The 144,179-nt window shown below is 43.4% G+C and overlaps 1 protein-coding gene across 1 annotated transcript; it reads right to left on the bottom strand.

Moving 5' to 3' along the window:
• Window positions 1-41,655: 41,655 nt before the first annotated feature.
• On the bottom strand, window positions 41,656-143,966 carry LOC136625926 (transmembrane protein 150A-like). The gene is made up of 7 exons (XM_066600533.1): window positions 143,633-143,966; window positions 109,810-109,857; window positions 89,683-89,757; window positions 78,344-78,411; window positions 70,350-70,477; window positions 58,401-58,578; window positions 41,656-43,851 (listed from the first exon to the last, which is right to left on the bottom strand). Exons 1-7 carry the CDS (start codon window positions 143,710-143,712, stop codon window positions 43,607-43,609), a joined length of 822 nt encoding a protein of 273 aa, XP_066456630.1. The 5' UTR covers window positions 143,713-143,966; the 3' UTR covers window positions 41,656-43,606.
• Window positions 143,967-144,179: the final 213 nt, after the last annotated feature.

Raw genomic sequence — 144,179 nt, 5'->3', positions numbered from 1 at the left:
AGTAATAGTAACTGTCCCGTTCTGAAGAAAAAGTGGTATTTACTGCATCTGGTGGTGTAGCATAACTCAGGACTAAGGGAAGGACTTTGTATCCTTGCTCTGTCAAAGTCCTGAATGCGTCCTGAGTAAAGGGCGATTTCATGGAAAATTCAGGACTATGTCATTACCATTAATTCTCCTGGGTGATCTAGGGAGCTACAAAGTAGCTGGGGAGTTCGACTCCTGGCAGGTTGCTGGAATTGCAGATCTTCAGAGCAGCGCCGGGCACCCTCCATGGATAGGATGGTGTGGGATCTATCACGGAATGTGAATGTTAAACGGAATGGGAACCAGCACCTATATTGTATTCTCTTCTGCTGTAGAATTTCTAAATAGGGTTTGAGGGCTCTTCTTTTTGCCAGCGTTGAGGGGGCTAGATATGGGAAGAGTTGTTATTCGTGTCCTTGGAAAGTTAGTTTTGAGGTAGTACGAGCTGCTTGTAGTTGTTCTTTGGTGCGATGAAAATGCATTTTTAGAACTATGTCCCCCAGGGAACCTCCCGGTTTGCGAGCCCTTAGTGCCTTGTGGACTCTGTCCATTTCCAACCTCTCTATAGGGATGTTGGGGCAAAGTTCTTGGAATAGGGCCGTTGTGGTGGACTGGAGATCCTGGATAGATTCCAGAAGGCTGCGAATTTGCAGGTTGTCCCAATGAGCTCTATTTTCGTCGCCTTCCAGTTCGTCATGAAGGATCAAAATTTCTTCATGCAGCTGTTCCACCTCCTTTTCTCGTGACTCGAGGACCGTTGTTGCATTGTCCATTAGATCTTCCAATGCTTCTGTTCGGTGGCCGAGATCACGAATCTCTTTAGTAAGCTTAGACGTAATGTTATCTGAGATTTGTGAGAGCTCTTTTTTTTAGTATAATTTGTATTTGGGGTGGAAGAGAATCAGAGACAGAGGTTGTGAAAACTTCTGGGTTGGTAGGGCCCATAAGGGTGGGATCCTGGGCAGTTAAGGAACCTTTCAGTGATGAATGAGAGGACTTGTCGGAAGCTGCCAGGGACAGTGTCAGTTTTGAAGATCGTTTGGTCATTGTCTGGGATTGCACTTCCCTTGTTTTGTTCGAGTAGGATGCATGGTTTAATGAAACATCAAAGGAAACAAGTAGGCAGGAAAGGTGGGGGAGAAATAGGAATCTCCTCAAGTTGATGTCCTCTACCAGGTACCAAGCGCATGTTTAGCTACATTGGGGCCATGTGGTCACCCAAGCAGCCAAATGAGGTTTGTAGCGGTTTTCGTGGGTAGCAGGACCTAGGCGTGCGTGGCGGATACAACTTATGGCTAGTGTCTTATAGAGAAAGTTCAGTTAAAGTGAGTCCAGGTGGTATATTATAGATTTATCCACTTAATGACAGTGGGCTCTGACTTGCACTTTTCAGTAAATTGATAATATATTGCGGTAGAACAAAAAAGGCTGGTGGAGTAGCATATAATTGGCTTATTATCAATAGCAGTGTTTCAGACAGAGCAAATTGTTAAGTGAGATGTTAGGTCCAGTAGGACACTTAATTGAGCTAAGAGGAGTAGTTAAAGCTTTATAGCTGAGTGGTAACAATGATATGTAAAATTACAAACTCAGCCACTAGATGGCAGCAAAGTCTAGCAGAATCAAGGGACTGAGTATGGCTCCAGGGACGCAGTCTTGTTGTGTAAGTAACAAAATGGTGGTTCTGGGTTAGGTAATCCCCAAGGAGGTGATTAGGCCTACCAATTGAGGAGTACAAATTTTATAACCAACTTTGACATTCTCAACATAGGCCTAAATATTTCAGAAGGTTTCATGGTAACATAGTATTTAAGGCCAAAAAAGACATGTCCATCCCGTTCAGCCTATTACATTACCCCCAATAAGGTAGAAGCCATTTTTCCTAATTTAGGGGGAAAAATTCCTTCCTGACTCCAATCTGGCAATCGGAATAATCCCCAGATCACCGGCCCTTCTGAAGTAATCAGTGACTATAACATGTAATATTGTATCGCTCAAAAAAAGCTGTCCAGGCTCCTCTTGTACTTTTATTTAATTCGTCATCACCACGTCCTCAGGCAGAGAGTTCCACAGTCTCACCACTCTTACAGTGAAGAACCCCCTTCTAGGTCGGTGTAGAAACCTTCTTTCCTCTAGACATAGAGGGCGCCCCCTTGTTATAGTCACAGTCCTGGGTATAAATAGATGATGCGAGAGATCTCTGTATTGTCCCTTGATATATTTATGCATAGTTATTAGGTCGCCCCTCAGCTATCTTTTTTCTAAACAAAATAACGCCAATTTTGACAACCCCTCTGGGTATTGTAGTCCGCGCTTTCCGTTTATTACTTTAGTTGCCCACCTTTGAACTCGCTCAAGCTCTGATATGTCCTTCCTGAGTACAGGTGCCCCAAACTGTCCCCAATATTCCATGTGTGGTCTGACCAGTGACTTGTAAATAGGACTAACAATGTTCTCGTCATGTATCCCTAGAGCTCTTTTGATGCACCCCATGGTCCTATTTGCCTTGGCAGCAGCTGCCTGAAACTGGTTGCTCCAGTCAAGCTTACAGTTAACTAAAATCTCCAAGTCCCTTTCCATGTCCGTGTTCCCAGTGGTTTCCCATTTAGTGTGTTGAGCTCCATTTACATTTATAGATGATTGCTCAAAAGTTGCTCAAATGATAGTTTGAGTGACAGTTTTGAGCGATCATCTTTGCATACTTTATAGTAGCTAATTAGCTACTATAGAACATGCAAGCGGAGCGGAACACCGCCGCGGCTGCTAATAGGATACAGCTGTTTTTCATATGCAAACTGACTGCCAGTGTCCCCGCTGTGAATTCACAGCAGGACACAGGCACAGAAAATGTTATCGGTGCAGCCAGCTGATAACAATGAGCATGCTAGAATTCAGCGATAGGTAACTCGTGCACGAAAACTGCACAATGTCCCTGCATTTAGACAGAACGAGAATCGCTCAAAAGACGGCATTGAGCGATTCTCGTTGTGTCTAAAAGGGCCTTAATGGTGACATGCATTTTCCCTGCCCATGTGCATAATTTTACATTTATCATTATTAAACCTCATTTGCCACTTTTCTGCCTAATTCCCCAACTTATCCAGATCCTCTTGCAACCGCCTCACGTCCTCTCATGTTAATTTCTTTATATAGTTTTGCATCATCTGCAAATATTGGTTTTTCACTGCACAATCCTTCTACCAGGTCATTAATATAAAAATATTAAAAATAGGGCCCAATACTGCCCCCTGTGGTCCCCCACTATTAACTAGTACCCAATGAGAGTATGTACCATTAATAAACACCCTCTGCTTTCTATTACTGGCCAGTTACTTACCTACTTACTCACATTCTCTCCCAGACCAAGCATTCTCATTTTATAAACCAACCTTTTGTGCGGCACAGTATGAAATGCTTTGGAAAAGTCCAGCTACACAAGAGCCAATGACTCTCCCCGGTCCAGTCTAGAATTTTCCTTGAGGTCCTCCAGGATAGAATCTCTTAGAAACCCTTCAAACATTTTACCCACAACAGAAGTCAGACTTACCGGCCTGTAGTTTCCAGGTTCATTATTTAATCCTTTTTGAATATCAGCACCACAATGGCTATGCACCGATCCAGTGGTACAGAGTCCATCACAACAGAGTCCTTAAATATAAGAAACAAGGGTCTGTGTATCACATTATCTAATGCTTAAAAAAGAACCCGCGGGGTGTATGCCACTGACACCCAGTGATTTGTCCATTTTCATCTTTTTAAGATGTCTCTGTACTTTTTCCTGGGTTAACTTGTCCCACATAAGACAAGCCCTCGTGCATCAATGTCGCTGGAAAATTTTTTTGTTTTATTTTATTTATAATTTATTTTAAAGTTATTTTTTTTAAAGTAAAAAAACACAAAGCGATAGCTGTGATTAGTTCTTCAAGCGCTGCTCAGCCAATCAATGCAGGCTTGAAGAATCAGTCACAGCCATCGCTTTATGGAGACGGGATTTATGAATCCAGTAACCAGGAAGTGATCTTCTATGGGCGCCTGAGGACTGCAGGAAGCCTGCCGGAACTCTAGAGAGTAGTGAGAAGCAACTGAACCGAGCCTACTAGGTAAGTAAAATAAGACATTCCACAAAAATAAGACCTCTTTTGGGGCAAAAGTTCATATATGACAGTGTCTTATTTTCGGGAGAACACAGCAGTTGTTTTTAGAAGCAACCTTAAAACCATTTAAGGCTGTTGTATGTATGATGCGAGAGAATCCCCGATGAAAGACCACAAAAAGCATGCATTGCAAAAGTATTTGCAGCAATAAAATGAATTTCTTATATAGTGTATTTTTCATTATTTGCATTGCAGCACATGTATATTTTAATGTAACTCCTTGAATGCTACAATTGCAAGTTTGTATTTCCAACAGCAAGCACTTATAAGACATAATGCAGTCACAACCAATAGAACAATTTTCCACAGTCATAAGCCAACATTTTAGTCCTAGAGGCATAACAATAAATATCTACAGGCTCTGTGGGATGGAGACTGGCACCAACAGCTGATTGGTATGTATTTAATTGATCATGAGAGGGAGGGGTTATCATGGGTTGATTGTATTGGTTAGCAGACAAATGCATTTTAATATTTAAAGTGGGGGAAAGGAAGTAGATGCATGCTTGATAAAGACCAACCAGTGGTCGAAACGTCACTGCCTGTACTTTCCATTTTATGGGATTGAAATAAAGGACTATTCTTTTATCATCTCCTGGTCTGCTGCGGATCCTCTTTGCAACTTGGCTGTGTGTTTGGAAGGTTGGTCCACCTGTCTGATCGGCGGTGCAGTATTTTCCTCCCCATGATTGGGTATTGAAAACGGTGCTGCAGGAACTACTATTGATTACAACCTAGACAGGGTGCTGGATAGGTTTTATTTCAGGAGATCACACCCGTTTTAGAGGCTACTGGGAACTTATAAGCCTCTTTGCAGACCAAGAAGGGCACAAGTCACTTTAAGAGGCACAATACATACATAAATAGGTTCAACAGGATTTTAAAAAAAACATGGCTACTATTTCCCTGAAACACTACACTTGTCCATATTTTATGTGTGGAATTGCAGTCTAGTTCCATTGAAGTGAATGGGGCTGAGCCTTAACACTAACAGAAAAAGCGGATACCCCAGATTTAAGCCACGCAACACAGAAACCGCTAGCAAAACAGCTGCCCCAGGGAAACAAAATGGCCTATGGTCATGATCCACCAAAGAAATATAAAAATAAAAAAAACTCTTTATTTCAAATCCCCTAAAACACCAATAATTGTTTAAAATATACAGGAAAGACACTGCTCAAAGTTACTAGATATCACAGCCACAAAAGGCATATTTATGCTAAATGGAAGTCACAGAGTGTCACTATATGCTGCCAAACAAGCTTGTGTACTAAACAGAGATCTAGATGTATCCCTAACACCACAAGAGCACTCAACACTAGGGGAACAAGCTGCAGATAGGATCCCCAAGTATAGGAGTCTGCTTCCTACCCAAAACTAAAAAGACACAATAGCTCCCCAATATGTTTCTCCTTCACAGGCTTCTTCAGGGGAGCTCCAAAAATGTAGCCCTAAATAACTCCTGAAGAAGCTTGTGAAGGCAAAACACATCAGGGGGCTATTGTGTCTTGCTTGGAGTATTAGATGGTTGCTTCTCGCAGCACAAGCCCTATTCCCTACTCTGAAAAGCCAAAGTCCTCTTACTCAGACCCTGATGTCAAGGGTTTCGATTCACTTCACACTAGGCCCTGCTCTCAAGAGCAGCTTTCACACCATCTCCTTATAGAGATCAGTTTGGTTTGGAACCTTTAACCACTGAACCCATTACTTTGTACCTCAGGCCTCCAGATAACCAGGCTTTAACTATAGTTCCTTTCTAGTCTAGGGACACAGAACTGGCACATATCACAGCCCCGATTAGACCCAGCCTCTTCTACATTACATCTCATCCCAGCACTGCTCCCCCAACTCATTGGTGGCCATTTCCAGAGAAAACTCATCCAGAGCTAATCCCACGCAAGCTGACATCAGACTCCCTAGCCCTAGTTCTACTGGCGGTTATGACGTTAGCTCACTGTCTGCCCCTGTGACAACAAGGCTTCACTTATTGTGCACAGCACTGCAGCTCCAGTAGGCACCACACATGGACCATCCACTAACTGCACCTCCCAGTTGCTACCTGTCACAGTGTGGTGGTGCAATGCATCAACATCACCACACACATCGCCATGTCTGGACCATCTGTTCCTGGGCCAACTCACCATCTGCATTTCTCCCTGTAACAGAAAGCAAAAAAAAATCCCTTCTTTTCCATAAAGTGAGAGCACCAGTTTTGGGCGCTACAGATGAGCAGGTTTGAGTGAGGCTTCTTGCATAGTGAAAGGTTCCAGCAGAGGAGAGAGAAGTCTCTCCACCACAGCCTCTGTTAAATCCTTTCTAAATTGGTCTCTCGCAAGAGCTGATATGTTTGTGTAGTTGTAACTACTATTCATCTGTTTCCCTTTGGGGAGTAAGTAATATCAAGTTTAAGCTTACCGTTGTACTTGTGATATTCTTTCTGGGCCAATTGCATCCAAAAGAGAATTGTTTTGACCCCTCCACCAGGCCACCTTGCACCCTTGGCACATCTACAAAATTATTTTTGTAATGCAAGTTTGGGAAAGTGGGGTAGTCCATACAACCTGTAAAAAGTAGAAGCAACATATATACAATTACACATATGTATATGTACCAGGCAAAAACAAACATTTAAAAGGGAACCTGTCACATCCCCACAGTACCATAAACTTAGTTATGGTTCTGTTAGGGAACATGACAGGGAACCGAGTGAAGTATTTTTTTTATACTCACCCATGATCCAGCAGTGTCCCCGCCTGAAGTGAGCGCACGGCCCAAAAATCTGACTCGTCTTAGAGTTCAGTGTGTGCGCTCGCCTACACAAGTCTATGTTCAAGTCTTATTTTATGGTGCTGTGGGGATGTGACAGGTTAGCTTTAACCCTTTCCAATCCACTGTCTGACCTGTGAAGACATTATGATTTAAGGCTGTACAGCTCCAATCTTGGAAGACGTCCGTCGGGGTTCTCTTACTGTATATTGCCAGCCTCTCTGCTGTCGAAGTCTATCCAATGTGTCACCTCATGCAGTACTGGCTTTATCCAGCAGATAGCGCCATTGTATAATGGCAGAAAAAGAGTAAGCCCCCTAGGAAAACCAGGATACAAATTGGATCGGGAAGGGTTAAACAGTCTCTCAGAAAAGTCAATTCAAGGGATGGGCGGTCAATAGTAAATGACAACTGCAGTCCTTTCACTTATACTACTGAGATGCACTTACCAGCAACTCCCTCTGACTTATAAGAACTTGCTTCATCTGTATTAGTTATCTACGAATTTTAGGTGGGTATTACTTTTAATACTTTAAGGGTCACTATTTCTGTGTGGAGAGGCACTAAGGCAGCATTACTGTGTGGAGGCACTCTTTATTACTGTTAAGGGGCACCTAATAGTGTAACTTAATGAACCACAAAATTGACCAGATTAATAATAACATATTGCATAGAATGTAACTTTCATTTCTATTAGTATGCAGTTTCCAGTATGTAGGACATTGTGAATATATATATATATATATATATATATATATATATATATATATATATATATATATATATATATAATGAATATATGGGCATTTAAATTAGAATTATGAAACCTTGTAACATTGCTAGCTCACATTTGCTAATGTCCTTCAAGACTCCGGCAATTGCCATACTGCTATACTTGCAACCTCTACTCATATCTGGTATTGCAATTCTTACAATATTGTATACTATACCATTAAAAGTCATAAGGGCATGGTTAAAATACATTGGGGGCATGGTTTAGCCAATTGTGGTATAGGTCACAGGCTTTTTGCTCTCCTGAACACCCCAGCAGGCAAATAAAATAATGAGTATCATCTCTCGCTCATCTCGGCAGATGGGACGTCAGAAGAGACCCTATGCCCCAGCGGCTGCAGTGGATGAGGATCCCATTAGCATAGTGTAATAGTTCAGTGCTCAGACCCTTCAGCGCAGCCTCCAGCTTCTGCTGCGCTTCAGGAACCGAACGCCGCAGCCGATATAGCCTCTCCTTCAGGGCGTCTTGCAGGCTGGGAGAGAGGCACCCACACCACTCTGATCTCCTATCGGGGGGCTACGAGAGCCGGCAGTGAATCTGGCCTCTCCATCTACCTTTCCTCCAGAATGGCGTGAGGCCTTGGAGACAAACTCAGACGATGGTCCTCGGTCTGTCTCTAGTGTGCAGTGGGAGCTGGCAGCTGAGTTGGATGGGTTCTCTGCTTTGCTTCTCCTCCGAGGCAGCACAAGGTCCCGAAACAACCTTATCAGGCACCCTCTGTTCTCTTCCAGGAGTACCGCTGGCAGCTTCAGCCTCCCTGAACTCTCTTATAGAGTGGCGTGAAGACCAGGGGACTCCATCACCAGGCACCACATGGCCTACAGCAATGGTGGCGGTAAGCAAGAATCAACCATACTTCACTCACCCACAGCTTAGCCCTCTCTCATCACTCTACAATGATACCCATCTCCTCCCTCCTCCTCAGCTAGCCACTTTCCACCTTCTCCCCAAGTAAGAGGAAATCATATACATGATTCAACTTCAAGGGATATGGAGGATTGGGATTGGAAAGCGCATTTAAAGGGCCACACTTACTAAAGCAGCGTTACAGCAGAACTCTTACAGTTCCCAGTGGAAAAACCAGTGGATGCACAGGTCACAAAGCCGTGATCTGTAGGATTCACTTCTATAAGGAAAAAGAAGCCATATTAAGATTAAGAAAAAAGGCCCTATCAAATTAAAAGTAGCAACACTTGTCGTCCTTCCTGATCTGGCTAGTTATGTAGGGCCCTCCAGCCATTGCTCACCGCTCTACATTTGAATTACTCATGATCTACCTACCGGAGTGGCCAAGGCCATCAGCTCCCTGCTCCCCTGCCAACTAGAGAGATATGGGAACCAGAAATTCCACTATAAAGCAGAACACTAAAAAAATTAAATCTTTGTCCACTTAATAGCCTCCAAACCACTCCCAGAAGAGGGCTCACATATATATTTTTTTTTGGCTAGTTTGTCCTGAACAAAAACGCGATTTTCATAGCCGTAGTTAAAAGTTGTTTACATATTCTGAGATAGGCCGCCTGCAGACGAGTGGGTCAGATCCGGCGGCGAGAATTCTCGCCGCGGGACCTGACCCCGGCACCTGCAGAGACGAGCGCGTACTCACCCGCGCCCGGCGGCCCCGGCTCTTTCATGTGCCGGCTGCCGGGCAGCCGGCGCATGCGCAGACCGGAGCCGGCGGCTGGGTGAGTGACGTTTCTGTGTGAGGCTCTGCGAGCCCCGCACAAAAATAGGACATGCCGCGGTTTGTTTGTCGCGCGAGATTTCGCGTGGCCAAACCGCGGCCGTCTGCATAGGAGTGCGTATTGTAATGCACTCCTATGCAGGCTTTCAGTGGCGTAAATTTCGCGGGAAATCCCGCCGCGGGATTTCCGCCCGTGTGCAGGAGGCCATAATGAAATTGATCCTTTGAACATCTATTTATACTTTTTTTTGTTTCAGATTGTTTGCTGCCTTCGAGTTTTGGTTGGGGTAGATCTCCCCTGGGCTTGAGAATTATAGATTATCTTCTTCTATTATGGGATGGTGGGCCCAGTGGTGATCCACCTCAATGGAACTTTATCATTTTTTTACCCCCTTTTTTATTTTCCTCTCCATCTGAGGTCATACTGTACTTGGATGAGACTACGGGGTCCTAAATTTACTCTTTTACACATCCTTAGGCCACCTGTCCACAGGGGTTGTGTTTTGCCACAGTGGATTTCTGCTGCGGGAGAAGACCAAAGTCACCGCAATTTTTAATACGCGAGCGGAAAATAGTGGCGGATTTCCGCTCACGTACATTGGGCTGCGCTTTCCATAGCTATCCTATGGAAGACGTTTCATGCGTTACCCGTGGGCAGATTATCGCCACAGATAACGCAATGAAATTTCGTCTGTGGACAGGAGGCCTTAGACGTCAGGGTTAGTAGAGAGCTGTTGGCTTCTTCTCCTCCACTTAGGAGCTACAAGCATCGTAGCGACATGAGTCACTTGTCAATGTTGAAATGAAGCTGCACTTTTGTAGCTCACGGTTCTGTTAAGTTAATTTTGGTTGTCACTTATTTTCCCATTCTTGCCTTTTCCTTTTTTTCCCCTCACACTCCTTTCCACTCCCTCTTTCTTGTTTCTAAATCTTTTATGTCCGTTTGGAGACGGCCCACTTGCTTTTTAACCCATCCTTCAGCTAGGATAAAAGGGAGTCTATAAAATTTGATTATGTACAAAATGTTAGAGAGACTCCATCAAAAGAAAATCAAGATCGTTATGTTCCAAGAAACTCAAGTTGTGGCTTCTGGTATTCACCGTTGTAATAATATTACACCTCTTGGAATGACAATCCTCACCCATACTGTAAAGCTTTTAGAGTATCAATAGCATTCCACAAATCCTTCAACCCTACAATTATAGACTTACAGGTTGATACAGAGGGGAGATTTAATTATTCTAAAAACTACGATTTCAGGTTATATTTATACAATTGCTAGCCTTTATTTCCCCAATCAGGGGCAGATCTCTTTCAGGTCGAGAGTTCTCCAGAGACTCAAAAAATTTGCTGATGGCTCTAGTGTTATACTAGATGGAAACTTTAATCTCATATTTGACCCCTACATGGGCACATCCACAGGCAGATCGTTGGTTTCTTATTTGACGGATCATAGACTGAGGAAAGCCCTCATAAGTCTAAAGCTGATAGATCTCTAGCAGACCTTACGCCCTAATACCAAGGACTATAGTCTCCACTCCCTAGCGCACAATTCTTATAGTAGATTAGAATATGCTTTTATTTCCCACAACCATTTAGATGCTACCCCAGGGTGCTCTCTAGATAATTTCCTATGGTCTAATCATACTCCGCTGTATGAGTCTTTTGAATGTCGAGGCCAAAGATTCAGAATCTTGAATTGACATCTTAATGACAATTTATTGAAAGATGCTGCATGTATGGCTGAAATCAAAGCAGCTATTAATAACTCTGTAACAGATCATCAGTCAGATTCTACATCCGCTCCCATCTAATGGGAGGCATTAAAATGCGTTTGAAGAGGGATATTCATCTCCCACGGAACGAGATTAAAAAAAAGAGACAGGTCTCACAAACTTTGCCAATTACTACTAGCACTTGGGAATCGGAAAGCAGCTAACAAACATATTCCTCCGATGTCCTGGCAGCATAGATGTCTTCTATCTGCTCTGAAATGTTATTACTCCTAGACCAGTGATATTAGCTCCTGTGTAAGAATAGTACTAAGCAGCCACCTCCCTCAATATAAAGAGAGTATGTGAGCAGCTGTTCATCAGTACCTTGCACCTGTGCGATGGCTCCACCATATAGCAGTTTGGCTGCCTGCATGTTCAGGATGTGACATCTATACCTACCCTCTTGTATCAATATATCAGTAACTATATGGCCGCTTTCTGTGATTTTTTTTTTAACAGTCTAAAGCTCACAATTTCTCCTCCTGCTGAAGTCAACCTGGCTTTAAGGGCTCATGTCCACGGGCAAAATAAGAATTAAAATCCGCAGCGGATTTTAACTCTTCTCCCACGCGCGGATCCGCACCCCATAGGGATGCATTGACCACCCGCGGGTAGATAAATACCCGCGGATCGTCAATAAAAGTGATTTTTAAAAAAATGGCGCATGAAAAAATCTGGACCATGCTCCATTTTCATGCGGGTCTCCCGCGGGGACGGCTCCCGCGGGCTTCTATTGAAGCCTATGGAAGCCGTCCGGATCCGCAGGAGAACTAAAATAGGAATTTAAAAGCATTTACTCACCCGCAGCGGGCCGGGAAGGTCTTCTCTTCCTTACGGCCGCATCTCCCTTGCTTCGGCTCGGCGGATGTGCCCGGCGCATGCGCGCGGCACGTCGACGACGTGCCGCCGGCGTGACGAATTCATCCGCCGGCCGAAGAAAGAAGATCCGGCCGCGACGCAGAGAAGAAATGGAGCGGATGGGAGGTGAGTTTATTCTCATTTATTCTTATTTTAAGTGCTCATGTCCGCGGGGCAGGAGGGACCCGCTGCAGATTCTACATGTAGAATCCGTAGCGCAGGGGTCCCCAACTCCAGTCCTCAGGGACCACCAACAGGTCATGTTTTCAGGATATCCTATAGTAAAAACACCTGTGGCAATGTCTGAGGCACTGACAATAATTACATCACCTATGTAACACTGAGGAAATCCTGAAAGCATGGCCTGTTGGTGGTCCCTGAGGACTGGAGTTGGGGAACCCTGCCGTAGCGGGCCCGATTTTCCCCGTGGACATGAGGCCTAAATGCTTTACAGCCTTTTCTAAAAGAGGAAAGGAGAGGTTTAGGTCATTTGATCTTCAGTGCTAGACTAGGGAAAAGCGAAAGTGAGTAATCCTCTAAATTATTGGATCAGACAGAATTATAGTGTCTACTCTGTGTGATCCTTGTGATTTGATGTCAAAAAGCAGTTAATATATACACTCTTTAAAAAAAAAAAACAATTAAGTACCTAGAAGGAGTTGCAGTTTTGCTGCAAAACTCGGCATGCTGTTACATCTCTCGTCTTGTCACCTGAGGCCCTAAGAGTGGTTCTAACCTTGGCCTATAAAAAGGCTCTCAGGGGTCACTTGTGTGTATTGGGCCTCTTTTTCCGCTTGTGTAGAGCTTGTTGATCGCTAGACGTGTCTCTACCACTCAAAGAGTTTTTGCCCAGTTAAGCGAGTCTGAGGGGGAAAGGGTTTGTTAGAATTGGGATTGCCACCAGGGGTTGCGGGGGCCTGAGCTGGCGTCTCTGTCCGGCGTTCCCCCCACTCTGGTGGTTGGTCGCGGTGGCCGGCATTGCACCACACATCGTTTGTGGGCATGCCCATTTACTGGTCAGCCGCGCGGCACTCTACTCAGTGCACGCCACTGGGGGGTTTTGACTAGTCTCTGGTTGCTGATTACACCATTACCTTCAGGTTCCCACCTGTCTGTCTCCCAGTCCCTCCTTCCCGGGATCCCTGACACTAGTGCAGCGTAGGGACTGTCGCCCAGTTGTCCCCCTGGGGCTTAGCCCAGGGGGGACAAGTAGGTAGAGACACAGGAGAGGGTTGGCATAGGGAGTCCCTGTCCATCTGCCCTGGCCAACCCTAACAGAAACACTGGCCCTACTGTTGCTGGGAACCTAGTTCGACCTTCCTGTTTAAACCCCGATATGGAGGCTGTTGCGGCCCTTGCTAATCAGGTGCAAGCCTTGACTGGGTTGGTGCAAGATCTGTCTGCTCTGCTTCAGCATCAGGAGCAGACCGCTGCTGGTACTCCAGTCACCATCGCTGCAGGTCCGGACTCGGGGGTCAAACGCAGGGTTGCGCTACCTGACGTGTTTTCGAGGGACCGTAAGACGTTCATTTTCCGTGAAGCATGCAAGTTATATTTCGAATTACGCCCCCACTCGTTGGGTTCAGAGTACCAAAGAGTGGGCATAGTAATTTCCCGCTTGAGAGGCGACCCGCAACACTGGGCATTTTCGCTGTCGTCAGACTCACCACCCCGCCAATCAGTCAATGTGTTTTTCGCGGCCCTCTGGCAGATATATGATGAGCCAGCTAGAATGGGATATGCAGTGAGCAAGTTATTAGGTCTTTGGCAGGGTAGTCGTCCTGCGGAAGAGTTCTGCTCCCAATTTCGTCAGTTTTGTGTTGAGTCTAGATGGAATAACTGCGCTCTGAAAGATTTGTTTATGACTGGGTTGTCAGAGACAGTTAAAGATCTGTTGTTGTCGCACCCAGAACCCGATGCCTTAGAACAGGCTATGACTATCGCGGTAAAGGCCAACCGTCATCTTAGGGCCCGACACAAGACTCAGACCAAACCGGACATGACCTGGTCCGAGAACCTGCCCGTGACCTCAGCTACCAATGGAGGCGAGGCAATGGAAGTGGGCTCCTTATCCCCGAAGGAGCGTAATGAATTTGGGCTCAGGAACCAATTATGCCTATATTGCGGGGGTCCAGGTCATTGGGTCGCCAGCTGCCCCAAGAAACAGCCGTCGGAAAACTTCCACTCCTAGGAGGATCGTCTAGGAGCTCAGGTACTTCTGGAATGTTCTAAATTGTTAGTACCGTTCTCTATTACGTATAACACGCATATCTTCAATGGTCTGGCCTTCATTGATTCGGGGGCCGCCGCGAACGTTGTTAATTTTGAGTTTGTTAAGTCTATGTCTGCATGCTTGTTACCAGTTAATCCTCCCATCCGGGTATCGGGTATCGATTCCACCCAGTTATCAGTGGGGTTAATCAGTAAGAGGACCCCATAACTAGTTTTTTTCTGGGGGAGGCACTACATTCAGAGGTGTGCTCATTACTGCTGATGGAGAGCCTTTCCGTGGATTTGGTCCTTGAATTACCCTGGCTCCGGCAGCACAACCCCCAGTTTGATTGGTCCACTGAACTAGTACAGTGGGGGCAAGATTGTGGTGAGCATTTAGTCTCCGTCCAGGTGCACTCCACAGAGTGTAAGGTAAAGGGGTTACCTCGGTATATTGAGGATTTTTCTGATGTCTTCTCCAAACAACTTTGAGACATTACCCCCGCACCGGAAATGGGATTGTAAGATCGATCTTATTCCCAGGAACAAGATCCTTAAGGGGGGGAATATATAACGTAACGGTCCCTGAACGCGAGGCTATGAAGGAGTATATCACTGACAGCCTCGCCAAGAGACATATACGTCCTTCTGAATCGCCTGCAGGAGCAGGGTTATTTTTCATAGAAAAGAAGGACGGTGGGCTCTGGCCCTGTGTGGATTATAGAGCCTTGAACAGGATAACCCTCAAAAACCAGTACTCTTTGCCTCTGATCCCTGATCTCCTCAACCAGGTTGTAGGGGCCTGTTGGTTCTCCAAATTAGACCTCCGGGGGGCCTATAATCTCATCGGTATCAGAGAGGGGGATGAATGGAAGACAGCGTTTAATACTCTGTTGCGGCATTTTGAATGCCAAGTCATGCCATTCGGGTTATGTAACACGCCAGACATTTTTCAAGGTTTTATGAATACCATTTTCATGACATTCTGGGTGCATTTATGGTTGTTTATTTGGATGACATTCTGGTATTCTCTCCTAATTGGGAGAGCCATGTCAGAGATTTAAGGACCATGCTGTCCCGTCATCGAGCCTATCAATTGTATGCCAAGTTGGAGAAATGCCTTTTTGGTGTACAGGAAATTGCCTTTCTGGGATATGTCATTTCTCCATCGGCCATCCGGATGGACTTGGACAAGGTCAAGGCCATCACCGATTGGATGCAACCCACCATCTTAAAGACATTACAACGCTTTTTGGGGTTCGCAAACTTCTATAGGAAATTCATTAAGAATTTTTCGGTGGTGGCCAAACCCTTGACTGACTTGACCAAGAAGGGGGCTAGAGTGGATTTCTGGTTGCGGGAGGCAGTGGAGGCCTTTGCACTTCTCAAGAGGGCTTTTTCCACAGCACCGATGTTGGCTCAGCCAGAGCTAGATCGCCCATTCATCGCCTCCAAGCATGGTGTGGGGGCAGTCCTCTCGCAGGAATCACCCGGCCGATCTGATCTCCAGCCCTGTGCATTCTTTTCCAGCAGTCGGTTCCCCAAGGCCTTCGGGAAGGGAGGCTACTTGTACCCTGTGCCTTGCGGCTACTTATATTGGAGGAGGTTCATTCGTCGGTGTTAGCTGGACATCCAGGGTTCCGAGGCACTCTGGAGCTCTATGGCCGTTTGTATTGGTGGCCACATGTCTCGGGACGTCCAGGAGTTTGTCAAGTCCTGCCCAATCTGCGCTCGAGGGAAGAGTGTACAGAGACTACCAGAACGTCCGTTTTGACCTCTTCCCGTTCCGGAGAGGCCATGGACCCATCTGTCAATGGATTTTATTACCGACTTCCACAAATTCCAGGGTTACTCGGTCATCTTGGTGGTGGTTGACAGATTTTCCAAAACGGCGCATTATATTGCTCTTAAGAAGCTTCTGTCCGCACCCGAGTTAGCCACCATTTTTGTCAGGGAGATTGTGCGCCTGCATGGGGTCCCTCAGGATATTGTTTCCGATTGGGGAGTCCAATTTGTTACCCGGTTTTGGAGGGCATTTTGTAAGAATATTTGTATTGAATTGTCGTTTTCATCTGCCTTCCACTCGGAGTCAAATGGGCAGGTGGAACACATGCACCAGGAACTCAATACCTCAGAATGTATGCGAGTGTCAGAGTCTCTGGGTCAATTATCTAGCGTTAGCTGAATTTGCTATCAATCATATACATTCAGCGTCTGGTGTGTCCACGTTCTTCTGTAATTTTGGATTTAATCCCAAAAACGGTGTCCTTCCTCTCCTCTAACAATCCATCTGCTAACGCTCAGGTCCAGGACCTACGGGAACTGTGGGAGAAGGTGCAGGGCAACTTGGAGCAGTCTAGGGATGTGGTGCTGAGGAGGAGTAGAGGTACTCATACTATCTCTGATCATTTGTCGGTGGGCCAGTTGGAGTACCTGTTGCCTAAGAATCTGAAGCTAAAGGTTCCTTCATTGAAGTTGGCTCCCCGATTTGTGGGCCCTTTCCCTGTCACTAAAGTGATTAGTTCTGTGGCATACGAGCTGGCACTACCGGACACGTAGAGAATCCACAGGGGGTTCCACAAATCGCTCCTCAAGAGGTACGTCTTTCCAGAGGTACTGGTCAGCTGCGCGGCACTCTGGTTAGAGTACGCCGCCAGGCGGAGGCGGTTTTATGATTCCCCCTGGTGGTCATGTGACTTCTCCCCACCTGGGCGGGGAGTCCTACATATAGCCCTGGTCAGCCAGTCTCTCATTGCCAGGGTTTGGTTTTGATCTGTTCTGCCAACACCCGCAATCTCTGACTTTGATTTCTAGTGTTTGACTACTGCTTGCCTCTGACTTCGTCTCTGATTATCCTTCGGTACTGCGCACGTGCTTTCTGGTTCTGACCCTGCCTAGTTTTGATTATTCTCTGGTTGCTGATTACACCCTGTTACCTCCAGGCTCCCACCTGTCTTGTCTTCCAGTTCCTCCATCCCAGGATCCCTGACACTAGTGCAGCGTAGGGACCGTCGCCCAGTTGTCGCCCTGGGGCTTAGCCCAGGGGGGCAAGTAGGTAGGGACACGGGAGAGAGTTGGCATAGGGAATCCCTGTCCATCTGCCCTGGCCAGCCCTAAACAGGATTACTGGAATGCAAGAAGCTGGATGGTCGTATTGAAGCATTACCTGCCCCCATCGGGCCATTTTGGCCTGACTGTTAGGAGGTGTCGGGACCAGTGAATGTGTGAAGGCATGCTCACAAGCTAACTGGGCTCCGGACATCTTTGACAGATCACAAGTAGAGAGGATCGTTTGATCCTCCAACAAGCACGAGGAGCTCCAACTGTTTGGAGCACCCACAGATGGTGGCACCATTGTTACAGGCCCCTGCGTCTGTCGGAACCATTTCTTGTTGCTTCACTGAAGGACTGCTGGTCTCATTGTGCCCATTACATGTACTTTGACACCCACCCATCATCACCATTGTTTTCAGCAGTGTCATAAACAATGAAACTAGACTGCTATGAAGCAGAACACAGTTGTTTGCAGCACCGAATTCAAATTTAGTTTGGGACAGACGTGTTCGTGTCTGAAGACCTAGGGATTAGCGCCTCAATCCTGCCTTTGCTGTGGAGTGGCACACTGCCACCACTACTAGTGTGATGGTCTTGGGGATCATCGCATACGATAGTTGGTCACCTCTAGTCGTGGTACAAGGCACAATGACTGCTCAGCGATATGTTCAGGACATCCTGCAGCCATTTGTGTTCCTCTCATGGCAGCTTCCAAGAGGCATTTTCCTGAAGGAAAATGCTCAAATGTACACAAGGGTGTCACAGTAATGAATCCATAACATTGCCACACTTCTGTGGTCTGCCAGGGAGCCAGATTTATCGCCAATAGTGCATGTATGCAACCATCTGGGACACTAACTTCGATGGCCTACAAAAGTTTTCACAATGTAAAGGCTCAGTAATTTTGAACAGATATGCTGCAGGAAACCATACTGTACTTGAATGCCCCCATGCCTGCCCGTATCACATCTTACACCCAAGCTAGAGGCAGTACAACAGGGTACTAGAGCCTCTATGCCCATCTGTACCACATCTTACATCCAAGCTAGAGGCAGTGCAACAGGGTACTAGAGCCTCCATGCCCATCAGTATCACATCTTGCATCCAAGCTAGAGGCAGAACAAGAGGGTACTAGAGGCCTCCATGCCCACCTGTATCACATCTTGTATCCAAGCTAGAGGCAGTACAACAGGGTACAAGAGCCTCCATGCCCGCCTGTACCACATCTTACATCCATGCTAGAGGCAGGACTACAGAGTACTAGAGCCTCCATGCCCACCTGTACCACATCTTACATCTAAGCTAGAGGCAGTATGACATAGTAACATAGTATGCTAGGCTAAATGAAGACAATGTCTATCTAGTTCAGCCTGTTTCAACCGCCTAGTTGATCCAGAGGAAGGCAAAAACCCCAAGAGGCAGAAGCCAATTAGCCCATTTGGGGGAAAATTCCTTCCCCACTCCATAATGGCAATCAGAATAATGCCTGGATCAACCTTTGATATTTTCTTCATAAATGTAAGACCCGTAACAACCCCCCCGCTGGTCACCTAATATCTATGTCCTGTAATATCCTTCTGCTCAAAAAAGACGTCTAGTCCCCTCTTAAACTCCTCAGTGGGTTTTGCCATCACCACGTTCTCAGGCAGACAGTTCCACAGTCTCACTGCTCTTACAGTAAAGAACCCCCTTCTGTGTTGGTACAACAGGGTACTAGAGCCTCCATGCCCACTCGAATCCTATCTTGCATCCAAGCTACAGGCAGAACAACAGGGTACTAGAGCCTCCTTGCTTGCCCGTATCACATCTTGTATCCAAGCTAGAGGCAGTACAACAGGGTACTAGAGCCTTCATGCCCACCTGTACCACATATTACATCCAAGCTAGAGGCGGTACAACAGGGTACTAGAGCCTCCATGCCCACAGCATCACATCTTGTATCCAAGCTAGAGGCGGTACAACAGGGTACTAGAGCCAACATGGCCGCCCATATCACATCTTGTATCCAAGCTAGAGGCGGTACAACAGGGTACTAGAGCCTCCATGCCCCCCGTATTACATCTTGTATCCAAGCTAGAGGCGGTACAACAGGGTACTAGAGCCTCCCTACAAGGGGTCAGTTCTCCACAGTAAATGGCCCTTTTGCTCCAATATTGTAATCACTTACTTAGATCAACGTTACAATCTCACAGAGAAAGTTTCATTCCATTCCTTCTATGGGAAGGATTGACAATGAGTGTTGATATTTTACATACCTGTTTTTTTTTACACACACATTGTCATATTACACAATTATGATTACAAATTATCACATTTACAGCCAACTCCCTGGTGTCCAAATCTCCTCCCTACAACTAAACAAAGAAAAATTCATGGATGTTATTTCTGCCATAAAAGGTCACAGTGTCATTCCTCAGGTTTGTTTTACTTAGAAATGAATGACCAATTCAGGGCTTATGCATAGAATCACCTACTCGTTCTCATCATAGTGAAATGTTGTTGCAAAGGTTTCATGATGATAGACAAATTATGAGAGTTCACAATCTTGTTTCAAACTACAAAAACATTTTTTTTTTAAAGTTCTTCATTAGTTGCATACATATGTACTCTGTGGTCTTATAGGAGCAAAAGGTCACTATTGTACATGTCAGAATATGCATATACTGTAGTTTACAATAAGCCCCCAAGCCCACTTATCTCAACTTTCCAATTTAAAATGGAAGGGTTTGTCCGGGTCCACACGCCATAGAACAAATCTGCCGATACTTGACGCTTTTCCTCCACCGGCAGCTCCAGTCTTCCTAGTGACATCATCTTTACAGGCTATAGTTAGCCTGAGACATCTACAAACAAGCTGCTGTAGCCAGTCATTGTTCTTCTGTACTGTGGATGGTCCGCACGACAAGCCATCAGACATGCGCAATACAGATTTTCCCATGCCATAGCTAGGCGACGACACATAATCTGTAACCTTTCCGCAATGCCAATTGTGGAAGGGCCGTCGGTCAGACGGCTTCTACTGACTTCAATGGAAGCCGTCCACGTGGAATCCGCTTAAAATGGAACACGCTGAGATTTTTCCTCTGCGAGCGGAAAATCGCAATTGATTTCTGCTCGTGTGCAGGAAGAAGCGCTTTTCAATAGCATGTTATGGGCGGTATTTGCTGTGGAATCTGGAGGTAGATGCCCACTTTGGATTCTGCAATGCAAATATACCCGTGTGCAGCCTCACTGCAGTGAGGGGATACTGATTGTGAGGATAGAGGAGTGGCAAGCCAAAATTAGCTGCAGATCAGCACCAATGGTGCAGATGACAGATTTTGATTTTCTACTACATGTGAACGTACCCATACAAAATCAAATAAATACAGTAATTATGCATTTTTGGGGGCGTGGCCTGGCCATAGCGGAGTAAGGACGCGGCTCTTAAGAGCTCCTGCTCCCAGAGATATTCTCAGCCCACCCATCACTACAGGATGGGCAGCAGCAGAAAGAGCCCCTGGGAGGGCAGTCCGGGGCTCCCACTGGCCACAGGATAGCAGACCTTCTCCTCAGTGGGCAGCATCAAGGCCCTGGCGGAGGAAGGGAGGAAGATGGCGCTGGCGCCGTGCGGGTAGAAGCGCTGCCGGCAAACTCCACAGCAGCAGAGCAGCACGCAGTGGACCGGAGCCCCTCCCAGACACTTACCGCTGCTGCCATGGATATCGGCAGAGGATCAGAGGAGCTCAGCAGGCAAGCAGACTCCACTAGCAGTTCCCCCAGTTCTCCGGTATTCAGCCCCATGAGGCAGGAGGCAGAGATTATGCTGGGGAGGGCAGAGTAGTGTGCAGAAGGCAGTCAGCAGGAGAGACTAGGCGTGACACTGGGGTTTGATGAGAGAACCCCCCTCCTGGAATCAGCCAGAGCCCGGGTCATACCGCCCCTCCTGCAGAGCTCACAGTGGATAGACATAAATCCCTGCAGGAGGCTTACCCGTCAGTTGCAGCTACCTCCCACACTGACGTTACCATGCGAGACAGTGGGGACACAGTAATACAGCAGGGAGAAGTACAATTACCAAGGGGCTTGTGGGACTCCTCCTCTCCATTACCTCAGCACACGAGCCAAGATCGTACGTTGTCGGAATTTCGTTGAGCTGCGAGCCCAGTTGCAGTCTATTCCTCCCAAAGAGGATATGGAAACGTATATACACTACGTCTAGAATCTGCATACAAAACTGAACTTTCCTCCGTCCGGCAGGATGTTCACCACCTGGGCGAGAGGGTCTCGTCGACGGAGGGCGCACTCGCGTCTCTTGCAGATAAAGTGGAGTATCAGGAGTCCGCTGTAGCCAATGTATCCCACCAGCTGCATTTTCTGATGGACTCTCTGGGCAACGTAGAAAAACAGGGGGCGCAGGAATAACATCCATATCAGAGGACTCACTGACGCTATAGAACCTTCCCGGATGGATACAACAGTGTGACAAATCCTCAACGACCTACGAGGGGCTCTCCCGGATACCCCCTTGGAGCTTGACAGATGCCACAGAGCTCTCAGCCCTCACTTTAGAGATCCAGACCGGCCGCGTGATATGGTCTGTAGGGTCCACCATTACCAACTGAAGGAAGCCATTATGAAAGGAGCATGTGAATAGCGGGCAATACTGCACGAAGGGTCGCGACTTCAGATCTTGCCTGATCTCTCCAGTTTCACCCTGGCCAAAAGGAGAGCTCTACGTCGGCTACTGGAGGAACTCTGCCGCCGCGACATGGCCTACAGTTGGGGATTCCCCTTTTGTTTGCAGGTTCGCCACAGAGGGGTGATGAGGGAGATGAGACCCCCTGATGAAGCTCCAGCCTTTTGCGAGGCGCTTGGTCTATCTGAAATGGACATTGTGAATTGGCCCACCTTCCCCATTCTACCCACTATCGCGTTTCCTCAGCAGCCACACAGGGGTGCAAGAAGAAGACGTCGACGTCGAGAAGGTCGGGGCAAAGCGCGGTCCCCGCAGGGCTCCCCACGTGGCTGATCGACACAGGTTAAAGGAACTCTGTCTTTATATTTCTCGGCCAAGTTCTTATGCTGCTAGATTCAAGTTTTCCATGTTTAATAGTGATTGGCATGTGGTGGGGGCAGATTGATGCTGTTGCTGTTCCAGGGTGGGTTGGGGGGCGCTCTCCCTTTTTCTCACTTCCCCCTCTGTTCGTTTTGCAGGTGCAGGCATCCTCCTCTCTGTTGGGGGTGGGGGTGGTGGGGTCAGGTGCACCTTAGTCAGGAAGGTGATCATCGCCCTTATTGGATGGTTGGCACCTCTTAGTCTTGGGATCATCCCAAATTACTGTTGGTTTTTGGTATTCTGTTATGTCCTTGGGATTGTCCCAAATTACAGGGGTTTTTTGTATTACCCGTTTCTCCTTTTATTGTCTGTTTTTTCCAACCCCCCCCTTTTTTTCCCCTCTTCCTTCATTCTCTCCTTTCTGACACCTCCTGGAGCCTCTGCTGTGCTACAGTTGCCACTACCAGGCATGTCTAAATTAAAATTTTTGCACCTTCAATGTGCGGGGCCTCAACGTAGCGCAAAACAGAAGCCAGGTCTTATATCACTTACATAAGCTAAAATCCCATGTCTTATTTCTCCAGGAGACACACTTCCGTGCAGGGCATGTTCCGGCGCTGAGATACAAGCAGTATACAGCATGGTTCCACAGCACGAATCCAACTACTAAGTCTAGGGGAGTTTCGATCGCTATCCACGGTATCTCATGAGGTTCTGGACACGGTGACTGATCCGGAGGGGCGCTTCATTTTCATAAAAGGTCAGAATGTGGGGTAAACTCTTTACTCTTGCAGCGTGGTATCTTCCCAATCAGAGTACTGTTTCAATGGGTAGAACGATACTGGGTAAACTGGTGGACTTCACGGAGGGTGTTGTAGTGTTGGGGGGGGGAGACTTTAATTTTCCCCTAGATCCGGAAAAAGACTGTACTGCTAGGTGGACAACTGTTTCAGCTTCACAGCTCCGATTGTTTCATAAGGCCCGTAGGCAGCTGCAATCAATAGACGTCTGGAGGGTAACTCACCCCTCAGATCGGGACTATTCTTACTTTTCTTCGGCGCATTAAACCCATAGTCGCATTGACCTTATTCTTGCAAGCAGTCATGCGTTGACATTGTGTCCGGTGGCCTTTATTGGGTCGACATTGTGGTCAGACCATGCCCCAGTTCTCCTCACCCTAACAGTCGCAGGGGCTCCAGAGCATCCCTGGTCATGGAGATTGAACGACAATCTTCTGAAGGACACGGTGTGCTGTGCAGACCTGCACAGCACAAAATTTCATCAGTGACCACTCTGCGGACTCCACTTCTAAACCGGTCCAATAGGTGGCGCTTAAATGTGTTTTAAGGGGAGTCCTCATTAAGCATGGGACGCGCCTTAAGCGTGATAAGGCGGCCAAGATTGTTTCAAGCATTCCATGCTTGGGAATGGTTTACGAACGACGGAATGATCATCTTTTACACGGAACGACTGGCCAACGAACGATGAATTTTATTCCTGCATAAAATGAATAATGCCATGTTTTCACTCAACGAGTAACATTTTTACATGATTAAACCATTATTTGAACGAAATCGTTCTGTGCAAAAGGGCTCATATATTCCACCCTTTGACAGGTGCCATTGTAGCAAGATAATAAAAGGAAAAGGCAAATACCAGCACTCAAGGGTGCAGTAGTAAAATGTAAATAAGAAAGCGTTAAGACATCCAGAAATAACTCACATGAGTAAGAACTCCCAACTGCCCCTTTCCAGGTCCGTACTTCAGTTGTAGGACTCTTCTGAATTAGTATACCACTCGCAGTCATTGGGATTGCCAGATACGGCAAAAAGTTTATTGAAACACCAGACCAATCAATATATGTGACATGTTTCAGAGGTGACAAATTCCTCCTTTTTCAAGCACAAGGTATGGATTTTAGAAGAATCTTGCAACTAAAGGGGCAGTTGGGAGTTCCTACTGCCCCTCACTCATGCGAGTCATTTCTGATGGTCCTAACCCCTTTCTTTACATTTACTAAAGCATCCTTGAGTGCTGATGCATTTATTTTTTCCTTTTGAGTTCATTCACTGAGGACCACTCATTTTGCGGGATTGTAATCAGTGCGCTAAAGAGTAACGTTCCCGTGGGACAAGGTGTTTGCCATGGTTAATCAGTATTCTTTAAAGGAGCTATCCAGGGATTTAAATTTCTTCTCGAAATGCACAGTGTCAGACTAGACACTTCCTCTTGCACTGCGACAAGCAGCCACGTAGTATCCTAGCCTCTTGTTGGCGAACCCATATGAAAACGATGGGCTATCAGCTCATTAAAATAATTAGGCAATAATATCAGCCATAATACTAGCAGCAGTTCGGTGGTTGTCACTGACCTTTCAGGTTGAACAGGAACCCCGAATGGTCATGTGGGAGGGTGTATGGTGGAGGCCTAGGGCACGTGCTCTTTGTGACCCTATAATATGACCCTGCTCTACTTGTCTTCTACTTAATTGGCACTAGCATAACTGTAGGGGATTCAAGGGATGCAGCTGCACCCGGGGCTAGGAGCCTCATAAGGCCTTTCTTCTCCATATAGGGAGCCCAGTACTATGAATAAACCATTATAGTTGCATGGGCCATTACAGGTTTTGCATTGGGGCCCAGAAGCTCCAAGTTACGCCTCTGTTAATTGGTATACTCCTTGCAGACTTCAAGGACTTAGAATAAAGGTCATGTCCACCTTCACTATAATTGATCACATGCAATTGCAAAACAATAATGAGGCAAATTTACAAAGATGGTTGCATTCTTAGCATAGATAAAGTTCTGAAGTGGCAACTAATTCTGAAGTATCCGCTTACTGTTTTGTTTCCCAGGTTCCCAAAATTTCCAATATTTGGAGACAACATTGATGAGAACATACTGCATTATCCTCACCCTTTTTCCCCAATAGATGAGGGTCCTAGAGGTGGGGCACACACCTATCAGTTATTCACGGCATATTTTCTAATGTTTTCAATTTGACAGCAGAGTGCTTGAAAATAAACAGATGTGGATCTCTAGCTGCCACTATGGGGCGCTAACTACACACATTTATACAGCTTCTATTGAAGTCAACAGGAGCAATATAAATACATATACAGCCCGTAGTGGCAGCAGCCAGCAACATTTTGAAGATTTACTTCCTTGGTTTGTCAGAAATTCGGGATATCACCCCGATTTCAAAAAACCGTATGGACAAACGAGAAGAAAAGTAATTATTATTAAGAACAGCAGCAAATGTACGAATGTTTACACTCATACATTCTTTTCAATAAGTTTTTCGTTGCTCTTAAATATTGCAAGACACTGTACTGTTATATTCAGACTAAAGGAAGTCTGTCGGGTCATTTTTCCTATATAAAAGGTAATATACTTGCTTCAACACAGGCACCCATCCAGAGAAATAGCCCAAGAAGGGCTTCCCACGCCATATGCTAATTAGTAATTGACAGTTCCCCTCTCCAACCAGTCCAGGCTGTTTAGTCCCTCTTCTGGTCACTCCCTTCCTATTCCACTAAGGAACGCCCCCTTGTTCGCGGCATGACGTCATGCATCCCAAGTATGGGGCATCTGAAGGAATAGATGCATGCGCTGTGACTTCCTCTTGCTCTGGCATGACATCACACATATGCTTGGTCCTCAGTGCGACACAGGTGCCCCAATATGTGGAACGCATTACATCATCAATAGGAGGAGCTGGAGAAGTCATGCAGCGAACAATGGGGTGTTCTTTAGTGGAAAAAGGAGAGAGAGAACAGAAGGAGGTAAGCAACCCGGACTGCTTAGAGAGGTGATCTATCCATTGGACCGTCCTCCAATACTTAGCACAAGGTGCATTAAGTCCTTCTAGGGCCATTTCTCTGATTGGGTGCCTGTTTTGAAGTAAATAAAAGATTCTATTTTATTCTTCATGAAGTCCCACATCAGCCAGTATATTGCCTTTAGGGCACCTACCCACTAGCGATATTTTTTCTTGTGATATGAGAGCAAGTGAAAACGCATGATTATGAAACCAATGATTTTCAATATTTCATATTTATTTGCGATTTCTCACTCAAGCTTCGCAGCGCAGAGAAAAAATCTGCGATATCACTCATTGTTCTCAGTGGGGTCGGTGGAAGCAGAGCCAGCCCCAATGAAAACATAGGGAGTACATTGCGGAATTCTACCACAGCTGTGGCAGCTATGGCAGGTGATTCCTTCATCCCCACGAGGACCGCAGGGATGAAGGAATTACCTGCTATAGTTGTCACAGCTGTGGTAGAAGTCCGCGATGCTATCCCATTGCTTTCAATGGGCCGGCGCTGCTGCGGTGGCTCCATTGAAAGCAGTAGGTTGCAGGTAACCCCCGCAGCAATTATTTTTGGGGAAGGGCTTGAAATATAAGCCCTTCCCTAAAAATCATCCCTATCTAAAAAAAAAAAAAAAAGGTAAAAAAATAAAATTTACACTCACGTAGAAGAGATGTCCAGCTCTTCTTTCTGGCCTCAGCAGTTGTCTTCTGTCCTCTAGAGGCCTGAGGATTGAAAAATCCTCGCCCTCACAAAGCGCTGGTCTAATTGGCTGCGCGCTCAGCCAATCACAGGCAGTGCTCATTATGAATGGCTGAGTGCTGCCTGTGATTGGCTGAGCGCTGTGACCAATCACAGGCAGCACTCAGCTGTCATTCAATGGCTGAGCGCTGCCTGTGATTGGCTGAGTGCTCAGCCAATTAGACCAGCGCTTTCTGGAGGTCGGGATTTTTCAATCCCCGGCCTCCAGGAAGTCAGAAGATGACTGCCATGGCCGGAGAGAAGAGCCAGACGGCTCTTCTAGGCGAGTACTTTTTTTTTTTTTAAGCTAAGGATGATTTTCAGGGAAGGTCTTCTATTTCAAGCTCTTCCCTGAAAATCATCACTACGGAGGTTGCCTGTAGCCCACTGCTTTCAATGGGATTGCAGCAGCGCCGGCCCCTGTGAAAGCAATGGGATAGCATCACGGACTTCTGCCAGAGCTGTGGCAGAAGTCCACGATGTACTCCCTAGGTTTTCAATGGGCCTGGCGCTGCTGCTGCCGGCCCCTATTTAAAACGATGAGCGTTATCAGAGTTTTCTTAGCGCTGTGAGGCTTGCGTTTTCACTTGCTCTTGCATCGCAAGAAAATATATCGCTAGTGGGTAGGTGCCCTTATATGGGAAAAATAACCCAATTGGTATCAGCTTTTTATTAGTTTTAAAGGGAGTCCTAACAGGGTTTTTATTATTAGTTAACGCACTGGTCATATCACTATTACATCAATATCATACTATTACACAAATGACCCAAAAAAGTCCAATTCTCCTCCTTTAAAGTATCAATTCTGACTATATTTCTAACAAGACACTGTTTTTGTTTCGGTTTCAGGAAAAAAACTCACCAATAACCACATTTTCTTCTCTAAATTTCCTGTTAAAATATCAAGCATTGGGAGAATGTTTTTAAGTAATTACTTAGTTTTGTTTTCCCAGACTAACCCCGTTTTCATCATATGAGACCTTACCACACTTCTAATGAAAATGACACAAACTGCAACACTAGGATGAAACACATTGCACATTTCTACAAATAGGGAACAATGACCCGTCACACCATCGAGCAACATAAAGTCAACAAGATGTTAGCGGGAACAGTTCATTCCACCCAGATGTTAACGCAAGTGTTAAACTGGCCAGAAATCAAAAGGATTTATCAGAATCACATGTACAAGCATTACCGTGGATTGTAATAGAAATTCAGGGACTTAATATCCATGGAATGTTATTAAACCAATCTGGATGTTTAATAGCTTTATACAGATTAATACCATGGTAACTTTTAGAACCACCACCTCTGCACCTGCCTACTGGCAGAAACCTTATTTGGAGTAACACCATGTAATTCATTAATTCTGACACCTGAGTGAGACGGGTACATGTTAAACCCCCAGAGGCCCTTTGGAATGTGCCCGATTGCTTAGCAGTCTGTATGCAGAACGAAAGAATGCAGCATCACTTTCTAGGACTTTAACCCATCAGGTGCAGCGAAACACCAGTCATGTCCAACATCAGTTCAACAAAAGATTGCTTTTCCCAAAGCATTAAATGGCAATGTAAATGCTGAAAATAGATATCAATCTAAATAAGGGCCCACTCGCACTGCCAAATTTTCAAGCCATGTGCTGTCCGTGTATTCCACATCCAGTACATGGCCCCATGTGACGTTAATCAGACTGCTGATTTTTCAACATTAACCCAGTTTGGAAATTTGTGAGATGCATATGTAGACATTTCTGTTGCATTTCTGCTACAAGAATTTTGTAGTCCTTTTTACAAACTTTCCAATCATCTCTACAAATATCCCGCAGCAAAACTTGAAGAATGAAAATGGTGAGTGCAGGCACAGCTTGAGAGATTTACGGCTTTATGCTATATGGTAAAAAAAGAGACAAATCGCACACAGTCCAACACCTATGAAGAGAGAAAAAATGTGAAATGCCTCTGAAGATTTACTGTTGCATTAAGGATTATCTTAGGTTATGGTTCGGCTGCAAGTTGCATGTGATAAAAAGTTTGCAAAACCCATTAAAACGCTAAATTACTGACATGTTGCAAATGAGTCAGACGCAAGCGACTTAGACTGGTGCTACATTTGGTGTGGAAAATCCGCAGCAAATCAGCTACATGTAAACCTGCCCTTAACTACGAAGCTCCAGCCGCAGTCCAGGGAAATAAGGGCACCTTCACATGAGCGCATGTGCAAATGCAATGTATATGTGCAACGAGCCAGGTTGATTTGCGCACGTATCAGCACATTTTAATGTCACTTTTGTGCATGCAGGACATGTTCATTTGCATGTGGTAGACAAACGCCCCAATTTAAATGGCCATTTAGCCCAATGAGGCCCAGATATTTTTTTTTCAACAGAATTGCGCATGCATTTGTGCACATTCCATAGACCTTTGCTGCGCAAATACGTAGGAAAATAGAGCATGTCTTTTTTTTTTTTTTTTTTACGCACACAAAAATAGACATCGATGGGTTCTATTCTCTGCGTATTGTGCGCATAAATTTTATGCGCACAAAGAGGGATGAAAATTCGCCCGTGTGAAGGAACCCTTATGGTAGTTGCATGCAACTCTGTGCACTCCTGTGAGTTGCAGCTGGTAATAGTTAAAACTGGAAAGTCATACTACAAGAATTCTGCATGTAGCCCTAGCCTTCCTTACATTGGAAAAGGCTCATTCAATTCAGGAGCAAGAAGTCCAGCAGGTTTGAATTTTTTGCTAGAGAACTGTTAGTTGCATCACATTGTATGTAGTAACATGACCACGTTCTCAGTCATTGCTTGTAATGTGGGACCTTGCAATCTTGGGGTCATGTGACCAAAGTCACCATCTAGCCCTAGCCTAAATGTTATAGTGGCATTAGACTACTTTACCAGGATATTTTTTCCTATTAATGACCAGACATCATTGACTATCTTAACTCCTTAAGTACCAGGGTGTTTCGGGCACTTTTTAAAAAATTTTACCCACGCGATGGTTTTACTGCCCTATTTTTTTTGGGCATATATATATCAACAAAACTATTTTTGGTGATATACATTACATGAATCGGTTCCTCATTTTGTTTTGGACATCTTGATATATAATTTGTATAGTCTCTGATTACAGGGTGCATATGGCGTTGCGTCGCTAGAATACATATATAATTGTATGTATGTATGCATGCATGCATGTAAATTATATATCAACATTGTGAAATTAAAAGGAGGAGGGGGAAGAAAAAAAAAAAATTACTTTTCCACTGTTGCTGGAGCATCCATAGGAGTTACATGGGAAAATATCCCCCTGCAGTGACGGTAGTCACTAACAGAGTTGATCTGGGTCTGCTAGGACACTGCAGATCTGCCTTGGCAGGGGGCACCCAGTGATCAGGTGTTCACTGGGTTGAAAAGCAGAAGTAACAGTTCTGCTTGCTTTCTTTGGTACAAAATGCTCGCTAAGCGCCTTTTAGCCTGCAAAAGGAGAAAGCAGAAGCGGTTAAAAACCATTTCTTGCTTCTCCTCCTGGCCCTCGGCTGTGACTAACAGCTGAGAACCTGACCTGCTTCTGGTACATTGCAGGAACAGGAGCTTTAATCCTGCACTGTATTTTTTACTGTCATCCGGGATTAAAGCCCAGGACCAAACACCATACATTTACTGCGCTTGGTACTTAAGGGATTAAAACACGAGGGTTTGATGGCTACATAACATTTTTGGTTTGGTTACCCTAATAATGTTTGTGTATTTTCATGATCCATAGGCTTTTAGTATGGGAAAAGTTAAGACAAAATATTCACATTTTCCATTTTAATTGTATAAAGTTGCACTAAACCTTTTTTGTAGTGGTTATTGCTGTCGACTTTCTGCCTAGATTTGTGAGGGGAAAATCTGCAGCAACATATATCATCCACACACTGCATAAGTTTACCTGTGGTGCAGGTTTTACATTTGCAGCATGTCAATTTTCTGTAGATTTCCACAATGCAACATATAGAGTAAAATCCATAACAGAATTTTCCTAGTATGCCTGCACAAAAAAAGAAAAAAGGAAAAAAAACAAAAAACTAAAAAACACACACTACAGACCCCCAAAAAATGACAAAATATAAGGTCACAAAAACGCATCATTTTGTAGTGTGTTTTCTATTTCTCCATTGACCTGAAACTAACATCCAGCCACGGTGTTTTTTGCCACAAAATATGCCTGGAATTACGCTGCAAAGAACATGGCGTTTTTCCAGAAAACACTGTGTGAAACTACCTCAAGGCTGGCTTTATGTGGAAATTTGCATGTACAATACGCAGCGAATAGAACCCATTCATTTAAATGAGTTTATTGACGTGTGTATATTTACCTGCGCATTTCGGTCATACAAAAAAAAAAAAGAAGAACACAGCATGCTCCATTTTCCTGCAGATTTGTGCACTAAAATCCTCATAGTAGTCAATGGGAATGTGCAAATGCACGCACAATATGCTTTTTTGGGTGCACGCAAATGCACATGCCTTGCTCATGGAAAAAGTACAGTGAAATACACACAAAAATCAATGTTCCTTTCGCAAAAACGAAGTACTCATGCGCACACATACGCTTGTGTAAAGCCGGCCTTAGGCCTGTTTCACACAGTTTTTCGTAAATGCTAAATTATTCATGGCATTTTTTTTTTGTGTAACCATATGTTATAATAAAGTCTACGGTGAAATGTAAAACGCACAACATGCTTTTTTGTTAGTGTCATTTTGATGCCATTTTTTGGGTCTGCGGCTTTTTTTCAAAGTGCAATAGGCTTTAAGCATGCGTTTTTTTCTGGCATTTTTCCCTATAGGGTTCTCTCTAGGACTTAAAGGGGTTGTCCCGCGAAAGCAAGTGGGGGTATACACTTCTGTATGGCCATATTAATGCACTTTGTAATATACATCGTGCATTAAATATGAGCCATACAGAAGTTATTCACTTACCTGTTCCATTGCTAGCGTCCTCGTCTCCATGGTGCCGTCTAATTTCAGCGTCTAATCGCCCGATTAGACGCGCTTGCGCAGTCCGGTCTTCTCCCTTCTCCTCGTAGCTCCGCCCCGTCACGTGTGCCGATTCCAGCCAATCAGGAGGCTGGAATCAGCAATGGAACGCACAGAGCCCACGGTGCACCATGGGAGAAGACCTGCGGTCCACCGTGGGTGAAGATCCCGGCGGCCATCTTCGCAAGGTAAGTAAGAAGTCACCGGAGCGCGGGGATTCGGGTAAGTACTATCCGTTTGTTTTTTTTTAATCCCTGCATCGGGTTTGTCTCGCGCTGAACGGGGGGGGGGGGGGGGGGCTATTGAAAAAAAAAAAAAAAACGTTTCGGCGCGGGACAACCCCTTTAAAAAAAATAAATAAAGTGTTTTTCCAAAAAACCCTAGAAGGTATAGGTCATGTCAATGCAGGCCGTAGGAATAACGGTCTCCATGGACACAACCCAAGCAAGGACTGGAGGGAAAGGATTGGGACAGGGGTACGTGCATACACGCAGAACACCATAACAAAGTGAACTGACTAGCGAGCAGACATCCAACGACTGACAAACACCAAAACACTTACCAAGAATACCAACATGCATAAGCAGATGGAATAGCTAAAGTATGTACGAGCTAGTGGTTCATATTTTGGCAAGATACTTTAGCTCATGAGCTCACGACAAGGGTCCTCATTGTCTCGCAAGTCCCTACTCTACCAAGACAACTTAAACCCCAGGGAGTCCTGCCTACAACCAGGGCCATCTCCCTAATAGGAACAGCCCCACGCTGGAACATAGGGGCCTGGCTCACAATAAATGGTAAATGGCATACAAGCTGAACAGAACACGGTTCACACCAACAAAGAGCAACACTAAGTAAAACATGCATAACTCCATACACCAGAGGTCTGAGAGGGAATGAGAAGAAATAAATGACCAGCTCCCTCTAGCAAGAGGAGCTGGTATTTATGTGCAACAGACTGGTTGCGATTTGCGGGCTGAAGCAACACACACCCAGCCAGCGCAAGCATCCCACACCTGTGGAAGTGTGCTCCTAGTAACTCATGGAACTAAAAGGTCTCAGGAGCACAATGTTCTATTCATCTGAACTGTACTCGTACATTTCAGAAATTTATACGCATGCTGTAGAAATAACCTCATTCAGATGTATGAAACAGATTAGTTAGACATTTTTGCAAATCAGTCTCATTCGAATATATTGTAAGGATGTCTCCACAGAGAATGATAGATATATTTTATTTTTTGGTGTGCACAAAAATGTATCAGCCATGTGTTTCAATGCATTTGTGAGGTTGCTCTAGCTATGGTGTTAAGATATCCATAGACTTCAATATTTTTTAGCTGTAATTATTCAGATCACTGCATTGCATAACGTACCTGTCAGTATGCGAGCTCTAGCAGACTTGCCTTGAAGAAGTTGTTGCTTCCAAGAAGTTGGGACCTTTTGATATGGACAACATCAAGCCTGTAGTGCCTAGTGGATGGGTCACTGCTAGCAATATTCGAGACACAAGACTCTCCAGCCAGGAGACTGTGTAGCCCTTGTGTAGTGGGACTTAAAAGCATCTGGTTTATTGAAGGTCTTATAAGCTTCTTCAGTTGTAATTTTTAGCCATCTGTCAACTTGTAGAGGCCATATTGTGCTTCAACAGGGCCATGCAGTCATCCAAAGAACTTCTAAAAAGGGACCATCTATCTTTTAGTCCAGACTCATTAAGCTGGGATGGGTCATCAAAAAAGGTAACAGTCTTCTTTACCACTTCACCTACTTGGACATAGATCTTTGGAGTCTCATCCCAGACAGACTTTAGTCTCTTCGTCATTGAAGGGTAAATGATCCTTTAAAGGTCTTGGAAACCACCAGTTTCCTTTATGGATGTTTCAATTCATCTGTATGTTTTTGTATGTTAATGTGAATACCTCTCTTCCCGTTGTCCCAAACATTAAATCCTGGATAGTTCTTAGTTATTCAACATCTTCATTGACAACCTTTAACAAGGTATCCATGTCTTTCATATCAAAATATTTAATGTCCTTATCATTTGAATTATATAAAATACTTTCCCCTTCTTCTGGGCTACTGAGCAGTCACATCCCTTTGTCCAATTCTGAAGTACATGGTGCTAGGTGTTAAAGGGGTTGTCCCGCGCCGAAATGGGTTTTTTTTTTTTCAACCCCCCCCCCCCCCCCCCGTTCGGCGCGAGACAACCCCGATGCAGGGAAGTAAAGAAAGTTTACCGGAGCGCTTACCTTAATCCCCGCGCTCCGGTGACTTCAATACTTACCGCTGAAGATGGCCGCCGGGATCCTCTGTCTTCGTGGACCGCAGCTCTTCTGTGCGGTCCACTGCCGATTCCAGCCTCCTGATTGGCTGGAATCGGCACGTGACGGGGCGGAGCTACACGGAGCCGCTCTCTGGCACGAGCGGCTCCATAGAAGACTGCTGAAGACCCGGACTGCGCAAGCGCGGCTAATTTGGCCATCGGAGGCCAAAAATTAGTCGGCACCATGCATGGAGACGAGGACGCTAGCAACGGAGCAGGTAAGTAAAAAACTTTTTATAACTTCTGTATGGCTCATAATTAATGCACAATGTATATTACAAAGTGCATTATTATGGCCATACAGAAGTGTATAGACCCACTTGCTGCCTCGGGACAACCCCTTTAACTTTAGGAATAGGTCTGGAGCCAACACCTGCAAGGGGCTGAATCTGCTCCACAGGTGCCTAAATTTCTTCCCCAATTAGTCCTCATGTCAGAAGTAGTAAATGTGGATCTGCTGTGCCACACACTGGTTTGGCTTTGGGCCAAATTGAGAAGAGACACCTGAAAAACCCTATCCTTCACCCTTTCACCCCATTAGTCAGGATCTGGCTTCACTGCAAGGTCCCCAGATTATTACACTAGAAGTGGTACCAGATATGTGGCTACTGATGCAACTACAGACCAAGGTGCAGAACCTGAACATGTGAAGAGGGGCATAGTCAAAAGGAGTCTGGAAATAGAGTCAAGACAGCATATACTTAAACGTGAGAGACATGGCACAAAAAGTAGATTCAGCATTGTACAGACAGGCCAGGAGTCAAGGCAGGCAGCAAACAGGGGAATGGTCAATAAAGCAAGCTTAGGCCAGGAGTGGAGAGTGTCGAGTAGTCAGAATTAGTAAGCAGGAAATTAGAACTTACAAGAAGCACCTTTAGCTGGAGAAAAAAACCAAAAGCTTAGGCACCTTCCTTAGGTAGAAATAAAGCAAACAATGGTAGCAGCACTTAAACTGGTATTGACTGGATAAAGACTGCGTGATGCAGTCGAATTGTTGTCAGCTTATGTATACTCAATAAAGAAGTATTTTTAATAGGTGAATACTGTGTCTTTGGTACCCCTGATGCAGCTCGTTTTATGAAGGACTACGTTTCCTTAGGTAGAAAAGGTGATAGATATAACCAAAACTTCTTTCGAATTGGTAGGGTTCAGAAGTAAGGATGCATGTCAGCCCTTTAAAGACTATGGCATCTGCATGCAGCCCTTTGGGCAGCAGAGGTTGACAATGGCTAGTAGATGGTAGCTACTGCAAACAGGAGAGCACATGCCATGACTGTCAGCAGGGACAGGTGAAGCAAGACAGAAGGCATGGATCATTACACTTAATTCCCTTGACTGTAGGCTTCTACTGCCAGACCACCTTGTATAGGATTGGCCTATAAGCGTTTCCCAATTATGCAGCAATTTTTTTTACAAATATTGCATTTTTTTTTAAAACATAAAAGGACGTAGGATGTGGTTTACTTGTCTTCAGGGCCAGGAATAACTAAGGGTTTTGCAGCATCAGATCAGGAAGTGTACTGAACATTCATGATAAAACACATAGGCACATATTCAAAAAACAAGATGTCCTACCTTAACTACAGACCCTGATAAGATGAATCCCTTGGCACCACACCTACCTCAGTAAGCTGAGGATCCATGCTTTCGACTTGTTTTCCCTCCTCCAAACGGGACTTCAAATACTCTGATTCCACTACTTCTGGTCCGCAGCGTCCACTTCCAATTTGTAGTTCAGGCTGAGAGGCACCACCATAAGCCGGCCCTACCCGAAACAGTGCAATCACATTTAGAGTACCTGGCCTATAGACCCCATGGGATCCAGCTCAGGACTCCTAGTACTAGGGATCCCTGCCAGCAGACATTGCATGCTTCACATGCTTGGGGAACAAGGACACAGGGTGGACCTTGGACCTGCCACACACCACCTGGTAGAAAAAAAATCCAAACCTCCAGAGAGTCAGCCACTGACCCCCTTCCTGGGGTAACAGTGCCACCTATTGGAAGGCAGCATTCCTTCAAGTCAATGTTACACTCTATATACAAGCCTTGTAACAATGACCGGGAATTGAAAGCAAAGCCAAACTCTATGCACATACAGCTGTTGCAGGGCGTTTGCCCCTCATCAGTGTATAGCAGGATTCTGGCTTTGCTAGAGAGGCCTGTGATGTGTGTCAGAAACGCCATCTTTTCTCCCTAGGCAGAGGACCTAGATGGTGAGCGAGTGAGGAGACTTAAAAGGCCATTCATGCTCCTCTGGGTAATATGCAAATAAGGGAGCTGGAACAATACCTCTCCAGTGCCACCTATTGGAAGGCAGAAAAATTGTAAAAAAGGTTCTGTATTACATATGCATATTTGAACCGTATTTCATATGCAAATGTTAGAAAATACTAACTAGAGTGGCTTTTTGGTGCAAAAACAAATCAGAAAATGACCACCAGCTGCACAGACTATACAGTTGGCCACCACCTGGTATAGGTTTTATAGGTCTATACATACATGTCACAGCCTTTTGTAATGCCTTGGGAAATGCTCCATATTAACAATCAATATTCAAATGTCTAATGCAGGGGTCCCCAACTCCAGTCCTCAGGGACCACTAAGAGGTTCTGTTTTCAGGATATCCTATAGTAAGAACCCCTATGGCAATGTATGAGGCACTGACAATAATTACATCACCTGTGCAACACTGAGGAAATTCTGAAGACATGACCTGTTGGCGGTCTCTGAGCACTGGATTTGGGAAACCCTGATCTAATGTGAGCAGAGCACAGTCACTGTAGTTTCTATTTAAAAACTTATAGCCAAACTAATGTTTTTTAGTGCGATACAAGCCGATCTCCAGTTCACATGGTAATCGGGCATCTGCTTCTGGATCTGATCGCCTTAAGGCTTTATTGGCTGGAAAAAAAAGAATGTCAAAAGAAAAAACTAAATGAATTGGGGTAAAACCTCAGTAAAAAGAGTGCACAAGAATACAAAATACAACATATTTTCACAATAATGCCCACATGGGAGGAAAGTCTTTTGAAAGACTGCAGAAAAGGGTTTCGAGCACTGCAAATTTCAAAAGCTTCAGGGGTAGTCCCGCTCCAAGTGGTTTTGCTGCAGGAGCCAGACAGCTTCATACATAGTGAAGTGGCCCAGGTAGATACTGCAGGCTAAGTTCCATTTACTTCAATAGGACTCAGCCTAAAGTACCAACCTGGGCCACTATGTAAAGTACGGAGCGGTCTGCTTCCTGCAGCAAAACAGAAAGACGTGGGAGAACTCCTTTAAATAAAAGGTTAAAAAAGAAAACTAAAAAGTCCCAGACTCACGCACATGGTCATATTACAGCTCTAAGCTACCAAGCTGTATGAATCCATGGCATATTGGTCGTTTTTGTTCCAGTGTGTGCCTCTACTTTAATACTGGATGCTTTTTATGTCCACTTATATTGCACGGCTTCTAGGATAGAATATCTAGATATGTCAGTTGGTACCATATGAAAAGGGTGCACTAGATTTGCAATTATGAAACCTACTTTACCCGATTTTGTACTAGACCTTCAAGTTGCAGATAGCAATTCCCTTGAGCAATATTTAGGGGGTGTCTGGCCGCCAGCATTTGCAGGTCTTCCCTCACATGAGACAGTCTGCTGTTTGGTAGTGTGGTTCAATTTGTTGCAAGTGTGCTCCAACTACGAGTGATTACGAAGTGTTCGGCTTTGTCATATCTGCATCAGAGACCTTGTTAGGAGCCTCCATTCTGTAGTTTTTGACAAGTAAAGCAGCATCACTTGTGTGAAAACGATAGATGCTTTGGCAATACATAGCAGACCCCATTATAAGTCAAGGAGAACCACTGGGTGACGTTGGTTTCGGTCTTGTAAAGGACTGGCAGCATGTCAAGATGCAGAAAAAGCGACGTTTTTTTATTCTCCCATCACAAAGAAAGACAGCGACGTTTTGGCTAAAAATCCTTCCTCAAGCTTATACAACATAGTAGGCAATATATAGCATGATTTTAATCAATGATACCCAATCACAATCCGAGACATTATACAAAACACCTATACATAAATCACCTTGTGTTCTGGTAATAGTCCGCTCTTCCTCCATGGACTTAGAGGCCTTATGTCCATTGCGTCAGTGTGACTAATGCGCATGCGTGGGGGGAATGACAGCAGGATGTGTGTCATAACATACACTATATTGTATAAGCTTGAGGAAGGCTTTTTAGCCGAAATGTCGGTCTTTCTTTGTGATGGGAGAATAAAAAAACTTCGATTTTTCTGCATCTTGACATGCTGCCAGTCCTTCTTTACATGGCTGAATTTATTGGAGGCGTTGGTTTGAAGTTTCCCGCTGGCGACTGCATGCAGGTCTGCCCATAAATAGGGTAATACATTGTTTTTTTGCTGCTGATACAATTCTATTGCTGTTGGTTTCGGTCTTGTGACAGATGTGGTATTGCCCCAGGTTTTCTGGTTCATATTTGAAAGCCGTGCAACTCATCAGAAGTTTTGAAACATATTGAAGTTACACAAAGATTATGCATACGTTGAAAATCATTTTATTTAGTGACCACGTCTAATGGGGCAGAATCAAATACTGTGACTTTTTCCCTTAAAACACACCAAAAATGAATGAGTCGGGTGGAGCTCACCAAATGTGACTTAAAGGAGATGTCCCGCGCCGAAACGGGTTTTTTTTTTTTTAAACCCCCCCCCCGTTCGGCGCGAGACAACCCCGATGCAGGGGTTAAAAAAACCACCCGCACAGCGCTTACCTGAATCCCGGCGCTCCGGTGACTTCTCTACTCACCGCTGAAGATGGCCTCTTCCTCCGTGGACCGCAGCTCTTCTGTGCGGTCCACTGCCGATTCCAGCCTCCTGATTGGCTGGAATCGGCACGTGACGGGGCGGAGCTACACGGAGCTACACGGAGCCCCATAGAGAACAGCAGAAGACCCGGACTGCGCAAGCGCGGCTAATTTGGCCATCGGAGGCCAAAAATTAGTCGGCACCATGGAGACCAGGACGCTAGCAACGGAGCAGGTAAGTAAAAAACTTTTTATAACTTCTGTATGGCTCATAATTAATGCACAATGTATATTACAAAGTGCATTATTATGGCCATACAGAAGTGTATAACCCCACTTGCTGCCTCGGGACATCTCCTTTAAGTATTTATCACTTAAGTTATCAGAGACAATGCCAGGTCTGACTTGGCGAGGTTTTTAGACTTGTGGCAGGTTCATCCACAGGGTGTGCACTTTGGATAACACACCCTGAACACCTTATGATCACAATAAACGTGAACACAAATAGTTTCATGTCTCTGTACAAAAAGTCCTCACCAGCATAGTAAAAAACAATGCACAAACATGTTGATACAGCCATCGCGCCTTTGTCAGGGGGTTTTGGACTTTAACATGGCTATTAATTATTTGGAAGGAATGCAACTGTGTGGTTTGGCAGCCGGGAATAAAAAAATAAAATAAAATTGGCTGCACGAAACATACAGGAAATCTTGATTTCAGGTATCATGGAGTACGCACTAGACATTGCACTTGTGTAGAGCTATTGTATGCATTACCACCTCGAACAAAGTACTGAAGATTGTGGCACTGAAGATTTTCAATGTTGTGTTTGGGTTTTGATTAGTCTTCAAATGGGAAACAAAGTATAAAAGTGTGAAATTATCCAATAGATACAATAATAGGAAAACAAGCACAAAACACTCGACAAATGAGAAGTTGGATACAAATATTTCTTTGGTCATTCTTTAAAAGATAATACATTTGGTTGATTCACAAAGATAAAGGATGACTGTTCAAGTGTAACCAGAATTACAGAGCCAAGTTGGTCCTATGAGGTTATAATTAGCAGTTTTCATGTATACTTTATCTTATGCTTTTACCAAACTTTATGGATAAACTATACAATAATATGTGGCCTAATTGTTTATATTATTGAAGAGGATAAGAAATAGGACACAAATCCCCCCCCCCCTCCACTATAGATCATTTCATTTTAAAATTTGTGCTAGGATCCCCCCCCCCCCCCCCCTCGGCATGCTGGATTTCATACATTATGAACACAGATTGGCACAGAAAAAAAAACAAACATGTAAATGAGTCCCACAATGAACAGTCTTTCTTTCCATATGTTTGGATACACCCAAAATAGGCCAACACCCTTTGCAGATTTATTAAACCTCCAAAATAAAAGTTGCATGTTGATTAGATATGACTATTCCATGTAAAACCTGAAAATGTACTCGTTTGCTATTCCCAAAGCCTGACACCTTTCGCCATGCAACATCAGAGGGATACAGAAGTATTACATTTGTTTGCCAGGTTGGAGATTGGAATTTGACAACTTTTGATAACCGACTAGTGAGTAGACTTTGCAGAGAAGAGCAATTCGTTTTGGCTTATATGCAAAGTCTCTATACCATTTAACAGCTATCCAAGGAGACGCTATACAACAGATCTCCATATCTTGGAAGGAAATATTTGTTGTTAAAGGGGCATTTTCACCCCATTTTTTTTTCTTGAGGGTGGGGGGGGGGGGGGGGGGGGGGAAATAAAAAAAATAAAAAATAAAAAAAAAATAAAAAAAATAAAAAAAAAAATCACAAAAAACTAAATGGGTTAACATTAGCAAAAAACGTCCTCCCCTTTCCAGTGCTGATGGTTCTCTGGATCCTTGCAGGATTTTGTTCATACCCTTGCAGTAATTACACGCCATCTCAAGATGTGATCCTGTCAGCTACCAATTAGCCACAGTGGTTACATCATTAAGAGGTCATCACTGCAGCCAGTGATTGGCTGATACAGTTCTGCACTGAGGTGGTATGTCACCACTGAGGCGGAGTAAACAAAGGCCAGAGGGGTGATTAGGAACAGTCAGCATGGAAAAAGGGTTAAAGTACCTCTACATGGGCCAACTGTCGGGCACATAAGCCTTCACATAGAAGAGACAGTCGTTCAGAGAATAAAGGCAGAGGGTGCCAGAGATCTCTTCCAGCTGGCCACCTCCATTAGCTGCAAACATGCGCTTTTCAGAGATGAACAACTGCCGTTTGCATGTGACGATAGTTGCTTTGTTTTTAGGTGAGCAAAAAGAGTGGAAAAGCAAACAGGGACCCCATTATAGTCAAGGGGACCCATTTGGCGCTGTTCTGTTCCATTCGGCCACGAGAATTCCTCATTCCTGCTCCCTGAACAGAGCAGAAAAGCAGAACCCCAGGCGCAGGTGTAAAAACCACTCTGAGCAACTTCTTGTCCAGTGCCCAGTTGGTGGCAGTGTATACACGGGTCAACTATTGCCAAAAATCGCCATTTCCAGCAATTAATCAGACAATAAATTGCCCAATGTAAAATGTACGTTTAGGAAGGAATTGGGAAGGCAAATGCAACAGTTTATTTTAGCACATTTAGCTTTTAAAAAACAAAAACACTTTTCAAATACAGTGAACTTTACATTTTCAGGACTAGAATGAAAGTCAACGTTAAAAAGGTACACTGATAGAGCAATATATCTCAACAAATACTTTATGCATCAATCTTCACAAAAACAAAAAAAGGGAGTTTTGCATAGTAGTGGAATTTACTAAGGCACCTCATGTGGAGAACGCTTGTTTTGCTACACAGTATTACAGAATTTCATATCTTCAACCTGAAATGTTCTGGATTCTTTTTTTTCTACTCCTTTTCTGTTAGGAAGAAGAAGTTCTACTGGCAGAACCCTGCATATGCAAATATAAAGGCAGCAGCAGCACCGTGTAATGTAAACCTGTAATGACTGTTTAGTATTGGTCGCGATATCTGAAGGATTTCATGCATACTGTCTCACTTGTGGCTTCGTTACAATACTGGATGAGCTGTCACATTGACCAATCTTGGTGGCTAATAAACTGGACTAAATTGACAGCATGTGGAAGTTTTGAACGATTCTGTTAAATGCATACACCAGGTCATGACTTTGTGTAATACAGTCCTAATTTGCTTCAGTAAAGCGATAAACTGTATAATGCACTCTGCAGTGATAAGAGGAGACCGGAGGTAACATCTGTAACAGATAATGTCCCCATTTTGGCCATTTACAGATCAGGGTCTATTAAAAAAGGCTTGTAGGTGAAGACGTATCTGGCATCAAATGAGAATCTGAATACCCAGCGAGTCAAAGTAGGGTAAAGAAGTCATGGTCTACCAAGTGATGTGGTATTCAGTCGGGGTGCTGTCCCACATGCAGGGTTTTTATGCAGTTTTTGAAGCTGAAATTGGGTGTGGATTACAAAAAGGAGAGAAAGTATAAAGAACAAAAATACCACTTCTTTTGTATCCACTCCTAATTTTGACCTCAAAAACAGCATAAAATAAAACTAAATGTGGGACTTCACCCTCAGCCAAACAGGGAAAGTCATCAGTAATATGACGAAGCAAGATTAAGCAGTTTTCAAGAAGGGTTTGATTGAAACACAGCCATTTTAGGTTTTCTTTTAGATGTATTCCATTGACCCTTTCATAAGGGCACAATCATCATTTTTGGAAACCGCATTCACCTAGCTAAGTCTATCCTAAAGACATTGGAGTACCCAGGTCTACAGAGGGCAAAGAACAGCATTGAATGCTTTGGTCTTCTTCACCTATCAATGCGTTAATAATGGGTTCAGCAACCAGGATATGAACTGCATTAGAAAGTTTATGCACTCTCTATGTTGAAGCAAATTAGACCTATATCCCCCCCCCCCCCCAGAGAACTCCTTTAAATACATTCTAGATGTCTAAATGGGATAACCGTGTAATGAGATTATGAATGATGGTCTAGTCTAATAAGGCAAACTGGTTTTGTTGGTCCTACAATTCTTGTTCAAAATTATAAGGCCCCCTAGGTAGCATAGTTCCAATAACCCCAAATTACACCTGAAATGCTAACATGTACCATTTTTTTTTTTTAAAGCAACACTATTTTTGTAATTCATCTTCATATACCATAATACAACTCCTTTATACGTGACACAAAATAACTTTGGCCCTGGTCCTTTCGTTGTGGAGTCACTTGACTATAGAAATGAACTATATAAAAATATACAATTTTTTTTTTTTTATGGCAGATTCCTTAATGCCCTGTACATATAATAAAGATGTTATATGCTATCCCTCCCACCCCCAACTTCCAAGTTGTCCATGAGAAAAAGTAAATCAACTTTCTAGTTTCATTATTTTGGTACTTCAATGAGTCTTCAATGGTTATGAACCCCCAGTGCTGAGGACGATGCTCTCGTATTCATGAGGATCATAAGGCAGCTCATGGGTACATCGGACATCCATAAAAATACTGTGGTGTGGTCATATCATAGCCATGTTCTCAGATGTGCTGTGAGCATGAGGTGTTGCTGGAGTGCTGGTTCCGGCCTTATAGCTCTTTGGAGCCCTGCTTGCTTTTAGGAGGACCAGGAAGGTATCAGTAGAGATTGCCCCAAATTCAAAGGCAAAAGTCCCATAGTAAATTAGAACATTTATTATGAAGGTCCACTCACACAGAGCAGCCATATGTTGAAGCACAAAGCCTTCCTGTATGAATAAGACACCACCTGTAAAGTTAGAGTTAAGGAAACTTAAAAGGAAAAGAAAACAGTCTTACAATACATCTCTAATACATGAACTAAACCATGCTGCAAATCAAAGCAACACACAATTATTAAGAATGAATCGGATCAACACGTTTGTCTTAGTCTACTTTGTTAGTATTAAAAATAATGTTAATTCAGACTATTAGGCATAATTTAGAAAAACGTTACAGTAAGAACCCAGACGGAGAATTACATTTAATTTTTTTCAGGGCAACCAGAAAATACAAGAGAAATCATTGTAGTCCAAAATCTGATTAGCCTGTTCCTAGCTCAGTAATCCTTCTGTTATTATCAAGGTTTCCGCTGAGCAGAAAAAAAACATTGTAATCACATGGTACATTATAAGCTAATCTAAAAAGCACAGTAAACCATATAGCTTGTTTCAAGTCAAAATGGAGACAGAATTTGAAGATTCACATACAAATTTAAGGCTAGAAGCAAATGGCCCATCCATAAACCATCCCCTCTACTATAAAAAAAGTGAATAAAACTGAACGCCAGTGTTCAGTCAAAGTCGGATAATGATCTAATGTGAATTGGGACAGCAGATGTCAAAGGAAAGAAGGATCAGCTATGTTGGCAATTAAAGGGTTATAAAGGTATTTACATTTCTTAAAGAGCTCAGTCGGTCACTTCCAACAGAAGCTGAAATGGTATCGCGGACTCCATTGTCCATGATGTTCTAGGATAGAAACGGGCGATTGGCTCATTAAAATAGTAAGCCAAGGCCCTCTATATCCGCAGATGGAGTGATAGAAAGAGGACCTTATTATTTTAATGAGCTGACAGCCCATCGCTCACCTACGACGTCACAGACAATGGGGGCCTCAATACCACGTGAAATCTTGTTGGAGCGTAACTGGAAATGGCGCATCTGACCATGCGTTTCAGTAAGAAATTTAAATAGCTGGATATCCCCTTTAAATGTCCTATCTTTTGTTTTCTCTAGGAGATAAGCCCCTCCAAGCAGCGTGGCATTGTCTAATTCTACTTTCGCTACTGCAAGAATGAGGCATGCTCGGCCAAGCCAGGGGTGCAATGTTTATAGGATGGTTAAAGTACCTTGATCTGCAATTCGGCCCAGATGTGATATTGCTGACGGTCCCAGAGGTGCCCCAAGCCTTTATGCTGCCTAAAGGTAAAGTGTCAAATGGCACCACCACCCAGAATAAAACACACGTTTTACAGGCATTGAAAGCGCCAATACACAAGATACCCAACACATATTTGAACCATTGAGACTTGTCTGAAGTGACAGAGGGACCCAGTTAGTGGCACCTGCAGTAATAATAGTAGCTCCACTAGCAATGTGCCCCCTACTGGACCTCTGGCCAGTAACTGACAAGCACTTCAGTCACACAGCCTGCCAACAGCCACCAGCTGTAATCAGTCTGTGTCTCTCTAAAGCCTCATGTCCACGGGGAAAAAAATCAGGCCCGCTACAGATTCTCCATCCGTAGCGGGTCCCTCCTGCCCCGCGGACATGAGCGCTTAAAATAAGAACTTACCTCTCGCATGCTCCGGATCTTCCCTTCGCCGCAGCTTCATCTTCTCTCCGTCGAGGCCGGATCTTCTTTCTTCGGCCCGGCAGATGTGCATGGCACGTCTGTTGCGTGCCACGCACAAGAGCCGATCCGAGGAAAAAAGATCCGGCCGCGACGCAGAGAAGATGGTCGCGGCGAAGGGAAGATCCGGAGCAGGTGAGTATATTCTGATTTTAGGTCTCCCGTGGATCCGGACGGCTTCCATAGGCTTCAATAGAAGCCTGTGGGAGCCGTCCCCGCGGGAGACCTGCACAAAAATGGAGCATGGTCCAGATTTTTTCATGCTCCATTTTTTTAAAATTCCCTTTTATTGACGATCCACGGGTATTTCTCTACCCGCGGGTGGTCAATGCATCCCTATGGGGTGCGGATCCGCGGGCGGGAGAAGAGTTAAAATCCGTTGCAGATTTTAATTCTTCTTTTGCCCGTGGACATGAGGCCTAACCCCCAAGCATCGGTGTGCAGGAACGCAGTCACTGGGTTAAGAGGTCAGGGGTCATAGCGACTACAGCTGCAGTAGGCACTGGTAGACCAACACTTTAGGCTGGGTAAAGGAGGCGATTTCCAGCTGCAAGCCAGCCAGGCGGAAACCAGACAATTATTTTTTACCAGGCATTAGTGTGGCCAGTTTAAACTAATTACCGGCTAGGTGGCAATTTGCCACCCATCTAAGGTCCTCTAGATTGCCGCCTCAGGTCGCTTCTTGGAGGTGCGCCCTTATGCAGCCCTCTCAGTTTATGACCTGCTGCTGTTTATTATCTCCGTCCGCTGCTGCGGCATCCAGCTTATCCTCTTCTCCCTGTGCAAGTAAACATGCATTCCAGTTCAATTTTACTAGGCACATTTATAATTGAAGGGGGGAGAAATAGCAATACGGTGAGCTTTGTTGAGGGGGGGGGGGGGGGGGGAGGAAAAAAAAAAAAGAGCATGGAAGCAGGCTCGACTATTTGCTACTTGAAAAAAAACGCAACACACACAGCTGTGCTAAGCCGCAAACAATGTCAAATAGCTAAATAAAAATAAGTCAATGGTTCTGCAAACCACTCTTGCAAAATCCACTAAAGTATATGACTGGGGTGAATGCACACGAGAGGAAATTCCGCAGCATTTCCTCCCGTGCACACTGCCATAGGATTGCATTAGTTTATGCAATCCTATGCAGACAGCTGCGATTTGACCGCGTGAAAACAAATTGCGACATGTCCCATTTCTGTGCGAGCCTCAGAGGCTCGCACAGAAACGTCACCGCTGACGCGCCGGCTGGGCGGCAGCCGGCACATAGAGCGGAGGAGGAGACGCTGCAGAAGGTGAGCCGTGGGTCACGAGTTGCATCCCGCTGCAAGAATTCTCACAGGGAGATCCGACCCGGCCGTCTGCCTAAGCCCCAAAACTAGTTTCAAATCTGCATTAGAACCTCCAGTCAAAATACCTTAAGAAAAATTGCATGTAGCACTTTTTCTTCTGTCCAAAACCGGACAGCTGGGTGGAAACTGAACGGACTACCGTATGGTCAATAATGAGATCTAGTCATTCAGTGAATACAGATTGAGCATGCTGGAGATCTTACAGCTGCTCGCCTCCATTAACTGCAAACATGCAGTTGTTCATAGAGGTTTATGCAGGCCAACAGTTGCTTTGTTTTAGACGAGCTAAAAACCAAGTGACTCCCAACAAGTTTGGGTTGTTTCACATCTGTGTTGGAACGTCCAGTTGGAGTTCCTGCTGCAGATCCGGCTCAAAATATTGAAATAAAAAAGTGTTGCATGCAGTGCTTTTTCTTCCGCCAAAAGCTGGGCACCTGAGCAGCAATAGAACGAACCACATTATAGTCAATGAGTCTATTCGGCGCTGTTTGGTTCCGTCTAGAGATGGAGCCGTTTGTCCGTGATGGAATTCCCTTCCTGCTCCCCGAATGGGGATACAGATGTGAGTGACTCAAGTGAGACAGTAAAAACTTCAAGAAGATAGAAGGGGGAAAAAAGGGGAGAAACAAGGAAAGCAAAAAGAAGAGGAGGCGATGTATAAATTAACCAGTATTGGGTGCATACAACGTGGCGTGTGAGACGAATCAAGCATCCCATACTTACTGGAATTTGGCAGGGCAATGCCTGTTTGGTAGATCACTTTTCCACAGGGCATAATTGTATAAATTAAAGGTGTTCTTACATGGAACAATTCTCATAAAAAAAAATAAAATGCTGGGATTGTTCGATTTGAACAATAATTGTTCAGTGTAAACAGCAAACAATTGAACGATAATTCGTTTAGAGTTTATTCTTCGTTTTATGCAAGTATGGATACCATCGTTGGTTTGTTTGCTAATCGTTTGGTTCAAACACTGATCAGTCAGTCATTCTCATTCACTGGTACAGAGAACTGAACCATCCTGAAATAAATGATTTATCTTTGTGTGTAAGTTGACTGCCTGTATGAACAAGTAAACTGCGATATCATTTGCCCGGGCGAACGATTATCACTACATGTAAAATTACCCCAAGTGTGTCCAGCTGGACAGACAAGGCGCTTCTCTGAGGAATATTCGTGGGTGGAGTGTCCATTGTTCTTCATCTAGTAAGCCAAATACTGCAATTTTAGGGTGTAAGTTAAGAGGAAGTAGTAAGATTGGAGACTGAAAAGTAAAAAACAGACTAGATGGACAGGACAGATGGGCACTTCCAAATCATATGCCAAAAATCTGTTTAGTTTGTAAAATCTGTGACAGGCTGACATAGGGATTTTAGGGCAGCTGCACACGGGCGGATTTACGTTGTGGAATCCGGAGCGCACAGCAAATGCTGCCCACAACATGCTATTGAAAACCATTTTTTCCTCTACACGAACGGAAATCACTTGCAATGTTCCGTTCACTGAGAAAAACAAAAACAAAAATAAAACAGCATGTTCTATTTTGGCACAGATTCCACACAGACAGCTTCCATTGAGCTCAATGGAAGCAGTCCGATCTGCGGCCTATCCGCGTCAAGGCAGAGATTTAAAAATAAGAAAACTCTGTACTGCACATGTCCATCAGATGGATCGCCGAGCGGAGCATCCGCAATACAGAGAAGATTAAAGAAAAGAAAGTATTCGGGGATACCAGGTAAGCACTGACCTGCCCCCGTGTGCAGCCAGCCTTACCCATCTTACATAACTGTACGGGGTAAGGTAGGACTGATACACAATATAAAGTTGTATTACTCTATTATTGATGGCAGGAGAAACAACCAGGTGAGATTCTAATCCACCCAACCATTGGAACACAGGACATCCACTTCTCATTAAACAAACAATTGCTGTGCAACTTCACAAATTCAGCAACATTCATTGACTTATTGCTGGAAAATAACAGGATTTCCACACCTGAAGCCAAAGTACACAAGAACATGTTAAATCTTACCAAAAATAAATAAAATGCTATTGAAAGATTAACTGGAAACCATTCCAAGACCGAAGTGGACTTTGTTACTCCTTTTACGCAGTTTTCAATCACAAATTTATAATAACTCATTCAGCTGTAAGTGGACATAATGAACATTCTAATCTTAAAGTACTTATCATATCATATGGTATGGTCTGTTTCTTTATAGTCTGAGGAAATTGATTGGCAACCACTAGAACCATAATAAAAACACTCTACAAGGTTGGTATATAAAACGAGAATGCTTGGTCTGAGCAAAACTGAGTAAATGAGTAAGTAACTGGTCAGTGATGGAAAGCAGAGGGTGGTTATAAATGCTACATACTCTGATTGGGTCACCGTTACCAGTGGGGTACCACTGGGGGCAGTACTGGGCTCTATTCGGTTTAATATATTTATTAATGACCTGGTAGAAGGATTGTGCAGTAAAATATCAATATTTGCAGAAGATACAAAACTATGTAAAGTAATTAAAACACAAGAGAGGACAGAATGCAGTTGTAGGAGGATCTGGATAAGTTGGGGGCAAAAAAGTAGCAAATCAGTTTTAACACTGATAAATCTAAGGTTATGCACATATACTAAACCAAATGTAGCTTCATAAGGGGGTTGCCACCGTCGTGTTATAAGTCATGGCAAGAGCTCTATAAAAGGCCCAAAACAATTGAAAGATTGACAGTTCTAGCGACCATTTTGCATAGTGTTAATGGACACTAATGTCCATTAACACTTTATTAGCTTCATCTGTGTGTAAAAGGGCCTCCGGGAGCTGTTTGCAGAGCACAGCATGTGGTCTGAGCTCTGCACACAGCTCCATTGTTCTTGCATGGGCTGTCAGCAGAATACAATGTAATCTTCGACTCCCGTGGAAAACAGTGTGTGGGGTCCCCGTTATATTCTCTCTGGCTGAACGATGGATTTTAAGCTCACCTTAAAAATCATTGTCCACCCAAAAAGTAAACGATGGCAGCGTTTACACCCAACAATTATCCTAATTTTTCATTGTTTGAACGAATTTTGAGCGATAATCATTGCGTGTTAAATAGGCCTTAACTAAAGATTCGAGGAAACCAAGAAACAGTCATAGTGGGAACTCCGATAAGTACATTGCCTTTAACCCTACTTTTATAAGAATACCATACCAAACATGCACAAGAAAACGCTCATGCGCATCTAAAGGGTAAATGCACATGGGTTGGATTTACTGCAGAAAAAGTCTGCAAGGAAATTTGCATCACATTATCCAGATTGCAGCAGGTTTGTTGCATATTCTGAAGAAAAAGTCAAATGAAATTGAAATCCATCATTGCAACAAAACCCAACACATAATATTTAATTGTAGATTTAGGCCGCCTGCAGGCAACCAGGTCGGATCCAGCTGCGAGAATTCTCGCAGTGGGACCCGATGCGAGCGGCTGCAGAGAGCATCGCGGACTCACCCGCTCCCGCAGCTCCGGCTTTCATGTGCCGACGCATGCCGCGGTTTGTTTGCTGCGTGTGATTTCGCGCAGACAAACCGCGGCCGTCAGCGTAGGATTGTGTCCTGTAACGCAATCCTATGCAGGCATCCAGGGGCGGAAATTCTGCGGGGAATCCCGCCGCGGAATTTCCGCCCGTCTGCAGGCGGCCTTATTGTGGATTCTTCAAGATCAGGCGACATGCTGCAGATTTAAAAAAACACTTTTTAAGGATCATTTTCCATGCAGCAAGTTTCTGTATTGTGCAGGTGAGATTTGTTAAAATTTGATCTATTTTACTGCCACGGCATTCCTCGGTGAATTTTTCAAACACAAAAACTCAGTAAATAAATCCCATGTGCATTTGCCTAATCTCAGATTAGTAAAAGCTATATTAAACATTAAAAAACTAGATGCTGAATTTGTGAGAATACTTGGGTGTTTCTATAACTCCCATAGAGTTTTATAGTGTGTCACCCATTACAATACAAATCCGTCGGCCAGATTCCCTGACTTGCTCAATCTTGTAGAGAGTGGCTCTGTAAGAATATATTAAAGAATGCTATTGTGCCGTTGGTTCAGCAAGGGTAATGCTACACTTTAATGATTTGCTGCTAGTTCTAACAAGTGTAACAATGTGCCCAATGTAACAAGTGTGCATATGAAAACTAAAGGAGAAAGAAGCACGTGTGTCTCCACTATCAATCTTCTAGGTTTCTAAATCAGGTACAAACCTTACCCGATTGAATTAACAAGAAGTAGTACATTTCACAATCATCATTCAAACAATTACTAATGTAACTGGATTTCATTTTTATTGTATTCTTGGCATTTCTACTTGCTTTCTACTTGGTTCTTCTAAGCAGGTTTCTAATAGAACAGACATTTCCAAATCTAATAGTACAATTAAATTTTCATATAAAAATCCATTCAATTTGGCCTGATTATTGCTTTAAAAAAAAATAACTACATGTTATAAATTGAACAGTAGATTCAGAATGCTGTACACGGAAACAAAGACAAAACAGGTTTTTCTGTTAGGTAACAAGTGAGCAATAGCTTGCCCGGAAACTCATACTTTGAGTTAATATTGCAAGCACTGATAGTACAGAATATTTATCACTGTACTATCAATACCCCGTTTCCCTGAAAATAAGCCCTACGCTGATTCTTGGGATTTTCGGGGAGGCTTGAAATATAAGCCCTACCCCAAAAATAAGCCCTAGCTGCATTACATAAAAAAATAAAATAAGAGAATACATTACCTAGCAGGCTCGGTCCAGGTCCCTCCTGCTGCTCTCTGGAGCTCCAACATACTTCTTGCGGTCTTCTGCGCATATATCTATATTATCTCAAGCTCGGCCCTAACAACCAATCAGGTTGAATCAGACAACCCAAACAACCAATCAGGTTGCTGGAATTGTGAATCAGAACCAATGAGGTTGCTTGAATTGCTCCATAGTACTAAGCTTGAGTGCAAGAGGCTAATATGCGTCCTCTGCTGCCCACAGCAGGTCACTTCCTGGTTATGGGATTCATGAATTCTGCCTCCAGGAAGCGATGGCTTTGACTGGTTCTCGAGCACTGCTCAGCCAATCAGTACAGCGCTCGATGAACCAATGCGATGGCTCTGATAGGTTCATTGAGTGCTGCATTGATTGGCTGAGAAGCGGTCGAAGAATGAATCACAGCCATCACATTGTGGAGGCAGGATTAATGAATTGGCAAATCAATGCCGCGGCTTAGCGCGTTGGGACTCTGGAGAGCAGCACGAGGGACCTGGACAGAGCCTGCTAGGTAAGTATAATAACACATTCCCAAAAAGAAGACCTATCGCCTCTTTTGGAGCAAAAATTAATATAAGACAGGGTCTTCCTTTAGGGGAAACATTGCATCTATAGTACTGCTAAAGATGTTTTCCAATCGCATACAAATCTAGTATTTACCATTGTAACATTGTTCAGGTTATCGAAAATACACTGCAAGCGTATGTTAGCGAGCAATGTAGAAAGAAAAATCCAGCTCATCTGAAATTTTGGAAAAAAAATAGTTTAAAAACAAAACTTAAAAAAATAAAATAAAATTAATACTTAGATATTGGAAAGCTGAACACAAACAAACACCCCCCGCCCCCCTTCCCAAAAAAGAACAAACTAAAAAGATACAATTTGTTTCCTGAATCACATCGCGGTGCCATGCAGGAAAACATCGCTAACGTGTATGACACCATTCAAAAGAATGGGGTTCATATTTGTGCATCTTGCAACACACAAATATTGCGCGATTTTCTCGGCAGTGTGAAGGAAGTCTTAGTCGTAGGTTAGTGAACAATACCTAATCATTAAAACTACTTTCACACGGCCGAGAAAAATCAGGCAGGACCCAAAAATGTTGCACAATTATGAACTCCATTATTTTGAATAGGGTCATATACATAAGAAAAATCGCAGCATATCCCAGGTTTGAAAACAATGGGAAACACTTGCCGATCTTCTGGCGTGGAGGATCGCTACTTCCCTGAAGTGATGGTAGACTTTTTGACACAAGCGCCTCATATTCATGGGACAAGATTTTTGTACCATGTGCCTGGCATCAGCGCTCGTATTCTGGACACCTTGATGCCAGGAGTTTGGTGATGTGTCACTGCAGTCTGATTGGCCGCAGAAGTCACTTGCTTCAGCTTGGCCCTCTACCCAGAACCTGGGGCAGCGTGAGACTCTTGGCTCCGCTACAGGGGTCAGAATAGAGGTATGATCTATTTTATTTTATAGTGTCCCAGCTGCTGGAAAAATCTTAGTGATAAAAAAAAAACAAAACACACACACTTTTTCAAGGCTCGAGTCTGCCACGTATTCGGGCTCCGTGTCACATGGCTCTTAATATGATGGCTATCGAATCTTACAGACCCATATAGTAGCCTCTTATTTTACATGAAGACATGTATAAAAAATGCCTAATTAGGAGATTCTCCTCTAGAGCATTACCTCTAAGAAAAACATGAGGCCACGCAGTCTGTGCACGTGGACTAGCAGTGTACGTGAGCTTTGTGCCAATTTAGGCTTAAATTTATCAAATCCAAAGTTTTTCTGTCAGTACGGTGGAAGATGTTCAAGAACGAGTCAGGACGTTCCTCAAGTTAGGCAGCTGTATGGCATTATGCCAACTGTACATTGTTTATACTTTACATGCTTTAAAAAACAATCCAAGTTTTTAAGAAAAATATATATGATATTTTTGGGGTATTTTTGGCGGGATAAGGTTCTGAACGGCTTCACCATCTCGTCTCTGACCACAGTAAACAAGGCTTTGTAGAGGATTTTGTGTCACCTCAAGTCTAAGAAGAGGAAAAAAAAAAAGTCTGTACAAGTCTTCCAAAAACTAGGGAGCCTAAACACAAAAGTCTGTTTATTGTCAAGTTTCCTGGAGAAAAGTAGTCCCGTCCTCTGATAAACTCCAGATAAATACTCTAATAAGATTCTTTGCGCTACTAAATCAAAAAGAGATTAGCACAGGCTGGTACTCCATGGCATGACCCCTGTAAGAAACCACCTGCTGACCACCTGACTCCAAGCGGTGCTGGGCACGCACTAAGCGGTTTAAGGCTAGTTTCACACGGGTTTAAAAAAAAAATTAAAAATCCTGCAGTTTTTGTGGCAGTTTTCCCATGCAGTTTTTCAACTAAAGCAAACTTAAAAGACATGGGGAATATGCTGGAAGGACTTTTTGGAAGCTCACTCACTTTAATGGAGCAGAGCCGTCATACCAGACGGCGTGGTACCGTTTCAGAATAGCGTCAAAATTTTCCCAACCTTGTACAATCCATTTTAAGATTTCTGTTGGAATCTAAAAACAAACTGGTGCGGAATACACGTTTTATGCATATCTCACTTTGGCCGAGAAACTAATGTGAGATTTGTGCACTGCGAGATGCATAAATATGAACGTCATTATTTTGAATGGAGTCATATACATGAGCGATGTGCATGTCCTATCTTTCCGCGTTCCTCAGACCGAGTTGGGACAGAAAAGCTCATTGTATGGCGAGTGATGGGAATCACTTCCCAATCCTCTGACGCAACTGAAAGCCGCACCGGAGGATTGCTGCTTCACTGAAGTGATTGGAGAAGTTTTTGCACTGATGAGAAAATGCACGTTGGTGATGTTCCAGATGAGATTTTCCAGCGGAATCACACAGCATGTCACATATCTCCTTGCGTATTACGAACAAATTTGTGCTCCCCACATTAACTATGGGTGCGCAAATGCGCAGAAAAGTAAAGCCTGCTGCATTTTTGTGCAACAGAAAAGTGTGCGCAAAAGACAGAAACGTGAATGAACCCATTGAAATCATGCACAAATACGCCCGTGTGAAGCCCTAAAAGAGTCTGATGAATCAGAATGATAAACAAACCCGATTAAGTGTTATAGACGTTCAGCAGACTACATGTATACCATGAGAAAAACGCTAGGCTGCCACTATTCGGTTTCCTTTCCCAAAGGATGTAATATAAATAGAACATAAGTACTTAGATCTCACTGGGATGTAGCACCAGAATAGGCCCAGTTCCATGCCCGAATACTGACTTGGATTTAAATAAGTAGTCTGGGAAGAACAAAAGTAAAATGTATCAGTGGTGTATGAAAATAAAAAGGTCATCCCGACCGCGCCGGGTCCCCCGACGCTCCCATTCCGACCGCGCCGGGTCCCCCGACGCTCCCATTCCGACCGCGCCGGGTCCCCCGACGCTCCCATTCCGACCGCGCCGGGTCCCCCGACGCTCCCATTCCGACCGCGCCGGGTCCCCCGACGCTCCCATTCCGACCGCGCCGGGTCCCCCGACACTCCCATTCCGACCGCGCCGGGTCCCCCGACACTCCCATTCCGACCGCGCCGGGAGTATCCCCTGCTCTTCCTGCAACTCCAGCAGCTACACATGACTGCTGCAACCAATCATTAACTGCATGCAACTCATGATCAGCTCATAAGTGGCTGCCATTGCCACACATCCACGTGACAGGATGTGATCACTGCAGGAGTTAGGGCTCCTTGACACTGGCAGGTGAAATATTGCCACAAGAAAATAAAGGCAATATCGCATTTCTATTCATGCGATGTTTAAACGTTAGCGACACTTTCCTGTAAAAAAACATTGCACATTGCAGCATCCTGCTTTTTTCTTCCACAATACATGACAAAATGAGTTGCTAATGTTAAAAACGCATCACATGAACATCACAAGATCAAGCGATGCAATAAAATCAGAAGCTCCATAGGGAAACATGGGCGAGAAAAAGAATAGCAAAATGCAGAAAGATAGCGCATGCAGCAATTTCTAAGGGCTCGTGCCCACGGCCAGGACAAGCAGAATACCGCATCGGAGTCAGTCATGGCACCCCCGCCAAAGACCCCATACTCACCTCCGGATCCGCTGTGCAAGTCCCGCATGACGCTCCGGCAGTGTCATATGACGCGGCCAGCAGGGAAGCGTATTCACGCTATACTTCCGCTGTGCTACAGTGGAAGTATAGCGTGACGGCCAGGTTCCATTGACCACATTGGAAGCCAGCCGCGCGTGTTCCCGTGGCAAATGGGACACGCCGCGGGTTATTTCATGCTGCGGAATTCTGCAGCGTCAAAATTCAGCTATTAGGTTCAATAGAACCTAATAGCTGCGGTGTAACGCAGCGGAAATCCGGCCATGGGTATTAGTCCTAAGTCTCACAACATCGCATGATAGTAAACATTGCAAATAAAGTCATTGAAAAGCATGGGTTTCAAAATGGTGCAATTTCTTGAACTCTCATATCGCAGTAACTGCAGTGAGAATGACGGAGAACACGGAAACTCTGTTCATGAGATCAACTGCCACCAATCAGCAGGTTGTCCCCTACCCTGTATTTACACAGTTGATATTTGCGTGCAAATTCTGTCTGACTGCGATATAAATAAAACTCATGGGAAAAGAGCCCATTGATTTTTTTGGATTAATAGTCAAAGATCGTAAAATCACAGCATGTCCTTTTTTTTTTAAAAAGCCCATTATTTCCTATAGGAGTATAAAAAAAACCACATCACACTTGCATGCCATGCGATTTGCATGCAAGATCAATGCATTTTTACAGCATATTGGAACTAATTGCACTTTTCTTTCATGCACGTGAAAACTGCAAATAATTCTGATGCAAGTCGTGTATCAAGGTCTCACAGATAGTAGGGAAAATGATCAATGGGTAATATTACTACTGTAGTGTAAATTCAGCCTCAAAAGGGGTTATTTGACCCCCACTGATCAGCCGATTGAAAGAGCCATGTTGTAGGTATTACCTCTGCTGCATCTAATATTTACAAACTGTAAACGCTTGGCGAGCTGCCGTTACTCCAATGCCTTACTTTTTGTAGCAGCCATTCTGAGCATTGCAGATTTGTCCCAGATGTATGGCATTCTGAGCCCCTTCAATTAGCTGATCAGCAGGGGTCCCTAAAAGTTGGACCCCAAAATCAGATATTAGTGGCCTAGACTGAGGATAGGACATAAGCATTAAAAACCTGGATAACCCCTTTAAGCTAAATAAAACCGTACAAACTTAAAGTGGTGTTCCATTCTTAGATATTAATTGCAGCATGCTAGACTGTTTTCTTGAATTCTTGCAATCACAAGTTTGCCTTTTTTGCTGGCCTTTTTAGCATAGGGTTCACTCTGGAACATGAAAAAACAGCAGGAAAAAAAATGCATAAAGTAGAAATAAACCCGCCACCCCCCACAAAAAAAAGCCCCCCAAAACTGGCCCTTTTTAAATGTGCTTTTAGGTTTAAAAAGGTGTGTGAAGGAGAACCCTACTAGGGAATATAGACTTTGCCAAAAGAAAAGTTCAATGTAAATAAAAAAAAAAAAGCACACATACAGCAACTAAAGACAGTTCTATTCCATGTTGTTTAACTCAACTTTGGCATTTGAATTCAGCACTAGCTGTCCTGAAATAACACTTAGGAGGATGGCAATCAAGGAGGAATAATGGCCCTGACTCTGCACGGCTCCAACACCGCTCCAGTGACTCAGACTATCACGTAAACTTTTTTTCTTCCTGAATGCTCAGTTCACAATATTATCAGCAAGGTAAGAATGCGGTTCGCAATCCCTACAGGACCATGCCTGCTGGTGCAAACTCAAAAACTCTAATGACAGCTTTCCTTTAAATATCTCTCCCTAGAGAATTTTACTGTATTCCTTTTTTGAGACAAACCGATGTCAGACTGTAACTTTATATTTAAGCCAACAGACTTTGCTCACTAATGACAAACCAAAGACTAAAATGAGAAATTTTGATTTGCCCCATCGCCTATCAAAATATAGTAGATATATACTAGTTAATTTACTAACGGCGTTTCAGGTGAATACCAACCAACTACGTGCTGGAGGTTTTGTAACATTTCAGATATGTTTAATCATTGCCTAAATGATTCCTGGTAACGGTTTGTGTATATGCAGGTTATTACTGGTAGAAGAACCCCACGCTGTGATCCGTCTTGCTGTCCTCTAACTATTCACCAACGTGAGCCACTTTATCCTGTTATTGTATAATCCATTCATACCTCACTTATACTAACAATCACTACTGTGACCTACATTTTATGAATTCTCTATTTTATTTCAAAAGTAAAGTCTTGTAGTCTATAAACCACCAATGAGGCTCATTAGAGGATCTTAAAATCAGTGGTCTGATATGACCTTGGGGGCTTGATCATATGGGCGTATATCAGCCGGGTTTTCATGTCCCGGCTGATATACGCTGCCCCTCTGATGCATTGGTTTTCAATGCATCAGTGCACAGGTGCGTACCTTCGCAGCGTAAAAGCGCCAATGACAGCTGCAGGAGAAGGGAAGAGAGAGTAAGTTTAGCAGCGTGACTGCTAAACTCTGTCCCCCTTTTCTTCGCCCCTTGCTGCTGATTGCAATGGGAGGGGTGGGACAAAACTAACCCCCGCCCCTCCTATTGCAAACGGCAGCAAGGGGCGGGAGCTCAGCACACTTACTCCTACCCGTCCCACCTCCTCCCCTAGCAGAAAGACGGATTATTATTTGAAAAGGATACTGAGTACTAATATGACCAAACCAAAGAGGGTGAGAAAGCAGCGTAGGTGACCAGCCCAGCAGTACCAATGGGCATGTGCCATACGGTATGTCAAAATAGACTGGAAAAAGATGAACATCATACTAGTTGGAAAGGCAACTCCTGCTCCAATGTAGTGCAGAACCTTTGCATGATCCACCTGCAAAAATAGAAAAAGCACAGTATAAGGGAAAAGTTACAATTGGGAATTCACATCTGCTTAGCATGTCATATAGCCAATCCTGTGCATCATTTAAGGCAGAAAATAAATGGGTTCCTAGTAGAGATGAGCGAACGTACTCGGATAGGCACTACTCGTCCGAGTAATGTGCCTTATCCGAGTACCGCTGTGTTCGTGCTGAAAGATTCGGGGCGCTCCGCTGCTGACAGGTGAGTCGCAGCGGGGAGCGGGGCAGAGCGGGCGGGAGAGAAGGAGAGAAAGATCTCCCCTCCGTTCCTCCCCGCTCTCCCCTGCAGCTCCCCGCTCCGCAGCGCGTCCCGAATCTTTCAGCACACAGCGGTACTCGGATAAGGCACATTACTCGGACGAGTAGTGCCTATCCGAGTACGTTCGCTCATCTCTAGTTCCTAGCAGTCTTTAGTGTAGATCTCTTTTAGACGGTTATAGCTTAAGAAAATCTACATTGCGCAAAATGCAGAACACAAGCAAGGATGGTGCATTTAACCCTTTCCAATCCACTGTCTGACATCTGAATACATTCTGATTGAAGGCTGTACAGCTCTGATGTTGGATGCCGTCTAGCAGGGTATTCTTACTGTATATTACTGGCTGCTCTGTTGTCGGGGGCCTCTCCAGCATGTCCCATACCGCAGTACTGGCTCTAGCCAGCAGACGGCGCCATCGTATAATGGCAGAAAGAGAAAGCCCCCTAGGAAACCCTGAATCCAAAATTGGATTGCAAAGGGTTAAGACTTTCAGGGTCTTAAGTCACAACTATAGACAATCCTAACTAAACTTTGACTACCAACAGTGTCTTTCACTGAACACACTGAGTCAACATCCATTAGACTGGCAGGAAAGCTGCATAAAGTGAGTAGAAGAGCTGAAACATCACATTGTTGTATGCATGGGGGAGTCTGGGAGTGCTGCAATTTTTTTCTCGTTTAATATATACACACACATACATACATTGTATACTTCATACAGCAGCACATGGAGTCCCTTGGGTTCTTTGGTATGGAGCTGCATTGTATTTGTTTGTGCTGATGTCAGCATAATGAAGGGGCTGTGGCAATACACATGGTTCATCCATACGGGCTTACTATGCTTGGTACTGCAGTTTGCTCCAGTCAGTCCTACTTCATGGGGATAGCTGCAGTAACAGACTTACGGTTCTATTAATCGAAACAATCATTTAAAAAAATGAGTAAAGCAAAAATTGCTAAGTCATTCTAATGTGAACGATAATCGTTTAGTGTAAACATTGCCAGCAGTCAAACAATGGACGATAATTCTCCTGCTAATCGTGCAAGCAAGAAAATAATCGTTGGCTTGTTTGCTAATCATTCTGTTTAAATACTAGTCATTCAGTTATTCTCATTCACTTAGGCGCCTTCACACAGGCGAAAAAAATCATGCGAGATTTGTGCATTGAGAGACACAAATTTCGCACAAATACGAATCCCCTTCTTTTGAATGAGTTCATTTACATTTGCGATGTTTTCCTATATGGCAATGCGTTGCAATCTCAGCATGTCCTTTTTTGTCCATGGTTTTCAATGGGGCCGGCGGTAGCAGCGTCAGGCCCATTAAAAACAACGATGGTACATAGTGTCAACGATAAATAGTTAATGTTCAAAAGCTCCAGCCAACCTGAGCTACAAACCAGAATTGTTCGCTTCTCATTAGTCGTTCAGTTTCTGCAGGCATAAAAATCATAGTTGGCTCATTCACTTGTCCCAATTAAAACACTTCCATCTCTGCCCATTCTTAGCTGAACAGTCCAATGGGCGGAGCCATCAGTGATTGATAGCCTTCCCTACATACAGATAGCTGTCAATCACTGATAGCTCAATGGGCAGAGCTATCAGTGATAGCCTTCCCTACATACAGATGGCTGTCTATCACCGGTAGCTCCGCCCATTGGACTTTTCAGCTCAGAGATATAAGTGAATATAATACAGGTTCCACTAAATCTTTCCCCGTAAAACTATATATCAATCTTCTCAGCTCCTCCTGCTCTACAACATTACGCCTGCAGTTAGCTTGTTCCAGCTGACATACTCCCTTTAATTTTGCAGTGGGGGTGCTGAAGGTCAAATCCTCATTGATCAGTGTTGAAATCCTAGAGAATATCTTTAGACTTTCTGCGAGCGACAGATTTTGAATATTCTCACAGCTCACTGTTAACATAAGAGCTATTTTGTAATCCATAAAGTATTAAATTAAAAGGGGGAAATGCAAGTAAACAAGCATCTGTTATTCCTAAGAATGTTGGCAAACTTCCTAGAAGAAGCTACACAAAAGTGAACCCAACTCCCTTCAAGGAAAAAAGGTTTACAGTAAAAGGGTTCATTACAAAGAAAAAAAAAACTATTGTAACTTATTTAGAAGTTGCAATGATGGGTTTCAGAGGGAAGGAAATAAATACGATTTAAAATTACAATAGTAAAAAAAATTCTATACTACATTTTGTGTGTTCTTTTCAGGTGTTTAACTTCCATTCAAACATTACATTTCACGTTTGCCATCTCTATTTGAAAACGCAGCGTGCGCTGTAAGTAGGGTTAGTCAGCGTTTTTGTGGCATTTTTAAAACTGAAATTACATTACAGACCACACTTTTTCTTGACAGTTTGTTCTCCGTTCATGAGGTTTAACCATTTGTACTGTTTGCTACAAAAGGGAAGTCTTTTTGATTTACATAGTAAGGCCAAACTATTTGTACTTTTATAGCACTGTATTCGCTTTTCCTTTGTTCTCCTCTGTACATCAGGATCACCGGCATCATTACTAGCATTAAAGGGGTTGTCTCGCGGCAGCAAGTGGGGTTATACACTTCTGTATGGCCATATTAATGCACTTTGTAATATACATCGTGCATTAAATATGAGCCATACAGAAGTTATTCACTTACCTGCTCCGTTGCTGGCGTCCCCGTTGCCATGGTTCCGTCTAACTTCGGTGTCTTCTTGCTTTTTTAGACGCGCTTGCGCAGATGCATCTTCTCCCTTCGGCTGGTCTTGGAAGCATCGGCGTTTGGCTCCGCCCCCTTGTACGCATCATCGCGTAGCTCCGCCCCCATCACGTGCCGATTCCAGCCAATCGGGAGGCTGGAACCGGCACACGTCATGGGGCGGAGCTACGCGATGATGCGTACAAGGGGGCGGAGCCAAAACGCCGATGCTTCCAAGACCAGCCGAAGGGAGAAGATGCATCTGCGCAAGCGCGTCTAAAAAAGCAAGAAGACACCGAAGTTAGACGGAACCATGGCAACGGGGACGCCAGCAACGGAGCAGGTAAGTGAATAACTTCTGTATGGCTCATATTTAATGCACGATGTATATTACAAAGTGCATTAATATGGCCATACAGAAGTGTATAGACCCACTTGCTTTCGCGAGACAACCCCTTTAAGATACAGCGTATACAAAAGGTTATAGAAAGTTTCCTGACAGTAACTCCACAGTGTAGTCCATCAGTACTACCTCTGTCTATATATGCTTTTAGGGTATATGGAGAGCCCTTCTCTGGTAGATCAGGGCTCTCCATGTGTTGTGGCCACCAAAGAGCTGCAGACGGCCATTTAACCTGCTTTAAAAAAAAAAAAAAAGCCGTTTGCCAGGGGGTTTGGGAAGAGACACTAATATTAAAAAAGGGTTGTCTGTGACGCAATTACTCCTTTAAGTTGCACCTCAGTTATATCAAGATAGCATTGACCTGAATTGAGCATGCTCATCTTATAGGTTCCATAATGGCTGCATGGGCGGTCTCTTTAGTAAGTACACATTTGAATGTAATCCAAGTATAAAAATAAATCAATGCTACATCACAGCATGCACAGAAAGTTGCCAGTACTGTGGAGTTTACAATGAATGGCAGTCTCAAATTCAGCATAACTGTACAATGTATAAGACGCATCATAAACCTAAAGGGAAGGTGTCATCAGAAAATGACCTATTTTATAGTTCACATTTTTTGGTGATAATTTTTATTTTCGATCACAATCTAGTTAAAAGAAAAATCCTAAAATTCATCTCACCAACATCACAGGCAGGAATACACCGAGAGGTAACAGCTATATGTAGATAACACAGGGTCCATCATTTACAATAAGATGGTCACAGAATTAAAAAGGAAAAAAAAATTCTACAATCAGAACGTAAAAACAGATTAGAAAACTTCAAGATGTGTCACTATATGGTTTTAGGGTGTAGTCACAATAGTAACTTGCATGGCACGGCATACGAACATCCCATGATGTGCAGGAGACCACATATCTGCATGTTCTATTCTCGTGCAAGACTTGCGCGAAAACAGAACATGCAGTGATTCTTACATCTCGCAACATCGCTGTGAGAAAAAAAAAAAAATATGCCCATGTAAATAACGAGTTGTGTGAGTCTCGAAACAGGCAAAAAACTCGCATGATTTTTTTTTCCCCGGAGGAATGCACAATGAATTTAAAAATAAATAAATTAAAAAAAATAAAAATTGTAAAAAGACACTTAAAAAAATTATATATAAAAATACTATAAATAATACGCAGACATACATTACATGTACACACACAGTCAAAAGACAAATCCTTCCACTAGAAGAAGTTTTCGTTCTGCTGCAAAACTCTGTTACATCTCAGGCAGACATGGCAATGATGAGAATTATGGCGCAATTAGATGAACGGTCTTGCCACCTGAGGCCATAAAAGTGGTTTACCCTTGACCTATAAAAGGCTCTCAGAGGCTCCTTGAAAAGAGATTTCACCCCTTTACATGTACTGCCTTTGACACCCACCATCCCCTCAGTCTGCAGTAGTGTCATGAATGGAACTAGACAGCTATGGAGTGGAACTGGATTGTCTTAGGCAAAGAATCCAGGTTTAGATTGGGCGCTGATGACGGCTGTGTTCATATCTGGAGACCTAGGGGATAGGGGTGAGCACCTCAATCCTGCCTTTGCTGTGGAGCTCCCACTGCTAGTGTGATGGTCTAGGGGACCAAAACAAATGACAGTCACTCCCCCCTAGTAGTGGTACGAGGGACAATAACAGCTCAGCGATATGCTCTGGACATCCTGCAGCCACATGTATTCCCCTCATGGCGGCTTCCCAGAGGCATTTTCCAGCAGGATAATGCTCGGCCGCACACACAAATGGGTCAGAGGAATGTCTCCACAACATTGTCACACTTCTGTGGCCGCCCAGTCACCAGATATATTGCCAATAAAAAGGGACCATTTGAGACGTCCATTTCAACAGCCTGAGTTTGCACAATCTAGAGGTTCAGTTACAGCAAATGTGGACCGATATGCCACAGAACACCATACAGAACCTGTATGCCTCTATCCCCGCCTGTATCACATCTTGTATCCAAGCTAGAGGTGGTACAACAGGGTACTAGAGCCTCCTTTCAAGGGTTCAGTTTTCCACAATACATGATCTTTTTGCTCTGATATTGTAATCACTTACTTATATGAACGTTGCAATCACACAAAGTTTCATTCCATTCCGACAACTCCTTCTAGGGGGCGAATTGTTTTGGAATATATAACGTATTGCATACATACACATTCCCTTTAAGTAGCCATCTACACCTAAGGACCTGATTAACCATAACTAAGTGTTAAGTGAGGAAGGAGCAACAAATCGTTTTCCAGTGTTCTAGAAGGCTGTGACTGTCTTAATTTTCCATCTGCAGCAGTTAGAAAACTGCTAAGTCAGCAGCACCCGGCTCACCACTGAAATCGGAGACAGCTGGTTCTCTCCATTCCTTTGTTTACTTGGCTGGGCCCATTTGACAAATTCACATTTATTAGCATAGGCAAGTACAGATCTATCTGGATAAACAGTTTCTGCTGACAGTTCTTCCACATCAGGCAGAACAGACATTTTATTTCTTCAGTCAAATACTTTCTCTGTGAAGTCAATGGGGTCAGCATTCTGGGCTTCAGCAGTCTTGCAAGAATGATGACACGTTGCACATAATTAGCCTTTATGCGTTATTATCACACTGGATTTACATTTATAGCCATCATCTTATATTTTACAGTAAATATGATTGTGGGTCTCGGTTAAACTACTTATAGGCCATTACAAATGCTCAACATTTACAGCACATTATTTACCATGATATTTATTTGCTTAGAGATTTAATATGTGACATACGTGAACCCTAGGGTAACACTACTCACTGTACACACCATGTAATGGAAGAGAAATATGGGAATTAAAAGGGGTTACCCAGGCAGCACCCGCTGGGATACAAAAGGGGCGGTGCAGAAGCCTCTGCTCCAACACTTGTAATTGCAAAAACTGCTCTCATTGAAATCAACGGGAGCTGTGCTTTTAATTGCAGGCTGGGATCCCATGGATGTCAGTGAGAGCTTCTCCTGCATTTACAAGAGCCAGACACTACACAGGGGGTCGGAACAGTGCTTCCACTCAGACCCTGTGCATCCCAGCAGGCGCTGCCTTGATAACCCCTTTAACAACTACTTTTACTAGTTTCAGCACATAGTACGATTTCAGCCTGTGGTCTCTTTGCTGAAACCTTTGGGTCAGCTCTGTATGGAGAAATGTGGACCAATGGCCCACACAAAAAAAGAAAACTCATGGCATGCATGACCTATCCTGTCCATTTCATGGATGAGAAATACGACGTGCCAATGTATGTTCATGTGCGGTGTCCGTGTAGATCGAACAATACACAGTCTGGTATCCCTGTACAGTCTGATGAGATGCGCCAGAATCTCTTGGGCACAACTTGCAGTTAGGGTTACTGTGCACCCAACCCAAGTTTGTATAGCATTGCATTTGTTACAGCAGTTAATATTCTCTGAGCTGCTCTTTCTAACATAAATCAGACAGTGGAAACTAAATACTTAATGTGCATTTAGACACAAAGATGATGGCTCAAAAGATGGCTTTTGGGTGATCATTTTGCATAATCTACTAATTGGTACTAATAGGCATTATAGGCTGAGCTGCGGGGAGCTGAATTTATTCAGAGGATCACCTGCTGTTTTCTGAATAAATTCTTTGTTCTGCCACATGGATTACAGTTGAGACAATGCAATCAGCTGTAATCAGCTCTCCCCAGGCAGAGCACAGGGGGCAGTCTGTCTTATCAGCTGTTCTGCTGAAGGACAGATTTCAAGCTGAACTGAAATCCATCGTTCGGCAGAAAACTGAAAGATGGGCACACTTACACGCAACGATTATCGCTCAAAAGATGGCTTTTGAGTGATAATCGTTGTGTCTAAATGGGCCTTTATGGAAACCGCTCTCAGTATCCTAGCCCTCACTCCAAGCCAATCATTCTTGTGCAGCTGCAATAATCATGTCACTGAGTCTTTTGAATCAACTCAAGATTACTATACAAGAGAAAAAGGACAAAAAGATCTTGCACCAATAAGCTAGACTAAACTGGCCGATAAAGGGAGAAAGTGTGTCGGCTAGGGCAAAGTAGCACATGCCATACACTCGCCTTCACTCTTCCAACCACAAAGTCAAACCTAATTGGTCTGCCAAAAATAAGACCTCAGTCTACTCTCAGCCATCGCATGTCATTTGTAAATGATGAATAGCTGATTTTTGGCTATTTCAGCGACTTAGAAGCTCCTTTTACACAAAGCAAAAAATAGCTTGCATGAGCTAACACTGACATAGTATTCAGGCAGATAAATAGTTTGCAGTTTTACTTGGAATTGCGTTCTGTGTAAAAGGCCCCTTATATATTCAAGCAACTTAAGGATGGAACACAGGCGATAGCCCACATGCATTATAAAGGAATGTATCTAGGCGGACATATGCCATGGCTTTTGCACACTGGAAGCACGAACAGGCACTCCTCTGACTTTTTTTATTTTATACACACACATCCAGATCTAGAGCAGCAAACTGAATACATTTAAAAATAAGCGCAATACATTTATTTTCTACTGTCTAAATTTTAATTAGGTAATTTCTTTTTTATTTATTTGGTTCTAGAGAATCCTGTATAATCCAGACAACTCCGCTCCCTTGAGGGTGTGTGTGGCTCATCCTTTTACAAGCCGTCTCCGCACGCAGCCCTACATACATACTTCCCCTTCCCTCCTGTGGTTAAATATCCACATGTCTCTGCTGCTCGCTCCCACTGTGTATAATGAGGACCAAACACACAACACGTGCAGTAGTCGGAGGCTTTGATGTCTGACAGTACAACTTCTTCAGTATTCAAAGCACTCAGTAAGTGATATATGGCGATATGGATATTGGCAGCAAATCACTTTTTACTTTTTACTTTTTACTCAGTGGGTTCCCTGTACCTCCAATATAGCATTATAACCACTTCCACATGTAATGGGCTGCACAGAATTCTAGTCCTACAATATGCACTTGTTAGTTTTTTGTTTTTTTTTCTGGACAAAAGCTTAAAGGGGTTGTCCCGCGGCAGCAAGTGGGTCTATACACTTCTGTATGGCCATAATAATGCACTTTGTAATGTACATTGTGCATTAATTATGAGCCATACAGAAGTTATAAAAAGTTTTATACTTCCCTGCTCCGTTGCTGGCGTCCTCGTTCCCATGGAGCCGACTAATTTTCGCCCTCCGATGGCCAAATTAGCCGCGCTTGCGCAGTCCAGGTCTTCTCCTGTTCTCTATGGGGCTCCGTGTAGCTCCGCCCCGTCACGTGCCGATTCCAGCCAATCAGGAGGCTGGAATCGGCAATGGACCGCACAGAAGAGCTGCGGTCCACGGAGGAAGAGGTTCCCGGCGGCCATCTTCACCGGTAAGTATAGAAGTCACCGGAGCGCGGGGATTAAGGTAAGCGCTCCGGTAAGCTTTCTTTAGGTCCCTGCATCGGGGTTGTCTCGCGCCGAACGGGGGGGGGGGGGGGGGGGGGGGGTTGAAAAAAAAAAAAATACGTTTCGGCGCGGGACAACCCCTTTAAGCCTTCACCCATTGATGACCCATCCTCAGGATAGGTCATCAATAGTTTAAATCGCCAGAAACCCACCACACAGGATCCCTGAGGATCATCTGATCGTCCGGCTATCAGTGCAGCAAGCCGTGTTATAGGAGATGGGACCAGAAGTGGCCTAGCTGGCTTAACTCGCATTGAATTCAATGGGACCTGAAGCAGCTCTTTCACTTCTGCACCCATCTCCAGTGTCAGAGGTGGAAGTGCCACAAGTGTAATAGCTAGGCAACTTCCAGTCTAGTCTCCTATGACACACATCTGGCCTGCTGAACTGACAGATGTGCAGTCAGGTTATCACCGGACATCCAGTACGGCGATCACTGGCGATTAACTACCGATGACCTTTCTTGAGGATAGGTCATTAAAGGGGTTTTCCAGGCAAAACCTATTCAAGTGCTTGTACTGCAAGCATACTAATATCTTATGGTCCTTTTACACGAGCCGATTATCAGACCTGAACATTCCTCCGAACACTCGTCACCCATCAACTGGGCTGTGTATGAAGACCAATGGTCAGTCAGTGCACAAACAAAAGCTCATTCATAGACTGATCATTCACTTTCAGCTAGCATAAAAAATGCTCGCTGATCAGCTGTACATCTCCCCACGTGAATGAGGATATGCACAGTCAGCCAATGCAGATGAGTGATTTCAATTAAACGAGCATCAAACAAGTGTAATTTCAATGAGAACTCAGCCAGTCTAAAAGGACCATTAGTGCAAGCACAAAATGCATAGATGTCACCGATTAGCTGTTATAAACATATTAAAGTGGATGTTCAGCCAAGGAAAGATTACCGGTATACAACAATTTTCTGCCTATGTGTGCCGTTTACCTTTAATGTATTTTTTTCCCCCCCGTGCTGGCTCCACTAATGCCCGGTTAGGAATAGGTTATTTACTGCTCCATGTGCCCTCTTTTTCCCCTCCTATCCAAACTGCTTGTTCAGATTGCAGCTGTGAACTAACCTCTCTCAAGGCCACCAGTGCATGATGTGATCTCTTACAACAAGAATAGATTTTTTTTAAATAGTAATATCAGTGGGCAGTTGGATGAATAATTCACTGAAAGATTTATCATGCAATTTAAATAGCTTATCGAGACGTATAGTATAGCTGTCCAATCTTAGCCTGAATTTAAAAGGCTATGGAAACCTTTGTGCATGAAAATCAATACACATTTTACAAAGTCCTTGCAGAAAAAAAAATGATGCACTTATCCATTTTTTTTTGCATTGCATTTTCATTTTCATGCATTTAAAAAGCCTCATACTTGCTGTGCCTCAAGTGCTACATTGAGATTTCTGGCTGGGGTCATTCCCAACACAGGTTAAACTCGCCCACTCAACACTACACAATGGTATCTCTTTGTTTACCATTTACTAGCAGGGGATAGATTTGTGGTGGTAGAATATGTAAGCACAGTGTAGTCAATTACAATACAGTGCCCCCTCTAGAACAAGTGACAAGGTGATGGGAGCCAAGCTGGGCTAAAACTGGAGCCTAACTGAACTATGGGGAGGTGGAAGGGAGGCAGATCTGAATGGAGAGCAGAGCATGACAAAACAGTAGAACCACATAGCACAGCATGCTAGGGCATGGGGGCTGGTGAGATCATTTCCCAACACCATCATACAGCCCTCTGTAATGAAAGTTTTTCCCCCCAGACATATCACAAGTTTTATTATCCTCTTTTACTACTTATAAGGCCTAATTCCCATGGGCGGATTTCCGCCGCATATCACACAGCGGAAATCCGCGGCGTTGCCCCGCAGCTATTAGGTTCTATTGAACCTAATAGCGCAATGCTCACGGTGCGGAATTCCACCCCGTGAAAGCGCCCACAATCACCCGCAGCGTGTTCTATTTGCCGCGGGTGTACGCGCGGACGGCTTCCATTGCAGTCAATGGAAGCCATCCATCATGCTATCTTCCGTTGTAGCACAGCGAAAGATAGCGTGGAAACGCTTCTCCGCCCACCACCGACACGTCACGCTGCCAGCACATCATGCGCTCTACTGCGCATGCGTACCGAAGTGTCATGCGGGACGTTGGATCTGGAGGCAAGTATGGGGTCTCTGGGGTGAGGGGTCGCCGTGACGGACTTCGCTGCGGAATTCCGCTTTGCGAAGCTCGTCACGGCCGTGAGCACTAAGCCTAACTAGGTGTGACTATAAAAAAACAATTACATAGCTTTCCATAGACTGCATTTCCCTGCATGGAAGACTCACACAAACTTATAAATAACTATGTACCGATTTCTTCTCGTCACTGCAGAGAGCCCCCTGAGTGGTCACGTCTCTCAAATCCCTCACTGTGTAATGTGCCTCCTTTACAACATGCTCCTTCCTGCTCACCAATTACTTCTTGAAAACCAATTACAAGTAGTCTTCATTTTCAAAAACATTTATAAGAGAAAAAAAAAAAGCATGTAGGTGTACAAAGCCTTTAAAGTGGCCAATCACTGTTTTAATGTTTATTTTTAGCACAAGTCATTATAATGACAGGCAGACAAATTCTTGCACCCAAACATTGAGTTCTCATTAAAATTTGCATATATCTATATCTTTTACTACATCAATGTGGGTGAGGTACTCATAAAATATGGATTTAACACAGGCCCTGATTATTAGTATGGTAGGTAAATGCTTTGACATGACCAAATTATCCCCATAAATGGCTGACATAAAATCAACCTGCAGGGTTAAAGAGGGAGCAAAAAAAAAAAAAAAAAAGAGGAAAAGAAAATCCTAAACTTCGTAATACCTATAAATTGCATTTATTACCTGAAAACTGCCAACCATGGTGAGTCCAGCAGCACAAATCCATCCCAATACAAATGCTACAGTATTTAGCAAGGAGGGACCATATCGTTCAATCACATAGGCATATCTTAACAGACCGATGAGCATCACTGCAAGACAAGAATGCAAGAGGTTGGTCCGACATGGAAAATACATTTTTAAATAAAAAGTGGAAAGATGTCGAAATCAATAATCATTCACTTTTAAAAAGGTAAAATCTACAGTTCTACAGAAATCATCATTATTAAATAGTCCCAGTATGGATATACATAGTAAGCATCATGTCCATATACAAAGGACATATGTAAGAACAGTAGTTTTGTTAACGTAAGGCACTTTTACGCGGAACAATCTTTCCAAAAATTGTTCTAATGAGCGAAAATGAACAACGCAGTGTAAATGCAGCCAGCGATCGTACGGCGAATGATAGCTTTTTGTTCACTGCTCATTTTATGCAGGCATAAGAGAATTGTTGGCTCGTTCAATAAATTGGTTAATTACAGATAGAGCCCTAAATGACAGTGACTGAACTGAAAGGACAGTGACTTTCACATGAATCTAGTCGTGTGTGCTGCTAGTAGCGCACAGACCACGCTTCTAATAGGCTTGAAGCAGCGGTTCACGCGATCTTTAACAGCGCTGTTAGCAGCGAGCTTTTCTCGCTGCCAACAGCGCTGTCACTACGCTAATGTGGAAGAGTCCTTACTTATACAGTGAAGGTGAACAGCCGAACTATTTCTCATTTGAACGAACTAACAATGTATCTGCCTGTATAAAACAGGCTGCCGAGCGAACTGACATCGTTTTCACCAAATGATTATCATTTGAGTGAGGGAACGGACCCTCACCCTTCCCCCTCTGGTAACAAACATCTCCATTTATTTTATGTATGTTCCCTATAAAATTTCAGTGAGCACAAAAATAATTTGTACTTCTAGGGAAAAATCAGCAGACTTGGAAAGTCACCAAAACGGAGTTTACTATGAAAGAACAAAAGACATGAACAATTTTACATGCAAAAAGCTGAAAAACAATAAGTCCTTATGCCCCTAGCCACATCACAGCACAAGCCTTCCTTTGTACATTCAGATGGTTTACTGTAAACATTGCACATTGTAACATTTGCTTGGATACTTGTGTCTTTTAAACTTTAGGCTTATTTCCACTTTTCAGCTTGTGTGTCTCCAGGTGTTCAGTTACATGGCTACATTAGTTTGTTAAATTGTCGCGGACTGCTAGGGAGAACTTTTCTATACTTTGATATCAATAAATCGGAAGAGATGATCAAAAATGGTAATTGGAATGATGTAGCAGACTTCAAATTGCCTTTATGTCAGTTTCAATAACATTAACCCCTGTGACACAGGATCCAATATGTCAGTTTAGTGAACAGTCTGCTTACCATTGTGAAAAATTTATAAATTAAATTGGTAAATCTAAATAAAATTATACATTGTCTCCTCGATCAGGAAATGGTTCGTCCTCAAGATAAGTTCACACCATGATTTTTCACATGAATGATCTGTGTAAAAGAGTGAAGTCCAAGTGACACCCTTGGCCCGTCACAAATCTGTACTGTTCTGATTCGCACTCTATAGTAGGATTATTGTGCTTAACGGGGCATATTAATCTAAGACCAGCGTTTTACATACAGGTATTAGATAAGTTACACATGAGTAACATTTTCCAGATGCATCAAGAGGCGCAAGCCATCCGTACACATCTTCCTGAATTCTATGGCATAGATTTCAGTTATAATGTATGCCAGCTTCTAGCATTATATTAAGCTAAAATTCACGACTTTCGAATTTTCTGACTCCCTTGCCACTTTTGTAAAAAGAGGGCAGATCTTGGCAGGAGGAGCAGGGCTGCCCACGAGCCATCAAAGACTACTATTGGGTTAATATTTCCAACACGATCAACTTCGGTCCAGATGATAAGTGTGTCAATGGTTGGCTGAAATGATTGCTGAATTTCAGCTGACAGATGTTCGTATTGGTTGAAGTTGTCAATTTTCATCAACTTTTATGTGTGTATGGGGACCTTAGGGTTCCATTTACATCAGCATTTGCTGCTCTGTTGCTAAAGATCTTTGAAATCCTGAACGTTCGAGCAGTGTGCTTGTCTATGTGTTCCAATTGGTTACGTTATAAGACAGATCCTTTTGGCCAGTTATTTTGATTGTCCTTCTCCCATAACGAAGGAAAACAAACCCCACAATGCTGGTGCCAACATAGCCTAAGCAGTCAGTGCAGCATGCTTACAGATCAGAAGGGAGCAGCTTCTTATATACAGTGATGTATAGAAGCTGCAGAAGCCAAAATGTTCGAGACCTAAGGATTTGCAGCCCAAAACACATTTAGAAAAAAAAAAGCCACCAAAAAAGGTGTTTGTAGCCTTTAAGTCATGAAATTAAGCATGTTCTTAGCTTCAAATACCCCATGCTTGAATATGTGCTTTCTGTTTCATGGAAACAGGATGTGGATTACGACGTTGCCAAACAGTAGTTTTGTGTGCTTGAATATTGGATAAAAAGCAAGACACATACACTCTCACATTGTGTAGAGAGGCTTCCAGAAGAGAGCAAGTAACATGGTATGCAAGGCTGAAAACAAAAACAAACAAAAAAAATTAAAACACGACATATGTCCATCCAGTGCAACCTATTACTCCCAATTATTGATCCAGAGAAAAGCAAAAAAAAACCAAATGAGATAGAACCCAATTTTTCTGCATTTAAGGGAGAAAAAAAATACGTTCCTGACTCCAATTGGCTATCGGAATAATCCCCGATTAACAACCATTTAGAATTTATTACTGATAATATAGAATATTGTATCGCACAAGAAAGGTGTCCAGGCCCCTCTTGAACGCTTATTGAATTTGCCATCACCACATCCTCAGTTCCATAGTCTCACTGCTCTTACAGTAAAGAACCCCCTCCTATGTCAGTGTAGAAACCTTCTTTCCTCTAGATGCAGAGGATGTCCCCTTTATGTATTGCTTGCACAAAATAGTTAAGAATAATGGTGTTTTTTTAACCGAGACAACTGTTGAGCGCTTAAGCACCCAACAGCCATCTCAAAGAATCTCTTCCGGCTACCCTCCTCCACTCAGAGTAAACAGGCAGTCATTCACAGATGAACGACTATCTGCTTACATGGGCTGATGGTAATCTGATTTTCATACCTGCATAAAACAAATGAATCATAAGTGAACAAATCCTTCATCGTTCAATTGTTGGCAGTGTTTACACTGAATAATCATCATTCAGCTTCACACGAGCCAGCAATCAACTGAACAATAACCGTTCTGTGTAGAAAGTCCCTAATGACTATTACTTCTCCATTCTACTCCTCTTGGTTAGGTTTACATATGTGAATTCAGACAGCAGACCAATACATGTGGAATGTGGTTCTTAACGTACAAGGGAAGTGATTGAGTAGAAAGATTACACACAGGCTAGATTTCCTTAGAAGTGTAAACTGTGACAGTCTTAAATTTTCCTTACCCAACACAGCGTTGTTGCCAATTTCCTTCCTCATATTTCTTATGTATACTATGTAATGCCAATATACAAAACTTGTAAAATTGATTATGCTTTAAGTGCACCTCCAATTAGAAGCAAGTTTCCATAAATCAAAAGATAAGCTTTGAGAAATAGAGACAGGCATTTTCCTGCAATAAGATACACTCTGTCAAAAAATATCCCGTCCCTAGAAGTTGTCGTTTTGCTACACAACGCATCATGAAGGTACATTTCAGGCAGGTATGCAAATTATTGCAGTTGTTGGGTAATTAGATAAATGGTCTTGTCATCTGAGGCCTTAAAGGGGTTGTCCCGAGAAAGCAAGTGGGGGTAAGCACTTCTGTATGGCCATATTAATGCACTTTGTAATATACATCGTGCATTAAATATGAGCCATACAGAAGTTATTCACTTACCTGTTCCGTTGCTGGCGTCCTCGTCTCCATGGTGCCGTCTAATTTCAGCGTCTAATCTCCCGATTAGACGCGCTTGCGCAGAAGGGTCTTCTCCCTTCTCTTGGGTCTCGGCACGAGCGGTGTTCTAGCTCCGCCCCCTTCTACGCTTCACCGCGCAGCTCCGCCCCGTCACGTGTGCCGATTCCAGCCAATCAGGAGGCTGGAATCGGCAATGGACCGCACAGAGCCCACGGTGCACCATGGGAGAAGACCCGCGGTGCATCGTGGGTGAAGATCCCGGCGGCCATCTTAGTAAGGTAAGGAAGAAGTCGCCGCAGCGCGGGGATTCAGGTAAGTACTAAACGTTTTGTTTTTTTTTTAAACACATGCGGGGGGGCCTATTGAATTTAAAAAAAAAAACGTTTCGGCGCGGGACAACCCCTTTAAGAGTGGTTCCACCCTTGACCTATAAACCTTGTATGTAGTGGACATCTTTTTCTGTGTGTCTCGTGCTTGACGACCACTAAACATGCCTCTACAACGCAGAGAAGACATTACACGCAGTTTTGAGAGGCGGCGCATTATTGAATGCAAGAAGCTGGATGGTCATATTGACGAATTGCCCGCCACCTTGGCCATTCTGACCATACTGTTACGAAGTGCTGGGACCAGTGGATGTGTGAGAACACACACACAAGGCAACCGGGCTCAGGAGGCCTCTCGACGGACCACCAGTAGAGAAGATCTGACAAGCACAAGCAGCCCCAACTGTTTAGTTGTTTGCCGTCCAGAGACAGGCTTGCTGCATCTTTTGGAACCTTTTCCAGGCACTTGGCTGAAGGACATGTGGTCTTGTGGCATCCATTAGGTGTACTGCCTTTAACACCCACCATCACCTCCATTTGCAGTGGTATTGTGATCGATGAAACTGAACTGCTAAAGAATGGATCTGGGTGGACTTTAGTGACAAATATAGGTTTAGTTTGGGCACTGATGACGCCAGTGTTTGTATTGGGAAACCTAAGGGTGAGCGCCTCAATCCTGCATTTGCTGTGGAGTGCCTCTCTGCTCCCTCTGCTAGTGTGATAGTCTGGGGGACCATCTGGGATGCCAACTTCGACAGCCTGCGAGTTTGCATGATCGAGAGCCTATATGCTGCAGGATACCATAAGAAACCTGTATGCCTCATGCACGCTTGTATCATATTTTGCATCCAAGATAGAGGCAGTCCAACAAGATACTAGAGCCTCCATGCCCGCACATCTTGTATCCAAGCTAGAGGCGGTACAACAGGGTACTAGAGCCTCCCTACAAGGTGTCAGTTCTCCACAATAAATGAGTTTATATTCCAGACTCTTCTCCTCTTGCAATGTTCTCTTACTCTGAATTCATACATTAAATCTGTACATGAGGCTGAGAGAAGGCAGAATGTGTTATTAGAACATGACCTATTTAAATCACATTTCTGTGTTAAACTTCTTAAAATACTTTTTTGGGAAATTCTTTTTAAGCTTTCGGTCACAAATCTTTAACTAAAAAAAATAACATCCTGCATTTGTCACACTGACTGCAGAGCCCAATACTAGTCTGTCACTTTCTGATATATAGAGGAAACTTTGCAGCAGTCATTTCACCATCACAGGCAGGATTACATGGAGAGGCAACACCTGTATGTAAATAACACGGGATCCATCATTCACAATAGGTATAAACTGGGACTATCTACTTCCCTCCTACAAAATGACCTCTGCACAGGTCACATGACATGTCTAGAACAGTCTCTCATACAAGTTAATGGGTCCTCTCCTGTCCCTTGTGTGAATGGCCTATAAGGCTGCTGTAAAGCATCTCTCTAAATTCTGTTAAATGTAGCTCAGGAAAGAAGTTCGCCTCCATAGTCATGTACAGACAACAGAATAAGAAAATTCTACATTCAGAAAATAAAGTTGAATATACATTTCTCTATCCGGCATCAATACAAAAAAAGTTATATAATCCCTTTAAAAAGGTCCTTTTAGACAAGCAGATTCTCAATTGAATGTCAAATTTGGTTGATCTGCAGTTTCCACATAATCAGGGTTAATGATGTGTTGGAGGTGTCCCACCTTAATGCAATACATTTGCTCACAATATAAACTACAAAAAAATAATGTTCATGTAGTGCCAGGATATCAAGGATGCAACAATCAGCAGTGAAGGGAACTGGAAGTAAGAAGAGACTAGAGAGGAAATCTAGAACTACTGCCCAAACCCTGGCAATCAGGGGGCCCGCCCAGATCACATGCCAGAAGTCTGCACCGGGTGTCTTACATCTGAGAATTGGTCAACAACGCTCTACCCATTCTGTAACGCAGTACTGGTGCAAGAGAACTTGGTTATACATCCTATATAAAACTTAGTATGTGGTCACCAGCAGCTGACACATGTAAACCAGATCATCATTCAGTCTGCTCTTTCCATGTATCTAGAATTTTAAAACACATATTTGCAATTTTTATCAGTATAGATAGCTAACACTAATCCAAAGGGTCCATGAGACTGGAAAACCCCAATTAACCCCTTAAACACCAGTACCAGAAGCATTCTAGCGATTTTACACATGTGGTAATTTTATGGCCTTTTTTTTCCTTGGGCTGCTAAAATTATGTTGGCTGCTTTTTTTCTGTGACAGGTTTATTTTTAAATACATTTTTCCACTGAAATTTTTTTCCGTTTTGTCTTATTAGGGGTAATGTGTACAAAAAGTTAAAAATGATAAAATATACAGTTCTTTATTTTACCTCATCGTTTTAAAAATAAAGTGCAGAAATGGGTTCGCCATTTTGTTCCGGACATATAATATTGTATATATGTAGTCTTTGATTACCGGGAAGATATGGCGATGCTTTACATTGGAATAGGCCACTGGTGTTTGTTTTTATTTTCAATGTATTTTTCATATTATTCTGTTTTTGTTTTTTTAACTTTTTTGTAACTTTTTTGACATACTCTAAGACCTCTGGGGGTCATTCACAATGTCATTTTTTTGCAGGCAATGTGCAGTTTATAGCATATTAAAGTTCTCTTCCTTCAGTCCTGCCTCATAGCTGTTTACTTATATACAGATACTACTTTCTAGAAACCTTTAAAAACAACTGAGATGTGAAAAAGCATCTAGATAACAAAAAAAAACAAACAAAAAAAAAACACGTTCAGTAATAATACTTTGTTCTTCTGTCTCAGTAAGAGAAACAAAATGTTGTAGATATACATCCTTTTGACAAAGGATCCCATCACAAAATCCTATCACAAAGAAATGATGTTAACAGCGCAAGCTTTTGAGACTATTTGGTCTCGTCATTAGGCATTGTGTAACACGATATCTTCAGATACTACATGACATTTTGATGCACGGTCTGGCATCCACAGCTGGACAGAAAAACACTCAATGTTTCTGTAAGGCAAATGGAGGTATCCAGCTTCAAAACTGATGCGCCAGAGGTTATGAACAATCACAATCTATGGGATCAGTTGTGGCATCAGTTTCCCACCACTATAATGGTGGTGTGGGGAAAAAAAGGCTGGATGCCTAAATACGTGAACCCAGCCTTAGTCTTACAATTACTACTATGTTTTTTATTTTGAGGTCACATATCCTAAAAGGGGTATTCTGGGTTCTACCATTAGTGACCCATCCTCAGAATAGGTCATCAATAGTTGATTGGAAGGGGTCCACCGCTCAGGATACCCACCGACCAGCTGATCCTCCAGCCCATTATCAGTGCAGCAGTGTTGAACATAGTCATTGGTGGCCACGGCTAGAAGTGTAATAAATGGCTTCACACCAGTTTAAAAATCGACAGAAGCAATACATCAGATTATATTTCGTCTCCTTATTGCAGTCAGAGTCGGAAGCATAACAGGAGGCATCACTCCCACTGATTTCAATGAGTGTGAAGCCATCTATTATACATCCGGCCCTGACTGCTGATGACTACCTGCTGAGTATAGGTTATCAATAGTAAGCGCCTTTAACACACTGTAGATTAGAGGTTTGGAAAATATCTACTTACCCATGAATGCACCTAGGCTGCATATAAGGCTGAAGAAACAGCTTTCTGGAGGAAGGTTTCCACATTTGCTGGCAAAAAAAACAAGAAACAGCAATTTAATGAATGTAAATTGGTTTCTGACAGTGACACAATGCAACATTTCTTATAATAGCAGCAGCCTCTTGTTTCAAACTGTATTACCATTAGTAGATGTTCACATACTGTATATTACATTGCTTGCCTAAGTTATTTGTCAATCTGCAAGATTTTCTGTATGCTTCTGAAACAAACAGCCTCCTAGAAATATTGAAGTTCTTCCTGATCTGATAAAGTATGTTAAAAATGATGAATTATTTTTTTTTTGTAATCACAAAAGGCTGCTACAATTGTCTCCGCCCATCTCTTGTGGAAGAATAATTCAGATCAGCCCACCTCCAAAAGCACATTGAGAAGCAACATTCCATCACAGACCCGACATAAAATGCATGAAAAGTCCAGCATGAATGACTTTAGTCCAGCAAAATGCCGGTCAGTCAGGTGAATGGAGACACAACGGAAACCATTCAAGCCAACGAGGTGCGTTTGGCATTGTGCGGTTCCTTCACAAGATGGATCAGTTCATCCAGGGGATTCCCCATTTCCTGCTCCCATAACGGAACCTCTGAACGCAGATGTGAACACAGCCTAATATGACAAGGAGCAGCCCGACATGAACAATTACATAATGTGCTGTAAAACAAAAAAACTTGGCAGTTTCAATGGAAGGATTGATCTTTAGCGTTACTAATCTTTACCGTAACAAAAAGGCGTATCCGGAATGCTATCTTAGAAGGTGAGTGAGGAGAATTAGAAGGCCATTTATGCTCCTCTGGGTAGTATGCAAATAAGGGAGATGGAACAATACCTCTGCAGCACCACCTATTGGAAGGCAGCATTCCTGCAAGTCAATGTTAGACTCTTTATACAAGTCTTGTAACCAGGGACGTAACTAAAGGGGATACAGTTGCACCCGGGCCCAGGACTCTTAGGGGGCACATAAGGCCCATCTTCTCCATATATAGTGTGCCTAGTAGTATGAATAAAGCATTATAGTTGGGGGCCCTGTTACAGAGTTTGCACTGGGGCCCAGAAGCTTCAAGTTACGCCTCTGATTGTAACTATGACTGGGCATATGTTCATGATAAATGCAGAAATTCCCTTTACCTTCCTTTTAAAAATGTAATCCAAATTATGTCACAATGGGAAATATATAGTCTAATATCAAAGCATAAACTGACTGAAGGGGGTTGCTTGAAATTCCTGATAAAAAAGTTGACATTTAGGTTTAAAAGTGCAGGAAGAAAAACACATCCGAATTATTTTTTTTGTTCTTTAAAGATTTCCACCAAAAGGTTTCACACAGAAGTTCCCCCCCCCCCCCCAACCTGCTGTAAATCCAGTACTTATCCCAAAAATCTGAGAGGCCAGTCTAAGCAGGTTAGATATTTCATGAAGCCAGCAGCACCGCTATCGCCATCAGTACTAAATAAAATATTTATCTTCTCAAAGCTTTTAGCAAGGAGGATTTTTATTGCACAAGATTAACCTCTCACCTAGTTTCCAAGCAGTGCAGACAGGAAGCAGAGGACCCTCCGCTCAAAATTTCATGTTAACACTTTCATAGTCCAGTCACAATAATTAAAATAAAAACATAAATATTGCAATATTCTTGATTATTCATAAAAAGGTACAAAATGATGCTTTCAGTGGAGAGCAGTTGCCAGCTGGTATGTGCATCTAACCTGTAAAAAACGCAATACAAGAATGGCCCTACCCCCCCCCCCCCCCTTATTACCTTTGCCTACCGACTTTCAAAATTCTATGGGTCAGTACTAAAGTATTTTTTTATTTTTTTTTTTTACATTAAAGAAAACTGTCATAATGCTGGTTAACTTGCATCAGACAGCACAAAGATACACATCTGTGTGCTATCCGATCTACACAGATCCTGGACATGGCACGTCCCATTCTTGGACATGAAAATGGCCGTGAATGGGATATTCTAAATTTTTCGCTACCCTCCACACAGATCATTGGTCTGTGAAAATTGGTGCATGTTAATAGCCTCATAAGCTATAATGGGGCTTTGTGCTGTCTGTGTAATATGGCCATGAGGCTTTGTAACCATAGTGCTTCACTTCCTTAAGGCTAAAAGACTCTTGCCTCTAAATCTGTCCTGGGTCCTTACCAATCTGAGACTACTACAACCCATAAACTGATCTTCAAGAAGAGACACTCTTGCTTGAAGGGCTGCTACTGGATACTCAACTCCTACCCAATGGAAAGTAAGACCCCATGTGTCAAACAGGAGGCAACGATTCATCATCGTAGAACTGCAACTAAATTTAGGCCCCCAAAAATATTATACTTTTACCAGATTTGCAAAACATCTAATCCATGGGAAATGGACACCGGACAACTCATTTTCTTGGGTTTATACAGATTCATGAATGGGGAATGCTGATTGATAGTTAATGTTACTTTAGAACTGTCCCGTCCACGTTGCATTTACCTGTAATACTCTAGAGGATTGTCTCAGAGATTCCTAGAGTTGGTACCTGCAAACATCCTCAAGATGTAAGGCTACTGCAAGAGAAGAAGTCTACAGGCACACAAACTTAACATTTGTACTATACTAAACGAACACACACTTCTCTGGAAACAAGAACATAAACAAGTCTATACTGGCCCCATTAGGCACGACACGCACACATGGAAATTTGGGCTGAACTATTTCAAAATCAGCTCACCACTTTCCAGAAATTTCCTCCCACACATCCCTTACTTTATTTGCATTTCTCACGGAAACCTAAAAAAGGTTAACCGTGTAAATGCACAGCTTGTTCGGAGCAGATAGGCTTCATTTACGGTAAGCAACCCTTTATACGTAACTTACAGGCGCTGCCAAGAGTGGGAATATCAGTGGTAACCATAGAATTCTTAGTGGGCTGCTGCTGCTACAAACTATACTATAGTGCTCTCTGAAAATAACCTTAACCACAAGCTGCATATCAAGTGCCAAAACCAATAGAATATCCCATCACGGCAAACTGAAAAACTTTTCCCAAGTCAGTCATGATGGGATCTGATTGTATGTCAGATTTAGGGCATGGATGTTGTGGGTATCAAGTCTAGAATTAGTCACTGACATCACAAGTGGGTTTAAGGGCTTTTCCACACTTGCGTTTTTCTTGCACTTTTTTCACGCGATATCACTGCGTTTTCTTCAACTCGAATGTCAATGGGACTTTCTAATGTTAAAAAACGCGTTGCACAAAAATTGCAAGTTTGTGCTTTGCGATTTTTTACGCGATGCGCTTTTATCAGGGCCCCCACGCACCTGCGCTTTTCTTTTTTTAACACTGCGTTAACGCTGCATTTTTTTATGCAAATGTCAATGGGACTTTCTAAATGTTAAAAACAGAGCGCACAAAAATCGCAAAGCACAAACTTGTGATGTGTTCTTAACATTGGAAAGTCCCATTGACACTCGTGTACAAAAAAAAGAAAGAAAAGGCCACAAGTGTGTTGGAGCCCCAAGTCAGGTATGCTATCACTAATGTGTTTGCACTGGGCTGCTGCTATGACATCACACGCGAGTTTAAGTAAGGCCGCTCTCACACATGCGGTCGCAAAAATGTGCGTTTGGAACCATTGCGTTTTACTGTGATATTGTGCTGTGTTTTAGAATGCATTTCAAAGTGTTTAATGCACCCTATTATTTTCAAAGGTTGAGGAGGGGTGTTAAAAAGCACTAAAACGCACAAAATTAGCGCAGACAGAGCTCGAAAATCACAGTTCGAACGTTAGTCTGCGATGCCCCATTGAAAATCAATGGGAACGTGTCACAGTGCTTAGCTCTAAGTTCCAAATGCTGTGCTGAAAGCTGGAAAAAGCAAACTCTGTGGGGGAGGCTTAAGGCCGCTCTCACACCCGCATTCACAGAACACCAAGTTCGAAATCGCAGAATTTTACCGTGATTTTAAGCGGCATTTTTGAATGCATGGTACAGCATTTAACGCAACCCATCATTGTGATGGGTGATGAGGTGTGTTAAAAAAGCGCAAAAATAGAGCAGACGGAGCTCAAAAGTAGAGCGCAGGTCTGCAAAGCCCCATTGAAATCAATGGGGGCAGTGTACCACAATTAGCACGACGTTTGAAACACCGCGGTAAAAAGGGGTCCATTTAGCTGAGCAGACTTATCCTTTGAATACCTTGTTTGTTTTCAAATGATGACTATTTATACAAAACGATAATTAGTTTAAATTTCTCGTTATTTAGCTTGGTAGCGTTTAGACTGAATGCTCAGGTGGGCATGGATATGTGTGAACAAAGCCATAAGTATGTGCGAAGTAGTATGTGGCTGGCCGTTGGAAGAACAAAAGAGTTTTAACATGCTCACAAAGTGCTTTACTGTTGACTGTTACACCATAAGAACCTTGGAGAATCATTCGCTATTCCATTCGCCTGGACAGTGTCGCTGACACCTGTAAGATGGTTCTTTTTGCTACTTCGGAAAAATACTTCAACCTCTGCACAACAGACTGAGGGTTACTTCATTCGAGCGCCTGGAAGTATTGCCTCTTCAAGGGAATATTTTGAACGGTTTAAACGGTTCCAACTTTAAAATGCAATTTCTCGCTTGTACATTTTGGTACTTCATAGCCCCCAGTACCATGACCTCCTCCTTAGGGCGAATATATATGTCAAAGTACGCTTCAGAATTTCAAGCAAAAAGATCTTTGCACGTGGCTTCATACAGGTCTTCGTACTGGGGAATCCGCAAGACACTTTTGCGCCATATTTAGAGGGGTACTTTGATCGGTCTCCTGTGACAAATTTTTGACAGTAAACAAATGTAATTTCACAAGTGAGTTTCAGACAAGTAACATACTGTGACATCACTCAGGTAAGCTGGTGTGACATCACAAGTGGGTTTCAGACAAGTAACATACTGTGACATCACTCAGGTAAGCTGGTGTGACATCACAAGTGGGTTTCAGACAAGTAACATACTGTGACATCACTCAGGTGAGCTGGTGTGACATCACAAGTGGGTTTCAGACAAGTAACATACTGTGACATCACTCAGGTGAGCTGGTGTGACATCACAAGTGGGTTTCAGACAGGATTACAAATTAGCAGCTGAAAATCCACAAGTCCATGTGCCGCTCTTGCACAAGAGTTTTCCATTGTTGGTGTGAATATCCAATAGTTGTAAGTGAAGTTGTACTGTAGAGGGGAGGGCTACGCTGCATTTCATCTACTCTGTCAGTCAATTTGTCGTAAATCCCAACCAGCTTGAAGCTTTTCAAACCAGGAAAATAAATTGTTTTACTGATGAACTGCTCCTTTCATCTCTTGCGATTTAATATGTAATATTTCAGTGGACATTCCCATAAATAGGGTCCTTTGCTAAAATCAGTAGCTTTTAAAAAAAAAACTTTATCCGGACAGTGGTGGGAACAGCAAACATAGCAATGGTTCACTCAGACAGCAAGTCCAAAGGGTATTTATATATTCAGCTGAGAGCTCAATACGAAACACAAATGTACATTCACCAAGACTCAATTAGTAAAAAAGTTTAAATCTGTACTACAAAGTAAGCAGCAAAAGAGAAGGTTTCCTTTTTCACAAGTTACCTTAGAAGTTGCCCTGACAGGATGGTTTTCTTGCTCCCCCGGTCACATGAATGGCAAATCGGAATTCAAAAAACTTGGACAACCCCCCATATAGATGGTGTAATAGCCACCATTCAAGGGAACTAAACATCTTGACAAGGACAAATCTTCCTAATGGTCTCTAGTTAATGCTTGCAACAAACAATGAGATAACAGCAATACAGAGTAATTAGCAAAATGGACTTTCCGGCCCTTACATTATGTTCAAACAATGTCCATTATCACCAGAGAATATTTTACTGCAGATTAGCATTTCATTTAGGCTCATATAGATATGCACCATACAATATATAATGAAGTCATGCTGCTAAGACACCTCTGTACCATCTAGTTGAAGATGTACTATCTGATGTCACCTAGCAGTTTTAGGACCATATAAAATTACCATAGATGACACATTTTATTAGAATGGTGCACTTCAGTCATTAAATAGGGTTAGGAAAACAAACTAAAGAGTAAAGGACTTTTTACGCACAAGGATTATCGCTCGAAATTTTTTAAAATATATTATATATACACATACACAATTTGCAAAACGCACGTAAGATTCTCACATATAGTGCGGCCCCATTGAAAGCAGATCGCTATCCCCTGCTGTGGCAAGGGATTCTTTGGATGTGAAACCCCTGGATGTGACAGGGTTGTCAATGGGGCCAGCCCTGTTGAAAACATACAAAGAAGATTGCGATCCCCTGCCACAGCTGTGCAGAGGATTTTTCATCACCAGAGGGAGTCCTAGTCAGTCTTTAGTGACTAGGGGACTCCCCGCGGGGATGAAAAATTCCCCTGCTACAACTGTGGCACAGGAGCGGGATGTTCACCCATTGCTTTCAATGGGGCGGGCGCTGCTGCCACCCCACTGAAAGCAATGGGATGAAGGCAAGTCCTGCAGCGATGATTTTCGGCGAAGTGTTTTAAATAAACTTCATCCCTAGCGGTAAGAAAAAAAATATGGCTGAGCACTTCCTTCAATTGGCTGAGCGCAGGGACCAATCAGAGGCAGCGCTCAGCTGTTATTCAGTGGCTGAACGCTGCCTCTAATGGGTCCGTGCGCTCAGCCAATCAGAGGCAGGGATTTTTCAATCCCAGGCCATCAGAATATGGAGAAAACTGCCAGGGATGGAAAGAAGAGCTAGACAGCGCTTTTAGGGGAGTTAATTCCCCCCACCGCCCCTTGTTTCTTCTTTTATTACAGCCAGCGATGATTTTCAGGGAAGGGCCTATATCTAAAGTCCTTCCCCGAAAATCAGCACGGCTTGCCTTCAACCCATTGCTGTCAATGGGGCAGCGCCTGTTCCATTGAAAGCAATGGGAGAACATCCCGCTCCTGTGCCACAGCTGTGGCAGAGGATTGCGATCTTCCCTGTATGTTGTGAATGGTGCCCGCAGCTGCTGGCAACAGAGAGCAAGAACCATACATATCTATGCAGCATGGCAAAGAAAAGGTTTGCGATTTAGAAGAGGGGGCTGACCAATCAAAAGAGGATTTTCAAAATTGCCGTTTTGTGCTTTAAGAATTACATTACAAAGTAAGGCTGCTTTCACATCAGAGTCGGAGATTCCATTTTCCTGCTCCCTTTGGGGAGCAGAAACGGGGGAATTCCCTTGCCGAAATGAATCCGTCTTATAACAGGACCCAAAAGGAGCAAACAAGCCCATCGACTAATCGACTATAATGGGGTTAGCTTTCTTTCCGCTCAGCGTTTCTCCGGTGTGTTACCGGATAGAAGGAGAAAAAAAAAAAAAAAAAAGCGTTGCATGCAGCAACTTTTCCTCCTGTATTTTGTGCCGAATCTGTGATAGAACCTCTGAATAGAGGCTCCAGCGCAGATGTGAAAGTGGCCTAACTTGCAGGCTTCATGATAGATCTTAGACTGTATGCAATAACCATGCAGCAAGCTTGTGTCCCATATACTTCCATTAGGTTACACAGTGCATTGCATGCACTACAATGTTGGTGTAACTAAACAACATTGGCTGCTATTGGTATGTTACAATGTAAATAAAAGAAATCAAAGTAACAAAAAAAGGGTGTACAGTATGGAATAAACTAGTATGGTCCTGATACAAGCACACAGTTCAGGGAAGATTTAGGTTAGTAGTTATACTCTACCAGTTTGATCTACAATTTTCTGCTTACGTTTTGGTTGAGATACATGGATAAAGAAGCCCAACAGCGTACATTTACTTTGTATCAATGTGTGTAAATAAAACTAAAACTTTATACAATGTTACATACTCAGCTCATTTCCCTTTTCACAGTATATCAATCTGTATGGCTGGTCAGCTTATTTTTTCAAGTCGGGACAGAAAAGTATATAAAAGCAAAAATAATTTTGAAAAAGATAGATCTTAGGCCGCCTGCAGACGGGTGGAAATTCCACCCTTGGAAGCTGCCATAGGTTTGCGTTAGCAAACGCAATCCTATGCAGACGGCCGCGGTTTGTCCGCCTGGCAGCCAGCACATGAAAGAGCCGGAGCTGCGGGGGCGCGGGCGAGTATGCGCTGCTCTCTGCAGGGGCTTAGGTCGGGTCCCGCTGCAAAAATTCTCGCAGCCGGATCCGACCCGGCCGTCTGCAGGCAGCCTTATTTAGGCTACATTCATATGGAGAACACAAGAAGTCAACACAAACTTCACCCTTGGTCAGATTTGAACCTACAACTGCAGCACTGCAAGGAAACAGTGCTAAGGACTGAGCCACCATGTGCTTGTTCTTCCTTCTTTCTCTTCTAGAAAAAGTGGCAAAAGGGGAAGGAGGAGAATAAAAAAATTATATTCTCAATTCTCCTCTGGAGAAAAGTAGGAGGAGGAGAAAGGTAGAAAGAAACTTGATAGCTCAGTTCGTAGCACTGTTGCCTTATAACATTGGGGTTCTAGGTTTATGACTGACTATAGTCAATATCTGCATGGAGGTTATAGGAAATGCTGGAGCTGTAGGTTCAAATCTGACCAAGAGTGATATTGGCTTTTTATGTTCTCTTTGAGTTTATTCTTCTTGCTCTTCTATTTATCTGGCAATGAAAAAACAAGTGTGGTGGCTCAGTATGGAGATTTTCAAAGTTGATGTTGCCCTTGATGATATTTTAACTAGGACCCCAGAATTACAAGACAACAGTGCTAAGCACTGAGTCACATGCACTGAAGCCACAGATCGGGTAGAAGAAAAAAAAAGGAAAAAAAAAAAAAAGCCTTTATGCCACCTCAACCATGGAAACAAAGTAATGGTGTCCAGGAAGTATACCCCCCACCCCCTTAAAGAATTATTGGAGATTATAAAAGAAAAACAAAAACAAAAACAAAAAAACCTATATAAATCCATACTATTATCAATGTGAAAGTAACGATCTGTCTGTTACCTTTTCATGGCAAACCAATGAAGCGATTTTGATGAAATCGCAGGGAGATGGCTTGCATCTTGAGGAAGGAAATAGGCTATGGTTTATCCCGAAAATTTATAGAGTTCTCTAGGGAGCGTGACAAGACTGATTTGGTGATGCGCAGGCGCACCTCTACTGCATGGCGAAGCAGAGGAGAATGGGGTGCACATCATAAGCTATGCCTACACAAACGGGCAGACATCGTTGCACATGTATATGATTCTTAAGCTAGCAGGGATATGCAGAGTTGCCTGGGATTAAAACCTGAACCAAAAAACACATTAACAGATTGAGAGTTAAAAAAAAAAAAAAAAAATTATTATTATATATATATCCAAATCACAGCACAACTTTCATTTTACCCCAGTAGTATAACAAATGAAAGCTGGGCTGTACGGCACAGACACATTAACATGGATTGAGATTTTAAAGAAAATCTGTGTTGTCCATAGCAATTAGTCACAATGCCCATTTTTATTTTACCTCAGCTGTGTAAGAAATGGTTGCCTTTTGATAATCATATTTCCTATCCCTTTTTGGGTCTTCATTTAACATGCCGCGCAAGTCAGATCTGGGATGATGATCATCAATAAAGCTCAAAGGCAAACACCTAAGTTAGCAGGTGTACATTTAGAAAAACAAAAAAACAAAACAAAAAAAAAAACACCATGTTTTTCTCATGGGCAATAGTATGCGGCACGCTCATGTGTATACAGCCCACAAAACCTTTATATCCTAGCAAAAGAGGACAAGACCAAAAACATACCGAACGGCGCTGACATAGCATATTGCATTTACATTTCTTTCAGTATTTCAGCTTTTTATATTTGAATATACAGCAAAACACAGATTAGAAGTCGCAGGTCACAAGCTAGTTATATACACATACATTTAGCTGATATACCCGGTTTCGCACGAGTTAATTTGGCACCGATTACCGATTTTTCACATGGAAAATTTTCATGAAGTCATGGTTTCTTCAGAGGAACCAAGGAATAAAATAAGGCAGCAGAAATGCAGTCCTAAGCTTTCGCTCACGACCTGAAGGTTGTAGGTTTAATCAGGTTTACTCAGCCTTCCATTCTTCCAAAGGTCAGTAAAATGTGTACCCAGCTTGCTGGGAGGGGGGGGGGGGGGGGGGTCAAAGATGACTAGGGAAGGCCATGGCAAACCACCACACAAAAACAGTCTGGCAAGAAAACGTCATAATGGGACATCGCCCTAGGAGTCAGTCAAAGAGACCTTACCTTTTACCTTAGCCTGAAAGGCATGATCCATCCCTGGCTACTTCCTTATGTACTTTACAGCCTTTCAGTATAGTCTCCTCAGTATATACACAGAGGTGAGGTAGATTCTCCTCAGTATACGCACACACACACACACACACACACACACACACACACACACACACACACACACACACACACACACACACACACACACACACACAGTAGCTTCTCAGTATACAAATAGTTATTTTCTCAGACACCATAAAGCTGAAGGAAATTACGTCATGTATCGTGGAGTTTCAGTTTTTCATGCTTAAAAATGAATATTGAAGTTGCAACATCTTTACTGTAAAGAATGGTCGTGCCAAATTTCAAGTTTGTACGACACCGGGAAGTTACATCACATAGGGGTGCACTAACTTTTGCATTTAGCATTGAATAATCGAGTCGTGCCAAGTTTCATGTATGTACGACACCGGAGAGTTAGAGAATTAGATTGAGTACATTACATAGGGGTGCACTTACTTTTGCAGTTGCATTGAATAATCAAGTTGTGACCCCTGTATTTTTCCTATTTAGGACCTAAGGAATGGTCATGCCAAATTTCACGGCAAGTTAGAGAATTAGTGATCAGTCAGTCAGTGAGGGCTTTTGAATATCTATCTATTCATCTATCAAAAAACAAGCCCTCCTACAGCTATGTTGATGGAAAAAGTGAAAACAAGAAGTTGTCTTGATAGCAGGGAGGAAAAAGAAGTGAAAGAAAAAAAAATGGCAGTGTCCTCAAGGGGTTAACAAAAAAATAGGTAGTTTTCTAATGACATTTCCGGTCATTAGAAAAATACTTTCACTGCAGCAATTAACATTATATTTTGTGAATTTAAAGAGATTATATGTATCATATACACTTGTGAACTATAAATACACTTTTCTTCAGCTACAACATCAGCGGCTTATATAATGTACAGGAGCTGTAGAAAGATGCCTCTTTGATTTGCCAGCACATTTTCATCTATCATCGAGGTTCTTACCTTACAAGAGGGATGTGATCTAACGTGCAGCAACTTCCATCATACAGTGAGGATTCACAGGTGTGATTATAAACCCTGCCAAGGAAAACATGCATGATTACATAAGAGAAGCATGAGGCACATGTTCATCTAGGAGTAGTCATTTTAGTCTAAGCGTTATTATTGTATTACATGAAAATCTGTAGTTTACAGTATGTCTATTCATTTGTTACATGCAGTTTTTTAATCACATTACTTATATTTAATAACATTCTCAGCCGTAACGATTTCCCACAATTCATCCGGACAGAGCATGCTGGGTGCAGACAATGAGCCAGCAGGAGCCAGAGAGCTGCGGGATCTGTTATGTGACACTTCATTGTTTAACACCACACAGATAAAAGTTAACAACTTGGTTTCTGTTGACATTCCCAACTTTTCTCTTAAAGCTTAAAAGGACAGATAAATTGTTAAAACAAGCATGGATCGCCACTATACACAAGTGTTTTAACAAATCACAAGACTCGCCTTTTTACAGTAATATAATCATATGTTTTTATTCAGAATTGCAATGGTTTGTCAGCGGTATATCCACTTGTGTAAATAGCATGGTAGGAGGTAAGAATGGACTGTACAAACCATCATTTCTAGGTTGAGGCCCTTTTACATGGCATAATTATTGTGCAAATAATTGTTAGATGGAGTGCATAAAAAGTGATATTATTTACACAAGATGATTAGTGCAAAGAACTGGTTCAGATCAAACGGTAATGCGCAATAATCGTGTTTAAATGCAACGCCAATCATTTACTATTAGTTGGTCGCTCACTTTCAACCAGCGTAAAAATAAATCACTGGTTCGCTCACTTCTCGCTGCATGTAAACGGTCCTCGCTTAGCGCTTCACAGAGAAGGATACTTCAGCAGTGATCTGCCTGTCTAAACACTCTGCATGAGCACTACCAAGTGGTGGGGAGGTCACCCACTCATGCAGTCGTTTAGCCAACAGTCCCGTGTAAATGAAGTATTAGATATGAATGAGTGCAGAGATTAAAAAAAAAAATAAAAAAAATAAAAAAAAGAGCAATAAAACTGTTAGATTATTGCTATTTGGGTCTGTTATGCAGAACTGAAAATAATCGTTAGTGTGCAGTGACAGAAGGGTTGACTAGAGATGGTGTTAGGTTCGAATGAATCATCAAAACATCTAACTATTGTTTAGCGCAAATGCATGCCAAGCAAACGATATATAGGATTGTTACATCACCACTGGTTGCATGCTCGTTCCAATTTATCTTGCAGACGGAGGCCCCTTTCACATGCCCGTAGCCGGTTTTACATGCGCCCGCTGGTGCCACAAAGACTTGTGAACGAGCGCACAAATCTTATCGTTTGTGCGCCCGTTCGGACGGCACGGGTCTTGACGCATATACGCGGAGGCCACAATGCCGTTGCCTCCTCCTGTTTTCAATGGGAGTGGGCAGGACGCCTAATCTGCAGCCAGAAATAGGAGGGAAAAGAGCTGGAGGGTAGGAGAGAAGAGGGGAGTTTAGCAGTCACACTGCTAAACTCCATCCCACCTCCCTTCTCCGGCCGCTGTCCCATGCAGCAGCGGATGTATTCCGTCCGGAAAGATAGTTCAAGGGCTATCTTTTCGGCCTAGCGTGAAGACAACTGGCGCTATATTGACCTGGCCGGGCGATTTTACACAGCGGGTATATAGCCATGTGATCTGATCCATTGGAATCCAATGCATCAGATTGTAGATTATAATCGGCCAGCCGTGAAAACAGCAATCGTTCACTTGCTCCATATGTTTACACTGCACAATGATTAAGAACGTACATTCAATAGGTTATCGCCTCATGTAAAAGGCCCTTAAATTATAGCATATAATTTTATACAGCTGGAATCCCTTTGATGGACCCCAAAACACCCTTCTTTCTTAAAATGATTTTCCCAGGATAGCCATTTATTGCCTATCCACAGCAATCATCAGACTGCTCACACCTCACTCATTCTTCCTCACTGCATGTTGCTGCTCTAATCAAGAATAAGCTGTGACACCTGTCTTCCTGAGAAGTAACACCAATTTCCTCCATCAGTGGGATGGATATATATCTCTATCTATCAGATTCTCAGACCTATCCAGACTCGTGGGAAAAGTCAGTTGCATTAATACGCCAGTAGTGCTGGCTTGCTCACCAGTACTGAACAGCCACTGTGTTATATCAATGGAAAGGGGTGGGGAAGAGTGAGGAGAGAAGTTTCCTGCAGCCTCCCTGCTGAGAGCTAATGATACTAGCTCCTGTGCAGGTGCAGGAAAGCTAGTATGTGTGGGGACAAGGTGTTTGGCATAGTTTGCCCGACAGTTGTCCCATCTAAAGAGCCCTTTAGTCAGATGTCTGATTGGCCAATTATACCAGCCAGGTGATAATGATCATCCTTTTCATATGTAGGTTAACACACTGATTAAGGCCCCTCCCCCCTGCAAACGACTGGGTTCGTATTGTGGAATCCACGATAATTTCCCGTGTGGACGATCGGCAGCATTGCGCACCAATGCAAACCAATGGAGCATCCACATGTCGCTCACACAAGCGGACAGCAACTTTGATTTTCCACTCGCGGAGAAAAAGAAAAAAAAAACATTTAAAATTTAATCGCAGCATGCTCCATTTTTGCACGGATGGCTTCACGCCCATGCAGGCCATCCGCAGTACAGAAGAAAAGGCAAAACTACGGCTGGGCACAGGGGCGGATTCTGCTGCGGACTCCTGCATGTGGAATCCAATCTATTCGTATGCATGTGGCCTTAGGCTGGTCTCAGACAGACTGGTTGGATCCTGCATGTGGGAGCTCGCAGTGGAAGCTGGCTCTGTCCCCTGGCCTGTGACCCATTATATTTAATATCTATCACACAGTATGTACTACGGGGCTGCAGTATTGTGTAAATGTATAATATAGCAACACTAGTAAGGCTGTGCCCACACTTGCACTTTGGCATCCCATTTCCTGTTTGGTCATCCATCCTTGAATAGATTCATCTTATGAGGAGAACAAATGGCATCCAACAGACTCCATTGACTATAATGCAGTCCATTGGGCTTCTGCTCTGCCACATGACATTTTTCTATGCAAAGTAGGCTGGGACTGAATTATCCTGTACCATCACATGAACACGGCCTTATGTGTTAGAATAACTAGAGATGTGACAGATTTATGGTGTGGGTTCCACAGCAAATTGCAGCACAATACCTGATGGGATTTTGAAGACATTCATATATATAGTGAAAATTTTCAGTGTGAAAAAACGAACATGCTACAGATTTTCATACATGCAGCATGCCTTCTGTTGCGGAAATGCTGTGGATTTTCACAGCATATTTCACTCCTTCAAATGTATAGCAGTGAAATCTATTATGAATACACATCATAGGCTGCTGAAAAGTCCACAGCTCTGGGGTAGTGCATTCCAGAGAATTGGTACAGCTTGGTAAAAATCTTAGAGAAGACAGTGGGAGATTTAGAATTAAGAGGAACTAAGAGTAAGGTTATTAGCATACTAGAGCATGGGCAGGACTGTAGACAGATGAGGGAGGAGATACAGGGCAGAGCAGCACTGTGGAGAGCTTTATGGATGAAACCGATTACGTTAAATTGGATTCTAAAGAGGCCAGGGAACCAGGGTAGTGACTGGCACAAGGTGGAGGCATTAGTGCAGTTTAATGAAGGGACGACTGTTCAGTAGCAAGGTGCAGTAATCAAGCCGAGAATGGATCAGGGCAACATTGAGCGTTTTGATGTATCCACAGTAAGAAAAGGGCAGATTGTGGAGAGGTTTTGGAGGTGCAGGTGACCAAATGCGCATGTTGCCTCGGAGTTATGGTGGTAGCACAGAGATGGAGATACCAGGTTTAGGTTGGTTAGTAAAAAGCGGAAACACAAGTTCAGTTTCAGAAGGATTCAGTTACAGACAGAGGACATGATGCTAGTGACGGCGGACAGACAATCACTGGCGTGTTGTAGTAGATGAGGTGCGATTTCCCAGGAATAAGTAGTATATAAATTGGTTGTAAATCAGAGATGGTACTGAAAGCCAAATCTTGTTGAAATTAGCAGATTCCTTCAACAAAAGCCTTCTACCTATTGCCAACTTTCTTTAAAAAAAATTTTAAATAGGAAAATTGAATAATTTGCCATCTTTAGTTACAAAAATATATCCTAATGCTCTGGTTGCTTCAGTTTCCAAAGTCTATTTTCAAGCATTCGGGGGAATCTACGTTGCCTCAAGTAAAAGGAGCCGTCCAAACATTATATGGCTTTACTGCACTTTAGAAGCTTCACACAAATAAGTAACAGAAAAGTTAATCTTAACTCTACAGGATTGTGTAGGGCAAATATTTAACTAATACTGCAAACTTAACACTTAAATATGTAAATTTTTAAAAGACTTGTAAATTTGTGTTTTCACACATTTTCAGCCTTACCATTTCCCAAGCAATTGACAGTGACTTAATTGTATAAGGTCTTCTCGAACATCGTCCAAAGGCTTACAGAAATCAAATGTTTTCTTAATAGGACTCTATATAGCTGACCAGTCTTATTTCAGAGCCATAGAAAAGTTACTGTAATATCCTAATTACCCATTCGCAGCATGTCAATTTTTTTTCTGTTGCGGCTACACACTCTATGGGAGCGCCGGCCGCAATGGAAAAGCGTGCGGCCAAGCCGCTCCAAAACCCGCGGCACTTGGCCGCGGGTTTTGAAGCAGCGATTTCCTGGCGGAAATCTCACGGCTTTTCGCTGCGGCAAAACCGCAATATTTACGGCAGGATTCCGCCGTGTGAGAACCCAGCCCAACACTTTATCTTGCATGGCAAATGCTGTATAGAAAAAATAAATAAAAAAAAAGCCAAAATGTCTTCATTGTTCATGTCACCTCCCAGAAAATCCAATAAAAGTCATCAAAAGCCATATATATCCCAAAATGGTACCCATAAAAACTACAGCTGGTCACACAAAAACAGACAGGTCCACCAAGAAAAAAAAGTTATGTTATAGGACTTTGAACAGTGACAAGATGGCAGAGTTGCTATGTTTTTTTTTCTGCCCTACAAAGAAAAAAAAATTACAATATATGTACCAAAAAAAAAAAAAAAATCCTGCAGCTTACCATTCAAAAAGCAAGCCCTCATATGGCCATGTCAATGGAAGAATTAAGGAAAAAAATAAAAAATAAAAAAAAAAAACACTTGAAAATGGAGGATGAAAATCCACAAACAGGCCATGTCCTAAGGGGTTAATGCAGGAACAGGTTAAATAAAATACACAGTATCAATGTAAATACATATTTACACATAGTAGCTTTTTGTTCTTAGAGGAGTACTATAGCTCATCGCTGCCCATCAGTTACAGATTATTACATTTTTAGAAGAATAATTTTGGGTTCTGAACACTGTGATATTGTGCAGAAGAGCACTAAACATCACAGATGCATCTCATCAGTTATCATGTGCCGCCCCTCACCCTTCAGAGTCTCCATTGTCTGCTGTGGCAGAAAACACTGCCTGCATCAATCACACAACGGCAGAATGTAACCAGGGGGACATAATAAAACATACACAAAAGGTGGACCAGTCCGGCTGTACTGGAAACTTCAGGTTAGACTGTAGTTAAAGAGAACCCTTCATATTTTACTCTCAGGCAAAAGTAACTTTAAGGAAGAAGGAAAAGTGCTTCTAGAATTCAGGCACGCATCATCTTTTAATAGAAAGGATTTGACCATAGCCAAATAAGAGATATTCAGCTTCTCAGGGAACCGTCACTAAGAGCCATAAAACATAGGTCCTGGAATGCAAACACACACACTTTATAAAAGTGCTCTCACAACTGGAAGTCCCTTACAACAGAAGTCATTGGTATGCTAACATTTCATAGACAAGCTTCCAATTACTGTGCGTATGGAGAATTTACTCGCTGTTGATATTGTACCTTGACTTGGTACCCATTGATTGGGTTATTGACGTAGCTAACGTCTCCACTAAATTCAGCAGCTCCCACCACTGTTAACGGGGTCCTTCTGATTTCTCTCTCCAGAGACCATTTTTACTTCTATTAATCTATTTTCACACTTCCAAGTGTGTCTATAATGGGTTACAAGAGCTGGTTACGCAATGATCGTATGGTAACGTATATTGCAAGCTTGTTTTATTGTAAAGAGGCAAGGATTTGTACCATGACACCACAGTGTGAACATGCCAAGTCACAAACGAATGTCATGTGAACTTGGTCTTTGCCTGCACAACTTGTGTTGTGCCCGAAGATGCCGTGGAGCGCTAGCCTCAGGGGTACCATTGAGCTTTACAACATCCCCACCCAGTTCTCATTATGTATAATTTCTCAAGACTCAAAATGCAATTACTGACACAATATAAATTTAATGACTTTGGTAATAAAGTCCTTGCATAACTAGAGGTGGCTTTCCTACTCTAGAACTGCATTTTAATAATTTCAAGTTTATGCAAGCAAGTATAAGACAGGAAAGAAAAGAACTAAACAGTTGCGGGTTATAACAGCAGTACTTTGGGCAGTCACCCTTTGACCCATGGATGCCCAAAAATGTGATATACATTATGATTCAATCATGTTATTTTGCTGTAAATTGTGGCAAAGCTTCTTTGTGCAATGATCACTGAAACAAAATCGGCGCAAATTTGACCTGCCCAGGAAGAGTCACATGGTCACACATGCAGGTCATGAAGCCAGAGGACAGATCAGCAAGGCTTCACAAAGGCCAAGCTTCTGGGCAGCAAACTCTACAGTCATAAGTAGCCGTGGTAGCCTAGGCCGAATGAGGAAAAAGAAACCAGCTCCAATTAGAGAATGTGTCACCTGTGAGACCATTTATAGAGGAGCTGTCAGTTTTAGTAATTCCTGTATTCCACTGTCTTTATCCATTTAGTCGGGACCGATTCTCTTGACACATTATGGATCAGCCCTCTGCTCATGTTTTTTTTTTCCTGATTGTTTTAGTTTGATCACTTGCAAGTTTGTGTCAACTTTGATAGCATCGAGCCTGCGTGTTCTTTGGTGGCCAGGTCTTTTGTGGCTGGTCACTCGTTAACTTTTCTAACGAATGAGCTCACATTATGTGGCCGAAGTAGGAGAGTCTCCGTTTCATAGTTTTGCTATTGTTTAATGCAGTCTAGGACGGTTTTGTTCGTGATCTTGGTGGTCCAAGGAATTTGTAGGAGTTTCTTCCAGCATCAATCTTTCTCTAGTCCGTTTTCTCCAGTGTTCGACTTTCACAGCTGTAAGTTGTGATTGGGAAGAGGATTGTGTGAACTATCTGGCATTTCAGTGCAATGCTTAGGTCATCGTTTTTCCAGATCTTATCCATACAGATAGTCCCCTACTTACGAACATTCGAGTTACGAACCATCTGTCCTGCACAATATGATGTAATGCTATAGCATTACATCATACTGTGCAGGGACCGGACAGGCTTCTATCAAGCCTGACAGAAGCCTGTCCAGTCAGCTTGATAGGCCCCCGGCTGCCTAGCAACCACATAGCGTCCCGCAGACCTATCGCGGGGCACTGTACGGGCCTCCTGAACATCGGGTGCCGGCTGTTTCTTACAGCTGGCACCCAGTGGTAGCACTTACGTCGAGCCCCGCGCCGCTCGTCTGAACTGTTAACACTTTAAATACCGCTGACAGTGGTATTTAAAGCGTTAACAGTCCCAATGAGCGGCGCGGCTCGACAGAACAGCCGACACCCGACGTTGTATGGAGCGGGATCCACCCGCGATCCCGCTCCATACAAACATTTGTTCGGACATATGAACAAATGTACTTGCGAACAGGTTCCTGAAACGGAACCTGTTCGCAAGTAGGGGACCATCTGTACTTAACATTGCTCTGCGACCTAGTGTGATTCATCATTTTATTTCAAGTTCTGAGTCAACATTGCGGTTGATTTTCGATCCAAGGAACATAAAGTTTTGAACTGCTTCAATTTCTTCATTGTTGATTTTTTATTTTCTCCTGTATCGTTACCATGTTTTCATGTTCTTCTTGATGGTCAAGTATTGGCCTAAAAGTAAGTAAAAAGTCTGTGTCGCCCAGGCCTAATTAGCAACCGTGTATTACCCTTTCTCTTGTCAATAGGATGTGTCCCTTCACAAAACAGAGTGACCAAGATTGTACCACAGGCACAAACATACATGCAAAAACTTCCATTTCCTCAAAAATGCTTCATAGTTTAAGAGTCCTCTTCACATATACATTTGTAAATAATCACTGCAATGTGTACAGTCCATTCGCAAGCCAAGAGGTAAATCCAGAGACTGAGCAAGGTTGATGCATGCACCTATCATAGCAGCAACGTTTCGAGGACTCCTCCTTCCCTTCCTCAGGCCAGTGCCCCTATACAGTTAGTGATAATTGGACACAGTCCAAGTAGGGCCACGTCCTCTTACAAGGAAGATGTTAGCAACCAGTTGTCAATCTTGGCATAGAAAGGTGGTGTTGACTGTAGAAGTGGCATGGAAGGGTGGTAGTGATGAAAGGGAGACCCTAAGCTGGATAATAGCAGAGGGCCTATAAATTACTTAATCCGCCACTGAGACGAAACATTTAGCCAGTAACAAACTTTAGATAAATCTATGGTTTTGTCTCATCTCATAAAATAATTTGCAGTAAAAATGTGATGCAAAATGTACTCTCCATGCCACGGTCTCTGTAGTACTGGTGGGATCACTAGATTCCCCAGTAACATAACTGTAGTAAGGTTAACCTTTGTAACAGTTTTTTTTACCGTTTCATAAGATTCAAAATGAAAACATGGCAACTTTGCAAGACGTCTTTGTTAAAAATGCCCTATTGTTTGGTTTCCAAAGCTTTTATACGGCTCCTTGATAACAGACTATAAAACAAACCCAGCGTCGTGTGATCCTGCAGTCATATTCCCATCTGTAGTCTACTTTTTGCCAGCATGTATTGGGTATGCTAACAAGCAGGTAACAGATGGAATTTAAAAAAAAATGACTGCAGCATTACTCTACAAAGCATCTATAGTGTATTACCATGGGAGAAGTCTGCATAGACGCTGTTGATAGTTTTGTTTTTTTTGAAGATGTGTGAAGTTACTTTATTTTTCCTTTAAGATGCACTGAAGCAATGAAATAAAGGGATTTTAAAGTTGGTCAAAATTCGCAGGCTGTTTTTCAGTCATCTATCGCCTTATTCCCTCTCCTGGCTGAAGCACATGCCCTTTATGCTTTGTTTTCAGGTTGGCAACTGTTCTTATTAAAATTCAATCATTTAACATCCATTTACTATACATAGAATTTTTTTTAATCAACCAAGATTAACATGCAGTATTTCCTAGAACACAAGAGCGCAGGCACAATGTGGAAAAAGAAGAAAACAAAAAGATCCAAGTCATGAGTTACACTAATGTTTTCTCATTTCTTGGAAACATTAAAGCAACAAACCAAGTTTGGACGGAGACCGTTAGATCATGCTAGGCGGTGACCAAAGACATTTAATTGCTGTATATTTTCTTAAGTTACAAAGCAAGAACATTTTCTTGAAATGATCTCTCATGCACACAAGTATATTATTGCTCTGTACCAATCCAGGATGTCACACTTTGCCCACAGACTTATCAGGTTTTACCTTCACATATCTCTGATTTTGTAGAGCCTTTTCCTGTATGAAAGAATCCACATGCAGGAAGGGGAGGGGTGGAGGCAGCCCCCCCCCCCTCTTAGGTTATAGACAGTTTTGCTGACTTCCCCCCCCCCCCCCCCTTTAATCTGTGCAGTTTTACATATATTTGCAATTGGATGTTAAGTGTTTCCAACACTTTATTTTCTACATTTGTAGTGTACTCCAATACACCGCAAGCAGGAGGACCAAGATTCCTATAGAATCAGACTGACAGACTCTGAAACCAACAATAGTTAAAAGGGGTATTCTGAAAGTTTTATATATTTTTTTTTTACTATAGATGACCAACAGGTGATTGATAGATGATCGACAGATGATCGACAGGGATATGCTGCATGGATTCCTGGGGCCATTGCGGCTGCAAGTCAGCACATGAAGCAGAAAGTCCTGACTGCAGCACAGCAGGCCAGGTTGGTATTGCAATGGCTGCTCCTGATGACTTCAATGGGAGTAAGTGCCTGCAGAACCAACCCAGGTCACTGTGCTATGGTCCATGCTTTCCGTGTCCTGCACTGACCACAGTGATCAGAGTGGCAGGTCCCCACTGGTTATCAACAATTTTTTTTCTTTTAGGTCCCTTTAAGAGGAGGGATGCATTACTTAACAGTTTATATCCACTGGTAAAGGGGTAGAGATGTGTTACATCCTAGTTACAGCAAAAGTGGAAGAGGTGTTATGGGACATAGTATTTATCTAATTAAGCAAGATCTCATTTCTCTACCCAATGGGAAGGAAATAAATTCTCAGAACAAAGTCAGCTCCTGCCGAGCACAATACAGAGTTGGCGGCCAGTGCCTGTAATAGCAATCACTTAGCTGCTGCACTTTGTAGTAGGTAAACTAATAAAGTGTCCCTTAACATTAGTACCTCCCACATCCCAAAGTGACTGAGATATAAAACACCTCCAGAGTCCGTCAGACAGCCCAGCTGGCAGATTCCGTGAGGATCTTATTCCCAGAGCCTGGAGTATATTGGAGTGCACTGAAAGTGTAGAGAAGTTTTAGCATCCAACTGTCAAACTAATTTTTAACCATATATTTACATGTAAATATCCATCCATCCATCCATCATCAGTGAAGGTATCAACACCCTTGAAGCATTGCTTTTAGGGGAGTACATCTTTGTAATATTAGAAAATAAGGGCATTTTCTGGGTGAATAAAACTGAATTAACTTCTGCCAGATAATTAAATAAAATAGCCCATTTATGCCACATCCATTCTCAAAATGTAACTTTGAATTTTTTATTTTTCATTCTTTTTCATCCTCAGGGAATATGAAGGAAGAGTATGGGCAAAAGACGCTGAAAAGGAAAGCTTTAAAAAAACAAAAACAAAAAAAAACACACCTCTTGCAACCCAATTACCCTCACCAGGTGGGTGTGTTAAATTAGGTCACATACTAAAGTTTTAAAAACCCTTTTCAACATCTCCTGCCCATACTCTGCCCTATACCCCTGAAGATACCGGTCTTCCCAGCGAAACATGTTAGTTAAAACTAGAGCATTAAAACTAGAGCATTTCTCCCCTAGCAAGGAGTTAGCTCAACTATATGTGCGCTGCAGACATGGACTCCCATCATATAGGATTAATTCCATAAGAGACTTGGGTCTTAGCGCCCTAGTAACTGGGAAGATGGAAGGGGAAGGGATGGGAGGGGAGTTCGGCAGAGAGAGAATATCACAGAATGCAGACAAAAGCACAAGGGCAGGTATAGACACCACATCCCTCAGCATGCAGATTGCTATATGGAGGTGCAAAATACTGATGTACAACCACTCACATGCCTTCTTAGAATTATACACACTAAGGAGTGTCAGGCCAAACAATAGGTAGTATGCAGCATGCAGGCTTACAAACCATTACTGATGCCACATAGAATGCTGCCTGGTGGGTTGCCCAGCACCTCAAAAGTGAACCACACTGGCATCGACACCCCAGGCTCCCTCAGCATTTAAAGCCACACTGCTTGCTGCAAAATCATGATAAATACAAGGTATTCATCAACATCTTGGCCAAAATACATAAGCTCTCAAGCCCATGTTAAAGGTCCCCATTTTCTTGCGAGTCCCTGCACTAAATATCACACACAAAAAAAAAAAAATGAAACAGAAGAGGAATATATAAAAATTGAAAAAATAAATAGAGAAATCACAGAAGGCGGCCATGCTTACTGATATGATACACGGACTATACCTGCCCTTGTATTTTGTGAGTATGGCTGCATTTTGTGAGGGTTTTTTGCTCTAGCTGCTCAAAAATGCTGAGTGATATTCACCAATTATCTTTGGACCACCACTTAGGCCAAGTTCACATTAGCATTTTGTTTCCGTCTAGCCCTTCTATTTTGGAAGTAGCGAAATGGAAATGAAAACGGATTGCAACGTCTCCTTTTTTAACATTGCTTCCGTTTTCCATTGGCAGCAATGTTAAAAAAAAATAATAATAAAAACACAACTTTGCATTACATTCTTATTTCTTTTTTTTGCACTGGAAACAAAACTGCATCAGTCTGCGCTTTTGCGTCATTTCAAGAACCGGAATGGCAACAGAAAAGTCACAAATGGTTTGAAGCTGAAGGTCTGTGGGCACAAAAACTGAAGTATTTTATTCCCGTTTAATTGCTCCCACGATGGAACAGCTAGATGGAAACAAAAACTGCTAGTGTGAGCAAAGCCCTAGTGTTCATAGCAGTTGGCAAAAAAATGTAAAATAAAAATTTAAAATGTTGTACTAAAAGTTCAATTTTAATACAGGATTCCCATCTTTAATATGCCACAATGCAGCAGAGTATTAAGGCTCCATAGTCCTGAGCAACGTGGTGGACTGTGTGCAAGCCTCTGCCCAATTCTACAACGCCTTATGGACTCGTTCCCGATTCTGCTGCTAGCTGTATGATGGCTATACTGTTAGCACAGCTTTAGGCCTTAGTCAGACGGGCGTTTTTAGCCGCGATTTGCGCATGTGTCCGGCGATTTTATAAAACCATTGCTTTGCAATGGTATCGGACACATGAGCGCTTTTTATGCGCTCGTCCGATAAATTATAGAACAGAAATCGCATATCGCACCTGTCTGCGATTCCTGTTCTCTTCTCTATATGCGCTCAATGGGGCCGGCGGCAGCAGCGCCGACCCCATTGAGAACATATAGAAGACAAATCATTCTTCTCTGCCACAGCTGTAACAGCTGTGACAGAGAAGAACGATGTTTGCCCATTGAATTCAATGGAGCCGGCAATACAGCCGCTCCATTGAAAGCAATGGGCTGCCGGCGTGCGCGGGGTGAATTGTCGGGAAGGGCTTAAAGGGGTTGTCCCGCGGCAGCAAGTGGGTCTATACACTTTTGCATGGCCATAATAATGCACTTTGTAATGTACATTGTGCATTAATTATGAGCCATACAGAAGTTATAAAAAGTTTTATACTTACCTGCTCCGTTGCTGGCGTCCTCGTCTCCATGGTGCCGACTAATTTTCGCCCTCCGATGGCCAAATTAGCCGCGCTTGCGCAGTCCGGGTCTTCTTTTATGAATGGGATCGCTCGTGCAGGATGCCGGCTCCGTGTAGCTCCGCCCCGTCACGTGCCGATTCCAGCCAATCAGGAGGCTGGAATCGGCAATGGACCGCACAGAAGCCCTGCGGTCCATGAAGACAGAGGATCCCGGCGGCCATCTTCAGCAGGTGAGTATGAAGACGCCGGACCGCCGGGATTCAGTTAAGCGCTGTGCGGGTGGTTTTTTTAACCCCTGCATCGGGGTTGTCTCGCGCCGAACGGGGGGGGGGGGGGGGGGTTAAAAAAAAAAAAAAAAAGTTTCGGCGCGGGACAACCCCTTTAAATATATAAGCCCTTCCCTGCAATTCATCCTAAAATGTGTTAAAAATAAAAAAAAAATTGTATACTCACCTTTCCGCTGCAGCCGGAGTCCAGCCGCGGCCGCTGTCAGTTCTCCTGAACTGCTTCTCGGCACTATTCAGCCGGCGGGGCTTTAAAATCCCCGCCTGCTGAATGATCTGCCTCTGATTGGTCACAGCCCTGACCAATCAGAGGCAGGTTTCACTCCCACACCCATTCATGAATTCATGAATGGGTGAGTGACTGCTGCCTCTCAGCGCTGAGCCAATCAGGGGCAGGTCTGACTCACATCCATTCATGAATGGGTGTGAGTGAGACATGCCTCTGATTGGCTCAGCGCTGAGCCAATCAGGGGGCAGGTCTGACTCACACCCCCTTCACACCCACTGCAGGACGGCCGCGCGGAGCTCCGGCTGCCGGGAGAAGGTGAGTATATATATATTTTTTATTTTTACACATTTTAGGATGAATTGCAGGGAAGGGCTTATATATTTAAGCCCTTCCCGACAATTCATCCCGGGCTCGCCCGCAGCGCATTGCTTTAAATGGAGCCGGCTCTATTGCCGTCTCCATTGAATGCAATGCGCTGGACAGCTCCGGCCCGTTTCTAATGAAACGCGGCTAGGAGCAGATTTTTGGGCGATTTGCGCGCACTGGTCACGCGATTTGCGGATGCGCATCCGTCATGCGATCCGCAAATCGCGTGAAAAAACGCCCGTGTGACTAAGGCCTTAGGGTCCCGATTTCTGTAATGAAGGAATGATGAAACCTTGTGAAGAAACTTAGGAAGGTCACCTTCACTGACTGCTAGTAAACTGCCTGAACTTCAGCTAGCCATAGATGTAGTATCAGTGGACAGCAAATTCCCCCCCCCGCCTCCACATGTGCAACTTGACCATAGGAGCGGGCATGTTATTTCTTTATATGGTGGAGATAACCAACTGCACTCCTTGCTTTGCTTAAAGGGGTTGTCCCGCGAAAGCAAGTGGGTCTATACACTTCTGTATGACCATATTAATGCACTTTGTAATGTACATTGTGCATTAATTATGAGCCATACAGAAGTTATCAGAAGTTATTCACTTACCTGTTCCGTTGCTGGCGTCCCCGTCTCCATGGTGCCGTCTAATTTTCAGCGTCTAATCGCCAAATTAGACACGCTTGCGCAGTCCGGTCTTCTTTTCTGAATGGGGCCGCTCGTGCCGGAGAGCGGCTCCTTGTAGCTCCGCCCCGTCACGTGCAATGGACCGCACAGAAGACCTGCGGTCCACCGAGGGAGAAGATCCCGGCGGCCATCTTCACCAGGTAAGTAAGAAGTCACCGGAGCGCGGGGATTCAGGTAAGCACTATCCCGTTTTCTTTTTTAACCCCTGCATCGGGTTTGTCTCGCGCCGAACGGGGGGGCTATTGAAAAAAAAAAAAACCCGTTTCGGCGCGGGACAACCCCTTTAACTTGGGAGAAACAGAAATCAGATGGCTTGATATCCAGGTCAACCGTAGACCGGTCCCCATAATCAGGAGATGGTAAGTGGATTCTGCCAAAATAGTCAGGACAGAAATGTAATGTTCACACCAACTTTACAAATAGTATAATAGCAAAATAGCAGGTAGTTTTTACATCCTCCATCCTTTCTGACCTCTCCTGTAGACATTGCCTAATCTAGAACTGCTGGAAATAGTTTTTAGGAGTAATCCTAAGCGCATCCATTCTTACTCCATAAGGTTACATAGGGGGTCACTATTGGGTGGTGGGTTGCAAACAAGCCAAACTCCCCTTTCCAGGACATTTACACAGCGCTAGAGCAGCAAACCAGGGGAATAGCTATAGGGGATGCAGAGCTAGCAATTGCTACTGGGCCCCGTAGAATAGGGGTCCTAGAGGCCCCTCCATCATACAAGACGACACTAGTATTCTAACACAGCACATGGTAGGTAGGGGTCCCCGTTACAAAATTTTGCATCTTTGTGCTAGGTGAAGGAGAGGATGCCGTTTATTTTGGGTCACCCTGTCTAGCACTCACCCCGCACACCAGACATTGCCGTCATATGCTGGGCATAACATAATTTTTGCCATGTTCACAGTTTTTGGCATCGCTGTGCTGGTAATCACACACGACAACAGTGTATTAGATACATTTTTGCTTGTGGGGAACTGGTATGGTAGGATTTGGTCTATACGTTTTGATACAGACTACTATATGCATGCTGTTTCTATGAACTGGTTTTCATACGTATTTCATAGATTTACGTGACGATATTCATGATTGAATAAAAGGGTTACAGAATTTAAAAGTCCTATTCAAGGAAAGTGTCCGAAACTTAGCAGGTAGCATCAGATTCTACATTTCCTGCTGTTCTGGGATACAAAGCTTCTGTTTGTGCAGCAGCAATCAGTGTGTTCACTTCTATAGGACATAAACCCTGTACAGATGCCATTTCCCATTTGTTGAGGACTAAGTTGGCACACAAAAGGGGACACGGCATGTAGGCGACTGGTGAACGTATGCTCATATGTGCATACCGACGGTTATAGACAGAATTAGTGGACTGCATGTGTTCTTCTATTTTAGCTATATATATCTCCTTGCACACAATCCCAGTTACAGTCTTTCCAAAGACACGTCCAATTGATCAGGGGATGGAATATTTAAGTTGCTAACATCAAGGCAGTAACATATCATAGATGTGAAACGAGCAAGAAAATGAATAACTGTGGTCGGAAAGTTTGTGGCCAACTGTGTAAACCACTCATGTCTGAGGCTGTGCAGACCAAATGGAATATTTCATGAAAAGAACAGCTTATGGTTATACACAGACACTTACAGTAAAGCAGTATAACAGTAGTCTGTTCCAAAATCTGCTTCAGAGACCCCCAATGTTCAGAGTTTTACAAGAACCAGAGACTTTAATTCTGTATAGTAAAGAACTCTGCCAGCAGGACTCTTCTCACACACATGAAGTATGAGACACTGCTCCCCGGACTGCCCATCACCTAAACTATAAGCACCATTACTTAGTTTATAGTGCTAATAGTTTATGAAAAGGTTCCCTTTAAATGGGTTGTCTTGTTAACGGACAACATCCCTTTAATAGAGCCCCTGTAGTAAAATAATAAACTGAGCAGTATTTCTCTGTCCGCCGGGATCAGCCTCGCTGTGGTCCCGGCCTTTGTTGTGATAGCCGACATCTGAGAAAGTCAGGTGAGCGCTGCAGTGCCATCAGAGGCTGCAGTGCCATCAGAGGCTGCAGTGCCATCGTTCATTCTCCTGACATTGGTGACAGTTCAGGAACATGATTGGCTGTAGCAGTTACCCAACTTCCTGTGATATCAGCGGTCACAACAAATGCTGGGACCAGAGCAGGGCTGCAGTGCGGAGAGGAAAGTAATACTCAGTTTATTGGTTTACTGCAGGCTCTATTAAAAGGGATGTTGTCCGGTAACAGGGCAATCCCTTTAACCATGACTGGTCTATCTTGATGCTGTGTGTATCCATTATAAAAAGGGTAATCATTAACGATGAGCAAGTATACTCGCTAAGGCACTACTCGTTTGAGTAATGTGCCTTAGACGAGTATCTCCCTGCTCGTCCATAAAGATTTGGGTGCCGGCGGCGGGGAGCTGTGGGGAGGAACGGAGGGGAGATCTCCCTCTCTCCCGCCCGCTCTCCCCTTCTCCCCACCGCGACTCACCTGTCAGCCGTGGCAGCCCCCGAATCTTTATGGACGAGCAGGGAGATACTCGTCTAAGGCACATTACTCGAGCGAGTAGTGCCTTAGCGAGTATCCTTGCTCATCCTTCGTAATCATGTTTCAGCAAATAAACTTTATCTCCTATAAAAAGATAGATATCTCTTATATTTTTTTATAGATCTACCTGCTTTCATTCAGTAGGGATCTTCGTTGTGTATTTGAAGTAGATAAAAATCTGTCCATATTATGCGATCACACAGGTTCCAGGGCTCATGATAGAACACAACTCTGATAACTGTACTGTACCAGTAATCAGTCCTGCATTGGTGCATCCATCATGTGACCAGGACGTCTTTTGCTCCCAATGCAAATAAATAAAAGTTTGCGATTAAATGACATCAAAACATAGCTCTGTATGTCATTTAATAGAAACCTTTCTTACCATTTGCATACATACCGTGTGATCACATACTACATACTATCTTCAAGTTAACAGTGAAGATTTCTACTAAATGAAAGTAAGTAGATAAAGGAAAAAAGAAAAAAAAAGAAAGAATATAGAAATCACATTGAAAAATTGGATAAACTTAATAATAGAAAGAGTAACATTTGCTGAAACTAGGATACTCCATTGACCCTTTACAATCCACTGTCTGAAGACATTAGGATTCAAGGCTGTACAGCCCTAATGTTGGAAGACGTCCGTCGGGGTTCTCTTACTGTATATTGCCAGCCTCTCTGCTGTTGGAGTCTATCCAACGTGTCACCTCATGCAGTACTGGCTTTAGCCAGCATAAAGCGCTGTTGTATAATGGCTGAAAGAGTAAGCCCCCTAGGAAAAGCAGGATACAAATTGGATTGGAAAGGGTTAAATAAATAACCAAAACCTGATTAGATTGACTTAAGGTTTGAGAAGATACCACTGTGGTCTACAAACTGTCTCTCTCCAGCCATCTACACCTCCCAACATACTGAGGGCTGTGGCTTTTGTAACAGCTGGAGAACAATAGGTTGAAGACTACAGAAAGAAAGATGGTCACTTCCAAGATTCTGTCATGTCGGCTTTCCCTTGAAATAAAAGGATGACAGTCTACATTAACAAAGTAGTTTCATGCACCGCTTCATAAAAATAGTACAAGATAAGAGTGTTGCTGGAGGGGAGGTCATCGAAGTGAAGGTCTCCTAGGAGAGTCACACAGAAGACAAACAAATTCTACTGTACCAAGTAAAATACAATATGAAGTTTGACAAAAATACTCAGATCTACGGGATTCACTTCTGCCCCAATTACACGGGCCGACTGTCGGCTGAACGATCTGCACAAGGGGGCGACATCGTGCAGAGCGCTTAGACAGCCAGATCACCCCTGAGTATCGCTCACTACTCACTGACTTAACATGCCACGTGAAACGTTTAGGCGCAGCGAGAAGTGAATGAACCAGCAATGATTTTTATGCTGGTTGAGAGTGAGTGGCAATCGAAAAGCAAACAAATGGTAAGCAATGGTTTTATATTTAGATGTAGTGGGTATCGTGCATTGTTGTTTGTTTGAACGTATTTTGCGCGATAATCATCCTGTGTTAATGGTCCTTTCGACCAGCATGATAAAAACACAGATCTAAGAAAAGGTAAGTAACCTATAAAAACCTCCAAAACAAAACCAAACCTCCCATATCACACACAAAAAAAGCAATAAAGGCAAAGATATAATAAAAACATTAATATACTATGTTAGACACAAATCATCATCATAAAAGAAAAAAAATATATACATAAATCCCCTAAAAGAGAACTGTATATAACCAATATTCACAGGTATTCCTGGCTAATGTAAACCAATTCATATACAAGGTACTATAATATTATAAAATGGCAAGAAATACAATGAAATCTTATTAAATAATCAAACAGTATATACACTAATATTTTCTTGGTTTTCAAACAGGATTCAGTAAAGTTTGTGCCAGTCATCCACGTGCCAAATGTGAAATCTATGCCAACTCTGAGCTGACATAACTTATAGCGGACATCTGCCAGTTTCTGGAGTAAAATTATAGCAAAACTGTCAGGCTGCTGCTGACACATCTCCTAACACCCCTAAGCATTGCCCACTTTTTAAGAAGTGATGGAGCCGACTCTAAACTGCAGAAACGCATGCGAAATCCGACCCGGTCACGTAGAGCCGGCCTTATAGTGAATATTTCCCCATAAAAATATATACCAACCTGCTCGGCTCCTCCTGCTCTATAACATCATGCCTGCAGTTTGGACAGCGCGTTCCAGCTGGAAAAAAACTCCATTTCAAGTGGTTGTGCCAAGATGTACAACCCCTTTGTCTTTGTCCCAGAATAGAGAGCTCTGCATTCTTAAGACCTATACACGCAACAACTCACTCAAATGATGTCTTGAGCGATAATCATTGTGTGTAAATGCTACCATTGTTTACTTTTCGTCCAAATGATAATTTTTAGGTGATAAAATCCATTGTTCAGCCAGAGAGCAGATAACAGGGACCACATGCTGCGTTCTCCACATGAGTGTTGATTACACTGTATTCAGCTTGCAGCCCCATAGCAGAACAAAGGAGCTACATACAAAGAACAGCCCACCTGTTATCTGCATACAGCTCCTGGAGGCTCATTTACATGCAAATGAAGGTGATAAGCTTCTAATGGGCATTAGTACCCATAGCAGCTTATGTAAAACGATTGCTAAAACTGTCAAGTTTCCTATCTTTTGAACAAATTTTGAGTGATCATCTTTGCATGTAAATAGACCTTTAGAGGACGGAGTCACAAGCAGGAGATGCCATATAGGTAAAACCCCTCTGAGGTTGTAAAGACAATAGAATACAAAAGATATTCTTACCAGTTTGACACAGGGCAAATATGGTTGTTTGACAATGCCATGGCATACCTAGAATATAAAATAACAGACATTAGATTATATATGCGCATATAGTTAGGTTATCTTAATACAAGTATATGACTGCTCGAGTGGGCTGCGTATGAGGTGTTGTCCATATGCAGGCATTGCGTATGGGCAACGTTTCCATATGCATCTCCACTATAAAACAGAGCAGGGAATTTAATTTAAAAAAAAAAAACAAAAAAAAAAAAAAAACACACAACACTACACGTCTGTGGCATCAGATTCCCGGGCCATGCACAGTGCCAATCGCAGCTCACACACTGTTTTCTTTTTGCTCTCTGCCAGCAGAGCACATGGGCTGTTATGTGCACAATGCTGCAGGAGACTCGTACCGTTGTACACATACGACCATGTGAATGAGCCCTAAGAAACGCACATTTGTGTGTCTCCATTTTTTCTCCCTCCCTCTCTCCATGATTTATACTGCCCATAGAAAACTATCACCCTCCTTCACTTCCTTTTACTAGAGATGAGCAGTTCTTGACAACAGGCAGTAGACAGCAAGTTAGACTGGAGACCCCTTGTGGCTGGCACTTTAGAGCCATTGTTCAGCACAAAACATTTTACGTAAATAAAGTAATTTGCACTTTTAACAGGGGTGAACAGTACCCAGCTTGGCTGTAAAGCCCATGTTAAACAGTGGATGAAGGAGAGTAGCCATCTTGGAAATAGATAGCATACAGAGCAGTATCACAGTATAGGGGACAAAGTAGTAGCAGTACTGAGAGACATGGCATAGGCAGTGTTCCCTCTGCCAGGGAAGTGGCCAGAGGCGGACTGCAAAATAGATGGCGTGAGCCATAGGCAATACTCTAGTTACTGAGAGGGCCCTGATGACCCGGGGGCCAAAGAAGATACATCAATGATGAATAAGAGAGGGGCTCTTCACACACGGAACTTCACCATGGTAGATGCTGGCAGTGCTATGAACCCAGGACAAAGACAAAGCTGCGAGACACATGAGGCTCGTTTCCAACGGACAATGTAGAGTTAACACTAAGGACTGTGATGGACGGTTGTAAGCCAAGGGCAAACAAGACTCGTTTGACTTTTCTCTTGTCCATTTTATTCAGGCATTGGCTCGTTCACTTATCATTCGGTTTAAACAATGCTTGCTCATTAGCTCACTTGCTCAACCGCTCTTTCAAACGAGAATCGGCCCGTCATAAAGAACCCTAACGTTTTAAGTATAAGAACCCTCCTGTGGAGTGAAACAAAATGCTTATTTGTGTTAACGTTTATCTTTGGAAAAAATCTTGCCTCCATCATCATCGGTCAGCTGCTACACCCTCATGTAATCTGCCACATGGATGCTTACCCGCAACACATTTCACACTTTTACTAGTGATCACATTAGCACAGGTTGTTTAGAAGGTTTGCCACCATTTAAGAGCCAAGTTCCAATGTATAAACTTGCAAATCCCCGTGATACTTCTCTATTAGGTAAAAAATTCCTAGATAGCAAGTCTATAAACTAAAGCAATGTAAATGGCAATTAAGCGCTCTCGAAATCTGCCACATCTGCCGTAACTCGTTTCTAGGGAACAGGTAGACATGATACAAAATCAAAATGTTATATATTATATACATTTTACAATGCTGCTCACCAAAGCTCAATGCAATATCTACACCACACATACACTTCATCAAGGTCTTCCCATTTCACTCAAATATATCAATCAAGTGATACCCTATCAAAATAGTTTAACATTGTAGGTGCTTGAGAAATACAATTATAAACCCCATGCAAACATTGACCATGCAAGCTCATTATCTATACTTTGGCTCATTATATGGAAGATCTAAAGATTGACGTAATCAGAACAATGTTATCAGGTCTGTGAGGTCATCTTGTTACAGAGACAAACTTTGGTTCAATTGATAACACCCTTTGGAAAAACTACAACCAGCTCCCAGATCTGCCCCATCCCACATGGTAGAAGCAAGTGGTCTTTTACTACTCAAAAGGGACTTGCATCTATAAATATTTGCTTTTTCTCCATAAGTCACCGGTGGGACTCTGCTACCCTTGTGAACTTCTCAAACTCTTGAAGGCACTTGATTTGCCCAATATAGCATTCCTGAAATAGAATTTGATGGAAAAATAAATGCCCTCTAGTACGTGCCCAAGGGATGAACCAACCTAAAAATAACAGCCTGGACTACTCATTTAGACAAGGCCATTAAACTGAGCCATCGGGAACTCCCGCCGTCCTAAACACTAAACCTAGTTTGTACCTACATGTATCATATAAAGGTCGGGCTCACATGAGCGGGTCGGATTCTGCATTCAGGGGACCCGCATCAGATTCCGGCTGTGAGCCAGTCATAAGGTTGTTTCTTGTGGATTGAGTATTATATCTTAACTGCACCACTTAATGTAGCATGTCATGTAATGAAACACATTTAAGTGGTCTGAAGTGCAAAAACCAAATCGTGCAATTGTTTGTAAAATGACATGTTCACTTTATTTTACGAATGCAGCACTTTTCCTTTCATCCAAAAGCTGGGCGGAAACCTTTTGACTAGAATGGGATCCACCCAAGGCTGTTTGGTACTGTCCAGCAGGAAAGTGAAATCCCCAGCACAGGTGTGATACACCCTTAATGTCACAGTTTGAGGGCTGGTTTTACCATGAACCATGCCCATGGGTTACTCTCAGGCCAGGTCTTTGTGTCAGGGGCGAATTCCGCAAAAATGATGAAAAGTTCTGTTCGCAGAGATCGCTGCAGAAGCAAGGAGCCAATTAGCTACCCAGCAGAGGTGGGAGAGCGTGTATAAATATATGAAGGAAGGTGGCTAATAGGTGAAATACAGAGGTAGCTCTACAGACATAGCTGTGACTAGGAGACCAGGGAGAAAAAAAAAAAATATAACTTTTTTTTTTTCCATTTGTCCATTCTTAACCAAGAAACTGTCAGGTGGCCGCATAGTGGATTTGCCCCATTGAATGGGGATAAATGTGATTGTGATTCTGAATATAAAGTCACATTAGAACTCAGAGGCTCAGCCTTGGATTTCTTCTAGGTTTGTGACATATCCATGTTAGAAGGATCAAACACAAATCGGCCACTTTTACTGGCATGTGAACATGCCTCGAGGATAATTCTGTTTAGTTCAGTGCAACCCAATATCCTGCAATGTTGATCCAGAGGAAGGACCCTCACCCCCATAAAATGAGAAGCCAAAGTTCCTCATTAGCCCTCTGGACTAAAAAAATCTAGCACAATCTCTACAATACAAACACCCATATTCAGAAATATCATAACTAACATGTATTATTTACACTTACGCATATCTAACCTCACAACCCCTGACAGAGTGCATGTGGAAGACCGGTCTCTAAGGCATGCTTAACCCTTTCTAATCCACTGTCTGACCTCTGAAGACATTATGATTTAAGGCTGTACAGCTCCAATGTTGGAAGACGTCAGTCGGGGTTCTCTTACTGTATATTGCCAGCTTCTCTGCTGTCGGGGCCTGTACAACGTGTCACCTCATGCTTTAGCCAGCATATAGCGCTGTTGTATAACGGCAGAAAAAGAGTAAGCCCCCTAGGAAAACCAGGATACAAATTGGATTGGAAAGGGTTAATCCTTCGTTCCTGGGAGAAAAGGTTTAGTCCCCATTCTCGGAAAAACAATTATAGATTTTGTTCAATACAGCTGTATGAGGTTTTGTGGGACAAGTTGTACTTTATGCAAGTGCCATTTTCATAAATCCATAAAACATTAGCATTTAATTTTTAATCTTGCCAAAAATGCTGAAAAAGCATTCTCTTTTTACGGCACATAACGATCAAGTTAAATTATACTACAAATATATATAATTTTGGGGGGGGGGGGGGGGGGCGCATATATCTATAAAACAGACAATTGTTGAAAGGCATAGCCAAGTCAGTCCTAAAAACAGAAATTGTGGTCATAGAACATGGTTCCTCCATTGACCCTGGGTTGCACATCCATACCAGGTATGGGCTTTGAATAAATCACACAAGTAAAGGGCATCTGCCGATAGTTGCTCCCTTTGGCTACCCTGATCAGCATTGATCGAGGCACTAGAAAGGTTAAACAGCAGAGATCAGAGCAGGGCAGCAGCTTATAGCAGGGGTCCCCAACTCCAGTCTTCAGGGACCACCAACAGGTCATGTTTTCAGGATATCCAATGGTGAGAACACCTGTGGCAATGTCTGAGGCACTGACAATAATTACATCACCTGTGCAATACTGAGGAAATCCTGAAAACATGAACTGCTGGCGGTCCCTGAGGACTGGAGTTGGGGAACACTGACTTATAGCACAGGTTCACTTGGTTCCTAGACGAATGCGCCAACAATACCTGCTGCTCAGAATGAGCATACTCGTCCTGTGTTGTCAAGCAGCTAAAACACCCTGCAGTTGAGGTATTACAACACACCTTTTACTCAATTAGAATCCTAGACCTCAGAAGTGATTGGCGTATGAGTGGATGTCAGTGTTTTGCATCTGTGAATTTTTCCCATAACGATGTGGCCATCCTGGCATTTTAAACGTGGCCTATCAGTTTGTATGGCGTTTTTCAGTGATATGTTGGGGATTTCATATTGTGAAAGTATCAAGATGAGCTGTGTGTTACACTTGTTATTCAAGGGTTAATATAGAGCTTACTCTGAAGCTCATAAATGCATAGAGTTTCCTGAAGATCATATTTGGTCATTGTATCCGCATTCTTTTACTAAGATAATATAAGCAAACATCACATTATTCATTCGACAGTTTCGGACTTTGTAATAGTTTGCTGCGTTTAGGGAGTTGGTCTATTATGACTGGATAATATACCTTTTTTTTGTTCTGCTGTGCACTAAATATAAAGTTAACACTGGGCTGGTCTCTCAGAAAGAGCACAGTGGTGACTTCACAAGGCTGAGGTCTCTTGTCCTGTCTCCAATGATCATTAATTTGGACACTCAGAAAGAACTCCGATCCCAGTAGCCTTATTGACCATTTTAAGATTTAAAAGCGAATGCCAACAATATCATATTCAGGGATTTGATTTTGAATGTTAAAATAAATAAATAAAATAAAAAAATAGGTGATTATACCTACCCAATAATCGAGTTTCCAGCAGTCTCCACAACAGCACCACTTGATAGCCTTGCAAATTGAGGCCCATCGATCCACAAAGTTCCCCAGCCTCGCCCCCACTGGGATGGCGTCAGGGTTTTTGTTTTGTTGGGTCCCCCTGGTGGGGGTTGTAGAGAAAATTCCTCCCTCTACTCCCCTTGGGGTAACTCCAGCAGCCTGTCTTGCCCTTGCCCCATATGACTCGGACTGCTGCGCTGGGGCCCGAAAAAGGCCTTTCCCTTCTGTTTGTCCTCCGGGAATCCCTTCTTCTTGTTGGATTCCTGCGAGGATTTTGGTCGAGATCTGGGCCAAAGAGAAACTGGCCATAAAATGGAAGCGAGCACAATTTGTTTTTTGAGGCTAAATCGCCTGACCAGGATTTTAGCCATAAAACTCTTCTGGCTGAATTGGACAGGGCTGTCGCCTTTGCTGAGAGCTTTACCATCTTCGCCGACGCGTCTGCCAGAAAATTTGTGGCCATTTTTAGAATAGGGAGAGAATTTATAATTTGCTCCCTTGATGTCTTGTTAGTTATGTGAAGCTCCAGCCATACTCCTAGGGTCCTGGCCACACATGTGGCTGCAACTCCTGGTCTGAGGGTACTGGCTGCTGCTTCCCAAGATCTTTTCAGGAGGCCCTTGGCCTTCCGATCCATCGGATCTCTTAGCTGCGTGGCGTCCTCAAAGGGCAGGGTTGTCCTTTTCGCCGCTTTAGCCACTGGGACATCCACTCTGGGTATCTCTTCCCAGCTTGCACACACCTCTTCCTCGAACAGGTATCGCCTTTTAACCCCCCTGGAGGAGAAGGATCCTGCATTGTTTTTTTTTTCCATTCCTTCTGGATCAGCTTGGAAATGTTACTATGGACTGAGAAGGTATGTCTCCGTCTTTCCCCTAATCCCCCGAAAATCTTGTCCTGGATTGTATGCGGCTCTCCAGGTTACTCCAATTTGAGGGTGGCCCTGACCGATTTAATGAGCTCCACTAAGTTCTCCTGATGAAATATAAATTTTTTGTACTCTTCATCTGAGGACTCTTCGGGCGCTGGTTCTTCCAGCTCTGTCCCGATTGAGCTTCTTTCAGAGTCTCAATATTCCTCTGGGTTATACGACTTTTTCTGCCATTTAGCCTTGGATGCCCCCGCTGGCGGCGCCAATTGCGATGTCAGAGCTGATTGCACTTCCTCCTTGACCAGCTTCCTGACCTCTTCTAGGAATCCCCCCCGATTCCTCTTTAACCAGCCTGGCTATGCATGCCTTGCATAGAGGCCTCTCATACGTAGCTGGCAGTCTCGATCCGCACTTTTTTTGGTTTCGTTCTGGGAGGGGCGTATTTTTTATCCCCCTGGCAGACAGAGTTTTTTGCGGATAAGGATGCAGTACTCCAACATTACACATTGGATTTTACATAAAAAATTTTTGCCCCACTGGCTACTTACGGCCCCCACTATAGCTGAAGACTCAGCGATGTCCAGTGCTGGAGCACTCATTGACAACTAGTGCTGTAGACACTTGGGAGCAATACAAGCCAGCTTAAAAGCAATGGCTTTCCTGTCCTGTAGATCTTCTCTCAGGCTGCTTTTTCAAATTTGGCGCCTCCACGCCAAGCCCCGCCCGCTCCTTGCATCCCTCGACGCCAACATCATCGCGTCAGTCATGTGTCACGGCGCCCGTCCCCTCCAGGGCGCGCCAAAGGGACTCAGAGCTCCGCGCCAGGTCCTAAGCACCAGAGCAGACGGAGGACGACTGAGGCCCTCGCTTTGTACCCACATGGGCCGCCGCAGGAGGAACCTGGTCCGGGGGTACCACCCCATCTGGCGTTCCGTATGATATGCACCTAGAATACTAAGGAGAAACAGATTGGTCCAAACCCAGTCACTTTGATGATGGTTCGTAGATAGTAACGTATGCTATGTAATGTTTTTTTTTGGCTTTTTTTTTCTACAACACACAATAAGAGAAAACCTCTAATAAAAGAAAACTAAAACCCATTTAAGAAAGGCACACAAGAGGTGGAGCAATTTCAAAACAATGTGAGGGAGGGCCAAGAAAAAGATATGCAGGAGAAACAGTGTCTCCATGCTGATTATTTAAATCCAGGAGCTGGAGACTAATGACCCACCTGGTTCTATTGTAAATTGCACATACCTTGATTTAATCACCCACAAGACAGACCTTAGAGCTTATTAGCATCCTATAATTAAAATTCAATTATGCAAAAATATATTATTGTGTCCCTGGAATGAGGTCTTGTAAAAACTGACCTCAAGTCATTTGCACAGAATTTCAGTACACTTCCTTCTTTACTATATACTAATCATAGGAACAGATAAATGGTTCTCACTGTACAGACCGACCCACTTTCCATATATACAATCCATGCACCACATTTGCCGCCATCCTCCCTCCTCCCAGACTGAACATGCTATATGCCTAGGCTTCATGGCTATGTTGTGCCAATTGTACACTCCATAGATATAAGCACTCTTATACTGCATAGTTAATTGTAACAATACCCCATCATATACAATCTCAACCCTAATGGATAGGATTGGGATTTAGTCCATTACACTGAGATACATTCTGACTTTATATATCAGCTAGCTTGCAAAGTTCTCAATTACACATTGTTGCACCATACAGATAACTGCACTTCCAGTATCACATGGTATAACAGCATTGAAAAGTTAAAAAAAAAAAAAAAAAAAAAAACTTTTGAAAGTATGCTTAGAAATGGGACAGTTACAATATTTAGAAAGGCCTTTTACTCAACATTCTTCCCCAGTAGTCTGTCTAGTATGGTTAAAACCACTGATGGGTTCCCTTCAAGTCCTTTGTGAGAAAAGTGCATTATAAATGCTCGTTTTGTTGTCCTAAGACATGAATTAACCCCTTTATCACTGTAGACCACCATAGACGCTGTCATTAATCCCTTCACTCCTTATGGAATGTTTGTATTAGTTGGCAGTAAAGCTGTTAATGCTAATAACCTTTTCAAGCCCATCAGGCCGATTTCATAGGGTCGAAAATATCGCACGAGTTGTACGTTGAGAGACGCACAAAACTCGCTTGAATATGAACTCCATTCTTTTGAATGGAGTCATACATGAGTGTTTTCCCTCACTGCAATGCGGCAAGGAAAAAAAAACAAAACAAAAAAAAACCCCGCTGCATGTTCTATTTTTTGTGTTTCTCAGCACACACCACCCATCGATCTCAATGGTACCTTAAATATATTGCACAGCTCTTCCATGCAACTACAATGCGAGGTTTCCCATTGAAATCAATGGGAAACACTTCCAATTCTCTATTGCGTGTGACACGCACACAAGAGGATCAGAATTTCACAGAAGGGATGAGAGGAGATTTTGCATGAAAATCACCTCACATCTGCGGGCAAAATGCAGGTTGCCAAGTGTGATAGCGGGCCGAGAAACTCTGCCCGATATTGCGCTCCCCCATGTGTAGGTAGCCTCCGGGATAAAAAAGGTTTAAACTGTAAATTACTCTGGACCACCATGAATGACATCATGAATGGGGTTCAGTCGTAAACTAATTATGGCCTATCCGTCGCATAGGCAATCAATAGTAGATCAGCAAGGGGCTTCTGTCAGGGACTTCTGCTGATCAGTTGTTTGCCGAGTCAGTGCCTTCATACACGGAGCTGATTTTTGCAGGAAACAGACAGCTCTGTTCCCACTGCAGTGGCCATGCTCGATATTCTAGGCAAAGTTACCATTCACTTCAATGAGAACTTGGTCTGCAATACCAAGCCTGGCCACTGCAGAAGGAATGGAGCTGTCTGCTTCCTGTAGACATCAGCTCGGTGTATGAATACACTGGCTCGGCAAAAAGACTATCTTCAGAGATCTCTGGTAATCTACCATTTATGGTCTATCCTGTACGTACCTCATTACTAAAGAAAAGCTCTGCCACAGATTACATGTCGGAATGCAGAAGGGCCAAGATAATTGCTGAAATCAAGGGTTCTAGAAAAGTTTTTCTGGCCTTTCTGCATTTCAGCAGTGGTGAGTAGCAGTCACGTTTTCGTGCAAAGTGATACAGCGGTTCACAATTTTGACCTCCATTGACCACTAGTGTTTATACAGCTGCTTTGAAACGCAGTTTATTCATTAGGAACTCTACAGACTTTAAAGCAACAGTCATTAGCCTGGTTATATACGTCTATGTATACAATTACACAAAAGCAAGGGCTCAGGCAATGTAGATGCTACCAATAAGGCATCTGGTGACCTTGCTGCTCCAGATGTATTTAACATGGGAATTTGCCATCTCCTGCTGAAGACAATATCTGACATTTGTAAAATGTCAAGAATGGTTGTTCCACAATGCCTCCTGTCTGCAGTGCACTAACTGTTTATGAATGCTTATATAGCAACAGTGGAGGATGCCTGGAGGAATATGAAAACTTCAGGAAAATATATTGTCATGCTCCATCGCGGTGAAATGTGGACAAGCCTGCATAATATTAACCTTTAGAACTTAATATGGAATTAAACTGTTGGAGGAGTCGCACAACTAGCCACTATTTTACCACTAGAATCTGGGGCTTCTTATGAAGGCTCATTTACACAGAGCAATGATTGCTCAAAATTTGCTCAAACAGTTTGAATGACAGTTTTCAGCGATCATCTTCGCTTAACTCCAAGCAGCTAATTAGCGACTTAGAGTTATGCAGGCTGAGTGGGTTACCGCTGTGATAGTGATAGCTCCGAGAACAATGCAGCTGTTTTGTATATGCAAACAGCTGCATTGTTCTAGCTGCTTTCAGCTGGTGTCCCGCTGATAACTGCCAGTGGGATACCGGCTGAAAGAATGCCATCAGCACTGCCCGATAAGAGTCACTCATTTCTAGCTGGCTAGAAACGAGCAGTGAACGAACAGTGCACAATGGTCGCGAGTTTAGACGCAACGATTATAGCTCAAAAGACAGCTTTTTTTCCCCCACTCCGAATAAATAATTATACATTTACTAGTATCCACATGTAAACGCCATGAGCCACATACACACGCTCTCAATAAAAAGCAATCCCTCCCCTAAAAGGAGTTGTCGGAATCGAATGAAACTTTCTCTGTGCGATTGTAATGTTGATATAAATTAGGGATTACAAGATCAAGGCAAAAGCATTTATTGCAGGAAACTGAACACTAGAACGGAGGCTCTGGTACCCTGTTGGGCCACCTGTACCTTGTTGTACAGCCTCTAGCTTGGCTACAAGATGTGATACGGCTGGGCATGGAGGCTCTAGTACCCTGTTGTACTGCCTCTAGCTTGGCTACAAGATGTGATATGGGCGGGCATGGAGGTTCTAGTACCCCGTTAGGCCACCTATAGCTTGGATACAAGATGCAATATGGTCGGCGATTGAGGCGTACAGGTTCCATATGGTATTCTGCAGCATATCGCTGCACATGTGCTGTAACTGAGCCTGTGGATCACGCAAACTGATGGGCTGTTGAAGTTGGTGTCCCAGATGGTCCCATACATGTTCTTTTGGCAAAATGTTGTGGGGATATACCTCTGACCCCCTTGTGTGTGTGGCCAAGCATTATTCTGCTGCCTCTTGGAAGCCTCCATGAGAGGAAAACCTGTGGCTGCAGGATGTCCTGCACATATCGCTGAGCTGTCATTGTCCCTCGTACCACTACTAGGGGTAACTAAGTGTCGGATTTAGGTGCTTACCCCGAAGAGGAGTCGTCAGTTCCCAAACTTAACCTGGATTCGTCACTGAAGATGACCCAGTTCCACTCCATAGCAGTCCAGCTTCACCATTCATGATACCACCTCAAAACAGAGGCGATGATGGGTTTGTCTCAAAGGCAATACACGTAATGGGTGCCATGAGACCAAAATGTCCTTCAGCCAAGCACCTGGAAATGGTTCTGACAGACATAGGGGCGTAACGATGGCACCACCTGTCACTGGATGGTGGACAACAAAAATCAGTTGGAGCTGCTTGTACTTGTTGGACGACCAGATGATCCTCTCTACTGGTGGTCTGTCGAGGGCATTCTGAGCCCGGTTGCCTTGTGTGCCCTCACACATCTGCTGGTCACAACACCTAACATTCTGGTCAGAGTGGCCCAGGTGGGGGACAATTCATCAACACAACCATCCAGCTTCTCATATCCCAATAATGCGCCCCTCTCAGACTCTGGTAATGATGTGAAATCTCTTCTCTGCGTCGAAGTAGTGTCTCGTGATCAACAAGCTCCACACAAGTGGAAAAAGAGGTCACTACACACAAGGAGCCTCTGAGAGCCTTTTACAGGCCAAGGGTGGAACCACTTTTAGGGCCTCAGGTGACAAGACTGTTCATCCAATCACCACATCATTTACATACCTGCAAGCCGAGTTTTGCAGCAAAATGACAACCTCTTCTAGGGGCTGGATTTGTTTTTTTTCCCCTTACAAAAAATATTAATAATGTATATACAGCAACTGTGTCCAAGTTCATCTTGGTTAAGCATGTAAGGCAAGTGGGCGAGAGGATGCCAAACTTGCACACAGTGTGATCTGTCTGTGCCTAGCCCACAGTAACTGTTAGTGTCAATTACTAATGCAAGATCTCCATCTCACATACATTTATTACTCAAAAGTATGGTTGGAAAAGAAAATTAAATATATATAACCTAAGTAACATGAATTTCAAGAGTTTTTCCAAAGTTTTTTTTTCCTACCAGCATTTTTGGTGGAGCTCATTTTGTAAATAAGGTTTTTCTACATCAAGAAAATAAAAATGTAACAAGCCAACAGAATCTGTCATACCCATAGCAAAGAAGGGAAAAAAAAAATCTACAGTATATCTGTACTAATGAGCAAATCCGGAACAGAGGCCGTAACAACTTCAGCACATCCTGGTCTCTTTAAGGATATGAGCTTACACTACAAAACCTGGAAGCGGTCCAGCTCTCCGCCAACACATTACCAGTTTTCCCCATTTAGATGTACAAGATGCTTTTCTGCTGAGTTCAAGACAAGGCTAAATAGCAATCAGGGAATCCTATGACTCAAGTAATGGATGCGTAAGACACTTTTTCAACAACGAAATCCAGTCAATAGTGGCTGGAATCACAGAACATCAATTAAGTAAACAATTCACTAGACAAGAATACAGAACATGATCTACAGAGATATGGGATCAGATATTTTATGAAGGTAGACCTGTAGCTACGGATGATTTCAGTCGTGCCCTACGAGTCAGAATACTGCACTTGTCCATTATTACAGTTCAGTGCCTTTTTCTAGTCGACTACACTATTCTGTACTCCAAATATAACAGAAACAATGAAGAACCTTGTAAAGCAGACACCAAAGCGGTATCCTATTCAAAATAGAGGTGAATGGGCCCGCTCATTCATTCCGTCATTGCGCAGTTTCCAGCAGCCGTTATGGAACCGCCGAACGTAGTTACATGGAGAGCGTTCACATCGTGTTACTGTACATACAAAGTCTTATATTGCTGAAGAACTTTGGTCCGCTCTTGTTTGCAGAATTGTTTTAATTCCGCTAAATTGGAGAGTTTGAGAATTAACTGCTCATTTAACTCTTAAAGGCCACGGCCAAATTTTTTTGCCCTTTTCATTTTTGTTTTCTCATCCCCACTTTCAAAAAAAATCATAACTTATTTTTCCATTGACATAACTGTTCTTTCTTGCAGGATAAGTTTTATTTTTCAATGGTACCATTTGAAGTATTGTATAATATACTGAACAACCTTTAAGCCAGTCAGAGATGGACCCACTTGTGTCTTTTAGGTCGTTGTCCAGTATAACTCAACTGCACTTGAGCTTTAAGTCTGATGGGCAGACAGTTTCCTGCTCCTTATCAGAAAAGCCTGAAGAATTCATGGTTTCAACCATTCTGACAAGTCATCCAGGTCCTACAGAAACAAAGCAGTCGGAGACATCATCACGTTTAAGTACTGGTATGAGCTTCTTGGTGCAGAAAGCAGAGTTTGCTTTCTGACATCTATCATTGGACCCAGGTCTTGCAAAAAGCATCAACTCCTCAATCGACATAACATTGTCCCAAAACTTGGGAGCTCTAGATGTTTTTTGGCAAGTCAAAGTGAGCCTTTAAGGTTGTTTTTGGTCAACAGTGGTTAACACTTTGCAACTCTCATGGATGAAATTTTTTCGCAGTCTCTTACTGTGGAATTGTGTACACTGACCTTAACTGAGGCCTAAAGTTCCTTACATGCCCACCTGGGTTCTTTTGTGAGTCAATGTGCTCTTGGTGAAATTTTGGTATTCCAGCCACTCCTGGGAAGGATCATCACCGTTCCAACTTTCCTCTATCTGTAGATAATGGTTCTCATGGTGTTTCACTGGAGTCCCAGCACCTTAGCAATTTCTTTGTAAGGCTGGTTTCACATCTGTGTTGGAACCTCCAGTCGGAGGTTCTGCTGCAGATCAAGCTCAAAATACCGGAAGAAAAAAGTTCTGCAAGCAGTGCTTTGTCTTCCATGCAAAAGCTTGGCAGCTGAGCGGAAACAGAATGGACCCCATTAGTCAATGGGGTCTGTTCAGCGCTGTTCGATTTGTCCCGAGATGCATCCATTCAGCTACAGAGATTCCCTTTTCCTGCTCCCTGAATGGAGCAGGAAAAGGGGAACCCCAAGTGCAGATGTGAAGCCATTCTAACACTTTTCATACTGATAGATTTCAATTACTTCGTTTTGCATCGGTGTTTGAAGCTCAAAAAGCAGAACAGTTCTAGTCTGCTTCACAATGCCAGTCCGGTTCTATAAAAGTGATGATTAGATGCAGCAGGTCTGGCAGCAATCATATGGTTAGTGAAACTGAACCCAATTGTTATTTGAAATTTGGTTAACTGGTTGAGTTATAGCTAAGATGACAAATCCTTTTCTACACAGAGCCAGGTAGGACTGAACAGCACCTTTCCTTCAATAAATGAGGTCATTTAAAGATGGCATTTTTGGGGGTTATCTTTGTCTAATAAAAGTAGCTTGTTGAATTGAAACATTTAAGTGTGACAAATATGCAAAAATAGATGAAGTTAGGAAGTGGGCAAAAACTTTTTCACAGCTCTGTATACAAATACACAACTCTGCATCTACTATAACTAAGATACTAGATGGTCCGATTGGCCCTCTAAGGACTCCTGTCCATGGGCGAATGTTCACTGTGTACCCAACGGCGATAATCAGGCTGCGGGGAACGCAGTGAACACTTGCACAGCACCCCCCACCCCCCCCCCCCGTCCTCCTCCGTTCGTGGCTGGCAAATCACAGCATGCTGCGAATTGCCGTGAGTCTCCGCATTGAACTTATCTGTCAGATAGGCTCACCGCGGAGATCCATCAGCTGGCACCTGCTCCCCTGCGGCGGCGAACCGGTTTCGTTGTCAGCATTCTGCTGCAGCCTTCTCTCCCCATAGAGGCCGCTGCGGAAAAGAGAAAATAATTGACATGCTGCAGAACTGAATTCCGCGCCGCATGTCAGTTTTGTGGCGGCTTGGCCGCAGTGTGTGGACAAGATTTTTGCAGAATCCCGTCCACTTTGCTGGCTAGCCCTGGGATCATGAGCCACGGGCAGAATTGCCGGGTGGACTTTCCGCACAGAAATTCCGCTCCGTGTGAACCAAGCCTGAAGGATGCAAAAACTGTTGTATAAACCTTCTTAGCTAGTCAAACATGTGATTGTCAAAGCCTTTTCTTCATTCATCACTCAAGAAATTCCAGAGATAGACACATTGCGTGCAAGGACATTTATAAGCTTTTATGAAGTGCCAAAGTCTGATCTGAAGGAAGCCGCAGGCCTCTCCTAGAGAGCAGAGACTGTCAGAGATTGTATTAGAGAACTATTAGCCTGTGTTGCTATCCAGAATACTCAAGTCATTTACTTGCACAAGTTATTAGAGGTGAGAGTCATCAGGGGTTCAGCCGCCTGCAGCTTCACAAGGGTGGATTGCACATGACTTTCTTCCTTATTCGGGCCCCTTCCTATAAACGAGTTCAATAAAAGCAAGAGAAGAAGAAAAAAGAAAAAAGACACAATCTATCTTCTGTAGCGAAACGTCAACAATCCCAAAACAGATTTCCATGAAATTTGAAGTGGGAACAGGAGTCCAACCCATCGTTACAGCTAACTTAGAAAACGTTCCTGTTTTCCTTTAATTAAATCTAATTTTTTCCAATCCTAGTTTTTCAACTAAGCTGGACTTTAGGCAGTCTCGCTGGGGCTTGGAAGATATATACACATAACAGATCCTTAAGGAGGTCAGGTTGTGATGGAGAAGGCTTACAGCTCTTCCCTGAGCAGCTATGGGGTTAAAGGCAGTCTAGCCCATACCACAGCATGCCCAGTCTAGACATGAGTCATGGGAGTGTACCAGCCTCTTGTATGTCCATGCCTGGGCATATCTTATGGTCATCATGACCACCAGGCTTTCTCAGGAATTACTATTGACCACATCTACAAACAATCACAGACAGACATGTAGAGTCTATATGCAACGCCCCCCCCCCCCTCTCCCCTATTAGAGAGTGGTCCAAAACTATATAGTTCGGGCATGCAGTTTAAAGCTTTGGATAACACATCTTAAAGAGTGCAACTTGAACTTGTAAGCAAGCACAGTATTATTTTATCTACACCTCTGTTGCTCTGCCCATTTGGTGTCACTGGCACTGTACGTTACTTGCAGAAGGAGGCTAAAACAAACTCTGGTACCATTATAGTGTCCCACTGGCAGAACCACCTGTAGTTGCACCCCGGCTTCTTCTAACTTGAGCATGCTTTCACTCAGTCCAAGTTTCGTTTGGGCCTTTGAAGAGGCCGGCGATCACCCGTCTTTACCATTATGCTGAAGTTTCTTAGAGCTTTTAGGAGCTCTGTCAGCAACATGCAGCCACTGACTCTAGACAACAGTTCTTCTTGGACACTGCGGCTCTCAGTTTCTGCCACAAGTGTGGATAAATGGGAGAAAAAGGACTAATTTCCAGCAACTTTGAGAAGTTGGAAAAGGCTGAGGCCTTTGCTCAAAGTTCAACAGCTACACCAATGAACTGGCCATAGCTCAAGAATCCTCATCAGCATCAGGTTTTACCTTACATGACAAACAGAGGAGAAATGTAATATGTTGTATGTAGATAACCTTTTGTTACCATTACCAACCAAGGAAGCTCTCCAAAAACAACCTGTAAATTATGGAGAAATTCACCACTAAATGGCCACTACCTATCAATTCAAAGAAACCCAACTTTGAGGTGTTCCAGAGGAGGAGTAAAAAAAAAATATCCAAGCATGCTTCCTTAATGCTAATTGTCTACCTACTTACAACAACCAACAGGTACAGCTACCTGTGCCCAGTGAGCAGACTGTGTGACCAGGCGGCCTTGGAGAATAAAGCCCGATTCATGCCGCGATGTCCCAGATATTAAATAGTCATGAACGCTCAACTTCAGGAAACCCCGATCTCTTTCCAGACTTCACTTTCATGCAGGCAAGAGATAAACTATACATCCTACTGGATGAATATGAACACACACAAGCCATAGCAGCACAATATGTTAGTTCATGCCATAGAGTAAGAGGACATGATTTTTGTGAGGTCTTTCAGATCCTGGGCCTCTCTCACCAACAGCAATGTCTTGGCTTCTCCTCAGGCTTCAGTCCCTGTCTCAACCCACGAACATGCTCCTCAGGGCTGATTAGGCCCAGACCTGCATTCTCCCACAGCACCTCCTTACAGAGAAAGTACAAACGAGTAGCAGAAGGGAAAGTACATAATTCACAGCAAGATCATATAGTACATGCCATAGAGTTGGCCATGCTGAAGTTTCATGGTCCACATAGAAGGTAACACCAACTTAGGTTTCTCTCTCTTTTTTTTATGACTGGAGTGAGTTAGGATTCCAGTTCAGTAAGTTATAAGACATGTGGGAGGTGGGGGTTGGGATGATCCAAAAAAAAACAACAAAAAAAAACACTTTAAATATAGAAGTGTGGTGACTCAAGACGGGTGAATATAGGCAGTTTCATCATTTGTACAACGACCAGTTGTATTTTAAATGGAAATACCCTGGAAAACCCCTTTAAGCAAGAAAGGGAAAAACACTTCTAAAGTCTGAGTTTCTTAAGCGCCTGAAACAAACGGTCTTGTGAAAATTTGGCAGAGAAGAGCAGGATCAATTTATTTTGGATGGGTACCGACTTTGGAAGGTTTTTGCTTGACGAAAGACTGCCAAAGATTATATTGATCTGAAATGTATGAAAAAGAAATGAGACAGAAAGTAGATGCCTCGAGAATAAACGTCTCCTTTGTATTACAATGTAGGACAATACAAGATCAAGAGAACCGAGGAGATCCTGGAAGTAAGAACCAGGGACACATCAGAGTAAAGGCCTATTTATACGGGCGAGTGTCGGACAAACGATGCCCGACACTCGTCCCAGCACATACTAGCTAGTGTCGCTGGCTCACAGCGGGACGAAGAGATTTCACTCCTCCGCCCCTCTCCATTGAACGACTGCTATTTACACTGAACTATCTGCTCATCGTCCATCGTTTATGGTGCATAAAGCACTCAGTGTAAATAGCAGCTGTTCAGTACTGAATAGCCGCTATGTTAAGGCAATAGAGAGGGGCAGGGGAGTGCGAGAAGAGAAATCTCCTCCTGCTGCCCTGCTGTGAGCCAGCGATACTAGTTCCCATGCAGCAGCATGGAAGCTAGTATGTGCAAGGACGAGTGCTGAGCAGCATTTGCTCGACACTCGTCCCGTCTAAATGGGCCTTTACACCAATACAAAACTTAATGAAAACTACATGACCTCTGAAGGCTATACACAATGACTAGAAGACACAGCCGAATAATTTCTTAGAAGGACCTGCAAAAAACAGCAATTAGTGGGTAATGCCTGAAGCAGAATGTTGCTTCTAATACAAAATCAGAATTATATACTACAAAATCAGAATCATATAGTATATTCAAATCAATCCTCTAAACTACGTGTGTCAAACTCAAGGCTCGTGGGCCGAATCTGGACGCCACGTCATTTTATATGGCCCTTGATGAGGTCCGGAGGCAGAAGAATCGGCTCTCCACTTTCCCAAGAGGATGCAGCCAGCACAGGGAGCGGATGCAATCTTTCTGATTCTGATCTCCGATGCACCTCCACACCGCTCCGTTTAGTAACTCAGTTGGCAGCACAGCTCCGACTCCCAATTCGGACACCCAAGCCACTCACCAATGTAGGAAGCTCGGGGCTGAAAACGTGTAAGGGGAGAAACCCTATCATAGTGCAGAAAGCTCCACAGCCATGTTACCATGTTTCCCTGAAAGTAAGATTTACTTCAATAGTAAGTCCTACCCTGATTTCCCAAAAATAAGCCCTAGCTACACTACATAAAATATATTATTATTAATAAATTACCTAAAAGGCTCATTCAGGTCCCTTCTGCTGGTCCGCCCGGTTGCCATAGCCCTCAGAGCTCATAGACCATCACTTTCTGGTGACAAGATTCATAAATACCGCCTCCAGGAAGCAAAGGCTGTAACTGGTTCTTCGGGTAATGGCTATGATTGACTGAATGCCCTGCGTTTACTGTATGGATTGGTCGAGTGACGGTGAGCGATAGCCATGGCTCAGCCAATTCAAAAATCCCTCCCCCACACAGCAATGCCTGTGATTGGCTTAGTACGGGCGCTCAGCCAATCACAGCAATCACTGCATCCAATAGGTGTCTGAATTGGCTGAGCACGGAGAGCAATATTGAACATTTACATGGGCAAACAGTGTTGACGCATGAACTATGCAGCATTTCACAGAATGAAACTGTACATTCACTGTATATTTGGATCTGCCTGCATATTTTTTTGCAAGTGCATAATGTTTTTCACACGCGGAAAAAAACAAAACAAAAACACACGACGTTTCCATAGATTACTCCCGTTTTCATGTACAAACATGCAGGGAATACACACATCATGCATATTCACTGCATATTTATGCTGTCCAATTAAATTTAATGGACAGTTTTGGTCTGTAATGCGGACCAAAAATTAGGACATGCTGTGTTTTTTAGTTTTTTATTTATTTATTTTTTTTGTGTGTGAAAAACACATTTGAATACCCCCATATGAATCAATGGGGATTAAGCTGTCGGTTTTGCAAGCATAAAAAAATATGCACGGAATATGGTGTGCCTTTTAAATGGCCTTTTGAAAGCAAATATAAGGCTGATGTGGTCCTTGGTGAAAAGGAGTTTGACACCCCGGACCTAAATGCATAAGCCACAATCTCAAGTTAAACATAGCACAGTAATGTCGCACCATCACAGCGTGCTGCGCTTCACCCGCCAGACCACGTTCTGCCAGGCTTTATCAGGGGGGCTTTGACGGATGCAGGGGTGTTTTGTTTTTTTTTGTAATCAAAAAACCACTTTCCATGTTAACTAAAAATTGTTGTGTCCCTTTAAAGCTTCTTTAAGTTGGCTTTAAGGGGACACTAATCATTGGCTCAGGTTATGTCATTAAATAGTGGAGTGATTGGTAAAGAATGTAGACTGAATTTGAGCAGCAGGCATAAATCCTAAAAGGTAAGCAAGATAAGTAGATCAAAAAACAAAAGGAGTGTAAAGCCCAAGGACACAACCTGCCTCAAGATACATTTTACATTAAAGCTAGAAGTGTCATAAAAAGGCAATTGCAGAGGATCAGCCATGCGCATCCAAGACTCTTTCACATCTGCGTCGGTGGTTCCAGTTTCCTGCTCCATTCAAGGAGCAGGAAAGGAATTCCCTGGCCGAATGGTTCCATCATAAGACTGATCCAAACAGTGCCGAACAGACCCCATTGACTATAATGGGGGTCCATCATCTTTCCGCTCAGCTGCTGGCATGTTAATAGTCTTTTGTGCCGATTCTGCAACGGAACCTTCGACCAGAGTTTCTAGCACAGATGTGAGCGCAACCTTATAGAAACCGCTTGATACAGCAGTCTTGGGCCTCATTCACATGGTGAAAATTAGCCAAAGATTCCATGTCCAAATTCACAGTATTTTAGGTTTACATTGAATGCTATGAAAAGCCACGCCGTAGTTCATGGAAACACACGCAGATTCTGAAATCCACAAGGTTGAAAAAAAAAAAAAAAAAAAAAAAAATTGGCATGTCAAGGCTTTGTGCAAAATCCGGTTGCACATGAATTTGCCACATTTAGTGGGGCGAACTCTGTATGCAGATAGCAAAACTCTGTCTCATAGTTCCAATGTGCTTTATGTATCAGATCCAAATCTGAAAAGTCAGATGTGTATGTAGCAAATTTATCCTGTGTGAACATGACCTTACGTCAGTCCAGGAACAGAGCATCAACATGCTGTTTGTTAATCTACTAGGCAAGCTGAGGCTGTCGTCACACCGGCGTTGGGGTCAGTTCAGGTTTTTAGTTTCTCTGCTCAGTTTTTGGAGGAGAGAATAAAGGCCCATTTAGACACAATGATTATTCGCTCAAAAGCCATCTTTTGAGTGATAATCATTGCGTGTAAATGTGCCCACCTTTCAGTTTGGCATGAAATCAATTGTGCGGCAGAAGCCATCTTTTGAGTGATCATCTTTGTGTCTAAATGCACCTCATGACAGATCTCTACCCCCCATAGATTTTAATGGGGTATTTAAACAAAAAAAAAAAAATTGAAAAGGCTTTAAGGCCCATTTAGACCCAATGATTCTCGCTCAAAAGTTGCTCAAAGCAGTCTTTTGAGCGAGAATTGTTGGGTCTAAGTGCACGGACAGTGTGGAGTTTTGTGTGCACGAGTCGTCCCTCGCTCAATTCTAGTTTTCTTGAATTGAGTGATAAACTCTTATCAGCAGTGCAGGCTGTTATCAGTCGACAGCACTGATAAGATTCTTACAGCTGGTATCCCAGCGGGACATGAGCTGTAATCAGCAGAGAATACAGCGGTTTGCTTATGCAAAACAGCTGTATTGTTTGCCAAGCCATAGCGGCAGTGTCCCACTGTGCCTGCATAGCTCGATAGCAGCTACTTAGCTACTCTAAAGTATGCAAAGATGATCGCTCAAAACTGTCAATCAAAACGGTCATTTGAGCGACTTTTGAGCGATCATCTGTCAGTGTAAATGAGGCCTTAGGTTTCTGTACTCTGGACTAGAGAATAGCAAACTAATGAGACTGAATCACTGTCTGCAGTGTTATTCCTCCATCCCAAAAAATGGAAACCTAATGGAAGCCTTTCAATTTGCCTTTTATTTAATGAAACTCCCATGAAGTCAATGGGGAAAGGGGATAATCCACTTTATTCTGTTTTATTTCTGTTTTTGCCCTCTCCAAAAGTGGAACATAGATGGAAACCCAGAACGGACCCCAACGCAGGTGTGGAAGTAGCCTCATACTTTGAACTATCATAATTCAGATTTTTTTCAGAAATACGATCCTTGCAGAAGTCTGAAAAACTTCTCACGCACTTTCCAGTTTCTAATTAAACAACTGCAGACACCTAAGAAGTATGTTCATGGATGGTTAAATTACACAGGACACAGCGAAAAGTCGTTCATTTTCAGACTTTGAATCTAGGCTCAGGTCCAGACAAGACAGCAGACACCACAAAATGACAAGTTTCCGTTGCGCCCGATTTCAGCTTCTTGCTGGTTAAGAGATTGCTCAGCAAATTAACATTGTGTACAGTTTTCCATTATTTAGTGGGGGCTCGGGCTCACTAGGGGGTTATGGCCTTGTAAACCATCTATGTTGAAAAGCAATATGGAACCCAAAGCAGTCTATGGGTCCCTCCTGCACCTCCATTCACCTCCCACTTGTTTCATACAACTCAGATTGGAAAAAATGAATTGCCAACCGCCATCAGATGTTGCATTAGGGCTCATTCACACGGGTGTATTACGTATTTTGGTCCATGAATACGTAGCCTATTCATAGACCGAAATACAGTTTTCCCGTCTATCTGCAGTCTTTATGGGTGTAAACAAAATCCCATTGATTTTGGGCATAAATACACAGCAAATATGATGGTTTCCTACATATTTACACACACACACCCATTAATTCTTTAATAGTCTATTATGGGTCACAATAAGCACCAAGCTAGGACACGCTGTGTTTTTTTTTATTCTTCGCACCACCAAAAATAGCCTAACAATATGCATATTTATGCTCATGTGAATGAACCCTCGGGGTGGTTTCACGCACAAAGTTTTTTGGAAAGTTTTAGATTTTTTTTTTTTTTTTTCAGCCAACGCCAGACTGGTATCTGGCAGGAAGGGAAAGTGTTATATTTCCTGTTCCTTTTGAAACCATTTCTAGTTTTGAAAAGGACCAAAAAAAAAAAAATATGGGCGATTTACATTAGTGCGTTGTGCCCGATAGCCATTTTGACAGACCTCACACATGAAAACACAATTTCGGTGGGTTTATTCACGAGCAAATTTTCTTTTGCAGCCAATTATTGGAAGCACTTGTGATTATCACTCTCATGAAAAAAATCGCAAGTGTGTAGATAAGATGTGATTTTTTTTTTTTGCAATATAGCATCATGTTTGCACCCAGAATCGCAAGTTTTACACGGCAATATCGCACGGATACTGTGCTTGCCCATGTAAATGCACCCTTAGACCTCATGCACGAGCGGATTTTTATCGCGGAGTCAGCGGCTGAAATCCGCAGTTCAAAGTGCCCATAGAAAATAATGGAGTGTGCTGCACTCCACGCACATAAGCGGATTTGCATAGCGTTTTCTAGGAGTGAATCTAAAGTTGCAACATGCTCTATTTTAGCGCTGTTTCAGCGAAAACTGGCTCTATTAATCTCTATGGAAGCGTATGTATGGCATACATCCACAAGTGGGTTTTAATTCGAATACTCAGTCTCCCACTGCGTAAATACGCGCCAGAATAGAGTATGCTGCGATTTTAGATCTGCTTCTAGAAAACGCAATGCAAATCCGCTTGTGTGCGTGGAGTACAGCACACGCCATTATTTTCTATGGGTGACTTGAACAGCAGATTTCAGCCACAGGAGTCAATTGCCGATTCCGCAATAAAATCCGCCTGTATGCACGAGGCCTAAAGGTGCATTCACACAGAATTCGCGCGTACCATGTGCAGGAGGCCTTATGAAGATATCTACCCCTAGAAAAGTGGCTAATAGGGACCATTATCTGCATAGCCGCGATAAAAAACCAAACAAAAGAAAGACACTAAACACTAACACTCGTTTTAGTATTCTCGCATCTCCTTTTCAATACTTGCATGCATCGGAGGCATTGGTTTCCAGTGTATTCGTTCCCATGGGCGAATATAAGACACGTAAAAATGGTGACCCACTAAAAATAGAACATACGCAACCCAAAAACACGACAAAGCATATACGATGGCCAAAAAGATAGTTCTAAAACTATGAACAGGCGAGAATACGCTAACTAGCTCTAGCCGTGATCGCCGGAAAACGTTCTTTCCAGCAATTATATGCCTGACGTGTGAACGTAAATATGCCTACGCTCTTGTGAATAAGCCCTACTACTGTGAGGAGGCCCAGGAATTTGCTACAAGTTTACTAACCAATTTTCTCCGGCTTTCTGCCGTTTTCTTTTGACATGGATACAAAGAAAACTTCAATCAATAAACACTAAGAGAAGCTGCACAAACAGTGCAGAAGTGAAGCTGCTGGAAAGTTTTTCCACACTGTCATCCGTTTATTCCATACAAGTGCCAAAGACAAAACGCCAAAAAAAATTACAGACAAATATCCAACCCAGTTCCTGGAAATATGTGGGTGAGTCAAACTCCAGCCACGCACATGAAGTATGTGCAGGAACAGAGCTTGTAAAATAACAGTTGGACTGACACAAACTATACACATGTATCCGCAATTAATATCTGGCTGAAAGTGCCGACACTCACGCCACCGGCCGTCATAGCGGGGCGGCTTCAGCCGTTGATCTGCTCAGGTAAGAGTGTGTGCAGTCATAAGTGAAGTCATCTACCCAAACAGGACAGTTCAAACAGTGTACAGAGAAGGTCCCGTTACATTCTTAAGGCCCTTTTACACGGAACGATCATCACTGAAGAAAAGCAAAAATGAACGTAAATGTTCAGTGTAATCGCAGCCAAAGATTGAACAAGTGATAAATCATTCGCTTTTTGTTCATTCTATGCAGGCATAATATTCATCGATGGCTCGTTCACTATTCATTCAGTTTAAATAGCGATTGGTCAGTCCTTCTCATTCACTTATACAACGAATGTCAAAGACTGCGTGACTTCTCATTTTGAGCGAGCCAATGATGTATCTGTGTGTATGAACAGGTGGCACAAGCAAACACGGACATCATTCGCTTGTTGAAACAAGGAATCGTTTGGTGTAAACTGACCCCAAGTCTCTGTTCTGGAACTCGGTGGCCAACGAGGGGCAGGTATGGTTCACTTTCCTATTTTAACACAGGGGGTCTTATTAAAGCAGGGTTGTTCAGTAACTGGACAACTCCTTTACAATCTGCGCTTGTATTCTGATTTTTTATGAATATGTAGAGAATGGTAGGTCCTAGAGAGCTGAAACCTGGTCTAAAACTGTGCAAAGCTCCCAATTCAGGATTTGAATAAGCGAATAATGTCAGTTCGCTCGTTCATACAGCAGATACATTGTTGGCTCATTCACACAAGAAATCGTTCAGTCATTCACATACAAAAAAAGGCTTAATGCATTTTTAGAAATTCTTGCTATAACCACTAGATTGCGGGTCTCAGACTGAGGCGGCTTGTTCATGCTGGCCGGTCCTCGCTACCATCCTGCAGAGGACAGTCTGTTCCAGCCCACCTGTCCATATCCCTTAAGCCTGCTGCACGGATCAGAAAGGACATTTGTGTTATATTGCTGCTTAACCCCGTGGGTAAGGGCTCTACCTTAAAGAAGTTTTAGGGAACTTGTCACCTGGTTCTGCGAACTTCCATCATTTTACCTTTTCTCTGACTACATGGTAGTTTAGAGTCAAGTGTCTGTTGTGTTGGGGGACGTGTGTCCCAGTTTTTCTGGACTAGAACCTTGCTCTGATCCGTCTGTTCTTCCCCTCTTTAGGGCCGGCTGCACATGGGCGGATTTGCATTGTGGAATTCCGAGCGGGCATCTGCCTCCGGATTCCGCAACAAAAAACACCCATAACATGCTATGGCCAAACACTTTCCTCTACATAAAGTAACTGCGATTTTCTGCTTGCAGAGGAAAGAAAAAAAAAAAAAAAGAAATTGTGGCATGCTCTATTTCTGAGCGGATTCCGCACAGACAGATTCTATTGAAAAGGTCGCAGATTCAGCGTCATCGCCTAGCAATGACGAAGGGAAGGATAGGATTCAAAAAGAAAAGCTGTTCTGCGCATGTCCATGTATCTTGACGCCACTGGAAGCTAGGGGTTTGACAGGAGGAACGCCCCTCTCACACCCCTAGCTCCCGATTGGCTCAAGAGCTGAAGGTCCTACTGCTCTGGACCACTGAGCCGCCGGCTGCTGAGTAACACTACTGCGGGGGCACAGCACAGCACGCTCACTAACAGCCAATGTGGAGGTAGGGGTGTGACAGGGCCGTCCCTCTATGTAAGCCCTGTCACATCCCTACCTTCCAGTGGTGTCAAGATACACTAATACAGATGTGACCCTCAGCGAGAAAGAGTGTGACACCCCTTCTCTAGGAGCAATGGAGAGAACTACAGAGATAACGTGGTCTTGGATTTGGACAATTTCTCATGTTCTACCAATCAGACAGCTGCACAATGTGAAAGGCTTATTTGTCTTCCAACATTCCTTGTGCTTCACACTCACTTGGGAGAAAGCCAACTCGATTACCATCCGTGGGTCTTATTTACCAACATCTCCATGTGGAAATGTTATTTGCATACACAACAGATGTCAGCAGCGACTCAACCACTAAATTCTGCACTGGGTTTACGTACAGATTATCAGTAGCAGAATTTGGTTTCAATCATAAAAGTTGAATATTCCAAAAAAAAAAAATTAAAAAAAAAAAAAAAAAAAAAAGGGAAAGCAAACAAAGCAATACAAGAAGTGACCCAGCAGGGTGGTCAGAAGTCCAAAATATTGCAGTTTATGACAAGATATATACAGAACACGATGAATACTCTCCAGGTATTGAGGTAGAAGCATTCCTATAGAAGATGATATCTCCATATATACAGCAGCTGACTAAGGTGGGGCTCACTGGGCTGTATGCACTTATGGAGGCCCCCAGCGGATTTCAGCTGTGAGCCTGGCTGTCACCCTGTGTACGGTCGCGTAATATACTGCGTACTTTTCAAAAAAGATATTTTCCACGCGGATACACTCAGCCCATACGCAATGTAGTTGTGTATGGGCTGCGGGTATATTGATGACCATAGAGAACAATGGGCACTAGGTCATGGATATCTGAGGGTAAACTAGAACATGCTGTGTTCTATTTTCCGTGAGCAGATTACGAAATTCCAACCTGTTCATGTGAGCAGAATTGTGTAATCCAACGCATCCAACTGATCTGCACATTAAACGCTCGCAGAATCTGCCATTTCTATCCGGTAATGGGAGACCAGTAAGCCTGTATGCACGCACACTGAGGCCACGAGACAACGTGCGTGTGGCTCAACATCTACTCAAGTCCTAAAACCCCTCAAAAAAGTGTGTGTGTGTGGGGGGGGGGGGGAAGAGACTTTCCATAAAGTAGGGTAGTAAAACTTTTTCCTGCATTACTCTAAGGCCTCATGTCCACTGGGAAAATAAGATCCGCGCCACATAGGGATGCATTGACCACCCACGGGTGGATAAATACCCGCGGATGGTAATTAAAAAATTTCTGGAGCATGAAAAAAAATGAACATGCTCCATTTTAGTGCGGATCACGCGTGCGGGAGCTCATAGAGCAAATAGCTCAAATGATCTTCCGCATGAAAAATAAAAGACAATTACAGTGCATCCGCAGCCCAAATCCGCGCTACAAATCCGCAGCGGATCTGATTTTCCCCGTGGACATGAGACCTAAGGTTGCTTTCACACGTAACCTAATATTTCAGAACACGCTGTGGAATATTCCGCTGTCAGAACAAACATGTCTAAATGCAGATTGTGACCCAGAATTGCCAGCAGAATTAAGCCATTTTTAAGTCTATATGTTAGATGTGCCGATTGTGGTGCAAAGTGTACTAGAACGTGTGAAGGCACCATAATGTAACCTGTGGCTATCCAGTTGTTGCCAAGCCTGCCCTGCTACACACCTGGGGAGCCACTAGCTAATGGGACCTGATTTCTCTTTAAATGACAAGGAAACCGCATGGGATATGCACCAGTAGTCCCTCTAGGATATACAGAGAGTGGAGGCTTTAGGAATCTCATTCACAGCAGTTCTTGATAAAGGGAAAAAAAAAAAACTAACAGAGAAATGGATACAAAAAGTATCAGTCTTCTATTTATACTTTTCTACTCCTGGCTAAGAAAGCATCAAACACTGCATGTGGGATTCCAGCCTCACACAACTACATAGCAAATAGCAACTGCAGACTTTCCAGAGCGGAAAACCAGCAGCAAACATTCTGGAAATCTTCAGTTGCCAAATCCACACCTAAATGTTGCGGATCTGACCACTGATCAGCTGCGGATTTTAACCGCTGTATTACAAAAGTTGAGAGCCGCAGCATAAATAGGCAGCGCTACAGATTTAGCATCCAGAGCTTTTCCTAGGTTTGGGAAATTTTTTACATATAGCAAACACCTATAGCTCAACGGACGGTTTCATATGGCGTAAATGCTGTGGAATCTCCGCAGTGGAATTTTGGGAAGCACTTGATCCTCTAGATCAACACAGTAGGATAGACAGGCTGGACTAGATGGACATTGTCTTCATTCAGCCTTACATACTATGGTACTATGTTACTTACAGTACACGTTGTGTGAAGGAGACTTCTATACTCTCCTACACATGGAGCTGAGAGTTTCTCCAGCGTATTTGAAAAAAACTCTGGATGCTAAATCTATATCTATCTATCGCTATCTCTACATAGCTAGGCTCATATGATCATACGAGCCATTACGAAGCCACAGTGCAGGAAATTAAAAAACAAGACACGTGGACTGCGCATGACAGCGTGTGCAAGATATGCTGTCAGGCGCAGAACAATTTTGCTGCCATACGTGATAAGCTGGCTTACCGCCGGCACCACAGTGGTAAAATGCTGCATGACACATGCAGCGTTTTATTCTTGCAGCCATGTGATTCTGGACTAAGGGCGCCTACCTACTAGTGATATGTTTGCTTGTGATGCGAGAGTGAGTAAAAAACGCAAGCCTAGCAGCGCTAAGTAAACTCTGCGATATCGGTCATTGCTTTAAATGGGGCCGGCAGCAGCGCCAGCCCCATTGAAAACATAGGGAGTACACCACGGACTTTTGCCACAGCTGTGACAGCTGTAGCAGAAGTCTGCAGTGCTATCCCAATGCTTTCAATTGGGCTGGCGCTGCTGCCGCCGGCCCCATTTAAAACAATGAGCAATATCACAGAGTTTACTTAGCGCCACAGCACCACCAGCCCCATTGAAAGCATTGTGTTGCAGGCAACCCCCGCAGCGATAATTTTCAGGGCATGGCTTAAACTATAAGCTTCTCTCCAGCTCCAGCAGTCATTTTCTGTCCTATGGAACCCAGGGATTGAAAAATTCCTGTCCCCAAAAGCGTTGATCTGATTGGCTGAGTGCTCATCCAATCACAGGCAGCACTGCATGGATTCTGCAGTAAAATAGAGCACGCTGCAATTTTTTTCCACTTGCGGAATACGCAATTCGTATCTGCAAGTATGAAGGAAAATTCGAAAATGCATGAGTTTCAATGGTTTCATTAACCGTGGAAAGTAAGCGGACACAGATAGCGGAATTCGCAATTCAAATATAGTTGTGTGAGCCTGGCCTTAGGCCAAAGGCACACAGCCGTATGAAGTTTGTACAGCAACTGCATACTGCATGTCCATGCCTGTTTTCATAGGACATGCCACTATTATTTCTTCATGGATCATCAGTCTTTGAAGAAAAAAAAAAAAAACGAAACTGTGCTTCATGGGCTATGATGGGATAGTGCACTGTGATGTGGCCATGTGCCGTGGGCCTACAGGCTCACGACCTCAGCTTGTACAGTGGGGATTAGAGCCTGTATGTAGCACAGAACCATACAGTCTTCATGTATGGCCATGCAGGTTCTATTGCCATATTGTACTGAGTCAAAGAGAGGGGAAAAATTAAAAAAAGAAATAAAAAGGGAAACCTCCATATGAAATTGGCAATCTACAATTGTTCAGTGGAGGTCTCATGCGCCTCTATGGCAGCCCAGATATATCAATTTACAAGATAGAGTAGTATCATAGCGATGCACATAAACCCCAAGGTCCACAGTAATCTCCCATAGTATACAGTCCAAAGCTGGCCATACATACACTACTAGATCATCATTGGGCAGACCCAGGTCAGGCTACATGTCCTAGAAAATTCTGCAGTCACTTTACAATGTACGAGCCCCTGACCATGCATGGTTTGCAGTCCAATCCCTTCCTTCCCCATCTTCTAAGCTTGCACAATGCAGAGCGAGGCCATGACATTCAGCTGTAGTACAATATACAGTAGAATCACATCTGCAGAGCCGCTGTCATTACAGCCAAACAGTTCAACTGTTACAGGGGGGTTAGAAAAACATGACTGCTTTCTTCCAGAGCACCACTTTTGCCCGCAGGGTTGTGTGTGGTATTGTAGCTCAGCTCCATTGACGTGAGCTGCAATTCCACACACAACCCACGGACAAGGGTGGCGCTGGATTTGGGGAAAAAACAGCTAAAACAGGGTTTTCTTCTTAATCCTGGACAACCCATTTAATATTAAATAGAAATCCTAATGAACTGTGGGATTTAGGAGAAAAATCATAGCAAGATGTCCCGGACATAGCTATGTCCTGGAGCTAAAATACAGGTACTTTTAGACTAAACAATAAATGTTCAAAGTGAGCAAAAGTGAACGATCCTTGTTTAGTTTAAGCGCGAGCCAACGACTGGATGGCGAATGTGAACCGTGAGGTTCTCGTTTGTCATTCAGTTTGAGCCGGTATAAAGATAGTCGCCGGCTCGTTGGGCAGTTTTCACACTCGTCATTCACATGGGAACGTAAAACACTAAACACGTGAGCGAGAACTGCAGTAATCTCAATGAGAACAGTGCACTATAAACCGGCTGCCCGGCCGCGGATGAGCGGGTGAGATTCTAGGCTGAGCACGCAAGTCTTTATATTGTCTTAACACCATTGATAACAATCCGATTGATTAGGGCCATTTCCTGTCTGTGGGAAATCTTTAGCTATAGAATCAGCTGTCTATAGTGAAGATCATTCTTTTGATTCCCCAATCTGGTTTGATCCCCTTCTATTCAGAGATGGCTCAACAGCAACAACAAAAACCAATTCTATATGGCAACATTTTCAACTAGATGTCCAAATAACATTAGCTTGGTAGATACTATTCTACCACCTCTACAAGTCCATAGATGGGGCACCTCGCCATTTAATCTTTTCCTGGATGCAGTGAGGGGACTCTTATTATATTGGGGGTTCAAGAGTTGAGATATTGATGTATCAGACTCGCATCTATTCTTTTCCCTTTACAGATAGTTCAAAACTTTCATTTTTTTACCCCATGACTCGCAGTAACATCCCAGGAGAGATCAGACCATCATCTTCTGCTGTCTAGCCTTTTCTTAAAAATGGCTCAAACTTCTTATGTAAAAAAGGCTAGAAGCTACATGCCGATGGCGCCATCCAGAAGTTGCAGTAACAACATAATATCAACATTCCCCATCCTTACACAATAGAAAGGCTATTTAGATTGTATGGTTAGGGCCCTCACACCTGCGTTAGAGTTATCTGTCTCTGTCCAGTTTTTGGACCAGAGAAATGCAATTAAAACACTTCCTCCCCCTTGCATGGATTTCAATGGGTTTTCAAAAAAAAAAAAAAAAAAAAAACACAGGAAAACAAACAGAAGAACTTCTGTTTCTTTGAGAATCCACTAATTTCAATGGGGAAAGGACGGAGGGGACTCATACATTTGTTTCTACTTTAATTCTATATCTCGGCTACAAAAACAGAACAGAGACTGAAAGACTTCACAGGTGTGAACATGGCCTTACAGGTTTTTCTTCATGATGTATCGACTTTCTTTATAAAAAAAGAGTAGAAAACCCCTTTTCAGTTTGTGCTAGCAAGGAACACTGATACTACAGATCAGCGAGGCCACGTTCGCAGGTCTTAAAATGTGTCAGATCCACATCCGATTTATCCAATAGGGATCTGACACTTAATCCACGGCAGAAACCTGAGTCTTGGAGTTCTGCTGCCGATCCACATGGGGGGGGGGGGGGGGGGTCCATAGGTGGATTTAGCCCCAGTCAAAATCTATAATGCTTGGACAAAATCAGTGGCAAAAGAAGACCTGGCGCCAAAAAACACGATGGGTGATACTGGTATGGATATCACGCAACTGAAAGAAGCCGTGCAAAACTGAAAAACAGAGGGAGGGAGCCTTTAGGGTCATGAACGGCTAACAATAACAAAAGTTAGGGGTAAGGGCGCCTACCCACTTGCGTTGCCGATTTTCGCGTGTGAAAAACGCGGCGTTTTCACGCGTTTTCCGCTGCGTTTTTTGCAGCCCTCCATTGACAACCGTGGGTGCATTAAGAGAAAAATAAGGAGACATATGCAACTGACAGTTCCTATGTGAAAAAACCCCACGAAACGGAAAAAAAAACCCCAGATGGACAAGAACACATTCTATACTAATTGCTCTTGAGAAAAAACGCAAAACATCACAGGAAAAAAAAAAAAAAATCGCAAGTGGGTAGGCACCCTAAAGGTAAAACAAGCGTGAAGCAGCAATATCAATCCTGGACATGCTTGGCAACATTTCAGCATTGTGAGTACTGTCTGGAGCTATGTCACCCCAAGACGGACATGACCTACTGAAGGTGACCTCACCTGTAACTACCATGTATATAATACACAATTATACAAGTTACTATAAATGTTCCAACGATGACGGTTCGGACCAAAATAGCAGCCATTCATTTGAACGGCGTACACACATGGGTTTTGCTTTTTTTTTTTTTTTTTTTTTTACACTTGTACGGAAATACTTGAGCGCTCGCCGATCTCCAGCAGTCGCACTGAAAATTAATGGAACGCTCGTGCGACCTGCGTGCTAGTCATTCTCCTCATCACTGAGAGGGATGCAGTAAGCCAACAGTGAGGACGACAGGGAAAATGGGACCCCTGTTCTTGAGATCGGGGTGGGGGTTGTCTAAGAGGTGAGACCCCCACTGATCAGCAAGTTATCTTCTATCCTGTGAAGTGTGGATAACCTGCGATTCTATTACAACCCCTTTAATAAATGTTACCTGTACACAATTCCATACCCGTCATCTCACCTATTTAAGAACCACCAACATAATGAACATGAACTAAAGGGTCCGTTTAGACCTGTCGATTTCTCACTTGAACGACTGAATGATGTCAGTTCGCTCCTGTCTGCGCATTTAAGCAAGAAATTGTTTTGTCATTCACATTCATTGTATAAGTGAGCGAGAACGACTGAACGATCGCTGTTTGAACTGAACGATAAGCGAATGGGCCGACAATGATTGTTATGCTGCATAAAATGAACACAAGCAATGATTTATCGTTGGCTGCGTTTACGCGGAACGATCATCGTTCATTTGCATGACTACCGTTCGGTGGAGAAGGGCCTTAAGAGAAACTACTGGTTGAGCTGCTGACCATTCATCACAATGGCAGATCAATCTGATAAATTCTAAGGGCACATTTGCACTGGCATATTACAGCCACATTTTTTTTTTTAAGGCTGTAAGCTCCAGTGATTTGCATTGGCGTATTCAGTAATAGTTTTTTTATGCAAAAAAAACAAAAAAAAAAAAAAAAAAAAAACCACAAAAACACACTGTATGTCCTTTTTAGACCGCTATTATGGACTGAAATCACAAATGTAAAAAATCTATAGGATCGTGTAAAACCGCAGTTGAATGCCTAGCTGCTGCGTTTTTTTTTTTATGTTGCCAGGAGAAAATCAAATAAATTTTAAAAAAAGTTGCTACTTTAAATGGAGTTTCTTGCAGCATTTTTATTTTATTTTTTTGCACGCGACAAAACGCATTAAAAAAAAAAAAACCCTGCAAACGCTCTAAATACGCAGTGAAATTGGTGCAGTTTTCACACACCGAAATTGCATAAGTGCGTTTGAACATGCCGCGACAACCCAATGCATTTCTACGCATCCTCTGCCACAGTTTTGTCAGAACCGCCACTCGTTATTGATCAGGTTGGACCTGTCTGTGCCATCTAGTGCCCAGAGCGGATGTATCAGCCAATCCAATGTGACCAAAGCAGTAGAAGTGCCATGAAGAAGGTGTCAGGGACTTGTGGCACTGCTGTGGGCATGGCATCCCTAGCACCAGCCCCCATGCAGGATGCTGCACACATGGCATTACCTTTCTCTCCAGCACAAAGACCCTTTTGATCAGTCTCCCCCTAACTACCTCCCCCGTCATTACCAGACCCCGGAGCCAGGCAGGACTTACACAATCCACATGCCGGTGATGGTGAAGGCTGGCAGCGTGATGGGCAGGATCACCCATCCTGGCATCTTGGTGAGAGGCATGATAGGATCCCGTGCCCCGCAGGATGCCCAGGCTGTGCCCGCAGCTCTCCTAGGCTTCACCCGAGGCTCCTGCAGTAAGCTGCCCAGGTGGAGGCTTCTCCCACGAACTCCAGAAAACTTTCCGCTGCCCTTCTCCCATAGCCCGGCGTCACCCTGCCCTTCCCCGGGCCACGGGGCCAGCAGCCCGGCCGGGGCTCCAGACGAGATGTGATCCGGCGGTGATCACCCGATCACTCTGCACACAGCTCCGCAGATCCCAGTGTAACTCCCCGTGACCCCGCCCCGAGGAGGGAGAGCCGGGCGGAGGGGCTGCGGCTGTAGGAGGCGCCCCCTAGCTAACATCAGCGGCAACTGGATGTGGGCTCCAGCACACCTAACACAGGCCACCCAGCTGTGCCCAGCCCTGATGGGCAATCAGCCTGGAACATCGCTGATGCTCCAACATTACATAGCAGCAGCAGTGGGGA

The sequence above is a fragment of the Eleutherodactylus coqui genome, chromosome 4, assembly GCF_035609145.1.
Source record: "Eleutherodactylus coqui strain aEleCoq1 chromosome 4, aEleCoq1.hap1, whole genome shotgun sequence".
NCBI classification, from domain to species: Eukaryota; Metazoa; Chordata; class Amphibia; order Anura; family Eleutherodactylidae; genus Eleutherodactylus; species Eleutherodactylus coqui.
The sequence above is the reverse complement of the archived record's forward strand: the minus strand, read 5'-3'. Positions and strand labels throughout refer to the sequence as shown.

What these genes read in the sequence shown, in the direction of transcription:
- LOC136625926 (XM_066600533.1), bottom strand. Translation starts at nt 143,712, where the DNA reads ATGCCTCTCACCAAGATGCCAGGATGGGTGATCCTGCCCATCACGCTG. An exon ending in ATCACCGGCATGTGGATTGT is followed by an intron (nt 109,858 to 143,632) that starts GTAAGTCCTGCC and finishes TTTATATTCTAG; the next exon opens with GTATGCCATGGCATTGTCAA. An exon ending in ATTTGCCCTGTGTCAAACTG is followed by an intron (nt 89,758 to 109,809) that starts GTAAGAATATCT and finishes TTTCCTTGGCAG; the next exon opens with GGTTTATAATCACACCTGTG.